The 129302-nt window shown below is 41.8% G+C and overlaps 2 protein-coding genes across 4 annotated transcripts; both read right to left on the reverse strand.

The window, feature by feature from the left end:
- Positions 1-1622: 1622 nt before the first annotated feature.
- Positions 1623-76551, reverse strand: LOC117435259 (solute carrier family 45 member 4-like). Of its 3 annotated transcripts, XM_034058292.3 has the most exons (9): positions 54551-55047; positions 53531-53588; positions 39197-39973; positions 13009-13197; positions 6912-7091; positions 4654-5744; positions 3420-3519; positions 2854-3065; positions 1623-2483 (listed from the first exon to the last, which is right to left on the reverse strand). In XM_034058292.3, exons 3-9 carry the CDS (start codon positions 39432-39434, stop codon positions 2121-2123), a joined length of 2373 nt encoding a protein of 790 aa, XP_033914183.3. In that variant the 5' UTR covers positions 39435-39973; positions 53531-53588; positions 54551-55047; the 3' UTR covers positions 1623-2120. The 3 variants fall into 3 exon arrangements, with proteins under 3 accessions (XP_033914183.3, XP_033914181.3, XP_033914184.3); XM_034058290.3 differs by lacking the exons at positions 53531-53588; positions 54551-55047 and adding an exon at positions 76325-76551; XM_034058293.3 differs by lacking the exon at positions 53531-53588.
- A 23637-nt stretch (positions 76552-100188) lies between these two features.
- On the reverse strand, positions 100189-116660 carry LOC117435755 (G-protein coupled receptor 20-like). Its single transcript, XM_034059168.3, has 2 exons — positions 116378-116660; positions 100189-103598 (listed from the first exon to the last, which is right to left on the reverse strand). Exon 2 carries the CDS (start codon positions 103575-103577, stop codon positions 102516-102518), a length of 1062 nt encoding a protein of 353 aa, XP_033915059.3. The 5' UTR covers positions 103578-103598; positions 116378-116660; the 3' UTR covers positions 100189-102515.
- Between the last annotated feature and the right edge of the window lie 12642 nt (positions 116661-129302).

Raw genomic sequence — 129302 nt, forward strand, 5'->3', positions numbered from 1 at the left:
TGAAATGCACTACCCAGCAGAGGGAACCTACAGGAACTGCTGAATTTATCCTGAAATCATGTGAATCATTACAATTTAACACAGGTGGAGGCCACTTAACTTGGTGTGTGATTTTGAAGGCGACTGGTTACACCTGAGCTCATTTAGGATTGCTATTACAATGGGGGTGGACACTTATCCAACCAAGCTATTTCAGTTTTTATTTTTAATACATTTTCTACAAATTTCTAGAATATTTTTTTCACTTGGAAGTTGTGGGATAGGATGTGTAGATAAATGAAAAAAAAACTATTTTAATGCATTTTAATTCCAGACTATAAGGCAACAAGAGGTGAACATTTTGAAAGGGGGTGTAGACTTTCTATAGGCACTGTACATATACTGTATATTGACCAGCACGTTTGTTTAAAGATTTGGATTATCAATACAAATCCTGTATTTATTCATTTTCATAAAAAATAGACCAAAAAAAGGACAATATTTGCAATACAGCCGAAATAACCTGGAAATCCCAGTAACAAGAACACCTGATCCAGACTGGAGTAACAGCATACTCAGGTCTCCATGTCAAGCACAGGAGATGAAAATCAAGCCAACTGTTCAATAGCCAATCCCACCAGGGGATTTACACAGCCTACAAAAACATGGCACTCCCGTTAGCCTGCATATTACCAGCAATCCAGTGAAGTGCCCGCATATTACCAGCAATCCAGTGAAGTGCCCGCATATTACCAGCAATCCAGTGAAGTGCCTGCATATTACCAGCAATCCAGTGAAGTGCCCGCATATTACCAGCAATCCAGTGAAGTGCCCGCATATTACCAGCAATCCAGTGAAGTGCCTGCATATTACCAGCAATCCAGTGAAGTGCCTGCATATTACCAGCAATCCAGTGAAGTGCCCGCATATTACCAGCAATCCAGTGAAGTGCCTGCATATTACCAGCAATCCAGTGAAGTGCCTCCATATTACCAGCAATCCAGTGAAGTGCCTGCATTGCTGCAACTTCAGACATTCATTCCACGCCTGGGTCAGTCCGGACCCTGAAGGCAGAGCCGATATCGTGCACAAGGTTTATTTCGAGGATCTGCTTCAAGAAACAAGCAAACCCTTGTTCTTCTTAAACTGGACAATGTAAACAGCCTCATTTGTAAGCACTGAGACACTTGAAGACGCTGTAAACCGCTTCCTCAGGTGTAAACAGGATCTTGGGAATGGAGGCAGTTTGCAAGAATGAATGAAGCTGAAGAACTCCCAGCAGTTTATGCACAATATCAGTACAACTGCTCCCCCACCCGAAATAAAATACCAAACAAGCCCTAAGCAACCTCCCAACCCCCCCTCGAATCTTTGATAGCTGATACACTTCAGAACTCAGCAACCTCCCAACCCCCCCTCGAATCTTTGATAGCTGATACACTTCAGAACTCAGCAACCTCCCAACCCCCCCTCGAATCTTTGATAGCTGATACACTTCAGAACTCAGCAACCTCCCAACCCCCCCTCGAATCTTTGATAGCTGATACACTTCAGAACTCAGCATTCTGAATTCTCATGCTTGCTTTTTTAGCAATTGTTTTATATTTCCTTTTTTATATAAAGAAATTAAACTGTAAATTAAATAATGATTAATTGTTTACTTACTTATTGAACATGTTTTAGATTAAGACAGGCTTTTTTTTAGGACACATGCAAACAAAATGTAAAAGAAGAAAAAAAAACTTGCAATTAAAACTGTTAATTCCTCAAAATGATTTAGATGTTTTTTGTTTTTTTTCATTTTTGTTTTTGCCAAATTCTTTAAATTTTACAGTAAGCAAATATCTAAATCAGGCTTCACCAGCCAAGAGATCACTAAACCTATAATACTGCTACAGTAGGTATAGACAGATCCCACACTCCACTGCAGTTAAAAGACTATGCAGCCACAGAGGAAATAAAACAGAAAGCTTTAATTCCGTAGCCAAGCATGCTTTCAAAACCATGCAACACGTGCTGCATTTTACTGATTCTGCGGTTGGAATGTTTCTATTTGTTATATATATAGATATATAGATCTATATATATATATATAATATATATCTGTATCGATTCTCAGCCATCCTTTGCACCTGGTCAGTTCACAGTGTGGACTCGCATTCCACATCGCAGGACTTGGCGGCCCCTTTGTGGGTCAGCTTCAAAACGATGGGCTTCTCCGCATCACAGGAGCCGGCCGGCAGGGCCTGCGACTCTTGCTGCTCTTCCTTGAGCTCGTCGGCGCTCGGTGTCTGCGGGTAGATGACGAGGAATGTGGAGGCCAGGAAGCCCAGGAAGGACCCCACTGACGCCACCATTGGGATGACCCGCACACTGCCCACCGCCTCCACCACCCCGCCCAGGGCTGAGGCCACCAGGATCTGGGAGATGTACACCTGGCAGGACAGGATGGCACAGTCGATACCGAAGCCTCGTTTGGAGTTGCCTGGGCTGTGGTGGATATACTGCAAAAAAATACATTTTACACTTCTTGATATATTCCAGCAATCTTTTTAATTGTCTGCATTCATTCCTGGTAGAGTAACCACCCCAACAAACTGGATTCAAAACTGGAAAAAGGGGTGTGATTTTATAAATCACTTATGTACCGTAAAATGCACCTTAAATAAAATGGCTTATAAGGTAATTGACCAGGTAAAATATAAAGCCAATATTAATATGAGTGTGTCTATCATGAAGAACTTCCCACCCCCCCCCCCCCCCCCTTCAAAAAAGCAAAGTGACCTCAATATGGCAATAAGAAGTCCATCTTGATTTTGTTGTGTACTCAAACGACTTGCCCCAGAGTGTCGTGTTTGAATGCCTGCCCCTTACCTCTTTCATCTCATGGTACTGGCCCAGCAGGGCGTACGGACAGTAGGACACACTCATGGAGATGATGCCCATGGTGCTGATCATCACCATGGTTACGTAGACATTGGGAAAGATGGCCATCACCGCCGTGCCGATGGCGAAGGCCAGCGTTCCCAGGATGTAGATGATCTTGATGCTGAGCTCGTAGTTGTCCAGGTACTTCTGTAGCATGGCTGTGAACACAAGGCACAGGACCAGTGGTAGGACAGCTGCTCAGAGGCTTATTAAAGTGGAACTGTGTGTTCTTTTCATTTTTTTTACCTCAAAAGTAGGAAGATAACTCAAGAGAGGTGAAATATTATTTATTTTTTTTGGAAAGCAACCCAGCCATGATTCCATTCCACACCGAATTTGCACATTAGGGCATAAAGAGAAGAAAAGAAAAGAAAAAAGAAACAGAGACAGGACCTACTGGGTCATTACACGCTACACATTACCTTAACACAGTAACAAGAAGAACACGTGTGTAAGCATGTATAATGTTGTGTGGTGTGAATGGAATACGATGCAGGGGTGTGTGTTCTCACCTGAGCACATAGCAGCCGTGGTTGCATAGATGACCAGCCCCCAGCAACCCATCTGCACTCCATTGTGGTAGTTGCGCAGCTCGGTGGAGTTTGTGGGAGCCTACAGGAGAAAAAACAGCAAAGCTTCAGCTAGAAAAAAAACAAGCACCTCAAAACAGCAAGCCTTCTTAATGGAAACATCAAACCATCAGCACCATTACCTGCAAATATGTGTGTTTGTCATTATATGAGAGCACCAGGACACAAGAGCACAGTGCTGTATATCTGGAGTAGATGAGAAGCTACACAAGAGCACAGTGCTGTATATCTGGAGTAGATGAGAAGCTACACAGGGACACAGTGCTGTATCTCTGGAGTAGATGAGAAGCTACACAAGGACACAGTGCTGTATCTCTGGAGTAGATTAGAAGCTACACAAGGACACAGTGCTGTATATCTGGAGTAGATGAGAAGCTACACAAGGACACAGTGCTGTATCTCTGGAGTAGATGAGAAGCTACACAAGGACACAGTGCTGTATATCTGGAGTAGATGAGAAGCTACACAGGAGCACAGTGCTGTATCTCTGGAGTAGATGAGAAGCTACACAAGGACACAGTGCTGTATCTCTGGAGTAGATGAGAAGCTACACAAGGACACAGTGCTGTATCTCTGGAGTAGATGAGAAGCTACACAAGGACACAGCGCTGTATCTCTGGAGTAGATGAGAAGCTACACAAGGACACAGTGCTGTATCTCTGGAGTAGATGAGAAGCTACACAAGGACACAGTGCTGTATCTCTGGAGTAGATGAGAAGCTACACAAGGACACAGCGCTGTATCTCTGGAGTAGATGAGAAGCTACACAAGGACACAGTGCTGTATCTCTGGAGTAGATGAGAAGCTACACAAGGACACAGTGCTGTATCTCTGGAGTAGATGAGAAGCTACACAAGGACACAGTGCTGTATCTCTGGAGTAGATGAGAAGCTACACAAGGACACAGTGCTGTATCTCTGGAGTAGATGAGAAGCTACACAAGGACACAGTGCTGTATCTCTGGAGTAGATGAGAAGCTACACAAGGACACAGTGCTGTATATCTGGAGTAGATGAGAAGCTACACAAGGACACAGTGCTGTATCTCTGGAATAGATGAGAAGCTACACAAGGACATAGTGCTGTATCTCTGGAGTAGATGAGAAGCTACACAAGGGCACAGTGCTGTATATTTGGGTGGATACATAGCTCAGTACCTGCGGGTCTCCCTCGTAGATGACCTGGCCCATGAAGTCGGTGTAGAAGACGGCCTGGGCGATGATTGAGAACCAGGTGAGGAGGTGGCAGAGGCAGAGGCACAGGAGCTGGCGGGGCATCCTGAGCATGGAGAGCCAGAGCAGCCGCACGGTGGTCTCCGTCTCGCCCTCCTCGCTCTCCGTGTCCCCACTGGAGTTGGTGTTCCCGCTCTGGTGCCTCAGCCGCTGCTGCTGCCGTTTCTGTCGCTTCTGCATGTCGTAGATGTCGTTCATGCTGCGGGAGGACTTGATGAGCACCACGGCGTTGGCGCGCCGGTAGCGGTAGCGGTGAGTGCCCACCTTGCCGTAGTAGGAGAAGGTGTAGGAGGGCTGCCGGTAGAACATGTGGCGGCGGCGACGCATGGAGGCCGAGGTGCTCGACTGCTTCATGCCGATGCAACTGTGCTCGGCGAAGCCCTTGCTGCCGCTGCTGACTGGAATGCCATTCTGGTTGGGTGCCTTGGCTTCATTCAGCTGGTTGTCCAGCAGTTTCTCCACCCCATTCCTCTCGCTCTCGCTCTCCTGCAGGAAAGCAGACAGTCGGCTGAACCGGGTCCGGAGCATATCCTGGCTGCTGCTGCCGCTGCTGCTCCTGCGCGCCGGGGTGCTGTGGTAGGAGGACAGGTGGTCCTGGAAGATGGAGGGCTCGATCTCCCGCAGGAACAGCAGCTCTGGCTCCAACTCCAGCGTGGCGTCTGTGACGTGCAGCACAGAGTCGCTCTTGCTCCTCACGATCCCCACGTCCAGGAACTCCATGTCCAGGTTGTGCTCCGAGTGCACCTCGTCGTAGAAGCGGCAGTGATCGTCTCCTCCCATCTTCTCCGGGCTGCCGTTGAGCTTGACGGATCCCGTGGCGTCGGTCTCATCCAGCCGGTCCTGCAGGGAGCTGTACTGCTCTTCCTCGATGCTGAACAGGTGGAGCCCCACCGACAAAGTGAACAGGATAGCAGCAAAGAAGAACAGGACCTGCTCTTGAGACTTGAATGCCTGCCCTAGAAAGGTCTGAGTCCAGTCTAGACCACCCAGCATGTACCCCACAGCTCCACCAAGACCTGCAAGAGAGGAAGAGAGGAAGAGAGGAACAGACGCTGAACGGTTTTATATTTCCTCCTTTGGACAGCAAGTCTGTCATGAAAAACTGTAGGGAATCAGAAAATAACCTCATTAACTAATAAACAACATCACAAAAACACGCATCCTCAATATAATCTTCCGACAGCAACGACACTTAAAGGCACAGATTTAAATTACAGTTTAGGGTGGAATTAGAGCGACACAGTGCATGCCTAATGGATGGAATCTGGATTGTTATTTGATCATTTGTAAGCTGATGACCATTGTTTCATTACCTGTATTATTATTATTATTATTTATTTCTTAGCAGACGCCCTTATCCAGGGTAACTTACAATTGTTACAAGATATCACATTATTTTTTTACATACAATTACCCATTTATACAGTTGGGTTTTTACTAGAGCAATTTAGGTAAAGTACCTTGCTCAAGGGTACAACAGCAGTGTCCCCCACTGGGGATTGAACCCATGACCCTCCGGTCTGGAGTCCAGAGCCCTAACCACTACTCCACACTGCTGCCTGTAATCTGATTGTGTTGGTTTCAGTGTATTAGTAACAGGATACACTGGGTTAAACCCTAACTGTAGCATATTGTACTGTACAGCAGAGTGCACATTTATTACAACACCAAGATTTGTCATGTATACCCTTTATACACCACCTGCATGAAAATCAATTTTCGGTCAGTAAAATCAGTCATATAGAAACAACAGGCACTCGTGTGAAAATGTTCGACCACTTTGTGCTTTAATTAGGCACCTTAAGCAACTTCTGCAATGTCTCATGCATTTTCATGGCTACGTGTTCCTTTTCTCTTGCTATTTTTAATTAATTGCAAATATGGCCTATTAAAGTCATCAATTAAAATTTGACAATAACTAATTTGGCAATTTCCGAAGTTTTTCAGTTACAGTGGTTTGATTTCATATGCACAATGGGGTGTTCTAATATATACACACACGCACACACACACAGTGCTCCCCTATTCATAATGCCATTGCACTAACACTAGTCTTCTGGTTATAAGGCGGAACACAAACAGCACGGTCTCTTAACTATGGCTCCAGACTGCAGTGTTATAAAGAGGGAGCCCTGTATATTACAGGTGCACAGGTACAGCAGCAGCACAGCGCGTGCCCTCACCAGCAGAGAAGGCGTGGATGTTCAGGGCCATGTCTTGTTCCTCTGTATCTGCCACATCCAGCAGGTAGGCCCGGATCGGCCCCTCCGAGGCGTCGGCAGAGAAATCCAACACCACCACGCCCAGCACCGTCAGGACTATACCAATGGGCTGCTTACCGGGAACATCGCCGACGGCCAAACCTGGAGAGAAAAACAATTAAGATTAAGACAAGTTAATCAAATCACAAGAAACAATTTGGGAGCGCCGGCCACGACAAAAACAAGCCTCGGATACGTAGATACAGATCTTTTGTTTGAATTACATGAAAAAAAAAATTCTGTGCAATGTTTTAGAAAGGTACGAATGTGTGTTCTATTTGTAGTCCAGAAAGCATTTCCTCATAATCTGAGCCTGCAGACCAACTGCAACCACTAGGGGGAGTCTTGAGCTTTCTGAAGGCAAAATGCTTTATTTACTGTAGAAAGAATCTGACATACAGTATTTGTATAGATTCAACAGTTTAGCTAATTATACCGAAAAGCAATCTGAAAATAAGAGCCAAGGAGTCTATGATAAAAGTCAAGGTAATTATTGTATTCATTAGTGCTTCAGGCTCCAGGTTCTTCAGTTTGTTTGAGAGAGCTGTATCTGTTTATAAATGAGGTAAACACAGAGGAGGTTGGGTAAATCAGAAGATAACTTGAGAATCAAACTGCAGAGCGGGGTTGAGCAATTCCAGGAGTGCATCCTTGATCTTAACACACCGTGCCAAGTTCAAGTGGAGAACCCATAATGGATCAATACAGTGGTGTATTCAAGGGTATATGCTGGTAAACGGCGTCTACCCACTTTTAATTTGGGCAATATAGCATTTACCCACTTCCATATAAGGGATACTGAGTTTACTCATTTCTACTCTCCTGTGATATGGAAATCCTGGGTTAAAGACAAGATATTTTAATGGTGAGTGTCTCCGAGTTGCATTGCTGCGTGCGAGACTGACAGCTGAGAGCGCTCAGTCAGAACTGCAGTGCGAGCAGGGGGGTGTGGTCACTGGACTGCATGTTCTGTTTGGAAGTGTATGTGTGTGAGTGAGTGTGAGTGTTCTGTGATTGGTTGTTTATGTTCTGTCAATGTTCTGTTTAGGGCTGTCAATTAACGCGTTCATTTTTGTTTAGATTCATTTTTTTTAATACGCGCCATCGCCCTCTGTCTTGGCCCTCTCAGTATACTGTAATTAATTCCCTGCAGCACTATTTCAATATACTCGAGTGAATGCAACGCAATAAGTGAAGTCATCGTTTGAAATAGAGTGCCAGAAATACATGTTAACGGCTTTCATTTCTGCCCCCGATGTCCTCCAAACCCAATTAAAAAACAAGGAAACAATGGTCAACGTAACTTCTAGCATGCCACTGCCTGACTTCGAGCACCAAACAGGAGTTTACCCACTTGTTATTTACCAGTACAGCACTGGATCAATACGATATGCAACTGGAGAATTAAAAGTATTCCCAGCCAACACTCTGATAAATTATAAAATCTCTCCCAACAACGTGTTTGAAGCCTAAAATGCAAGCCAGTGTGTCACCCTTTTTATTGTAAAAAAGAGTGAAATTAAAATCTCAGGAGGCCACAGTTTGCTTATAAAGTGTAAACCATTCCCAGTGTTTAAAACATGCCACAGTACTTCGTGCTAATCTGCATCATGCACACTTAACACAGAGACCCTGTGCTACGTGCAGTGTGCAGACATATTAACAGGAATTCATTGATCTCTTCATCTCTGCTCTTCTATCGATCTGGAAAAACAGGCCATCTCTATCGATTCAATTCAAAATATACGCATCTGTCTGTCAATGTCTCTATCCACCATCATCCCTCGGAGTATCTGTCAATATATCTGTGATTTATCCATCTGAACTCACAGCCACAGCAGTGTATCTGTTTATTAGCATGCACTTTGCCCTGCATCCTTTACTGTCAGGGAGATGACAGCTATTGGTTTAACAGTCCCCTAGTGCACTTTGCCCAGCATGTGAAGTCAATCCGGTGAACCAATATAGGCTGCTGCAGAAATAGAAATAATGGGAGTGCAGATGTCAAAGGTAGTCCACTTCTGTAATCCATTAGTGTAGCTGTATGAGCTTCAATCCATCAGCGCGGTGGTACCCTGCACTCTCCACAGTGTAGCTGTATGAGCTTCAATCCATCAGCGCAGAGGAACCCTGCACTCTCCACAGTGTAGCTGTATGAGCTTCAATCCATCAGCGTGGTAGTACCCTGCACTCTCCACAGTGTAGCTGTATGAGCTTCAATCCATCAGCGTGGTGGTACCCTGCACTCTCCACAGTGTAGCTGTATGAGCTTCAATCCATCAGTGCGGTGGTACCCTGCACTCTCCACAGTGTAGCTGTATGAGCTTCAATCCATCAGCACGGTGGTACCCTGCACTCTCCACAGTGTAGCTGTATGAGCTTCAATCCATCAGCGCGGTGGTACCCTGCACTCTCCACAGTGTAGCTGTATGAGCCTCAATCCATCAGCGCGGTGTCTGCACTCTCCACAGTGTAGCTGTATGAGCTTCAATCCATCAACGCGGTGGTACTCTGCACCCTCCACAGTGTAGCTGTATGAACTTCAATCCATCAGCGCAGTGCCTGCACTCTCCACAGTGTAGCTGTATGAGCTTCAATCCATCAGCGCAGTGCCTGCACTCTCCACAGTGTCGCTGTATGAGCTTCAATCCATCAGTGCGGTGCCTGCACTCTCCACAGTGTAGCTGTATGAACTTCAATCCATCAGCGCAGTGCCTGCACTCTCCACAGTGTCGCTGTATGAGCTTCAATCCATCAGCGCGGTGCCTGCACTCTCCACAGTGTAGCTGTATGAGCTTCAATCCATCAGCGCAGTGCCTGCACTCTCCACAGTGTAGCTGTATGAGCTTCAATCCATCGGCGCAGTGCCTGCACTCTCCACAGTGTCGCTGTATGAGCTTCAATCCATCAGTGCGGTGCCTGCACTCTCCACAGTGTAGCTGTATGAACTTCAATCCATCAGCGCAGTGCCTGCACTCTCCACAGTGTAGCTGTATGAGCTTCAATCCATCGGCGCAGTGCCTGCACTCTCCACAGTGTCGCTGTATGAGCTTCAATCCATCAGTGCGGTGCCTGCACTCTCCACAGTGTAGCTGTATGAACTTCAATCCATCAGCGCAGTGCCTGCACTCTCCACAGTGTAGCTGTATGAGCTTCAATCCATCAGCGCAGTGCCTGCACTCTCCACAGTGTCGCTGTATGAGCTTCAATCCATCAGTGCGGTGCCTGCACTCTCCACAGTGTAGCTGTATGAACTTCAATCCATCAGCGCAGTGCCTGCACTCTCCACAGTGTCGCTGTATGAGCTTCAATCCATCAGCGCGGTGCCTGCACTCTCCACAGTGTAGCTGTATGAGCTTCAATCCATCAGCGCAGTGCCTGCACTCTCCACAGTGTAGCTGTATGAGCTTCAATCCATCGGCGCAGTGGTACCCTGCAATCTCCACAGTGTAGCTGTATGAGCTTCAATAAATCAGTGCGGTGGTACCCTGCACTCTCCACAGTGTAGCTGTATGAGCTTCAATCCATCAGCGCGGTGGTACCCTGCACTCTCCACAGTGTAGCTGTATGAGCTTCAATCCATCAGCGCGGTGCCTGCAGTCTCCACAGTGTAGCTGTATGAGCTTCAATCCATCAGTGCGGTGGTACCCTGCACTCTCCACAGTGTAGCTGTATGAGCTTCAATCCATCAGCGCGGTGGTACCCTGCACTCTCCACAGTGTAGCTGTATGAGCTTCAATCAATCAGTGCGGTGGTACCCTGCACTCTCCACAGTGTAGCTGTATGAGCTTTAGGAACGCGGGTGTTGCTGTGGGGCTCATATTTCCAAACCTAGATTATTAGCCTGCAATGTATGCAAATGTACAAGGTCATGAGAAGTGTCACCTGATCCACCTTGTGACTAGACTTGGGAAAGGGCTGGGGTCTCTGTGACTTCACGAGGGGTAATGAGAGTTGGTGCCAGTCCCTCATTGGAAAGGCTGCGCTGACCAGCTCACTGGTCTACAGAAATCCAACCCTGGTAGACACAGCTCCGGGTTGCAAGCATGCAGATGTGGGCAATATAGTCTGACAAGCAAAAAAATGGCCCAATAATAATAAAAAGAAACACATAAACCGCTAACATTAGTTAGTTAACATCTGTTTTCACTTTAGCAATGAGCCAGGAGGCTGTACATGGTGTCACACAATATTCAGGCCATTCACTGCAATATAATGAAGCGCAGTAATATAACAAATTAAATAGAGCAGTATCTGCAGGAGTTTGTATTGCTCATTTCCTAATTGTATTGAAATACAGTATCTTGCAAAAGAGAAATTCATAACAGAACAAAAAAAACATTGCAAGCGATACTGTTGGCAAGTGAAAATCCTCCAGTGCTTGGTGTCATTGGTGTGACGGATTGTGATAAACAGGCACCATCTAATGTACTTCATTAGCGGTATCTTTACAGTTCAAGCTTGGACAAGTCCATTAAAAAACAAGTGGCTATTTTTTTTAAAACTTTATCTCAGAGAGAGAGAGAGAGAGGGCACTGTTCTTTTCCCAGGCACTTGTCTATTTAAAGAACGTTTGAAAAGCGCTGTAGTTCTTGTTCTAGTTGAGGGCAGCACAATGTGATTCACAATGTGGTACTGCTGCACACGCACTGAGTAACAGGGGGATGCTTTTTAATAATGCCGGAGACGGGAAGTATTTTCAGATAGGCAATGAAAGGTAAAAAAGGCACAACAGGAAATGCTTCCCTGTGAACTGGTTCCTACTCTTTTCCCATGTCAGGCTGACTGAATTCACACTGCTGCTGCAGGTTTTGGACTCTTTAGACACTGCGTTACTCACCGGCTTATTAAAACAGGAAGCTGACGAATTGCAACAGTACGGGGTCGACAAGGGACCATAGAACACTACAGAACTAATCACTACGCATACAGCAGCACCATGTACAGTAAAATAACAAGCAAGATCAGGCAGCTCAGGGTTAACAAAAGACACTGGCTGCTGTAGAAAACACTTTGCAAATTGAGTCTCAGGTCTCTCTGTTTGTCCGCTGGCTAAAGAATCTCATCAATGTGAAGTGAGGTGGCTGTTTAGGATACCTGTCCACAGGGATGGGATGGGACCCACCAGTATACAGTCTGCATGACTGAGCACAGTCCCCTGTACCCATGGAGCAGACCTATTTCACAGTGCTGGGACACGTACTTGAACATGCGGTCAAACACTGCCATGCCAGTACTTGCTTCGCAGTTTCTTTTTCTTGTTAATTTTTTCTGCTGTACCGAAAGACTTGACACCGTCCATGACCCTCTTTGAATATTTTGGTTTTCAATTTTCACAGTGATAGTTGACACAAAGCTTACCAGCGTGTTATTCACGCTTAGGACATCACAAAGCCACCTACACTCCAGCAGTTTCTTTTGTTTAGCTGTTACAAATGAGTGCTGGTTAACTTACTTGGGCTTGCAGCAACAAATCACTAATAAGAGTCTACACTGTCCACTGATGTGTCCTGAAAGAGAGTTCATTAACGCAGTCAGCCTTCCTGTCCTTCAATGATCAGCCACTAGTCTAAACACTTCTAATTGATGTCATTTGCAATGCATTCCCTTTCTCAGTCTAGCTAAAGCGAGCCAAACACTTTCCAGGGTTGAGCAGGCAACCACTGCCATTCTGACTCCAATATGGAAAGAGCATTGTGTTCTACAGGTGGAGCCAATATGCTCACATAGTAATGCAGTTTCATATAATGAGCGTGTTACATTGTTAACAGCACAGCAGCACGTGCTCAGTAATTATCCTCTCTATCCACATATTGTTTAAAGCTGTCCTTCTTCTAAACAACAACAACCACTGTTTCCAAACCAGAATGCAACTATCTAAAGGATGAGATACTTATCAGAGGAGCTAAGAAGCTATCTACCTTTGTTTCCACATTCCTTATAATAGATGACAGTGAGATAGATACCTTTACCCTTTATCGTGTCCGCTTGGCACAGTACAATAGGACTCAATCCTTACCTATAACTGACCCGTTGAGAAACAGCGCCACCCCCAGGAGGACGCCAATGCAGAGCGCCAGGATGAACGGCCGCCTGCGGCCCCATGGCATGGTGCAGCGGTCGCTGGCAGAGCCGATCAGGGGAGTGAAGATCAGCCCCAGGATGGGGCTCAGGAACCACGTCAGGCTGTAGTACTGTTCTGGAAGACCTGAGCGAAACACAAAAACAGAACCATTTAATTACAGTGCAAATAAAACAGCTCAATGCGCAGCAGGAGAGAGCATTCCCCAAATCCTCCCTGGAACGGAGAGACAGATTTAGCAGGTAAGCAAAAAATGTGAAGGCAAAAGAGAGTCCAAAAGTTCACCACCAAAACAGAAGCACCTGGATTTCTCTTTTACCTCTTTTACATTGTACAAGCGAGCTGCATCAGGGCCGTGCCGAACCAGCCCGGGGCTGGTTAAGAGGAGCCTGGTTGTGTTTCCACTGCAGAGCCCAGCCAGCCCAGGGCCGGTTAGGAGGAGCCTGGTTGTGTGTTCACTGAAGAGCCCAGCCAGCCCGGGGCCGGTTAGGTGGAGCCTGGTTGTGTTTCCACTGCAGAGCCGAGCCAGCCCGGGGCCAGTTAGGAGGAGCCTGGTTGTGTTTCCACTGCAGAGCCCAGCCAGCCCGGGGCCGGTTAGGACGACCCTGGTTGTGTTTCCACTACAGAGCCTGAGCCGTTCTACTGACGTCACACGCAATGAACACATGTCGCATGTTGATGATGCAGTATTAAGAGGCGCTGTATTTGAGATCCAGAGGTTAGGGTTGTGTATTTTTTTGTTTTCGTTATTTATATTAAATAGCCACTGGAAAACCACCCGTTACAAAACTGCATTTCTTGAAACGTTTCAAAAAAGACAAATGAAAAACACAGTGAGTTACAAAACAAAAGTTACGTTGGTTGAGATCCTGTGGTGACTAATGATTGGGCAGGACCTCCCTGCCTGCACCCCAGAGCTGGATCTCAGTGTTAAAAGCTTTAGTGAAATCACTGTGTTCCTGACGTCAACAGCTATAAAGAACATGGCCAGGATAATCTCCCTTCTATTTAAAGGATGGATAAACCCCCGCAAATAAAGAACACGTTCTTATTTTAGATGTTTTCTCTTAAAGAGACAGCACACAGAAAAAAAGGAAGTTTGTAATGCAATGATGGTACAGGGTGCAATATACAGTAAGCTGTTCAGTAAAGCCCTGGCGCCGCCCAGAGCGTCACACATCACAAAGCACGGTCCTCTAATCTACATGCTGTACTGTGGACATTTTAGTGCATCTGAAATTTTGTTCTCTGTGTTGTCTCTGAAAAGAGACATTTAAAAAAGATGGGTAACCTGGTGAAGATGGAGTTGTGCAGCACGGTGGAACAAAGATATTGACTAAAGGATACACCGCTCCTGTCAATTATTTCCTTGTAAGATATATTGATTTGGCAAGGTTGTCCTTCAGATGTTTTATATGCAAAGTCACCGCAACCTGGTGACACATGTCACAATATGATTCAGGTTTACTGTGAAAATATATAGCACTGAGCAAAACGCGAGAGAATGAACTTGTGAGGAAATTAAGCAAGCAGTAGCCCACGTGCTACAGTACATTAGAAGGCAGCATGGTTGCTTGCAATTCCCAACACTGGCTCACAGTAGGATCCCGGGCTTCTCTGCTTCAGAATGAGATGTAGTATTTCATTTGGGCTGACCTCAGGAAATCATTAAAGCAGAGCGCTGTGATGCGACACAGGATGGCCCCTCTCTTCAGCTCAATACATTAAATCATGGGGTGGGTTTTTTATAACCATGATGCACAAGTAAAGAATCCAGATTCCACTTTCTTTTTAGGACCTCTGATTCTATTACCACACTTGGCCATGCGGCGGCAACATTTGGTAAGTTTAATGTCAGTAATGGAATTTGCTACAGGAGAATAAATATGAGCTGTACTGTTGTGCTTGTATATCTGTAACCAAGAGTTTAAACCTGTCCTGGTTTGTTTCAGTTATGTCAGGCATTTCATAGGTGGCAAGGCAACGGTACCTGGCAAAAAAAAAACAAATACAAAAAACTCAGGCAGAAAGTAAAGTAACCAGGATACAAGGGTATGGTGTTAGCAATCACAACAGTGCTCAGCCAGTGGCAGAGACAGGGGAAACCTGCAGACTGTGCTTTTAAAATTCTCCGAAACACACAACAGGATCAGGATTAAATCTCTTCAAATCAGCCTTTAAGACTATTATTAGTCTTCAGATGTCAAGTACAGTAGCTGTGTAACCTTGTGCTTCTGCAGGCAGTCACCCATTACACTGTTTCTCCAGAGCCCAGAGGGGACACCTTTGAGGAGCGTGTGCACCAGTCAGTGTCGCTGGGATGATCTCTACAGCGGCAACTCAAAGCAGCTGAAGCGGTCCTGTTTTATCATGAGCGTGGACTGCAGATACATGTGTCTAAAGCTCACAATAAAGCCAGGAAAGCATCAAAACAGTATGACCCCCCCCCCCATCACATGGACCTGTGCTACAATTTAAAATCGTTTATATATATTAAATAAAATCAACCAATAGCAGCAGTCCAATCATAAGTGAGCGGAGGCAGGACATAAACAGTTGAAGATCTTTAGTAGGTTTAACGAGTGGGACAGTCAAAGATCTGCCCCTTGTTATACAGGTGTCCAATCATGAGTGAGCAGAGGCTGGACATACACTGTTGAAGGTATTCTCAGTTTCAGCTGAAGGTCTTGGGAGTTTAACCAATGGGAAAGTCAAAGATCTTCCCCTTGTTTTGCAGCTGTCCAATCATTAGTGAGCAGTGGCGGGACATAAATATGCTGGAGTATGGTGTAAGAATAGCTGAATTTCACGAGATATTGCTTATTATAGGGGCGATTATTGAGAATTATATTGAGAACTTTGAAGTCATATTTAGAATTGTTTTTTCAACAACAAAAAAAAAAAGTTAGACAACAGAGATGTCATGGTCAATTTGGTTACGAATCAATTTTCAAGAAGAACTTTCTCAAAAAAATTGGAGATTGTTAAAAAAGGGAGATACACCACAAATACCTGAACAGACACAGGAAGGGAAGGAATATACTTGCCTCTTCCAACATTATGAAAGGTATCCGTGGCTTACCGGTAGCTGTCAATTAAAAAAATATATACTGCTGGAACTGTCTTTTGTTCAGTACAGAAAAGGCGATCTGGAACAGCACTGACTTCAGCAATCTAGGATGTCTATCGAAGTCAATATAAGCGTTCCCAAAGTCACTTGCGAGCCACTGTAACACTCAAAACTTTTGGACAGACCGGATTGATGTTCAACTGGATGAGCAGAAGCGTAGGGATACAATGAGCAAGTAAGAAAAAATCATTGTGAGGTTCTTAAACGCTTGATTGATTCTGTTTACCTTGGAAAGCTAGAACTGGCATTCATAGGGCACGATGAAGGCACCAATTCCTGAAACAGAGGTAATTATGTGGCATTACTTTCTCAGATTTCTGACTACGACAGCATGCAATCGCTTGTCAATAGCCACAGTATTCTCAGGTACCTCTAACAAGATTCAGAACGAATACAAGCAGAAGTACAGGAAGCCAAGTACGAAGCTGTAACGGTAGATTAAACATCCAACAATGGAAACGCAGCTCAGCTTCTTGTGTTCTCAAGTATGTGACTGTTCTGTGAAAATGTGTTACATTTACTAAACTAAATTCAAAGCACTACTAACTATTGTATGCAGGATTCAATTGTACTCCCTGTGCAAAATAGTATTCATACGCTAGCCCCAACATTGTTACTTTTGAAATGTTCTTTTGACAAACCAGGAGGAGGCCATTCGACCCATCTCATCCCATACCTAACTGATCCTAGAACTGCACACAGGAAGTCACCCCCAGTACAGCTCTTGTTTATATCCCTTTTTGTAACACAGATACCAAAATATTATAGCAGCGTGTGCCCTGCAGGTAGGTGACTACAAAAGTATAGACACACACACACACAGAGTAGCGCTGCACGTAATTAGGCTTTCAGAGGAATTTCAACACGTGAAAGCTCATTCACTGTCACCGCATTGAAGGTTGTCAGGGATCAGTGACTTTCAATGGCAGGGATACTGATGGCACACAAAGCAGCAGGAAAGCTGCCTGTGAAAATGGCTCTCCAGAAAGCATCTACTACAGAAACACTGCACAGGCTGAAGCCCTCTTTCGCCCCCTCAGAGCCATTATACAGACAGCAGAACAGACCTGCATTTGAGAAGTAGCTTGTTAAAGATATTTTAAATTGCAGCTTGGCAAATAATAGCACCAGGCTCCAGAGCTCTGAGTGCCAGCTTCTGAAATATTATATACAGCACCACAGCTGTTCTCATCCTGATTTTAATGCTGTTTAAAGAAAAGCACTCTGCATTCATTTGTAAAGCACTTTGGTTATACAGCATGACATTAGCTGCAGGCAAATAGTATGCAAGCTATCTTGCAATGCTTTGAATGGGAACTGAGCTGGAAACGCATTACAGAACTTTTTACTTTGCTGTAAAGTGGGTGAAGCATCAAAATAAAGAAATACTTCAACTCGACACACTCAATTGTCATAACACACTGGTGCCATACGGAAACACTGCATTTATTTTACCTCTACAGTTTTGTTTTTTGTGCTAGAATTAAACTGTACATACAGTGGCATTTACTCCTGTCAGTTTCTTCATTTTTTTAAATCCCTCATATTGTGATCATGTCAAGTGAATTGCTTTTCTGAGGGGATAGTAGGCTGTCATACATAATGACAGTGCTAGCCCTGAGTGGTGAAAAAATAAAACTCTGTAGAAATCATGTTTGCTACAGTACTGTAGTTAAAACCTTAATAAAACTCAGGGTTTTTATTTTCAATAGACGTTAAATTGCTCAAAGTCTTCACTCGACATGTTACAAAACAAATGCAATATTGTGGTGGATGTTTTGCATAAAGACAACAGCCTCGACTCAGTAAGTCCAAGAGCTTGAGCCATAACAGAAGTTCTGAAAAACTGCACAACCATTCAGCACTAACAGAAGAGCTTCTTGTGAAATAGCTTATTGTGAAACAGGCTATTGCTACCTGACTGCATTCTTCTCAGTGTGGGAAGAACCTCTGGAAGACTTTAATCGACAGGATATCAGAATTCACACGAAATAACAATCAGCATTATTACTGGCCCGGCTTGGGAACTTGTTCGTTTATTATATTTCATACCAAACTCTCTTCCGGGCCTGGTGACAGGCCTCCTGTATTGCTTGTCAGCCTTGAACTTCCTCTTCCTTTTTCTACCTTGTGAATATATGGGAAAAAAAAACACATTTTACAATGTTTGCAAAAAACAAACAGAACAAAAACAAAAAAACAAAAAGAAAAAAAAAGATTTTTATCAGCTGTGGACTTTATCAACCCAATCCTGTAACATCCAAACAGGATATTAGGTTCTAGTAAATAAAGCTGTTTTTCAATCAGGGAAAAAAGGGGTGACAATAGTGAGAGCAGTAAGTCATGCTCTAGAGGAAATGCTTATTGTGCCACAGCAGTTAGAGGGGGTTCACTCAGGGCAGAAAAACAATCAAAACAAGGGAAACCACTCGCCCTTTAAACCTTAAAGCGAGGTGCGAGGCGCACTTTGGAAGAATAGCCGGGCCTGGGTATTTGACTTGTGTTTCAGGGGAAGGCTGGGGTGTGCAACTGAGACACATTTAACCATAAAACAAATCACTCGCATGCAGTGCTGACGCTGTCACTGGCAGAATCTTCAACATGGTTTACAGCATGTGCTGATCTGCTCGGTCATAGCTTGTCTTCCATGAGTGATTACGTTATTCACTAAAGCCAGGGCCCCTCTGTCTCCCCAAGCCGAGTACAAGTGTCTCAGGGCAGGCTGATTTTCAATGGAGATATAAACGGTTGCAAACTGACAAAGATGATGTATCTTGGATACGTCTTGAAATTGTGTACAAGTTTCAACAGTAATTACAGTTAACAAATCTGGGAAATGTTCAGTGGCTTTGCATACTTTCCACATTTCAATGCAACCCCAATATAAATGAAAATGAGCAAAATGACAGACAGCAAACATCTCAACTTTATTATGCAGCAGTGCAATGGTCAGTTTCCCCGGGACACGCTGTTAATTAGTGTAAAGCAACCAATCCCTTAATTAAGTGTGGATTTTACAGCACTGTGGAGATGGGATGTGACATTGCAGCACTGTCCTTCTAGATCAATACTCAATTGTACCGAGTCTCAGCATCACAGGTAATGGAGGGAACAGAGACTGTATCGGTTCAGCAGCCATGCCACTCCTCCCCCTCCCTATTGTCCTATGTTTACTTAAACATAACCCCAGCCTCTAGGCAGTGGACATTTGTAAAAGAGTTTTGAGTGGAAAGGGGGTCCTGAAAATCAGTGGATTCTTTAAATCTCCCAATTTGCGTTTTGTTTTAAAGCAGTATTTTTTTAAACTTGGTCTTGAATACCCCCTAACAATCTTTTTTTTTTCTGGGTTTCAACCTCTTCTTGCTTTTTTTATTTTGTATTTGTGTTACAGTCCAGTGATGAACATTAACTCTAGAGCTATTGCTGTACCAGTCTGTAGCTACATGTACACACTGTATAAAGGCTTATGTTCACTAGAAAACAATGCATGCTTAAAAATAAATACAGTACAATTCCTGTCTGAAACAAACACCCAGAGCGCAGGGTGGCTGCTATAGGACCAGTGCTAAAAACCACAGGTTTAAAAGCTATTCAGCAAAACCTGAGGCTGCCAAGGAGTTCTGCTGCTTTCCAATGCTGTGAACAGTACAAAGGGGAGGAGGTAGTGGGGGAAGTGAACTGCCTTCGCACTGGGTGAATGCTGGAGCGGAGTCTGTAATGTCAAGAGGAAACAGGTGCTGCACTTGTTAGTGTGCAAGTGTAGCGCTGGCTCAGCCAAATACAGTCAAGTGCATCAGCTCAGACTTTCAAGACTGGAATTAGATAGGAAATGCTCCCTCAGCTTTAATAAACAAGCTAATTCCCTTATTACGGCACAGTGGGCCACTTTATTACAATATTGCCAGGTATTTGTCAATGTGCAAGTCTCATCAGGATGGGGTCTCATCAGGATTGGGGAAACTTTAAAAAAAAAAATGCTAGTTATTCGACTTGTATTTTATTTATATTTTTTTCAGTAAAAAAAAAAAAACATACAAAATAACAACAAATTTTAAATATTGCCATGGTGCTTAGTTCTGACAGGATCAAACACCAAAACATCTAAAAAGATGCAACTGAAGAGACCAGGATTACCTGCTGGAGTTGGGTTGACAGGTAGCGAGAATGCACTGGAGCCAAATGTCCCAGTGATGTACAGTATGCACCATCATGACATACTGTGGTGCTGTTCTCTAAAGGCTGAATCTCCGAGTGATCGCGGAACACTGCTATTATGACATCACTGGAGGGGGAGGGGGTTACTGCAGCAGCAGCAGCAAGGAGAGACATTTCAATGTCCCAAAGTAATTTTTTTCCCAAAAGAAACTGACACACAGAAGAATTTCTATCAAAAGGAGCGTCAGCTGTGGGCATCACACAGTGACTGTACTGCCCACTCTAACCAGCTCATTCCTGCACTCTTCTTCACTTCACCTCCAGCCTTTTGTCATATCCAGCTCATCAGCTTGGGCTTAAAACATGATTTGCAACAATATAGGACTTTATTTTCACCCTGCTCAAGAATACTGTAATATTTAATTCATATTTTGCATGTTTACATGCGATGGTGGCGTCTTTATCATAAAAATAATAACTTGCACTTTGTGGCCCCATAATTTCACACTAGCATGTTCAAAATCATAATAAAAACAATGTTGCTCTCTACAGGATTGTCTCAACCCATTAAGTGTATTGTCCTCATTTGAGGACAGGCTAATTTGTAATATTTTGGAGCATTAACAAGCATCTGCCTGTTTTCTACTGCATATTGTTATGATAACCTACTGTAATTTAATTAACCGCAAAAGTTAAGTCTAAATGTAATGTATCAAATTACATAAAAACAGCTTGTCTTCTGATTTTTTTCTAAGAAAATGTAATTTGGTACTGAATGGGTTAATTCAGTTTTATGTCTGCAGTGGAATGTAAGCTGTATCTCCTGACTCCCAGTCCCCTGCCATAACCACAAAGCTCTCTCGCCAGAATATCATCGGGGCTACAGATGCACTGTGATGGTCACACACACACACACACACACACACACACACACACACACACAGCGTTACACTAGCTGATGCACAGAATTGTTTTCTGGGGGTGCATTGACTGGTAGCAGAGAAGCCGATACGAATGTCTGGATTTTGCTTCTTATTATGGGGCAGTGCTTTCCTTTTTTTTCTTTTTTTTGTTCCACGTCCTAAAGAACAGAATTAAAATTTCATGAATCTGACGCACCACCGTGCTGCTCTTCTTTCCCTCCCTCCCTCTTTCTTTCTTTCCCTCCCTCCCGCTCTCTCTCTCTTGGGCCTGTTGTATAACACTGCAGTATTTAACCATGGACTTGCTAGGATTTTGCAAGGAGGTGAAGACTGCATTTGGGATAACTGCACACGAAATTGAAAGATTTGTTTATTTAGAACGAATAAACTTATAACTCACACGACTATACAAAACAAATGTGTATTTTTCTGGTGCAAGACTATAAACATTTGTAAACAGATAAAGATTTTTAAAGCTAAACAAACAAACTACTGCTTGTTATAGATATCTAGAGAACCACATATGCACATACAGCACTACACAGTACATATGTACATTGAGATTAATACATGTAGCAAACGTTGCCATAGAAAGCAAACAACCAAAAACAACAAATTGTTAAAAAAAAGAACAGGGCTGGAGCACCCCTGGGGTAGCAGGTCTTTATACCCATTCAGAACAAGGCTGGAGCACCCCTGGGGTAGCAGGTCTTTATACCCCTTCAGAACAGGGCTGGAGCACCCCTGGGGTAGCAGGTCTTTATACCCCTTCAGAACAGGGCTGGAGCACCCCTGGAGTAGCAGGTCTTTATACCCCTTCAGAACAAGGCTGGAGCACCCCTGGGGTAGCAGGTCTTTATACCCCTTCAGAACAGGGCTGGAGCACCCCTGGGGTAGCAGGTCTTTATACCCCTTCAGAACAGGGCTGGAGCACCCCTGGGGTAGCAGGTCTTTATACCCCTTCAGAACAGGGCTGGAGCACCCCTGGGGTAGCAGGTCTTTATACCCCTTCAGAACAGGGCTGGAGCACCCCTGGGGTAGCAGGTCTTTATACCCCTTCAGAACAGGGCTGGAGCACCCCTGGGGTAGCAGGTCTTTATACCCCTTCAGAATAAGGCTGGAGCACCCCTGGGGTAGCAGGTCTTTACACCCCTTCAGAACAGGGCTGGAGCACCCCTGGGGTAGCAGGTCTTTATACCCCCTCAGAACAGGGCTGGAGCACCCCTGGGGTAGCAGGTCTTTATACCCCCTCAGAACAGGGCTGGAGCACCCCTGGGGTAGCAGGTCTTTATACCCATTCAGAACAGGGCTGGAGCACCCCTGGAGTAGCAGGTCTTTATACCCCTTCAGAACAAGGCTGGAGCACCCCTGGGGTAGCAGGTCTTTATACCCCTTCAGAACAGGGCTGGAGCACCCCTGGGGTAGCAGGTCTTTATACCCCTTCAGAACAGGGCTGGAGCACCCCTGGGGTAGCAGGTCTTTATACCCATTCAGAACAGGGCTGGAGCACCCCTGGGGTAGCAGGTCTTTATACCCCTTCAGAACAGGGCTGGAGCACCCCTGGGGTAGCAGGTCTTTATACCCCTTCAGAACAGGGCTGGAGCACCCCTGGGGTAGCAGGTCTTTACACCCCTTCAGAACAGGGCTGGAGCACCCCTGGGGTAGCAGGTCTTTATACCCATTCAGAACAGGGCTGGAGCACCCCTGGGGTAGCAGGTCTTTATACCCCTTCAGAACAGGGCTGGAGCACCCCTGGGGTAGCAGGTCTTTATACCCCTTCAGAACAGGGCTGGAGCACCCCTGGGGTAGCAGGTCTTTATACCCCTTCAGAACAGGGCTGGAGCACCCCTGGGGTAGCAGGTCTTTACACCCTTTCAGAACAGGGCTGGAGCACCCCTGGGGTAGCAGGTCTTTACACCCCTTCAGAACAGGGCTGGAGCACCCCTGGGGTAGCAGGTCTTTATACCCCTTCAGAACAGGGCTGGAGCACCCCTGGGGTAGCAGGTCTTTACACCCCTTCAGAACAGGGCTGGAGCACCCCTGGGGTAGCAGGTCTTTACACCCCTTCAGAACAGGGCTGGAGCACCCCTGGGGTACCAGGTCTTTACACCCCTTCAGAACAGGGCTGGAGCACCCCTGGGGTAGCAGGTCTTTATACCCATTCAGAACAGGGCTGGAGCACCCCTGGGGTAGCAGGTCTTTATACCCCTTCAGAACAGGGCTGGAGCACCCCTGGGGTAGCAGGTCTTTATACCCATTCAGAACAGGGCTGGAGCACCCCTGGGGTAGCAGGTCTTTACACCCCTTCAGAACAGGGCTGGAGCACCCCTGGGGTAGCAGGTCTTTATACCCCTTCAGAACAGGGCTGGAGCACCCCTGGGGTAGCAGGTCTTTATACCCATTCAGAACAGGGCTGGAGCACCCCTGGGGTAGCAGGTCTTTACACCCATTCAGAACAGGGCTGAATCACCCCTGGGGTAGCAGGTCTTTATACCCATTCAGAACAGGGCTGACACACAACAGGGTTGCATTTGACGGAACCCAGATCCTGTGGAATTGCAGTTCACAGCAACAAGCTTCCCATCCAGCTGTGAAAGGTGCCCTGGTACAGCATATATACACTCCTCACCAGCGAAACAACAGCACAGCAGCGTACACGTGTCTCACAAGCCTGTAAATCGGAAGCTTTGCACCAGGCTGGACTTCCGCTTTCATCTAGCAGGTGTACGTTAATGCTTCATTAAACACCAGTACAACTCGGCAGGCCTTGTCGCTTGGGAATGAGGACTTCCTCGTACACTTCACTTATATATTGTAAACTGCCCTGGATAAGGGCATCTGCTAAAAATAAATAATAATCAGATAGTGTAGAAGTGCGCCCCTAGTGGTGTATTGAGTGCAATACCTCCCTCAATGCTTTGATCCATGCAGGTGACAAGCGAAGGAGGCAGATGAAGGACAGTAGGATTCTTTTGAGAAATTGCTGGTTTTATTGCACACACTCAGTGTAAAAGGTAAGTTTAACAAAAGTATGGGAAAACTCTCATACAGCAGTGTGGAGTACTGGTTAGGGCTCTGGACTCTTGACCGGAGGGTCGCGGGTTCAATCCCTGGTAGGGGCCACTGCTGCTGTACCCTTGAGCAAGGTACTTTACCCAGATTGCTCCAGTAAAAACCCAACTGTATAAATGGGTAATTGTATGTAAAAAATAATGTGATATGTTGTAACAATTGTAAGTCGCCCTGGATAAGGGCGTCTGCTAAGAAATAAATAATAATAATAAAAAAATGTATTACTCACTCAGTACAAATAATAAATAGAAGTTTTTGACACGGGTGTGTCTGTAGAATGCTTCCTCCTCCTCAAGAACATGCTCTGTTCTGGGCTCTGTCAGTTTAAATTCTCAGATCTAAGTGCTATTGCTTAATAGCACAGTGGTGGAATTCGTAGATAGGTCACCTCAAAGATTCTAGAACTCTCTGCAACTATCTGGAATGCTTGATATTGTATTTACTCAAAAACATGACATCACCCTGAAACTTTTTACAGAGCAAAGAATACAAACCACCCACAAAAAGAACACACATGATCAGGCATTCTGAATTACAAAGAGATTCAGGTTCAATCACATTGCCTTCGCTTGTACGAGACTAGCATTCACCTCCCTCTTAAATCAACTGAAAAACAATAAGAAAAAAATGTGCTGTTTCAGGCATTCCCGTCATACTTGCTTTGTAACCTCCATTGTTTGGTTTTATTTTGTTTGGTTTGTTGCCTTGGAGGTAAACATTCCTGTAAATAGACTCCTTCTTGCTGCCATTGCAAATAGTTCACATTCTCGCTCCCTTTGAAAACCGTAACCTGACATTCCAGGGATTACCCTACATTCGAATGAGGGCCCAGCTGCAGTAAACCTACTGAACCCAGATATTCCACAGCGTGCTGCATTTACCCAACATGCATTCTGCATTCCTGTCACCCCACTCCACAATGCATCCTACATAAAAAAACAGCCCGTACAAAGAATGAATGATCTCAGATTCATCAATGGCAATTGATGAAGCATTATTTTTATTCTGATAACTTTTGAATGCAACCTCTAAGCCTCCTCTGTTTTTATCAGTTTCCCAGCCATAAGACTTTCACAGAAATGCCTGATGTTTACAGGATGTCTTTGCTTCTCAATGGCCCTGCTAAATGGTAGCATCAAAACCTCAGCTTACCTTTAACTAGCCTGTGAGCAGCTGTGACCTTTAACTGTTCCCGTGTTTCTTGTGTTGTCTCTGTTCCCGTGTTTCTAGTGTTGTCTCTGTTCCCGTGTTTCTAGTGTTGTCTCTGTTCCCGTGTTTCTAGTGTTGTCTCTGTTCCCGTGTTTCTAGTGTTGTCTCTGTTCCCGTGTTTCTAGTGTTGTCTCTGTTCCCGTGTTTCTTGTGTTGTCTCTGTTCCCGTGTTTCTTGTGTTGTCTATGTTCCCGTGTTTCTTGTGTTGTCTCTGTTCCCGTGTTTCTAGTGTTGTCTCTGTTCCCGTGTTTCTAGTGTTGTCTTTGTTCCCATGTTTTGTTTATCTGTTTTATTATTTGTAATTGAAGTGTGCGAAAGTGAGTTTAAACTTGTATTCTCTGCCTCTCACTCCTCTTGGAGTCTCCTTCCTGGTTACAAAAGCCTTGTCGGTGATGTCATCCTGTCCACAGGCTTCTTGATCTCCCATAACTTTGTTCTGAATACAGCACTGCACAGTCATTGTACAATGTGGGTTGATAAATCTCAATAGGTCAACACAAAGTCTTAAAAATAGACATAAAAGGAGGTGGGACCTCACCTCACATGTAAGTTAAAGCCATAGGAAAATGCAACTCAAAAAGCAAGGGGGTGATCTTTTCCTGTGGGCCAGAATCACTCCAGCATCATCCCAGCTGGGCCAAGCACTGAGAGAGGCTGGTCTTTGGGTGAGACATTAAGCTGCTGAGGACCGCTCTACAGAACTTGTTGGCCCATTTCAGCCCATATCCTGTGTTACAAAATTCTCTCTGCCTCTGAAAAATGTTCAATCTCCACAACCTTCTGACTCTGCCATGAATAAGCTTATATTTTATTTACATCAGCAATCATTTCTATCACAGAGAGGCAAGGATCAGAACTTTAATTCCATGTGGTACTGGAATCTATGTTGACAAATATCATTAGTAGTTCATTTTTTACAGCTAGATGAGAATTTTAACATGAGAGAGAGAGAGAGATAGAGATAGATGTTATTTCACGCATGCGTGATAAAGCGTGACCTAGAGTGTTTTCTGACTGTCTAAAGATAATAAGAATGTGTATTTCCCCCGTGTGCCCATACAGCACATTGATTTTCAGCTCCTTAACTTGTGTTGCCTTTGGCACGGCTTCATGTTTTTCTTTACGGGCTCCAACTTCCACAGGTTCCCCCACACTGGGCGGTACTTGGTCTCTGTTTACAGAGGTCATGGTTAAGTGGCAGGAGAAACACTCCCCCCCCCCCCCAAAAGAAAGACAAAAACATGTAGAAAGAATGCATCGCTTTTCCCTCCACCGAATACAACAGTCAGACAAAACCTGCAGACAGGACGCAAACACTGTGCAAAAACACTCTGAACAAATGTCATGACACAACCCATTATCATCAGGCTAGCAGGACCCTTCAGGCTATGGAAAACAATGTTCAGCAGCACTAAATGAAATGAGTGTCCCGGTATTACTAACCCACGAGTGTCCCGGTATTACTAACCCACGAGTGTCCCGGGATTACTAACCCACGAGTGTCCCGGGATTACTAACCCACGAGTCTCCCGGGATTACTAACCCACGAGTGTCCCGGGATTACTAACCCACGAGTCTCCCGGGATTACTAACCCACGAGTCTCCCGGGATTACTAACCCACGAGTGTCCCGGTATTACTAACCCACGAGTGTCCCGGGATTACTAACCCACGAGTGTCCCGGTATTACTAACCCACGAGTGTCCCGGGATTACTAACCCACGAGTGTCCCGGTATTACTAACCCACGAGTGTCCCGGGATTACTAACCCACGAGTGTCCCGGTATTACTAACCCACGAGTCTCCCGGGATTACTAACCCACGAGTGTCCCGGTATTACTAACCCACGAGTGTCCCGGTATTACTAACCCACGAGTGTCCCGGGATTACTAACCCACGAGTGTCCCGGTATTACTAACCCACAAGTGTCCCTCGAGCACGGAGGTATTCTGTATTGAGATGAATGAAACTAATGTTCGAATCAATGGCAGATCTCAATATATTTGTAAACTGGATTTTTCATGGAAGTATTGGATTAATATGGAGAAAACAAAGTATTTCCCTCAAACTCCTAATGGCAGAAAACTGTAAAGTACACTCGTAAATACAGCCTATAAAAGAAACAATAAAATGACCTGTGAGTCTGTTTAAAAAGTGTTTAAAATAACCCGTGAGGCTGTTTAAAAAGTGTTTAAAATGACCCGTGAGTCTGTTTTGGATGTGTTTAAAATGATCCGTGAGTCTGTTTTGGATGTGTTTAAAATGATCCGTGAGTCTGTTTTGGATGTGTTTAAAATGACCCGTGAGTCTGTTTTGGATGTGTTTAAAATGACCCGTGAGTCTGTTTTGGATGTGTTTAAAATGACCCGTGAGTCTGTTTTGGATGTGTTTAAAATGACCCGTGAGTCTGTTTTGGATGTGTTTAAAATGACCCGTGAGTCTGTTTTGGATGTGTTTAAAATGACCCGTGAGTCTGTTTTGGATGTGTTTAAAATGACCCGTGAGTCTGTTTTGGATGTGTTTAAAATGATCCGTGAGTCTGTTTTGGATGTGTTTAAAATGATCCGTGAGTCTGTTTTGGATGTGTTTAAAATGACCCGTGAGTCTGTTTTGGATGTGTTTAAAATGATCCGTGAGTCTGTTTTGGATGTGTTTAAAATGACCCGTGAGTCTGTTTTGGATGTGTTTAAAATGACCCGTGAGTCTGTTTTGGATGTGTTTAAAATGACCCGTGAGTCTGTTTTGGATGTGTTTAAAATGATCCGTGAGTCTGTTTTGGATGTGTTTAAAATGACCCGTGAGTCTGTTTTGGATGTGTTTAAAATGACCCGTGAGTCTGTTTTGGATGTGTTTAAAATGACCCGTGAGTCTGTTTTGGATGTGTTTAAAATGACCCGTGAGTCTGTTTTGGATGTGTTTAAAATGACCCGTGAGTCTGTTTTGGATGTGTTTAAAATGACCCGTGAGTCTGTTTTGGATGTGTTTAAAATGACCCGTGAGTCTGTTTTGGATGTGTTTAAAGACTTTGAAAGACATGCAAAAATTCCATGATGACACGATGGATCTGGAGACTCTCCATAGCACAGGTGCTCATCATCATTAGTGTTGCTTTGCCAGCCAGCCTGACACACACTGCTATTATGCACAATTTCCACTCACAGCAGAACTCCGGGGTGATGCCAGTTCATTACCCATGAGCGACTGTCAGAGACGATTGGTGGCTCCCTGGGACCTTCATCTACTAGCAGGACTGTGCTGTCACACAACCTTTCTCTCACTGGCACAGCAAGGGCCCTGGGGCAATGACAATCCTTGTTCTTCATTGAAGATGACAACAACAAAACAAACCTCACTTTGACTGAAATCTAATTTGGGTGAAATGCAATGGCAGCACATGCTTGTCACCAAGTATTAGATGATTATGTGTTGGAAACAATCAACATCTAACTAACTGGGTGTGGCAAAGTGGTTTGCAGTGCGCAGGTGTAGAGGTGATATGGTGCTCAAGTAATGACAAACACGTAAATTCACATTCCAAACAATGTTTAATTTGATCCTGTTTATAATCCAGGTCATTATGACCGCAAATGATAATCCCAGGCAATACACAGCAATGTGTATCGCTCTGTTAAACACAAGTTACAATCCCGAAATAATAAACACAGTATTAAACACATGATCACAAGCCCACAGTGAGTGCTAATGTGCAAGTGGTCAAATACAATTTATTTACACGACAAACAAACAAAACACTAAAACACTCACGGTACGTTTTTGGTTCTCCTTTTGGTTCGCTCGCAACCATAAAAAAGGAACAGATCGCTTAGCCACATCCCCGTTTGTACCGTCAGTCACGCCCCTTTGGCTAGTGAGTGCAACCGTTTCTCCTCCAATCCGCGGCTGCACATCGCTTCGCTTCTGGGGCGATGACTTGGTTTACCGTAGCTCTACCCCCTTTCTAGATGGCTGACTTCCACTTTTCCTGGAATGAATTGTCAGACCATCCAGTCCGGGGCACTCTGTTCCCTTTACACAGCGCCCTCACAGGTCGGGAGGGAGATTTATAACCAAGATTCATTCTTTCTCTGTCACACTGGGGTAAAATCATCTACTTCAAATCATGAAAATGAAACTCTCCAGAACATCAGCAATTCAGCATGACATGCTAACGTTCTGCAGAACATGTATATGTCGGTATACCAAAGTCTGTTTTTCTGGAATAATTAATTATTTTGGGAGAGTGAAATTTCCCTACAGCTCACATTATGCTCCTGAAACAGCGAAGCCTCTCATATTGAACATTTTAGATCCCCTTTTTTAGATCTCATTCCGAATACGAGCAGAACATGATGTTCAAGTGTGGTCTTCTGTTCCCTAAGAGAGAAATTGTTCATTCTTGGTGCTCACAACTGAAACACCACAAGTGCTGGTGTGCTATAAATTCATGGTAACCACTGTATGTTCGAATCTCTATTAGGCAATTTAATTTTACTTTAAGATTTTTACGTAGATGTCAAATATAGAATATACAGAACTCAATCACATTCTGAAATTTCTCAAAACTTCAGTTCAGTGAACAAATCTTTCCAACCAGCTGTCAACAGAGCTGTGCTGTTCGCTTTAACCTGTGGAGGTAGGTTTTCAGCTTGGATCATTTTTGTTTGTTATATTTTTCAGCTTAAAACACAGACAACCTTCCCACCCTCTCATCAAACATGGCAAGTGTATCTCACAGATGAAATAATGATTTGAATTGATCACAATGCTCTAGTATATGGGGGGCTCTTGCATTAACACGTCTACTTAAATGCAACTACAGTAAGGTTGTATTGGTGTTGCCCTTTTCCTTTTGGCATACAGTCATGCCATGGTACTGTAGGGTCCTCCTGAACAGCATGCCTGTGTTTGGTGAGTTGGGGATCAAGTTTGAGGTGAAATATACAGAATGACCCTTCGAGTCCATGATCAGATTCTCCAGCAGGCTCTCCAGTGACGTCGTTCTCTGTGGTGTTCACAGAGTTCACAGGGAGTACAGTGCGCCGACCGCTCAGGATCCTCTTGCGAATTACATGTGATCCCTTATTACTCTGCTACACTTAATAGAATTGGTAGGGACAAATAGAAGGGCCCCAGTCTCAGTCAGGTAGGCGGCACAGTGGCGGTCAGTACTTTCAACGGACACTGGCGGCCTGCACTTGTGGGATATTCATTTCCCTGCCTGGCACTTTTGATTTGTGGATTTTGAGATTTCAAAATGTTGCCATAGAAAGAGCACTCAGTACAGTGCAAACAGCAAATCGACAAGCAGGGCCATGCTTGAACTTGTTGGTTCATTACTTCTGCACCAAATACACGGCCATGGAATTCGAATATGTGTTTGTGCATGTTTTTTCAAATATTTGCACTAATTAACCTCTTCTGTACCTTATCAAATGTAGAACAGATTGTTATCCAGATATTTTTTGCTACTAATTATATTGAAAAACAGTCAATTGTATCTAACAGTGCGATATCTCAAATAACTGATAAAAAACAAACAATGAAGTCTTTTTCAACAGCTCAATTTACACACGCAGAAACACTGCTCATACTGTTCAGAGGGAGCTGCTTGAAATACCAATATATGAACCAGCAAGAAGCGAATCAGATACCACAGTATACTAAACTAAACTGCACTACAAGAAAGAGCGGACAGTGTGTTTAGTGGATTTCTGTTACAAAACATCCAAGAGCTCTTTCATCAAGGTTCTTCCAGGAAGTGTGATTACTTCCTCAGCTGGTAGTGAAGGCTTTTAGCCCTCCACACTGGGGATGTACTGAGGTCTCTGAATGATGTGCTGTTATCGGAGTGTCTGAATGAACAATCACCTTCTGGCATTGGCAGACACAAGGTTAATGTTACTCACTTTTGGTACTTTTTGGCCCATTCCAAGTTATGTGTGTTACAGCAGCATTAAGGACTCTGAAAATCACTCCTTATGAGTTTTTAAAAGTTTTAAATCAAGAAAATGTTCATATAGGAAGCTTTTGGCTATGTAACATTAAAAACATATGTTGCACCAAGTGTCCAGCCTACATTACAATGCAGGAGGGTGTGGATGCTCCAAACTGTAACACACAGAGCGTGGCATGGTCCTTTCACATGTCCTATGGAAGTTTATATAGATACAGAATATGCTATCTGTTCTTCTCTTAATCTTGGGAAAAGGTACCGCCTGTATTTAATCTCTGGGTTGGATGCATCTCCACGCCCCTTGCAGGAATGAGTCAGTGTAATACTGCACTCAATACATTTTCAACACACCAGGTTTATAAGACATGTCACAAAGACGGCCGGAGTGGGTGGCGTCAGACCAGAGCCAGGAAATAAAATGACAGAGAGCTGTGGTTTGGTGGAGCTGAGCGAATGGTTTCGCTCAGCATTTAATAAACAGAACAGAAAATAAAAAGGTTGTAACATACAAACACAAAACAGGACACGGCGCTTGAGGCCAAAATAAACAGACAAACAAAACGGACTACACAGACAAAACACGGTGAGCAGATTTAACTACTATTATCTTTACAATTACTACCTCCGTCTCCAATCCCGTTCTCCACTCACCGAACACCCAACCCCGAGTGAGTGCTACGTGTCTCTATATATATTGTTGTGCTGGGATTCAATTACTAATTAATTATTCACTTGAATTCCAGCACGTGAATTCATTACGTGCAACCCCGTGCTCACATATTATTACATACTTTAAATGCACGTGAAGTGATGTGCAATCCCGTGCCTAAATATAATTATACAATCTAAATACTCGTGCTGCACACACCCATTTATATCCCGTGTACCAACTACAGTACACCAACATTTACACACAACATACAACATATAAACGCACACAAGGGCAGGGCACATTGCCACATATACCCCCCCTTGTGCACAGCACACATGGCCTCAACGGCCACCTCCCCCCTTAAAATCCCCAAAGTCTTGCTTAAAGTCCAGAGCCAAAAACAGGGACTTCAAGGGGTCCACAGGCGGCAATGCTGCCAGTAGCAAGGCTGCTGCTACTGGCAGGGCTGTCAGCGTAACTGCTGACAGCTCCCAGGCTGACTCTTTCAGCTGGGGCAGTCCTGGCAGCGGAAAAGCTGCAGGGGCAGGTGGTCCCCCAAACTCCCCCTTCTTCGTAACCGGCAGCTCCCCATGGTGGGGCTCTGGCCACAGTACTTCCTGCAGTGAAAGTGCTGTGGTGGGAGCAGGTCTCCTGACCTCCCCCACGATCTCCAGCAGCGAAAGTGCTGCAGTGGGAGCAAGTCTCCTGACCTCCCCCATGAGCTCCAGCAGCGAAACTGCTGCTGGGGTTGGTGGTCTCCAGACCTCCTCCCCCTTCTTCGTGACCGGCAGCTCCCCTTGGTGGGGTTCCGGCCACAGTACTTCCTGCTGCGATGCAGAGCAACAGGCAGCCCCAGGCGATGCGGAGCACCAGGCAGCCCCAGGCGATGCGGAGCACCAGGCAGCCCCAGGCGATGCAAGGCAAGCATCCTTGGGCGAAGCGAGGCTGGCATCCTTGGGCGAAGCGAGGCTGGCATCCTTGGGCGGTGTGAAACTCAGCTGCAGCTCCTCTTGTGGTGGAGGTGGAAGCAGCAAGCAGTCCTCCCATGTTGGGGAAGGCGGAACCAGCAGACATTCACCCTCTGCTAGTGGAGGTGGGAGGGGCAAGCAGTCCTCCCACGACAATGAAGGTGGAACCAGCAGGCATTCACCCTCTGCTGGTGGAGGTGGCGGAGGCAGAGGCAGCTCCTGCTGCTCTGCTCCTAGTGGAGGAAGCGGTGGAGGTGGCGGAGGCAGAGGCAGCTCCTGCTGCTCTGCTCCTAGTGGAGGAAGCGGTGGAGGTGGCGGAGGCAGAGGCAGCTCCTGCTGCTCTGCTCCTGGAAGTGGCAGAGGCAGAGGCAGCTCCTGCTCCTCTGCTCCTAGTGGAGGAAGCGGTGGAGGTGGCAGAGGCAGAGGCAGCTCCTGCTGCTCTGCTCCTGCCGGTGAAGGTGGCGGAGGCGGAGGCAGCTCCGGCTGCTCTGCTCCTAGTGGAGGAAGCGGTGGAGGTGGCGGAGGCAGAGGCAGCTCCTGCTGCTCTGCTCCTACCGGTGAAGGTGGCGGAGGTAGAGGCAGCTCCTGCTGCTCTGCTCCTGCCGGTGAAGGTGGTAGCAGTTTGTAGTCTCCTGGCGACGAAGGTGGGAGCAGCGTGTAGTCTCCTGCCGACGGAAGTGGGAGCAGCGTGTAGTCTCCCCCTTTTTCAGGGGACTGGTGCTGCTCTGCCTCTCTTGCAGGGGACTGGTGCAGCTCTGTCTCTCTTGTAGGGGACTGGTGCGGCTCTGCCTTTCTTGCAGGGGACTGGTGCGGCTCTGCCTCTGAAGGGGAAACCAGCAGGCATTCTTCCTCTGCTGGTGGAGATGGGGACAGCAGGCATTTTCCCTCTGCTGGTGGAGGTGGAACCAGCAGGCATTCTCCCTCTGCTGGCAGCTTGGGTCCTAGGGCTGTGGAAGCCCCGACTTCCCTCTCTTCGGGCAGTGGACGCACTGACTCCTCCCTTTTGGGCTGTGGACGCACCGACTCCTCCCTTTTGGGCTGTGGACGCACAGACTCCCCCCTCTTGGGCTGTGGACGCACCGACTCCCCTCTCTTGGGCTGTGGACGTTCGGGCTCCCCCCACTCAGGCGTAGGACATTCGGGCTCCTCCCGCTTGGGCTGTGGATGCTCGGGCTCCTCCCGCTTGGGCTGTGGACGCTCGGGCTCCTCCCGCTTGGGCTGTGGACGCTCGGGCTCCTCCCGCTTGGGCTGTAGACGCTCGGGCTCCTCCCGCTTGGGCTGTGGACGCTCGGGCTCCTCCCGCTTGGGCTGTGGACGCTCGGGCTCCTCCCACTTGGGCTGTGGACGCTCGGGCTCCTCCCGCTTGGGCCGTGGACGCTCAGGCTCCTCCCATTCAGGCATCCTGCATGGGGCATAGGGCCAACGTGTGCCCATATGCCCCACAGCCAGGGCACCACTCCCCCCATCCCAGTCTTTGGGCCATTGCCTGAAGGGTCCTGTGGACGGAGCAGGGTATGGTGGTGTGGCTAGTTTGGCCACAGTCGAAACACCACAGCCCTGCTTCCGCCTTTCTCCCTTTGCCCTCCTGTGCTCCTCTCCAGCCTCTTCTCCCCATTTCTTTTCCTTTTGTTTTTTTTTCCAAAAAAAAAACTGCGGTTCCCGCTCTGGCCTGAGTCCTGGAGGCGCTGTAGATCCCACGCAGGACACCACGTGTCACAAAGACGGCCGGAGTGGGTGGCGTCAGACCAGAGCCAGGAAATAAAATGACAGAGAGGTGTGGTTTGGTGGAGCTGAGCGAATGGTTTCGCTCAGCATTTAATAAACAGAACAGAAAATAAAAAGGTTGTAACATACAAACACAAAACAGGACACGGCGCTTGAGGCCCAAATAAACAGACAAACAAAACGGACTACACAGACAAAACACGGTGAGCAGATTTAACTACTATTATTTTTACAATTACTACCTCCGTCTCCAATCCCGTTCTCCACTCACCGAACACCCAACCCCGAGTGAGTGCTACGTGTCTCTATATATACTGTTGTGCTGGGATTCAATTACTAATTAATTATTCACTTGAATTCCAGCACGTGAATTCATTACGTGCAACCCCGTGCTCACATATTATTACATACTTTAAATGCACGTGAAGTGCAATCCCTTGCCTAAATATAATTATACAATCTAAATACTCGTGCTGCACACACCCATTTATTTCTCGTGTACCAACTACAATACACCAACATTTACACACAACATACAACATATAAAATGCACACAAGGGCAGGGCACATTGCCACAGACACTAGAAAAGATTAATGATGCAGCCTCACCTAATTCCATTAAGTGCTTTTGCCTGTATATTAGTCATTGGTGTTCAGCAGCACTGCAGTGCCATTAGTTTTCTATGTTAATGGATATTTCCTTAGAAGTGCCCCCCCCCCACCCCACTTCAATTAAACAGAGGATTATCCTCTCCCTCAAAGGAGAGAATTGTACTGAAGTAGAAAGAAACGTTTGGAATTGAATTAACTGTTCTCTTCTTGACAGAGGTAAAAGACGGTTTCACTTAAATATATATAAAATATTCATCTTTTACATCTCTCAAGCTATACTGTAGATATGCAAAAACAGAACTAGTGCCTAGACTGACAGAGGTACTGTAGACTGACAGAGGTACTGTACACACACACACACACACACACACACACACACACACACGTGCTGGCTTCGTACTGCAGTCTTATGTAACGGATCCACTGACACTATTTGGAATACATAGCATATCAACCTTAGTATTCAGAGCTCTTCTGTAATTATGTACTGTGCTCAGTAGCATGTCTGTGGCCAAGCCTGGTAAAGATTGTGGAACTGAAATTGAATTAATGTGCTGTGGGGCTACATATACCCTTCTAAAAGTTCACTATGATATTTTTGCAGTTTTCCTCCCATTATTTTCACATGTTTATACTATGCATTTAACATGCTTTACCATGCCTCAATATTCTTTACAATGTTTACCTATGCTTTACCATGCTTTCACTGGGTTGTATTACATTTTGCTTATACTGTGGGAAACTTTCTATAAGGGTTAATTTACCATTATTTGTTTTTTAATATACTTCAACCTACCTCTCTGTGCTTTACAATGCTTCCCTATGCTTTACCATCCCTCTCTGTGCTTTACAATGCTTCCCTATGCTTTACTACACCTCTCTGTGCTTTACAATGCTTCCCTATGCTTTACCAGACCTCTCTGTGCTTTACAATGCTTCCCTATGCTTTACCAGACCTCTCTGTGCTTTACAATGCTTCCCTATGCTTTACCAGACCTCTCTGTGCTTTACAATGCTTCCCTATGTTTTACCATACCTCTCTGTGCTTTACAATGCTTCCCTATGCTTTACCAGACCTCTCTGTGCTTTACAATGCTTCCCTATGCTTTACCATCCCTCTCTGTGCTTTACAATGCTTCCCTATGCTTTACCATCCCTCTCTGTGCTTTACAATGCTTCCCTATGCTTTAGATTTCACTACACTTTATTACACTGCTGTGCTTTCACTAAGTGAAACCTTTTTAAGGGCGTGCAATCCTGCAAAACACTATAAATTCACCTCAGTCCTGACCTGAAGGAGAAGGCGAGGCTATTGTACCTACAATTATGGCCACAAGATTTGCATCACCCTATAGAATTAACACACTTTGCTTCATAAAGTTGAATGAAACCTGCTGAATACAGTACACCCTCGCTATAACAAACCTGTTGGGGTCCAAGCCTTTTGTTCGTTTTATCGAGGGGTTTGTTATAGCGAAAGGATAATCAGAGTGAACGATAAACTGTAAGTTAATATGATGAGATTGTGAATATTATTATTACTATTATTTATTTCTTAGCAGACAATAAAAGTAGAATTACTGTACACGTACCTGTTCATCTCATGTAAGCAGGATTCTGCCTTTGCTTTATCCTGTTCGTTAAAAGGCATGTTGTTGTTGTTGTTTTTTCTTTAATCAATTTTGCTTTGCTGCATGGTTGCTGAACAAGCCAAAAAGCAGAGCGCTTTTTGACAACCGACACTCATAACTACCGGCCAAACTGCAATCTCCACCGACCCATGTCGAACCCTGACAGTCGGGTGGCTACGTAGCACAAAACCTAAGAATTGTGCATTTTATGGTACAAAGTTGAAACTTGGTAGAAATATTCTTTGGAATAGTAATGGATATTAGGTGCAGAGGCAGTGAAGTAGACTAGCACCTGTTCCATTTCAAGATGGTTGCCGAATGTCGAATTATTATGAGATTAGATGGCCCAAACATTAAATTACAATCGAATGTGCTTTCCTCCCAACCAGCACTCACTATCGCTCAGTTAATAAGAGTACAACACCTACGTGCATCAACATGAAGGAGCCACTGGTCAGCATCACAGCATAAATCATGAGACTCCACTTCCAGTGTACATCGCACTACTTCTTCATCAGAAAACTCGTCAACGACAGCTAGTTAAGGAAATATTCCGACTCGGCTTGTCAGTGTCTTACGACAGAGTTCCAAGCCCCTTTAACACTTGCATGATCTACCCGGGTCAGAACCAGCTTGTTACTGAAGCTTCCTTCCAAGATTCTCTGGATTGAACCGTCGGCCCAAATGTTGATTAAAGCAAATGTTTCTTCATCCCTGCTGCAATCTGGCTCATGGTGTGTCTCAAGCAACAAAAATATGGCTAAACAGAAAAAATAGAAACGTTCCTTACGGAAGTGAAACCTTCACGCAGACGTGGCTGTTTGTTAAACCTGTTCATTTACAATTTTAAAATAGTGTAGTGTTGGATGTAAAGATGTACACAAAATAAAATTAAAAGTAGGTGAGCAGAAAATGTTCTTATTATGTACTGTTTCATATATGCCACAACAACAATAAAAGATACAAATAAACCTATTTGAAACACAGACTTAAAACTTGGGGAAAAACTAGCTCACAAATGCTGGTTCCATTTCGAATCATTTTTCTCACAATCACTACAACTAATGCAATCATTACTCACTCCCTAAGCATGGCGTATAAACAGAAACTTTTTTAAAAAAATCTTACACGTTGTGACAAAACAGGCAGTTTAAAAAATAAATAAATAAATAATAATAATAATAATAATAATAATAATAATAATAATAATAATAATAATAATAATAATAATACAACTTTGCAATTATGTGTTAATGATTAGAAAATGTATTATTAATTTTAATATAAGACAACAATCAAATTAAAATACAAATGAAACTTGTATAAATGTACACTTACTGTGCTCAATCCTGGAGGAGCTGCAGAATTCAGATAATGCCGGACTAACATTCAATGCTGCCAACGGATTTTCACCACTTAAAACTTTACCACCGTTAGTGCCAGAAACAGACAGTTCGGTGCTCTTCCTGATTTTTTCCCTCTGACATTTAGAAGAAAGATTTTTGCTCTTTGTGAAGCTTCATGCAAACTTACCTGCTTCCATTTACTCATTACTACTACTCAATAAACAGTACAATCCTATCAGCTTAAAATGCCTGTTTCGCTTCAACCCATCGCGAGTCGACACTTCTGAAGACGACATTTTGCAAACCAATGGTACACACGGTGTGCAATGTGTGTACGGCCGACGGCGCCAATGCTCCAAGGCAATGGTTTTCTATTATAAAAGCCATGCTTCTATTACAGAAAAGAGCAGTTCATTTAGATGTTCTGTTTTTACTTTTCATTTCTAGATTTAGATTACTTTGATCCTACGATTACATAACACAAGAAAAACAACAAATGCACTGCTGAGTGTAAGAATATATGGATTATTTAAAACAGTGCATTCTCCTACACTGCAACAGACCTGAAGAAAAAAAGAATCTAAGAGTTAAGATATTTTGTCACCAATATCAATAATAATAATAATATTAATAATAATAATAATAATAATAATAATAATAATTCTCCCCACCCTTACCTCCCACAGTGTTAATGGGAAGACCCCCTCCTGCCTCCCCCCCTTGACACCTTTTACCCTGACAACAGCTTACCAATTTGCAACAGAACGGGTGTGACGAGGGCCGTCTCCATGGCATAGCAGAACTCCCGTCCGAACATCACTGCCCCGTGCATGACCCAGCGGCGCATAGGGATCCTGTCTATGGAGGCCTCGCTCCCCGCATCCTCCCGGCTCTCGCTCTCCCTGCCCTCGCCCTGCTTCTTCCTGAGCTGAGCCACCGGCAGACCCTCCACTTGCATAGTATCCGAGTCAGCATTCTGGGGAGCCATGGTCGTCAGGAGTATGAAATATAGAGCTTCTTCCAATACAATATTTATAGAGACTAGTTATAAATAGATATATTTGAATATAAATAGATATATTTGAATATTATATATAAACTCTGGGATATATTAAGACTTGTTGTCTTGTTTCTTCTCCCTGGATTGCACGTCTGCTGCACGTTTGTTTTTTTCTTTTTTTTTTTTTTAAATAACCTCCACGTGCCTTTCTTTAATTTTTGGAGGACTTCTTCTCTTTCAAATCTGGATGTATTCCTTCCTCAGGGATTCAAAAAGAGGTTCAAAGGTCCACGGTAGAAGAACACCAGCTGCTCTTTGGTAAGCAAGGAGTTGTGAAAACATATGGCTTTGCCGTGCGTTTTTACTGTCTACTACAATTCAAAATCCATATCAATTGCCATTCAGTTAATACAAGTTTCATGATTGCTATGGAGCAAGTGCTGAAAAGGATGGGCTGGCAGCACAGAGACGGGAAGGCGACACAAGTGGGAGCTCCTCTGTTAATCCCCATCGAGCGGCCGATTATTCTGCAGAGCCCCGGACCGGACCAGCGGAGACAGAGGGAGGGAAGAAAAGAAGAAAAGAGAAGGTGGTTAGTGATGGGAAAAACATCACTACAATTATAACTGCAATTACAACGTCATTGTTCAATCATAATTACTATTGCACTTAAAATGGACATGAACAGCTCCACACAATAACATGTTTACTCTGTCTGTTCTAAATAACCCAGCAATAATCACAGGTACAAATACACAAACAGACTAGAGAACTTTTATTAATTTTTTTCAAACAAAAGGGGTTTATCAAAATGGTTGAAAATAGAAGAATAATGATTGAATGACATATCAATGCAAAACTGAACAGTTAAAATAGATCTATCAAAATGGTATAATTACAATTACATAGGTGTGTGAAGGTTCAGCTACATTTACAATTACACTGTAATGCAATGAATTACTAATGACACAATTACATTTGTAACTGACCCCTGATCTTCCCCTTGTGAATGTACCCATGTAAAAAATAAAGAAATACATACATACATACATACACACACACACACACAATTCAATAACAGATCATTAAAGATAATTATAGTCTACCGCCTTAACTAGATGGAATGCAATACATACTATAGTAAACTATGGTGCTTTGGTCCCTGCTGTAGAACACAATAGTATTTTCTGTTTTTTATGTGGGTTTGTGCACATGAGGTACAATGACACAGTCAGTCAGACAACATCCAAGCTTCCCCTCACACCAGAGACATGAACAAACATCTTCTGCCATGGAGTCCTGCTCTATCAGACCATGGAGACTGACAAGAGACTTGCTTTTCAATTCCAATTCCTTTTTAAAATCAATTCCTGATTCCGATTCCTTTGAGGCAATTGAAATTTATATTTGAGAGACATAATAATAATAATAATAATAATAATAATAATAATAATAATAATAATAACTGCAATTGTTTAACTGCTTTCATTTGAAGCCACTTTAGTAATTGACTAACAGTGACTTTAATTGAAGTCATCTGTTGCCACGGTGAGAAGCTCATTGCAACAGAATACTGCGTATTGCAATTTTGGTCAATGATTGTTAGAACTGATTCAAAGGGAATTGGGAATTAATTTTAAAAAGGAATTGGAATTGAAGAACAGGAATGGACCTCCACCCTTCTTGTGAATTAAGCCAGATTCCAAATCTGCCTCCACAGGTAAATGAAATGAAAGAAAGGCCTGTGAATCAGAATTCGACACCACCAAAGCCAATGAAAATGGGGCTTGTAACTAGATTCAGAGCTTTGTGAAACCAAAAAGGTGGTTAACATTACCCCAGGAACCAGCTATACCTGTATATACATCCTCTTCAGGTGTTACAGGGTTACAATGCAAGAGTCATACTAAAATACAATATGAAATAGGATGCAGCAAGTTAGGATAACAAGAAGTCATCTACAATTACTTTAAATTAATTAACTTCTCTTGTACAGTCTCTAACCTGCACAGTGAGAGAGAGAGAGAGAGAGAGCTTTGACAAATGGTTGGAGGTAAAAAGGTCTACTGTGCTGTAGCCTTGCAAGTCTGTTTGGACTATATACTGTTCACTCTTACATTGAGTGTTTCTATTTTACAGAACTGACAAAGTCTCAAAACGAATTGCTCTCCGAGTCACAGGACATAACCCCAATCTCGGTGCTGTAACCGTCGTACTCTTTGTAAAGTGTGAAGTTTGAGGAATCTGGATTACCTGTATTTCTGCTCAGTCAGGATTTTACATTTTTGTGACCTTGTGGTGATAGGCAAATTTGCTCAGGTTGTGTCACAACATTATATTTGAATAAATTCAATGTTTTTTTTTTTTGGTTTGTTTGTTTTTTATATAGTATCTAGGTATTCAACTGTTACAACCATTGTTCATGGCGGGACTAGATTTCATAATGAAAATGGGTCCGGTGGAACCGATTTTCATAGCATAATCTATGAAAGTGAGTCCGGGGGGGACTATTTTCCAAGAGGGACCATTTTTCGCATGACAGCGGCACTGAACCATCTCAACTCCTTTGTGAAATGCTATGCCTGCACTGAAGTGGCCGTGGATTGAAAGTCAACATCCCACGTGACTGTATACCGGACATGTTGGGTATTTTTGTCGTTGGTGTTACACACTTTCCATTTTTTCAAGTACAATGGCTGAACAAGAATGAGATAGTAATTGGAGACCAGAAGAAGTGAAGGAATTGTTAACTTTACAATTCTAGGAGTGGCAGCTACTAAACAGATTCAACACTTTGAACTGTGCAGTAGAATCTGGAGGTACAGACCTTGCGCAAATCCAGTTAATGTGATTGGGGGACTTCGAGAATACAGAGGAAACTCAAAGTGAGCAACAGACACAACATGCTGTTTAAAATAATAATAATAATAAAAATAATAATAATAAATATTTTTAAAAAGCCTGTTGTGTTGTGTCTGTTATATATAAACAACGCATCTGCAATTTTTGTAGCTGTTGACCGTATATGCATTGGGTAGATAAGAGATTTTTTTGAGTTTGATGGTCGATAAGCCTACAACTTTTAATACACTGCAGCTGGTATCAGACGGCTGAATGAAAATATTAATAATGCGTCCCCACTTAAATATTTTTATTTCAATGTTCCACATATATACTACAGTGCCTATAGAAAGTGCCTATAGAAAGTCTACACCCCCTTTAACTTTTTTCACATTTTGTTGTGTTAGTGCCTCAGAGTTTCATGCATTTAAATGAGGATTTTTTTCCACTTATCTACACACCATACTCCACACGTTTAAGGGGAAAAAAGTTTTTATTGAGAAAAAAATTATATATTAAAATACAAAACTGAAGTTAATACTTGGCGGAAGCACCTTTGGCAGCAATTACAGCTGTGAGTCTGTTGGGATAGGTCTCTACCAACTTTGCACACCTAGATTTGACAATATTTGACAATATTCTTTACAAAACTGTTCAAGCTCTGTCAAGTTCCTTGGGGAGTGTTGATGAACAGCAATCTTCAAGTCATGCCACAAATTTTCAATTGGATTTAGGTCGGGGCTCTGACTGGGCCACTCAAGGACATTTACCTTTTTGTTCCTTAGCCACTCCAGTGTAGCTTTGGCTGCGTGCTTTGGGTCGTTGTCATGCTGAAAGGTGAACTTCCGTCCCAGTTTCAGCTTTCTTGCAGAGGGCAGCAGGTTTTCCTCAAGGACTTCTCTGTACTTTGCTCCATTCATTTTCCCTTCTATCCTGACAAGTGGCCCAGTCCCTGCCGATGAGAAACATCCCCATAACATGATGCTGCCACCACCATGCTTCACAGTAGGGATGGTGTTCTTTGGGTGATGCGCTGTGTTGGGTTTGCGCCAAACATAACGCTTTGCATTTAGGCCAAAAAGTTCCATTTTAGTTTCGTCAGACCACAAAACTTTTTTTGCCACATGGCTACAGAATCTCCCGAGTGTTTTTTTGCATACTTCAAACGGGATTCAAGGTGGGCTTTCTTGAGTAATGGCTTCCTTCTTGCCACCCTACCATACAGGCCAGATTTGGATATTGTTGTCACATGCACACTTTGACCAGTCTTAGCCATAAAAGCCTGTAGCTCTTGCAAAGTTGCCATTGGCATCTTGGTAGCGTCTCTGATCAGTATCCTTCTTGCTCGGTCATCCACTTCTTAATAATCGTCTTGACCGTGCTCCAAGGGATATTCAAGGCCTTTGATATTTTTTTATAACCATCCCCTGATCTGTGCCTTTCAACAACTTTATCCCAGAGTTCTTTTGAAAGCGCCTTAGTGCTCTTAGTTGAGTCTTTGCTTTGAAATGCACTACCCAGCTGAGAGAAACTACAGGAACTGCTGAATTTATCCTGAAATCATGTGAATCACTACAATTTAACACAGGTGGAGGCCACTTAACTTGGTGTGTGATTTTGAAGGCGATTGGTTACACCTGAGCTAATTTGGGATTCCTATTACAAGGGGGGTGGACACTTATCCAACCAAGCTATTTCAGTTTTTATTTTTAATTAATTTTCTACAAATTTCTAGAATATTTTTTTCACTTGGAAGTTGTGGGGTAGGATGTGTAGATAAATGAAAAAAAAACTATTTTAATGCATTTTAATTCCAAGCTATAAGGCAACAAAAAGGTGAACATTTTGCAAGGGGGTGTAGACTTTCTATAGGCACTGTAATATATATATATATATATATATATATATATATATATATATATATATATATATTGTGACACACCAGGGTAAGTCTGTCACTTGCAGGACCGTCTTCACTGTCTTCTTTGGTGTAAGATAGAATCACAGGACCACAGAAATGAAATAAACAGTATGGTGCCTGTATATATATTGGTACCAAACAAAACTAAACTAAACAAAACTAATCTACCTCCGTTTGGAGATCTGACTTCACTCTTCTCCCCCCCCCCTTTATCTATCTTCTCCACTGGGTAGCTAAGCTCCAGTTTTAAACTTGTTGCACCGTATTTGTCTTTTCCTTAATTTGTCCTTTCTCCACAAAGTCGAACCACAACCACCATAATCCTCCCCCAGCTCGACCCTGAACAAAGGAGATAATTTCCTTTTATTGTGAACCAGTCCAGCTGGTTTACATTCAATTAATATATATATATATATATATATATATATATATATATATATATATATATATATATATATATATATATATATACATATATACATATATACACACACAGTACTGTGCAAAAGTTTTAGGCAGGTGTGAAAAAATGCTGTAAAGTAAGAATGCTTTCAAAAATAGACATGTTAATAGTTTATATTTATCAATTAACAAAATGCAAAGTGAGTGAACAGAAGAAAAATCTACATCAAATCCATATTTGGTGTGACCACCCTTTGCCTTCAAAACAGCATCAATTCTTCTAGGTACACTTGCACACAGTTTCTGAAGGAGCTCGGCAGGTAGGTTGGCCCAAACATCTTGGAGAACTAACCACAGTTCTTCTGTGGATTTAGGCAGCCTCAGTTGCTTCTCTCTCTTCATGTAATCCCAGACAGACTCGATGATGTTGAGATCAGGGCTCTGTGGGGGCCATACCATCACTTCCAGGGCTCCTTGTTCTTCTTTACGCTGAAGATAGTTCTTAATGACTTTCGCTGTATGTTTGGGGTCGTTGTCATGCTGCAGAATACATTTGGGGCCAATCAGATGCCTCCCTGATGGTATTGCATGATGGAGAAGTATCTGCCTGTACTTCTCAGCATTGAGGAGACCATTAATTCTGACCAAATCCCCAACTCCATTTGCAGAAATGCAGCCCCAAACTTGCAAGGAACCTCCACCATGCTTCACTGTTGCCTGCAGACACTCATTCGTGTACCGCTCTCCAGCCCTTCGGCGAACAAACTGCCTTCTGCTACAGCCAAATATTTCAAATTTTGACTCATCAGTCCAGAGCACCTGCTGCCATTTTTCTGCACCCCAGTTCCTGTGTTTTCATGCTTAGTTGAGTCGCTTGGCCTTGTTTCCACGTCGGAGGTATGGCTTTTTGGCCACAAGTCTTCCATGAAGGCCACTTCTGACCAGACTTCTCCGGACAGTAGATGGGTGTACCAGGGTCCCACTGTTTTTTGCCAATTCTGAGCTGATGGCACTGCTGGACATCTTCCGATTGCGAAGGGAAGTAAGCATGATGTGTCTTTCATCTGCTGCAGTAAGTTTCCTTGGCCGACCACTGCGTCTACGGTCCTCAGCGTTGCCCGTTTCTCTGTGCTTCTTCAAAAGAGCTTGGACAGCACATCTGGAAACCCCTGTCTGCCTTGAAATTTCTGCCTGGGAGAGACCTTGCTGATGCAGTATAACTACCTTGTGTCTTGTTGCTGTGCTCAGTCTTGCCATGGTGTATGACTTTTGACAGTAAACTGTCTTCAGCAACCTCACCTTGTTAGCTGAGTTTGGCTGTTCCTCACCCAGTTTTATTCCTCCTACACAGCTGTTTCTGTTTCAGTTAATGATTGTGTTTCAACCTACATATTGAATTGATGATCATTAGCACCTGTTTGGTATAATTGTTTAATCATACACCTGACTATATGCCTACAAAATCCCTGACTTTGTGCACGTGTACCCAGAAGAACTGATGCTGTTTTGAAGGCAAAGGGTGGTCACACCAAATATGGATTTGATTTAGATTTTTCTTCTGTTCACTCACTTTGCATTTAGTTAATTGATAAATATAAACTATTAACATGTCTATTTTTGAAAGCATTCATACTTTACAGCATTTTTTCACACCTGCCTAAAACTTTTGCACAGTACTGTATATATATATATAAAAATAGAAAGGACAAAGCGAGCACAGGGAAGTTTACAGTACACTTTAGTTCTCCAGAGCTATTCATTAAAAGATATGAAATTGATATACATAAGATTCTATTTGTTTTTGTTTTCTAAGTAGCTTAACCATGCTATTCTGCTTATTTATTTATTTGTTTTGTTTCGTTTCTGTTGCTGTTGCCGTTGCCATGAAAACCGTCTGTTGACTGACAGGTTTGAAAGTTGGACTCACAGGGTCCCTTTGGCTGTGTGAAAGGGTTATGATGGTATTATACCGGCATAGATTGCACAATTTCTTGCTGGGTAAATAGGTATTTAAATAATTTTTTAAACATCTCTGAGACGGCTCAGTAGCTGCATTTGTGTGTGAAAGTGGTGTCACCCCCACAGTAATAATGGCAAAAGCAGAGATATCAAGTTAGCGACACATTAGACTTGTAGTGTGGGGTTATGCTACAGTGTGCAGCAACACGCTGTCAGCGACATTGAATTACCATCAAAAAACTCTGCAGTCTTTACAGAATTTGACTTCTAAGCTACGAGCTGAAAGCTTTTCTTCAAGTAGGACATTTAAGTGGCGTGCAGCTGCAGGTCTAGGGATGTCGTGCCTCATATCTCAGGTGTCATACAGTAGAACATGCCTTCACAATTTAACAAATGTGCTTTACACTATGTTACTAGCGTAAATTAACCTCACCCCTGGATATTAACCTTGTTGAACACACGTGTAGTTGTACAGTAGTTCACAGTAACATTGTAGTTAAAATGGAAGGCTCTTTTTTTTTTATAATGCCTACCAAATTACTATTACAGTATTTAAATCGAAATTACTCATGACTTCAAGGTAATGTTGCATTTTACCCCCTGAAAATATATTTTACTCTCTGTGTTAATATTAGAGGGTAAGTTACTCCCAGACTCTATTCCTTATCTTGAGCGCTGGTTGGTATAGATACATACTCTCCCCATCTCATTTAACAATCATTAAAATAACTAATACTACACATTTCCCAATCGTGATCCGGAGGTCTTAAACATGCCTCCTTCTCCTTCGTGGGATAATTCTCGGCACACAACGAAGACTCATCTGTGTACATAACGTCTATCAGTGTACCCTTTAAAGCAAAGTGAAATACTGTAGTCAAGCAGAGAGTGCTGATGTTCATTTTAGATAAACAAATCCAGACCAGGGTTCCTTTTCAAGTAGGTAATATTAAACATTACAAAATGGGTGTTTCCCCTTTAAGACACCCGAACCTGAAAACTTTATACCAAAGACACTCGTCAGAGGAGGGTGACGAGGTGCTGCTCCACCCCCGCGAGCAGAAACTCACTACTCACTGACAGTATCGCCATTTTCCTTTTCAGCCTAACCTGATTATCATCAGAGCGTTGATAAGTAAATCCTCCTGATTATTTTTGCGCTCCTTTTTAGCAATTGCTTTAAAAAATTGAGGAATTATTATGGAATAGCTATAATATATATATATATTTTTTATTATTTCCAGTGTGTTTTTCTATATATATTCTGTGTATTTTCTGTATATTCTGTGTTTTCTGTGCTAGTGCTGGTTCTGTCCCACCGCGGCCTTGTGTGCCATGGGAAGCCTGCAGCTCTGCTGCCGTCCCTCCTGGGATCTTAGCGCACCAAGTCGATAACTTGTTCAGCTGAAATTTATATATTTAGAATATTATTGAAAATATATTATTTAATAATTGTCTAACTTAATTTTACAGTATTGTTTACCGTGTGTTTCTCTTTACTTTTCCTTTCGGTTGTGTATATTTGCGTTCCTACTTTAACAGCTTTAGTTGCTGTTTTAGTGCAGCTATCCAGACGTACTATTACAAAGGCTTGTTCGCAAGCAGGCTATTTCTAGTTTCGTGTTTGTACTGACTAAGAAATTGTGCAGGTGGGCATCCCTGCTACTTGCTACAAAACTGTAACTAGCGGTTACCGCGGTTACTGTACCGGTGCAGGCTACTGCTGGTCTCGTGTTTGTACTGACTAGTGGTTTAGCCAGTGGCTGACTTGCAGGTGGGCACTTTTTTTTTTTTTTTTTTTAATTGTGTACGCTAAAGAACCGTAGCATGTTACTCAAAGGAGCATTCCTCCACGCCTGCACGGCATTCACAGTCACCTATGAGTGACGCTGGACCCTCCTCCCGAGGCACTGTGCCAAGCGGCAGGGGGGGGGGGGGAGCAGCGCTAAGAACAGTAGAGCCGAGACTAGTTCCTCGCCTTCTTACTCTTCCAAATCCCCTTCACCTTCCCCTCCTCCAAAATGGAGAAGTAAGAAAAGCCACCGCTCACCTTCGGCAAACGGGACAGATGGATAAGATCTGGAAGTTTGTGTCACGCCAGCAAGCGATTTTAACTGAGCTGCTGCAAGAGTGCTCAGTCCCACCAGTAATAATGGAGCCTCCAGCATCTACTCACCCTGCACCCTTGCAAGCAGTGACTAGTGGGCTAGAGAGCGATATACTGTCTATCGCCGCCTCCGAGGAGGCCGACGATCAGGACATGGGGCTCCCATGTATTTTTGTATACATTGTACCTGTCCTTGCAGGAATTTTTGGAGCAGGTTCGGGGGAGACATATGCTTGTCCGTATGGACAACACGTCTGTGGTGTCCTACATAAACCACCAGGGTGGTTTATGATCACCCAGTCTCCACCGTGTGGCCCACAAGCTTCTGCTGTGGGCCCAAGCGAACCTCCTCTCACTTCGGGCAGTTCATCTGCCGTGAGTGACCAACTGCGCTGCGGACCTCCTCTCGAGGGGGGTTCCCAGCGGCGTGGAGTAGAGGTCTTGAGCCTCATTTGGGAGAGCGGAAGTAGACCTTTTTGCCTCTCAGGAGTCGACATATTGTCTCCTATGGTTCTCCATAAAAGGAGGAGGAGGACTTCTAGTGATAGACGCATTGGCACTTCCATGGCCAGCACGTCTACTCTATGCGTTTCCGCCGCTGGCCTGCTACCACTGTGTTTGGAGAAGGTCAGACAGGACCAGGAGTTTGGTTCTCCCCTCTGATACATCTCCCGAGCAGCCAGCCATGGGAGCTGCCAATGCACCACGACCTGCTCAGTCAGGCGCAGGGTACCCTGTGGCACTCCAACCCATCGAGCCTACAGCTCTGCGTCTGGCCCCTGAACGGCTCCATTTGAGCCGTCTGGGGTTATCAAACAGGGTGATCGACACCCTACAAAATGCCAGGGCAGCCTCTAACTCGTTCCCAGTATGTGGGGCATGTTTTAGACGTGGTGTTTGACTCGTGGGTTCGAACCCACTATATGCCCTATGGCAGTTACACTGCAATTCTTACAAGACCTATTTGATGAGAGGAAATCTCCCTCTACTCTAAAGGTTTATTTGGCAGCCATTTTGGTGTGCCATATAAAAATTGATTCAGTCTCCCCAGATGCTCATTTCCTGGCAGGGCAATTTTTGAAAGGCACCCGGCAGCTTAGGTCACCGGTGAAGGATATAGTCCCTCGCTGGAGGTTAAATGTAGTGCTTAATGCACTGACAAGACCTCCATTTGAGCTCATGCATTCAGCTGAGCTCAACTTTTTGTCTTTCAAGACAGCTTTCTTGCTTGCAATCATCTCAGCTAAGCGGGTGAGTGAGATGCAATCTCGGCTTTCCATCCCCCTCCTTTCCAATCTGACAGGGAGCGTCAGCTCCATAAGCTTTGCTCAGTGCAGGCATTAGAACCAAAAGCTGGAGGCAGTCAGAACAATTTGTTGTCTGTTATGGAGCTAAGTCACAGGGACAGGCTCTGTATAAACAGCGTCTATCCAAATGTATAACAGGCGCAATACAGGCTGCGTATGAACTGGCCAGTCTGCCCCCGCCGGAGAAGCTCACCGGCCATTCCACCAGGGGTCAGGCGACTTCATGGGCTTTGTTCCAGGGTGCATCTGTCCAGGAGATACGCAGTGCAGCGGGGTGGGCTTCCTCCCATACGTTTGCCAGGTTCTATCGGCTGAATGTCGTGGATCCGCAGAACCCTGGATTTGGCACGGGAGTACTGAGGGCGGCTTCCCAGTCCACCCTCACAACAGAACATTAGAGGGGAGTCCATCCTAATGTTTCAGTTACTGGAAGATTGTTGTAGCACAAGCGGTTTGCTTAGCTTGTTGCTCAGTGTTGTATACCATGTCCTTGCGACAGATTGGGTATATTCATAGAACATTAAGATGGGTTCTTACTCATGATTTTATTCCAGCTAGGCTGGTGTTTGATTCAGACACAAGGTGGCTTTGGCTTGTTCTCTATTATGCTCCATGTCCTTGCGACAGCTTGGGTATACTGGCCCATTTTGTAATGGTTAACATTCCCTACTTGAAAGGGAATGTTAGGTTATTATCATAACTCTGTTTCCCTGAAACAGGAATATTAACCATTAACTTTGAGGTTGCAGTTCTTGAAGGAGAATGGCGATACTGTCAGTGAGTAGTGAGTTTCTGCTCGCAGCACCTCGTCACCCTCCTCTGACGAGTGTCTTTGGTATAAAGTCTTCAGGCTCGGGTGTCTTAAAGGGGAGCACCTGTTTTGTAATGGTTAATATTCCTATTTCAAAGAAACAGTTTTCATCATCGGTAACATTGTCCAATATTATAAAATACAGTACTACAATATAGAAGTACCCCCCAACCACCACCACAACTGTCAATAACACAAAATAAATTATACAATTCCTGAAGTGAATTTTACCAAAAAACCTTCAAACACAGAGCAGCCAGGAGACCAGACAGCACCTCTCAATGAGTGGAAAAAAATGACACCCAGAGATGAACTCTAAGAGGCTAGACAAGACAAAATCTGACAAATGAAGCAACCGCGAAATATAGACTTGAAAATTGTCATGATAGAACACCTTAATACAGTTCTATGATAATTGTATGCCTCTGTCAGAAATAGCTCCGGAGAGCCATATGGCATAAGCAGTTACGTGGGGCTCAGAGCGGGCTTAAACAGACACTTAAATGAACCGAGTTCAACTGAGCCAACAATGTGTTCACGACATACATAAAAAAACTTGAGAAAGTCCTATTGTTATTAACTCACTTTAGTATTTCTATTAGAACGCACAGTTAACACTTTACTACAGTTGTAAATAGAAAACAGGATCTATTTTATGAGGCGGAATGTTATTTCCACATTTGTCTAATTTAAAATCACTTATATACACATGAAATGAGCCTTATTTGCTATTTTTTACATTGTGAGCCATTGTATAATAGGAATAATGCACCCCAGGTTGTGTGTTAAGCTGGGATGACATCACTTCTTGCCCCTGTCGTGCATTATTCTTTTATTATTTCCAACCTGTTAGAGATGTGTTTTCAGCAAAGTAGCACATTTATAGGACTGAAATAGAAAGAGGAACGTTTTTTCAGGACATGCTTTGCATTATGCAAATCTTTAACTGTGTACAGACTGCATTACTCAAGATATTTACTTCTGAAGATATTTACTTGTTAGGATACAGTACATCTAACAGACGCCCCTCCCCCAATTATACATAATTTCCTCAGAGAGTGCATTATCTGTCCATTCTGCCAAGCAAAACGTGAATGAAAAAAGACAGCTGTTTTGAACATGGGCACTGGCACATGGATTAACAAACAAATAGGGAATCCCTGTTTAAAGTCACTGGTTTAGATGTGGTCATTGACTTTAAACAGGGATTCCCTATTTGTTTGTTAATCCATGTGCCAGTGCCCATGTTCAAACTATGTTCGTTGTTGTTTACTTCTGAAGATAATGTAAGCATAAAACTGTAGGACCAACAGCACTATGGAATATAGCCTGCTGTTTTGAGAATAGTATTGAAACTTCTGTTCAGTACTGTATTCAGTTTATAGTTTGTTTCCTTTTTTCAGTGTTTTTAAAAAAATTGCGAAAGCAATGAACTGTTATGTATGTGCATACAAATAATAAATACACAGTGCTTTGAATCGGTTTTACATTTAATGTACTTGTATATAACGCTTCAGTACCGCTGTCAGGTGTACTTTGCAGAGTGATGTTATATACAGTGTAACACTCAGGTCAGAAAAATACTCATTTTTAAATAAACCTTTAGAGTGCAATATAGGTACGTTTTTGTAAACATCTGAACGCTCATTAATACAAACCATTGCTGTGTTCCCCAGCTGTTTGGATGAACGGCCTTCTACTGTATGTTATTCTTAGTTAATTTTTAACTGTTGTTGAAATGATATAGTGCATTCTGGCACTTTCTTTGGGGGGACTCGAGCACTGGCCCTGGCACAGTGTCAGCATTTCAACAACCCATTGCTTGTCAGCTGTGTGCCTTCCAACATTCACGGTTTATTTATTTATGGATATTAACACGTATCACTGAAAATAAACCACTAGAGATTTAGTGTCTTCATAGATAGGAGAGAGAGAGAGAGAGAGAGAGAGAGAGAGAGAGAGAGAGACCTCAGACATTCCAGTAAAGCTGCAACCATGTTTAAGCAGCAACTCTGGACAAAAACAAAAATGGCTACTGTGTCTGTTGTCAGCAGCAGGTATAGCAACAGCCAACAAGAGAAGGTAGCCACTAAACAAACTACATCAGCAGGCTTTGTAAAAACAACAAGTTCAGGCCCGAAAAGCAACTGTAGCTACATTAATGAATAAAATGTCTCTGGGACACAGAAGTGACCCTGGAAGTCATCGAGTTGCTAATAGCAATAGTCCCCCTTGTGTGCGTTTACTCCTGTATTAGTGATGATCTTTGTCATAAAGCTCTGGGTATTTTTTCAAATTATTTTTGCAAGTATTGTTTCCTCCGTCATTTTGGATTATACTTAACCCTGCTGGACCATGTGCATTGAAGCTGTTCTCCGATTGCTCAATCGTATTTATTTTTCGTCACTCCAGTGTCGCCCCCGCGTTGCCTGTGGTGTATAAGATACTTATCAAAAAAGTATAGGTTCTGTTCATTTAGTCACATTGCTGCAGATTTTCGCTTGTCGCATCGTATCTGGTGTGTAGGGGCCTAGTCTTTATGCACATACATGATTAAATGCAAAAGATAATTTAAAAAAGGGTCATTCTTAAAGTACTACAGCACACCAAAACAAAGCGAGCCCCAGCTTTTAAAGATAACAAGACTCTGTGCAGAAATAAACCAGGGAGACCACATGTTACTGTGGGCAAACACACAAAAACATCACATTGCAGTAAAGAATCGTGATACAGTACCTTCCCACCGAATATGTTTCTTATCGCACTGGTCTTGTAACTCTATCTCTCCAGAGGCCTGCACCAAAGATAGTTACAAATAATCAACTCTTATTTCTGTCCCACGGGGTGGTAGAGTGGCATCCAAAATAAACAGAAGGTAAAAGCAACTGAAGCTGGGGTTTACCGCTAAAGTTCAAGGTCAAAAACAAAGGAACTTGAGGTTGTTGATTCTGCCTTCCAACAAACATACTTGAGGCTTTGTGACATGTACTGCTTGTACAAGCTACACACCATACCAGGTACCTTGAAATACGTTAGATTATGCTAAAGACCACTGGCACGGTGAACACCCAGTCAGCCATTCTGTGCCTCTCCTGCAGTCAATTGCCAAAAGGTGTGTGTCGATTTCAACTTGACAGATCTAACAGGCCATCACTGAATAAAATAACATGTAACTTTAGACAGGGACGATAACATTTAATTGTAATCCTGCACGGTAAGGATGATTAATAGCACACTGCATTGTCTGGACAGCTCAGTCTAACATTCCCTGGAGGATGCTGCTTCCTCTTTTCACAATAAAGACAGACAGCGCTTCAATAACTTTGTAATTACACTGGTACTGCACAATCAAAACAGAATTGCCCTGCAACCGACTACCAAACAACCGGATCTGCGTCGCAGAATTTCAAAATAGACAGGCTGTCCTCCTGCCTGAAGGAAATGTCATACATCACAATCCATTTGATTTACACACTTGACTAAATCATTCACTTGCATTGATGACTATCAAATTCAGCGGGCCGTATTCATAAAAAATACAAGATTTACTGTCATCATGAGTTACAGAAAGCAAATTCTTATTCGGTAATGTGCAGTGCTGGGGGAGGGGGGGCAGACTTAAATAAGGGAAACATTCTTACTGCTTAGTAAAGCTTAAAATCTTACTGCACTAGTTTAAATACTGTATTTATTTAAACGTTATTAAGCCTCTGCACTGAAGAAGCCCCCCCCCCCCCCCCTTATCTGAAAACGCACCTTCAGATCTCCTGTCAGGCAGCCCTTGCTTCCCCCGGGATCCTCACCCACACACAGTCACAGGGGCTCCTGCTAAGCATCACATTGCGATCCAAACACTTGAGTGACAAAAGTTCACCTGAAAAGCAGAAATTCTGTTTCTTGTTGAAAATCAAATGGCACGGCTGAAGACTGCGTCCTGAGCATTTTTATGCGTTCATCTGTGGTAAGAGGGAAGTGTTATATATTGTATTGGAAAACTCTTAAAAAGGTCAAGCACAGTCTCAATGCACCGTGTTACTGAGTGCAGAAGATGAGGATCTTGTTCTGCAAACTCCACTGGGTTGGATTTCAGTGCCGTATCTACATGCCTGCGAGGTGCCAGTGTCAAGGAATCCTAATCTCATCAAGAAAGCAGTCTTTATAATCCAAAACAAAAGCTAAATCCACAACATAAAACCCAGAGAGCTCTTCTGCAGCACTGCAATAGTGTGTCTGCCAAGACCCTACGATGAACTGCTTGCACAACGACCAGCAGTCTAAAAAAGAAAAGGTTTGGATTACATGCTTAACTCTGAAGGGGCCGGCTGATGGGGAAAGGGGTGTGAAGCCATCGCAGGCACCCGCGTTCAGTGAGTGCAGGTTAATTCCCCTTCCCTGAAAAATATGTGAGAATGTGGTGGTGGGATCATTAGTTAATTGGCGCAAATAGATGATGTTCTCACAGGTGTATAAAAGGGAGCTAGAGGTTCCATTCGGGGCAGCTGCCCTGTTTGTCTCCAGGTATTTCGGGTGTGATGATTTCCTTTTTGTTTTGTAAAGTAAGTATTTGACAATTGTTTTGTTTTTGTTTAACTGATTTATTTCTGTTGCCCGTTTGGGTGCATTTTTGTTTAATAGATACGCGCAACAGCGCTTTCAACCCCGTAACTTTGTCAACAGTGCTCACAGATCACGTCTTACGCCTCACACAGACAGTTCAGTGCCGCTTACTGCTTCAATGCAGAGTTACTGTTACACACAAGTGTTTCATATTGTGTAACAGCCGATAATGATTAATCGATAAGTTTTCAAATGTAATAAAATTATCGATGTAAAACTATTATCGATAATATCACGATAATAGATTATTGTTCCAACCCAATAGTATAGTGTTGTAAATGTTTTGAAAAACAAACAGTGAAGGTACTTGTAGGCTTTTGATGCCATGGCAACTCACTTCTTTCTATTTAAATGTATTACTGTGCACCCTTTAACACTGTTATTCATTTGGCAGGGAAAAAAAAACATACTCTGCCTTAAGCTTGACATGCATGGCTTTTTAACCCTATTTCATGCTTATTGCTTTAACTGTGGTTACCAAGGGAAGCAGGGCAGGCAGCGTGCATCAACAAGTCCCTAAAATATTTGGCTGATGACAGGTCTAGTGACTGTAAGCCCCTAGTTAAAGCTTAACAATTGATAGGCAAGCAGGTCAGATAAAGTACTGAAGTCATTGAGCACTGTGTAGGCTAAACAACCACTAACATTCAAGAGAAAGATAACAAGTGCAAGTTATGGACATTCTGCTACCCTGCTAAAGTGACCTTCGACACCTAACTTCCTTGTGATATGAGTTCCAGCCAAGTTTCACTTTAATAACTAAGGTTTCATTGCCATACCTTACAGTTAGTTCTGTACAATGTGCTATAAAAAAAGATTACTGCAGTAGCTTTGAAAGGTAATTTTGCAGTTTAGCAGTACACTTTTAAAAGGGTCCCACAGAAACATTGTTCACAAAGCTCCAAGCAATCGAGAACACAAACGTCAGTGAAGAATATCTTTGAGCCCGGCAAGCAGAGATGGGTTAGAAAATAAAATCAAAACAGAAATCAAATCCATGTGGTTATCACTAACAGCAGACAAGCACATCCTGCAAACATGCACAGATGCGCACAGATCATCACAAGTCTGAGATGCAATTCTTAGGTAAGACTTCTAATGATCTAGCCATGCAATTCACAGCTTCCCACTACTGGAGAGGTCGGCAGTGAAAAGGGAATGGAGTCAAATGATCACTAGGTACTGTGCAAGACCCGGGGTGCTGTGCGAGACCCAGGGGCTAGTATGAGAAGTGTGAAATAAAAAATGAAGCTGGCAAAATAAACAAGCACCCCAGATAAAATTAGACTTGTGCCCGGAATAGAATCTTCTGAGATGAATTTGTGTGCATTGCTATTCACATTCATCCTCCAAAGGGGATGTTTTGCATATTATTGTTTGCAGCATCCCCTGCTGGACAGGGTAGGTGGTGCAATATCCATTAGTCCCTCCGTATCTAATGGAATCCTTTTCTGGGTCAGTATAAAAGAGAGAGACAGAAGCTACTGTTACGTCACTGACATGTTCTTCAGCAGCACTGACAAGGGACCAGCAAGCTTACAGGACTATTTTAAGGCTATCATCCCTGTCTTTATATTTAGCAGAGGCTTGTGCTCTGAATCCCGTGACGTTGGCTCTCTCTGCTCTCCTGTTACTGTGGGCACTGGAGAAGAGAGAACGCCAGACGTATCCTACTGTAACCTACTTTGCCAGTAGCGTATGCAAGTATATCTGGTTACCTGAGAAGCTAAATTAAATCTGGTATAAACAGCGGTTGTTTGTGGGCATTCCAGGGCTGTAGGGAGCGCAGAATGTACTGCAATGTTCAGCAACGCGTTTTACTTAGGCATACCTAACATGCAAACTCTCAACACTGATGTATTTGTATGGCATACAACATAATTGCAGAATCACAGGTGTCAGTATAAATAAAGTACATTGCCACACAAACAGCTACTGCCATGCTGCACACCGTTTATTAAAACCAGACAAATGGTTCCCGAGATATAGCCTTCATTATATAAGCTAATTAGGTGTTGCTGAACTGGACAGATTCACACAGAGACCGTGGATGTACACATGTAAAAAGGGCCTGGAACGTTAAATCAGGTTTTGAAATGTAATATTATGTCAAGCCTCAAAAACATTTGAGAACAGAGTCTGGGAATTCCGAAGCACCTATATGGTAGAGCTGAAAAGTGGAAGGTGATGCCTGCACAGTCAGAGGCTGGAAGGGATTCTTTACTGGCTGTAAAGATGATTTATACAAAGCAGCTAGTGGTTTGGAAGTATTTTGATTTAACAAAAAAACACCAAGCAATTCAAGTGAAAAGCAATGTTAGTTAAATACACTCTATGGAGTTCTGGGTTCCATAATGTGAGTAGGTAGGAGTGAAAACACAAAAATAACTTGTGGCAATCAAGCGAAAAACTATGCACTGTAGAAAGTAATGTGCAAAACAACTTTATTTAAAACTGTGTTGCTAATAAATACAACATGCAATTCAAATAAATAAGAATGAACTAACAAGAGAAACAAGATGGTCTACCGTATGTCTGTTCAGAGCTGTACAATATATTGTAATGTAATATTATGTATTACTATTAAATGTTATGCTAGTTTACATACATTTCAACTGGGACGACTAAGTTGCAAAAAAAAAAAAAAAAAAAACACGACACAACACTGCAATTGAACAACTCCACTTTATTAATTAAATGCCATTTTGATAGGTCTTTAACACATTGTCAGGTTTTAAAATGTCTATTCCAGCAGTTTTAGTTTATTTAGTTGCACTTTGTACCTGCAAGGCCAGCACAGGTACATCTCAATAGTACAGCAGCAACACAAAGAGAGACTTAGGTTGGGTTGGATGGCTATCCCCCTTTGCTCTCTGATACACACCACTACAGTAGCTCTCAATGCTCTTTTTGGCGACTACGTTCAAAATTGACTGCTGTACCATGCCGACAAGATAAAAAGCTAACAACAGATAAAAACAGATTAGACAGCTATGTTGATAGTCAGCATAATCAAAAATCTTACAGAACATTGACACTTACTGTACAAGTCAAACCAAACCACTTTAAATACAATCTAAAAATAACACTTGGGTTTTGGTTGGTTACCTGGTTGAAACCAGAATCCCACTGCAGCGGCAGTGTGCCAGTTAGGCACCCCAGTTGGCAAGGCATTTACAGCTGAGCATATCTCGAGATTCAAGTTGTCAGCGTCAATATTAGCGGTTTTGTTTAACTTAAACCTACCAATATTTATTTATTTATTTATTTATTTATTTATTTATTTATATATATTTTTTTATTTAGTCACCACCAATTATTTATTATTTTCTCCCAGTTTAGAGTATCCAATTATTATTTAGGCTCAGCTCACCGCTACCACCCCTGCACTGACTCGGGAGCGGCGAATGACGAACACACGCTGTCCTCCGAAGTGTGTGCCATCAGTCGACCGCTTCTTTTCACGCTGCAGACTCACCATGCATATAAAAAAGGCCTACAAGATGCTCGGATATATTGTGAAAAGTGTTGAATTGAAATCAAGGGAAGTAATGTTAAAACTTTACAATGCATTAGTAAGACCTCACCTAGAATATTGTGTTCAGTTCTGGTCACCTTGTTACAAAAAGGATATTGCTGCTCTAGAAAGAGTGCAAAGAAGAGCAACCAGAATTATCCTGGGTTTAAAAGGCATGTTGTATGCAGACAGGCTTAAAGAATTGAATCTATTCAGTCTTGAACAAAGAAGACTACGCGGTGATCTAATTCAAGCATTCAAATTTTTATTATTATTTTTCAGACTTTAGTGTGATTTACTTCCACTTTTAGAGATTAAATTACTGTAATACTTGCATTACATTTACCCAGTGACGCTGTAGATATCACGTAACTTAGCGTTGCAGGGCCCGTGTGCCGAGGGGCCCTGGGAAATTGCCCTGCTTGCCACCCTCTAACACCGGCCCTGGTAGAGTGAGTGGAAAGAGGAAAAAACAGGCAGAAGCTATTTTTATATTTGAATAACTCCAAGTATTGCTTATTATAGTTGTACTCTTAGTATGTTACTTAAATTTACTAGCAAATGTGTTCCAAACTGCACTGAAAGGAACATTTCCTTAAAGTATGTTAAACATTTGTTGAAATTTAAATGGTAGAAATGACAAATGACTGCTTCCTAACGCAATTTGTCAAGGCACCGACTAGAGGGGAGGCATGCCTTGATTTAATCTTTTCAAATAACGAAGACAGAATAACTAAAACAGAGGTCAGAGAACCATTGGCAACATGGTCTCATTTGAAGTGCTTTTAAAAACCTCAAAAGTAATGACTAAAGCTAAGGTTTACAATTTTAGAAAGGCAAACTATGAAGGTATGAAACGGAGACTAACAGAAGTAGATTGGAGTAAAATAGAGAAAACAGCCACGGAAAAAGGATGGCGGTTTTTAAAAAATGTAGTACTAGAGGCGCAAAACAATTACATCCCAAAAGTAGACAAATCTAAATCTAAAACAAAATGGCCAAAATGGTTTAATAGATCAATTAAAAAAAAATATTCAGCGTTAAAAGGCACTTTACAGAGCGTTTAAAAGGGACCAAAAACAAAGTACACAGAAAGAGTACTTGGAACTGCAAACACAAGTCAAAAAGGAAGTTAGAAAGACCAAGAGAGAGATAGAAATCAATATTGCTAAGGGGGCTAAAACTAATTCCAAAATGTTTTTCCAATATTATAACAGCAAGAGAACATTCAAAGAGGAGGTTAAATGTCTAAGAGACACAAATGGCAAAATCATAGACGAAGAAAAAAAAAAAAGCAAATATATTAAATGATTACTTTTCACAGGTTTTTACAAAGGAGGACACGGACAACATGCCCCACATGTCGACCTGTTCCTATCCAGTTTTAAATAACTTTAGCATAACAGAGGCAGAAGTTAAAGGGACTAGGAGCTCTTAAAATAAATAAATCCCCTGGTTCGGATGAGATCCTCTCAATAGTACTCAAAGAAATGAAAGAAGTGATTTACAAACCGCTAACCAAGATCATGCAACAGATTCTTGACACAGGGGTTGTACCGTTAGACTGGAAAATAGCAAACGTAATACCGATCCACAAAAAGGGAGACAAAACCGAATCGGGTAACTACAGACTAATAAGCCTGACTTCTATTACATGTAAATTTATGGAAACTATAATAAGATCCAAAATAAAAAATTAGCTATATGGTAAGAGTATCCTGGGAGACAGTCAGCATGGTTTTAGGAAAGGGAGATCGTGTCTAACTAACCTACTTGATTTTTTTGAGGATGCAGCATCAACAATGGATAACTGCAAAGCATATGACATGGTTTATTAAGACTTCCAGAAAGCTTCTGATAAAGACCCGCGTAAAAGATTAATTCTCAAACTGAACGCAGTAGGGATTCAAGGAAATGCATACACATGGATTAGGGAGTGGTTAACATGTAGAAAACAGAAAGTACTGATTAGAGGAGAAACCTCAAAATGGAGCGAGGTAACCAGTGGTATACCACAGGGATCAGTATTAGGTCTATGTTTATGCTTACTCAGAAATGTCTTCAATGTGGGGAAGCTATAAAAAAGCCCAATAAGATGCTTGGATATATAGTGAAAAGTGTTCAATTTAAATCAAGGGAAGTAATGTTAAAACTTTACAATGCATTAGTAAGACCTCATCTAGAATATTGTGTTCAGTTCTGGTCACCTCGCTACAAAAAGGATATTGCTGCTCTAGAAAGAGTGCAAAGAAGAGCGACCAGAATTATCCCCGGTTTAAAAGGCATCTTGTATGTAGACAGGCTTAAAGAATTTAATCTATTCAGTCTTGAACAAAGAAGACTATGCGCGATCTGATTCAAGCATTCAAAATCCTAAAAGGTATAGACAATGTCGACCCAAGGGACTTTTTTGACCTGAAAAAAGAAACAAGGACCAGGGGTCACAAATGGAGATTAGATAAAGGGGCATTCAGAACAGAAAATAGGAGGCACTTTTTATACACAGAGAATTGTGAGGGTCTGGAACCACCTCCCCAGTAATGTTGTTGAAGCTGACACCCTGGGATCCTTCAAGAAGCTGCTTGATGAGATTCTGGGATCAATAAGCTACTAACAACCAAACGAGCAAGAAGGGCCGAATGGCCTCCTCTCATTTGTAAACTTTCTTATGTCCTTACCTTAAATCCCTGTGTAAATTAATCATGTTTGTTTAATGAGAAATCACTATTAAACTTTTATTTTTAACAAGGTACTGTAGAGCTTAACAGGTAGGTTTGTCAGGGTGTAGCAGTCAAGAGTCTTTCTTAATTACATTCAGATTTTTGATTACTACTGTACAGTATAAACATGGCAGGAACAGGCAGAATATAAACAGAAATTAATCTGCTAGGAGAGAGAGTGAGTGCGAGTGAGTCTCCACAAAAGTGGGGTCATACAGCAAACCATGAGGTTTAGCAGGGTTACAGTACCCCGGTCTCCTAAAAACTCAACCACACTGTCTGTGAGCTGGAGAGGACTGGATTACGGTTTAAACTCACGTGAGTTACTGTTTAAAGTACAGTATGGTGGGAACAGGGAAAATACTTTAACTGCAGGCTCACATCTTAAACAGGCCCACTGGCTTCATGTATTTAAGGAACAACATCAGCTTTATAATAATCACAAGACCGTGTGTGTTTTGTTTCCTCCAATGGTTTTCAGCAATACACTGTACATGTTTAGCTGAGCTAGCATGAGAGCCTGTAAAACTTAGCTGATCTGTGCTTTTTTTTTTAAGCCACTGCAGAATACAAACCATAAATAAGCACTTCTGTATTTATAATTATTAGGGTGGTTACCGGCAATCAGGGTTGTTTATCAGCTTTAACCTGACAAACCCTGAGTAAACAGCATCCACATAGCAATCTCAAGGAAACAAATGAAAGACAGAAAAGAAATTATAACTCAATCACAGTATGTACTCAAGCGTGAGACACCAGATCTCCTTTCACATCTATTGTATACTGTGCTTCTCTGATGAATTCATTGAAGCAAAAGTTTCTTTGGTCTCATGGTATTCAAAGGATATGTTGTGCTTAAGCAGTACTTGTTAATTGACTTAGTTATACCACAGTATCACTTATTATAGACAGCTCAGGATCTTTCAGCCAATCAGAGTGCACATTTCGCCTTCTGTATTCCGCGACACATCATGGAGAAACCCTATTGATGACATCAACATGCTGTATTTTCCATATAAACAGTCAACGTCACTAGCTTTAAAAAAAAAAATCATACCCGAGGAACCTTTTCGAATTTCATTCAATTCGAAAGTCCATTGAAAACAGTGACATCACTCTTGACCGAGCACTGCACACACTTCATCAACATTTTGGTTCACCCCTCTTATCAATTAAATTGACAATGGACTAAATAAAGGTTGGTAATGACTAGAAAACAAATATAAATTGATATTTACCATGTATATTAATAACAAAGCTGTATGTAATAGTTATAGGACTGTATGGGTTAATCTGCACTCACAGCTCATATTCAGACCTCTGCTTTCAGCCTTGGTCTGTTCACTTCTACTCATGCCAATATTACCCACATACACAGATGTTCGCCGTCCTTTTAACCCTATATTATCACTTAAATGGATTTACATTAGAGACACACATTAACTCTGTAATGCCCATTTTTTTAATTTTTTAAATGTAATTAGATTCCTTTTCTTGCACAAAACACTCCCTCCCTCCCTCCCTTCCCACCCCTCGACTTGTGAGGCTGGATTTAATAATAATAATAATAATAATAATAATAATAATAATAATAATAAGGACCAGGGTCAGAAATGGAGATTAGATAAAGGGGCATTCAGAACAGAAAATAGGAGGCACTTTTTTACACTGAGAATTGTGAGGGTCTGGAACCAACTCCCCAGTAATGTTGTTGAAACCGACACCCTGGGATCCTTCAAGAAGCTGCTTGATGAGATTCTGGAATCAATAAGCTACTAACAACCAAACGAGCAAGATGGGCCGAATGGCCTCCTCTCGTTTGTAAACTTTCTTATTTTCTTATCAGTATTCTCAATTTTCTCTTTCAAGGCCTAGATTAATTTCTCCTACAGAAATAATCTGTGGGTACAGTACATCTACAAAAAACAAAACTAAAGGGAAAATGACCTTGGAGCAGAACAAAATAGAAACTCACAAAAAAAAGCTGGACAAGAACAGCAGATAAGGACTCTCAACAACAACTGAGGATCCTTCACGGGCACAGATGTATGTGGTCATGTGACGTGGCATGTGATCCACTCCACTGATAAAAGCTGTGTGAGAGTTCTCTGGAACTGTTCCAGCAGAAGGACCCCAGGCTACCGACTCATCCCTAAATGCACTGACTGCATCCCACGCATCCCTCAACACAGTGACTGCATTGCCGGTGTGTCTGGGATGGAAATGTTTACGGGAATGCACAACTCCTGCAGACGGAGGAGTTGTGCAACATGCTGTGACGTGCGTGCCACAGTGGTTCAAAAATCACTTAAGTGAAGTCTGTGAGTTAAATCCTGGAGATTTTAATAATTCCCCTCAATCTGAAGGTCACAACTCCTCCACCCCCCCCCCCCCCCCCAAATCACACTAAACACTAAAGCCCCGGTCTGACTCACCAGCAGTCCTTGGGAGACTCATTATGCAGCAATACTGTAGCTCCTAGTCGGCATTGCACATTCTCAGCTTTAAATGCTGCAATGCAGTTTGTGGTAAACAAAGTGGGTCTGGCACCTTCAGAGCTCACCAAAAGTTTGCACTTAACACGTTTAAGGGGCACTGTTAGAGCAGATCTAGAACTGGGACACATGCAGGCAACAGACATTCAGGGTACCCTCAATCAATCTTTATTTTACATAGCATGCTTCATAGTGGACCACCATCACAAAGTGCTTTACAAGATACAGTAACAAATAATGCATAACACATTAAATACAGTGAAAAACAAAGCATAATACATTACATACCAGGCTAGGATGTGAACATTGTAAAGTATTGTGGATGTGTCTGTCATATACAATCATAAGAAGAGACAGTGAAAGAAGTAGCAGACACACAACAGCTAATAAGAGATATCAGGCTTAAAAAGAACATGGAAAGCAAAAGAGAACAAGTGGGTCTTGAGAGTTGATTTAAAGCGAGCGACGATGGGAGCATCACGCACCAAAGCTGGGAGAGAGTTCCAGAGAGTCGGAGCCATGAAGCCAAATGAGTGTTCTCCAAGTGTGGTGCACTTCTGCTTGGGGATAACAAGCAGGACAGAGTTGGAGGACCTCAGCTTGCGGGCAGGGACATAGCGGGTCAGCAGGTTGAAGAGGTACTCTGGACCTGTGTGATGAAAGGCATTGTAGGTGAGCAGGAGAACTTTGAAAGTAATCCTGAACTTTACAGGTAGCCAGTCCAGCTGGGCAAGACGGGATTTGACCACAGAGAAGGTGGGCATCAAAGGAGAGGTTGCTGTCCAGAAGTACATCAAGGCTTCGTACTGCGGGGGAAGGCAGCAGCAGACAGTTTCCGAGGTTCAGGGCAGCTATATTGAGATTCCGAAGTTGAGTTTTAGATCCTACTAGAAGGAGTTCAGATTTGCTAGCGTTGAGCTGAAGAAAATTGGCAGACATCCAGGCCTCGATATCTTGAATGCAAGCCGAGAGTCGAACCATGGCAGAGGGGCTTCCAGGGTCGAGTTTTAAGTAGAGCTGGGTGTCGTCAGCATAGAAGTGAAACATGAGGTTATGTTGGCAGATAAGGTGACCCAAGGGAAGCATGTAGATGTTGGAGAAGAGGCCCAAGAGCAGGAAGATTAATATTAGCAATGATTAAGAAATGGTCAGAGAGAGAGATATAGCTGAGACGGAGAGATCAAGACCCCTGGTGATAAGTGGATCCAGGGTGTGTCCTCGGGTGTGAGTGGGGACGTTGACAGATTGAGAGAGTCCAAGACAGTCCAGAAGCGTGTTGAAGTCAGTCACTAGGGGGTAAGAAGGCAAGTCAACATGAATGTTGAAGTCACCTAGGAGTAGGATTTTGTCAGTTGAAGTGCAGACGAGGGAGAGGAATTCTGAAAACTCGGCAATAAAAGCAGTGTTGCTATTAGGTGGACGATAGATAACAGCAAGGGTAAGGGACATGGGAGAGGGGAGCTTGATGGTGAGATGCTCAAATGAAGAAAAGGCAGGCAAAGAAAGAACTGAAGAAGCGAGCACAGAATTTGCAATAACAGCAGTGCCCCCACCTCGGCCAGTGAGGCAAGGTTTGTCAAAGAGGGAATAGCCGTTTGGGGTGGCTAGATGCAGCGAGTGCATGTCGTTCAGAGAGTGCCAGGTTTTCAGCTAGAGAAGATCAAGATTGGTATCGGTTATAAGTTTGCTGAGAAGCAGAGATTTGTTAGTCAGAGAACAAACAGTTGAAAAAGGAGATTTTCAAATTTGTAGCAGGCAGTGTAGGGGGAGAAGTAGCAGTACCTGGAGCAGGTACTTACCAGTGTTCATTCTAGGAGAGGAGAAAGGGTGAGCATGCTGTCAGGTGTCAGAGTAGGAATGAGGCCTCTAATATCCATTGGGAGGGATTTGGAAAAGGTCCTCGCTCTACCTGTTCTCGCTCTGACTGCCACAGCTCAGACTGCCCTTGGACGTGTGGCCCTTTGACTGCCACAGCTCAGACTGCCCTTGGACGTGTGGCCCTTTGACTGCCACAGCTCAGACTGCCCTTGGACGTGTGGCCCTTTGACTGCCACAGCTCAGACTGCCCTTGGACGTGTGGCCCTTTGACTGCCACAGCTCAGACTGCCCTTGGACGTGTGGCCCTTTGACTGCTACAGCTCAGTCTGCCCTTGGACGTGTGGCCCTTTGACTGCTACAGCTCAGTCTGCCCTTGGACGTGTGGCCCTTTGACTGCTACAGCTCAGTCTGCCCTTGGACGTGTGGCCCTTAAGACTGCCACAGGTCAGATTGGCTGGTGTTCCAAGACAACATTTGCCAATTTATACTGTCCTGCAGGTCTAGAGCTGGTCCAGTTTACACACTATCAAAATTCACTTAAATCTACCACAGCTCAAAACACTTACATCAGCAAACTAGCATATAAATGTACTTACAAATCACTATTTGGTTTCGGACCATCTAACTGCAAACAGCATCAGAATCCACCCTGCCAGTCTCCTGGTTACAGTCACAACTGTGAGTCAGAGACAGCAGTACAGTGTGGGCTCTCCGCAGTCTGCAACTTGTGCATGGTTTGAAAGGGACTAAAAGCAGATGGGTGCCAATAGGTACATAGGCCAGCCGCACTGCTTTAATAAAGGGACAGCCAATAGGCCAACAGCAATGATATTGTCCTAAAGTACCACACCGTTCTCAAAAATATCTGTGCATGTACTGCAATCCCCCTTATCCTCCAGTCCATCCTAACCTGAACTGCACTGTAATTTTCTCTATAGGTACAGTAGATGCCCTCTAAAGTAAACAGGACATCAACATCCAGCACCTGAAAATACAGTTCTCTTATCAACCTTGAGTGCTCATTAACTGCTAGATATAAGTGTGTAGTTGTGGATGGGTAAATCATGTTTGACCAGTGCCATTGAATAAGCTGCAGTTAGCGCTTTACTTTATTTTTTGTATTGTTATTAGGAGTCAAAGCAACGGAGTTGCTGTGGAACCCTATTGTTATTATTAAAATTATTATTATTATTCCGCCAAATTTTGAAATGTCTGTAAAAGCAACACTGTTGCACAAAAACTCACAAAACTTGACACGACAGTAGAGGCCAGTGAGAAGTTGTGCCAGCACGAAAAACAAGGTGATAGGTCACGTGGTTTGGTGGCCATATTGGATTTTTCAAGAATTTTTGACAATTTAAAAAAATCTTCTCCGAAACTGCTTATGGTAGAGATGTGAAACTTGGGGCACAGACTACCCTTATGCCCTGGATTTAGATTTGTTCAAGAGAAGATGATTAGTCACATGGTTCGGCAGTGTAACACAGCAGGGAGGGGGTTAATATCCTCCCTGCATGAGAAACATGTGCAAATACACATTGGTTTATTTTAATTGTTTTGTTTTATGGTTTAATTATTTTTGTTAATTGTTTTATTAGTAATTATCACCCGCACCTGGGTACGATTGTAAGTTAGAACCAGGGTTTAAAAAGGAAGCAGTCAGTCTGCTCCAGGCTGCTGCGGTGTGAAGAGCCTGGTTGTGAGTGTGTGCAACCGAAAAAAAAGGTATTGTGTAAAACAATCTGTTGTGGTTTGTGGATGGGGAAACAGCTTAGATTTTTTCTGAGGATGCAACATCAACAATGGATAATTGCAAAGCATACGACATGATTTATTTAGATTTCCAGAAAGCTTTTGACAAAATCCTGCATAAAAGATTAATTCTCAAACTGAACGCAGTAGCGATTCAAGGAAATGCATGCACATGGATTAGGGAGTGGTTAACATGTAGAAAACAGAAAGTACTGATTAGAGGAGAAACCTCAAAGTGGAGTGAGGTAACCAGTGGTGTACCACAGGGATCAGTATTAGGACCTCTGCTCTTCCTAATCTACATTAATGATTTAGATTCTGGTATAGTAAGCAAACTTGTTAAATTTGCAGACGACACAAAAATAGGAGGAGTGACAAACACTGTTGCAGCAGCAAAGGTAATTCAAAATGATCTAGACAGCATTCAGAACTGGGCAGACACATGGCAAATGACATTTAATAGAGAAAAGTGTAAAGTATTGCATGCAGGCAATCAAAATGTGCATTATAAATATCATATGGGAGATTACTGAAATTGAAGAAGTGATCTATGAAAAAGACCTAGGAGTTTATGTTGACTCAGAAATGTCTTCATCTAGACAATGTTGCGGAAGCTATAAAAAAGGCCAACAAGATGCTCGGATATATTGTGAGAAGTGTTGAATTTAAATTATTATTATTATTATTTATTTCTTAGCAGACACCCTTATCCAGGGCGACTTACAATTGTTACAAGTTATCACATTATTTTTTACATACAAGTACCCATTTATACAGTTGGATTTTTACTGGAGCAATCTAGGTAAAGTACCTTGCTCAAGTGTACAGCAGCAGTGTCCCCCACCTGGGATTGAACCAACGACCCTCCAGTCAAGAGTCCAGAGTCCTAACCACTACTCCACACTGCTGCCCTGTCCAGAGCCCTAACCACTCCACACTGCTCCACCATCTACCCCTCTGCTGTTCATGCTGGAGAGAACATGAGAACTGTCAGAAATGTCTTCATCTAGACAATGTGGGGAAGCTACAAAAAAGGCCAACAAGATGCTTGGATATATAGTGAAAAGTGTTGAATTTAAATCAAGGGAAGTAATATTAAAACTTTACAATGCATTAGTAAGACCTCATCTAGAATATTGTGTTCAGTTCTGGTCACCTCATTACAAAAAGGATATTACTGCTCTAGAAAGAGTGCAAAGAAGAGCAACAAGAATTATCCCAGGTTTAAAAGACATGTCGTATGCAGACAGGATAAAAGAATTTAATCTATTCAGTCTTGAACAAAGAAGACTACGCGGTGATCTGATTCAAGCATTCAAAATCCTAAAAAGGTATAGACAATGTCGACCCAGGGGACTTTTTTGACCTGAAAAAAGAAACAAGGACCAGGGGTCACAAATGGAGATTAGATAAAGGGGCATTCAGAACAGAAAATAGGAGGCACTTTTTTTTTTTTTTTTACACAGAGAATTGTGAGGGTCTGGAACCAACTCCCCAGTAAAGTTGTTGAAGCTGACACCCTGGGATCCTTCAAGAAGCTGCTTGATGAGATTCTGGGATCAATAAGCTACTAACAACTAAACGAGCAAGATGGGCTGAATGGCCTCCTCTCGTTTGTAAACTTTCTTATGTTCTTATGCTCTTATGTGTTTAGTCAGGGAACTTGCCTGTGTTTAGTTAGTGCTCCGAATGGGAGCCTAGTGTTTGTTTAATTTTGTTTTGTTTTTGTGTAAATATTAAAATTAGCGTGTCAGCGCTTATAAAATTCAATTTCTGTGTCCTGGGTCTGTGCTTTTAAAGTGGCAACGAACCGTGAGGGGTGAAGGCTCGTTTACAGCAGCCATATTGGATTTATATTCCAACGCCGTCTTCTCTGAAACAGTTATACTGATTGAAGGGACACTTTGCATACAGAGCCTTGGCAAGGTTGTCTATCAAGTTTGTTCAAGGCAGTCACTACATAAAAATCAATCAATTTAACTATTCAAAAATTATCTTGAACTTTGACCTCTCATTAAGGTCAAATTTAAAACTAGATTTTAACTCCAGAGACTGCAAATGGTTACTATGGAACACAGACAGGAACCCAGATATATGTTCTATTCAAAAAACACATATATGTTCTATCGAAAAATTACCTTGCACCTCTCCTTAAGGTAAAATGCTAAACTAGCTTATAATGCCTTACAGTGTAGATAAGGTAATGGTTACTTTGGAACACAGATAGTAACCCATTTATGCTCTATTAAAAAAAGTACCTTGACCATGACCCTGCTTAATAGTTTCTGGAGAATGCACACATTCCATAAACCCACCGAGCAGTGAAAGCAGTGCGAGAGACCGAACGACCATTTACTACGTTAACTTTAACGCAGCAATCTTTTCACACACCGTACTGTAGCAGGGTTTTATAGAGCCATTATAGTGAGGCAATGTCAGGTCTTCAGCACACAGTTAACACATGTTGGCCACCCAGGTGTACAGTGTGCCTAATACAGTACATGGAGGGGGAGGGGAGACAATTTTAGTGTGTGTTAGGAACCCCAGGCCATACCAACAACATATTCTTACACTGTTTGGCACACAACGATGAAAAGTATTGCAAGTTGATTTTCAAAAATGGAAGCAGAACCGGCTGAAACATACATAACTATATACAGCACTTCACATGTTACCAGGTCCTTGGTGATGTTAGGTTTTGGATACACACCGGACAGGGGTCTGTGGTGGAAAAAACACCCTGTTCTTTTAATAGTGTACTGCAACATGCTTTATACCTGTATGCAGACCCAACAAAGCCATCCATTTGGAAAGCTTACTTTGCATGTCACTTACTTACTAAAATGTACAACGTGCAAAATAAACCGAGGCTGTGTTCACACAGGGTATGTTTAGAGCTGGGGTGGGCAATCCTGGTTCTGGAGGGCTGGTTTTTGATCCAGCCGTACCCTAAAATACTTAATTGTACCAATGAAGTGCTTATTAGAAGCTAAAGTGGTCCAATTAATTAATTTAGGGTACGCTGGAACAACAACTGGGAGGGACACCAGCCCTCCGGGACCAGGATTGGAGACCCCTGGTTTAGAGGGTTAGGTCCACACGCAGTACGGTTCGGTACGTCTGGTGTGAAGTATGAACAACAAAGTCCGCTTGGGAAACGAACTGAACCGTGGTCTCGGTCTGTTTGAGAAACAACCGAGTCTGCTTCACTTGCTAAACATCAATATCAGCAACTGCTGGACTCGGTCCTTTTGCACACAGGAAACAAACTATACAAGGTAGCCTGACTAGGAAGTAAACATTTTGTGGTTTTGTTCATATTCTGAGGAAACAAGTAGAGCAAAAAGCAAAAATGTCTTTGGGAACAACATCAGGGTTACCAGACATCCAGCAAAAACTTGGATTGTCTCAGTTTCAGCTTCAATTTGTTGTCACGGTTGGAAACGGTAAAATTGTTAATCGTCCCGGTTTTGCTATTGTTTTTATTTAGTACAAAACTGCATCCGTGTGCTCTACAACTTAATAGCAGAGTAATGTATTAGGTTGTGTGTTAGCGCCATTCAAAAATAAAATAAACAATGATATGGATTATTTGTTTAATCATTCTGATTATGTGTATACCTATATTAAATGATAATAGCTGATTTATTTTTAAATCTGGCTTTTTGTACATTCAACATATTTGACTAGACGACAATATAAAGAAAATATGATCTGCAATAAATTCACCCGAGGTTTCATTTTTAAACTATTATTGTGTTATTAAATACTGTTATTTTAGTCTTCAGAGTTGCTACGGCGTCAGTAAACTGAAGAAAAAAAAAATTAAATTTGACAGAAATTTGATCAGACACCAAAATCCAAGCCGAACTGAGCAAAGCTACGGTACAAAAATATAAAAATATTGAAACGATCGATACAATACATTCAGTCTTTTCTTAAATTACTTTGTTTAACGCAGACAGTACGAGAAACGTGCATAATTGCGTAAACTGCATTATTCTCCTACTGTAGGCATTCAAGAAACGTATCCATGAAATCAGCAAAGTGCTCCCCCAGTGCTTTCTTCCACAGCAATATGTAAGAATCTAAAACACGCTGTATTAAAAACCGGAGCAATACATCAATCGACTTTATTCATACAGCAGCCATGTTGGATTTGAAAACGAGGCTTGGTGTGCAAGCTACAGTCATAGCAGTCGTAGCCACTGGTACGTGGAGTCAATGATTTGTGTACCTCCAATAAAGCAGGAAGAAATTGACAACTGGGCGAATAATGATGTTGAATTAGCAAGCATCTTATCTGCCGATTGGAAAGTGAATGCTGTACTGTACTGTGCTGTCTTATATTCTCAAAAAAGTGTTTGTGTCAGTTTTATTTTGCGAACGTTTAATTTAAAGTACAGTGCTGATATGAAGTACCTGGTTGTGTATTGTTTCTACGTGTATTGGTATGAATCATGTGTTAGTACATAGTTTCTAAATACAGAGAAGACGCAGGAGAATGTAATGCATTGTGTGACAAACTGTCTTGTACTTACTCAAAACACATTTTGTATTATTTTAACATGCGTTGATAAAAACTTGTATAACCCAGGGACAGAAGTTCACACCCAGGTATATTGTGTTACCACTTTGCTGTGTAACCTGTTTAATCATTTCTTAAATGTACAAATATGTGCTGTGCTGCATACGTAATATGACAGATGTTAAATAACATTCAAGTATACATTTTTAATTGATAAGCCCTTCATTGTTACATCAGTATATGCACCATATATAGGGTGTCCCACGAATGTGGAGCACATTTATTTTTCCAATAACTTAAAGTTTGAAGTGCTATTTTTCAAAACTAATGAATGTTAATCAGCGTTTATGGCGTGTTGAACGTAACATTTGACTATTCTGTATAGAGTTAGCTCTGTGTTTTGAATCTTGTGCAGTTGTGCTGAATTCATATTAAATGTGTTTATGATTCATGGGACACCCTATATAACCACCATATATCACGTTTACGTACAGCTAATATTTTATTATTCAGAATACTCAGCATTCCAAATAAGCACTAATAAGTATATCATATTTGTAATAAGATCAGCAGTATTCCAAATAGGAGTACAGTAATCCGTCGCGTATCTGACTGCCGTGGGACCAGATTAAGGGCAGATATGTAAAAAGGCGGATGAATGAATCCTGTTTAAAATACTATTATACACAGCTGTAACAATTACTATACTCACACAATTATTGTTTTGAGATTCAGCTTTTATTAGGGAGCTTCCCTGAATCCCTTGTTTAGAAAGATACCGGGTATTAATGCCTGTGACAGAGTAGCCGTCTGCCATGTGGGTACGTGCATTAGCTGCTGAGTGACAGGCAGGAGATCGAGAGGTTGAAGTTGATACGCCCCGCAGGCAAACAGGATTTATTTACATATCAACACACTGAACAGCTCACGTGACACTACCAGCAATGACAGCGCACGGAGCACATACAACACAGTGTACAAACACTCTGGAAGGATCTACAATCTCTGAACTAATCTTTTCTGTTCAATAATAAACTAACGTTGCTGAAGAGCTTGATCATGGCAGATAAACGGATAGGGCAGTTATGTGACTGGCATATACACTATGGAATGTATTCCGAAAAAGACTATTCAGAAATTTTAAAGAATATTAAGCATTATTACGCTACAGGGTTACACACACTATATACTTTACAAACTGTCATTTTATAATTTACTGTATATATTATGTATTTGGATTTATTTATAAAATATTACCTCTTTATAAATACTTTGCTAAACTACACAGCGTCCTGCACCAAGATCAAGGTGAAGTTTCTCATTTTGTTCTGTGAAGATACATTGCTGCTAAACTGGATGATTCTTGTTATTTACATGAAAACTAGGACCGATGTTTCAAACACTAAACAAACCAGACCAAATCTGTTTGAAACCGACCCAGTGTGAATGCAGCCTGAGAACCCATGGAATGTTATCAGGAATCGTGTATGCTGCAAAATAAGCACATCAGTAAAATCAATACATAAATCAAAAGTAAATTAATAAATAAAATCAATGTGTTTAGGACAACTCCCTATGGGAGGAGTCGTGTATCATGCAAGACGACAGCTGTGACAATCAGAAACATTCTTTCTATAGTCCCAGAATGAACAAATATGGTATGAGCATCACCAAAAGGAGGCCTGTCCACAGTGTACAGCTGGTGAACTTTCACAAGCATTCTTTGCAGACAATTATGAACTCCAGTGTTCAGAGGCTGTTTAAAAAGCAGAGAAAAAAATACCCAAACAAAAATCCTTCCATACAGAGTTTCTACCGTACCGTATATTCTCAATATTGGGATGGCTGACATCATCTGCCTGTAAAATAATACCTGGAGCACGTCTTGGAATTCCCTCAAATTCTTAAACTGTGACATTACAATCCTTCCACGTACCACAGCCACTTAACAGTGTCTATGCACTTAATAAAGGTTTGTCAAGTGACTCTGCAGCTGATGCATAGTTCACACACCCTAGTCTCTGGAAGTCGCCTTGGATAAAGGCATCTGCTAAATAAACAAACAATAATACATTTATTTTTTTTATGCATTTTGCATACTGTTTACAGCTGCAGTACATACAATATATAATACAAAATAAAAAAACAATGGTGTTAAACCTACTGTACAACAGATATAACACATAGCTGGTACTGTACACTGTAGTGTGTTTTGAAATGACAGTAGTCCAGGATTGGAATTGCCCACCCTTGCTCTACACCTTTGACTTGACTAATGTTATGTTGTAGCCCACAAGTCGAGACAGCTGACCTGAGATAGCCTTTAAACCTGACAGCAAGTGAAAGCACAGTATATAATAGCATTGGATATTGTGCTGGCTTCTACTGCCCATGTATTACTCTGTTCTGTATTTAGGAACTGGAAATGCTTTGTTTCAGGTCACCCAGTGCATTGTGGTATTTGTAGTATTGTTGTGTTCCAGAAGCTGGACATTGCCCTGTACACAGCATGTGACTACTTCTAGAAGAATGCACTTGGTTTATTAAGTAAAAAAATAAATACAAAGCATGTTATTATTATTATTACATTACTATCTTATTAATACAAATTAAGGTCATATTACGGTAAAGTATATGTTTTTTCTTTTTAAAAAGTAAATGGTAAAACACATTTTGTTTGACATATAATTTGGTAGAAAAAAAAAAGTTTAGTCTTCAAGCCAATCAATCTATGACATATTTTAAAACCAGACCTGTAAAAATGAAGAAATATAATGAAGAAAAGAAATTCTGACCGTGATTTTATCTGAATAAAAAATAGACACCGTAGCTTTAAAAAAAAAAAATTAAAATGGGCAGGTTGAACTGATAGAAAATGGAAGGATTTTAAACGTGTCTTTACAGGCTTTGTGAAAATGAAAAGGGATCGGTTCATGTGTGCAGTTTTGAGCAACAGCATCAGTATGCATGGCGGATTTCAAAGTAAGAAAAACATTAAAAATGCAAACGCAATGTTTTCTTAAACGGACATTGACAATTCTTTTGTTGTACATTTTTATACCCATGTGAGTTTGTTACTTCGTTTTTTTTAAGCGCAGGATCTGCCATATTTACAGTACATGTACATGGAAATGTACAGGTTTATATATATATATATATATATATATATATATATATATATATATATATATATATTTTAAAAACCAGCTTACTTAGCTGTTAGGCATCTGGGTACTGTAATCTATTTACTTACAGGAATTGCATTCATTTACAGACAGATGATGCGTATTATTTTCAGTGCAAACAACCTACATTTATTTCGAGGGTCCCATCAGGTTTTGCTTACAACTATTTACAATTTTAGGAAATACAACACCTTATTACAATATTATCAGTGGCAGGCATTCTGTAAAGGTTAATAACATTAAACTGCACGCTTAAAATTGCACACGAATAGCTCAGCAAGTGAGAAGATTGCGTGTGTTTGCACCTGTAACTGTGGAGCGGCTTTCTCCAGATCTCCACCTTCACTACTTTTCAATCCCACGTGTCCATTGATTGAAAATACATGTTTCTTATTGGAATAACTATGCAGCAGTGCCAGTATTTCACGATGTTCGTCTCATTCCTGTAACCACAAGGGTGCCGACTTACTGCGGGCATCAGTCATTAAATATTATTCATTAACAATGCAGCAAAACTTCCAAATACGGGAAACCGCGTTTCTGTAATGTTCTGCATCAAACAAAAACAACCGTTTAAAAATAAATAAATAAATAAATAAATAAATAAATGCAGGTGCCGCTGAGTGGTTTGATTTCACTTGTCATGCTGAGTGTCGATCGCCTTCTTCTTTGCTCATTCACTCTACCCCGCGTACACTCAAGTCAGGATCTACACTGGTAAAACAAGATTCTATTGCCCTTAAATAACTGTAGTATGTACACAAACTAATCGATCATGTCATTTATGAGATATGCAAACTATAACAACTGAGAACACCGGTGCATCTGAAAATAGAGCGAACCAGTCAGCGTGAGGGAACACACATGAGGAATAAAAAAGAACATGCGAAATCCTTACCTGGTTTCTTATTTTCAATGGAATGGTTAGTTTTTCAAAAAACAAAACAAAAAACCGTTTTCGTTTGGTATAGCGTTTATTCCTTCCTTTTCTACCCCCAAGGGTCGTATTTTTTGTTTTGGTACATTAAAGAGACAGGTCATCTATTCTTTTCTTGCACGTCTGACTCCAGACTGTTTTCAGTTCTCCTTTAAAAAGACATTTCTGTCGGAAATAAATGCTCGACGCTTCCGATGACGGTCTTATGAATAATTTAAATTAAGAGGTGGAGTTTATGCTTTAAAAGGGAGGAGAGGAAGAATAATAAATAAATAATAAAATACCAGCCGGCTGATGTGAATGGATCAGCCACAAGAAAAAACTGCCCCCCAGCCACACTCTTAAAGGGAACGCGCAACGCGGTAGACGACTCTCCCATGGTTTAGGGTTAAGGTTAGGTTTTAGGGCTGGGGTTGGGTTAGGGTCTGGGTGGGTTGATTTCGTAGAGTTGCCGAGATCTGGAAGTGAAAGGTGAGAGTCCTCAGGACACTTTCTAGCTGGTATTCCTTTTACGCTGCTCCCAAGCCATGCGCATTTTAAAGGGATACTGGCCTTGAATATCAAGTGTCTTCCGACAGTCCGAAACTCGCTGTTGCGTCTGTTTTAACCCGACTCATATCCCGAACGTTGTTTTCATCATAAAATTAAACAATCTTCTGCTGTTTTCCAACAGGTGGAATGGGTGCAATTTACGTAAAGGTGACAGAATAACTATAACGTATTTAAATAAGAAACCTGTATGTTAATGGCGCAAATTATAGTTTTTATGACATTTCAGGATTTGATCAATGGACAGGTGGGATTGAAAGGTAAGGCAGAGAAGAACAAAACAGGCGTGTGTTTGAGAAACAAGAGAAGATACGTACAATAGAATATCATATACATTTGAATGTAGCCTAATTTGAATGCATGTTCTGTATTAATTCAAATAGTTTCATGAACAGGTGTTGTGAAATATCCTGCATCCCCCGCGCTTCGGGTCTCTTCGGAACGCAGCTACGGATGAGCCCTCGGACCATGCGAGCAAATTCGACCTTAACTCGGTTGTTGACAGCACTGCTGTCTGAGCCTCAAATTCTCTACCGACGGGTTTTAATATACTCTAGTATACATTACCTTTTCCAGATATATTATAAAATCATATCTGTTTGAAAAAACTGTAAAGTTTGGACTAACCATGTTTTACATGATAAGTAATGAATCCGTGTTTCGGCAATATACAGTTTTTAATTAAGGTTTGTATCAATAAAAAGCGTCTTGCCCTGCATAATTGATCATTTCTATACACAGAGACAAACGTCTCTTCGAAAAAATACACTACATACATGGAGCAATGCAAATTATTTATATCTGATAAGTATTATAATGACGTCAACAAAGGTGTCTATACTAGTGTCATTAAAGCTGTAATTCCTATTATTATTATTATTATTATTATTATTTAGTTAGCAGGCGCTTTTATCTAAGCGATTTACAGAAATTAAACAACATATAACAATATATAAATTCCAGTCTTAAACTGATAAATAAAACAAAACATATGAAGAATGTATTGCCCCAAGGTAATTTTTTTTATGTGTTTACTATAAAGAATAAAGAATGTTTGGGGCAATGCGTTCCCTTTCAATTCGAAGACAACCACCAACAAACATTATGTATGGGATTTGCCTGCCCATTGGGTAGGTATCTCTGAGCTCTCTATACCAGAGCTGCTAATAGGCCCCTTCCTGGGATGACGCACTTGGTCTCGCCCACCAAGGGATTAAAACCGTCATCCTGAGGAAGCCATTTCTCTTTTTCCTTCTCAAGGTGTTGAGCTGAGCATGTTGATAGAAAAGAGCTTATTGAGTCGATTGTATTTCCCTTGCATACGGTGCTTGACTCCCACTGCTAAACACTACTGTACCAACATACGGTGCTGCACAGTACGCGGGCACGTAGTGCTACTCCAGCATGAGTGGCCTTTTTGCGTTTGTGTTCTCCTTTTTGTTTTTGTGTTCCTCGTTTTGTGTTTGCATATTTTCGTGTTTTTCTTTTTCTGTTGGCGTTTTGCACTTGACGGCCACCGTATCAAAGAGCAGGATACATGAAGCACGCAGATCTAGAAGTCCCAAAATTGACTCTCACGCTTGTCTGAAAAACAAACCGCTATATCATAAAAACCACTTTAAAAAATCGATTTTGTTTAACCGAATGTAATTTAGGTTAACAGTACAATCAAAAGAACGATATTTTGTGAGATTTATATTTTAGCGATCTCTGTAAATGCAGGCAGGTGCATCACACAGGGTGAGGCAATCCACACACAGGCATAGGGAGGGCGCGATCCCGGGACCTCTCGCACTAAAACATAAGGCTGATACAGCTGTACAAAAGAGCCAGCTCCTTTGCAAGGAGCGTATATCGGGCTCATGTCTTCATGTGATTACGACACCTAACAGCCCTGCTGCTGCCTTCCCCAGTGCACGCTACGATATTATATTTTGAGAAATTATTATAATATTCATATAATGGGTTTCATTGTATTTTACAGTTCGTAGCGACTTTTGACCTCTGTTAAACATAAAACTACACAAACATACTTAAATATACTAGGACAGATGTGTAGCAGGAAAACAATTATATGTACATGTTTTATATGATTACTGGGATACTTTTACATCGATTTCAAAACTGCTGCAGCACATGCAGTCCTCCCCATAGGGGATGAACACGATCACACTCTGTTCACCCACCCTGAGGGGAGGGTGAAAGAGCAGCTACATGAAGCACACAGATCTAGAAAGGAGGCGAGAGTCACACCGAGACAAAACTGCACGGACGGGGCACTAAAACAGTGCAAAACGTCTTGAAAAATCTAGTCTGTACTTTAATTGTGTGGTATAGTTTGTAAGACGTTTAGAACATAAGAACATAAGAAAGTTTACAAACGAGAGGAGGCCATTCAGCCCATCTTGCTTGTTTGGTTGTTAGTAGCTTATTGATCCCAGAATCTCGTCAAGCAGCTTCTTGAAGGATCCCTGGGTGTCAGCTTCAACAACATTACTGGGGAGTTGGTTCCAGACCCTCATAATTCTCTGTGTAAAAAAGTGCCACCTATTTTCTGTTCTGAATGCCCCTTTATCTCCATTTGTGACCCCTGGTCCTTGTTTCTTTTTTCAGGTCAAAGAAGTCCCCTGGGTCGACATTGTCTATACCTTTTAGGATTTTGAATGTTTGAATCAGATCACCGCATAGTCTTCGTTGTTCAAGCCTGAATAGATTCAATTCTTTTAGCCTGTCTGCATACGACATGCCTTTTAAACCCGGGATAATTCTGGTTGCTCTTCTTTGCACTCTTTCTAGAGCAGTAATATCCTTTTTGTAATGAGGTGACCAGAACTGAACACAATATTCTAGGTGAGGTCTTACTAATGCATTGTAAAGTTTTAACATTACTTACCTTGATTTAAATTCAACACTTCTCACAATATATCAGAGCATCTTGTTGGCCTTTTTTATAACTTCCCCACATTGTCTAGATGAAGACATTTCTGAGTCAACATAAACTAGGTCTTTTTCATAGATTCCTTCTTTAATTTCAGTATCTCTTATGATATTTATAATGCACATTTTTATTACCTGCATGCAGTACTTTACACTTTTCTCTATTAAATGTCATTTGCCGTCTGACTGCCCAGTTCTGAATGCTGTCTAGATCATTTTGAATGACCTTTGCTGCTGCAACAGTGTTTCTCACTGATTCAGTGTCCTCATGGGGCAGGATTGCCTTTGTCCATCAGCATTTTGATTGATTAAAAGATATGAAAATTATTGTTCTTTTTAATATATATAGCGATGGAGTAATTGATTGGTATATTTTTAAAGACGTTTCACATGGTTTTAGTGACCAGTCCAGAAAATTAAACTAGCAGTGTTGAATCAAGGCTTTCAGTTAGATTACTTGTTTGTTTACTTTTTTTATAAAGAGAAAATAAAACAATGAAAAATGTATGCATGCATTGTTCTCATGTCAATTACAACGTGTCAATATCTAGGCTAACTGGGTTATGGATTGCAATAATATTTTGAGAATGTCCTGTTTACGCACATACACTAATGATCCACAAACGCGATTCCCTTTCAATTTGAAGATGACCAACAACATACTTATGGGATATGCCTGCCTATTGGTAGGTATTTACTGAGCTCTTTATATCAGAGCTGCCGATAGGCCTCTTCCTGGGGTGACGTCCCCGGTCCCGCCTACCGAGGGATCAAAACAGTCAGCCCACGGAAGCCATTCCTCTTTTTGCCTCTCAAGATGCGCACAGTACTTGGTGCACACGTTGCTCACGGCGCTCATTGCACGCGGTGCACACGGTGCTCGGTGCACACTGTACACAGTGCAAACAGTGTCTAGTGCGCATGGTGCACATGGTACTTTGGTGCATCAGTGCGCATAGCACCTCAGTGCACATGGTGCACATGGTGCGGTACACCCAGAGCACGCGGTGCCTGGTGCAAGCGGTGCTCGGTGTATGTAGTGCTTGGTGCAAGCGCGGTGCGCACGGTACTCGATAGGCAGGTGTCTGGTACCTCGGTGCGCATTGTGTCTTCGGGTGCTGGGTGCACACGGTGCCTCGATGTCCTCTGCCTGTAGACGGTGCTCCACTCCATTGTAGGCTATGCGCTGCCCCGGTTGTGTGACTGCACATAGTCCAGGCTAGACACCCTTGTCCAGTTGCTGTGATTGAGCCTGTGTGAAACAGCTCTCTCTCGAGTTTTCTGGAGTTCCTCTGCAATATCATTGCTGGAAGAAGACTTGCCACTTCCCTGGAATCAGAAACTGTGCTTCTGTGAACTCAGCAAAAAATGCTGCACACCTGCGCTGTGTTTACTCTTTTTCTTTTCAACAGCCTACATTGCTTTGAGATTGTAGTCTGCTTTTCTAGCCTTACAGCGCTCGCTGTTTTGTGTTTTCATCTGCTATTGCAGTTGAAAAAAAAAAAAAAAAGAGGAGACGCGTGATCCTCCATCAGGCCCCCGCTCTGCCGCGCCCCGCTGTGGAGTTGACTCCGCAGGATTGTCTCAGCCCGCCCGCTTGGTGCGCTTAAAAATTCAGTTCACCTGCGTTGCCATGATGACTGCTATTTTACCCTTAGAGCTTTACTGTTGTGTGTGCATGTGTTTTTTTCTTTTACTGCCTTGCAGTTAAAAAAAAAGGGTGCGTGATTTCTGCACAGGGACCCAGCTCTACTGCGTCCCGCTGTTGAGTTGAATCAGCTGGCTTGTTTCAGCCTGGCTTGTTTCAGCCTGCCTTCTCGGCGCGCTTGGTAATATAAATAATAATACCAATCTACAGCTCAGTGGTGACTGTGTTTCTCCCATAGCCGAATTGCTGTGTGTGTAAGCCTATATTTTTTCCTATTACTGCTTTTGCAGTTTAAAAAACGAGACGCCCGGCAATGCTCAAGGTAGCCCGGAAGCATATTATTATTATTAGGGGTCCAAGCAACGAAGTTGCTAGAACCCTATTGTAATTGTTAGGATTATTATTATTTTTTAAAATGTTATTATTTTGTATTATTCTGCCAACATTTCAAATGTCTGTAAAATCAACACTGTTGCACGAAAAGTCACAAAACTTGGTAGGGTGGTAGAGGCCTATGGGAAGTTGTGTCAGAGTGAAAAGGTCATAGATCTCATGGTTTGGCAGCCATATTGGATTTTTCAAGAATTTTGGACAATTAAAAAAAATCTTCTCCGAAACCACTTATGGTAGAGATGTGAAACTTGGGGCACAAACTACCCTTATGCTCTAGATTTAGATTTGTTCAAGAGACGCTGATTGGTCACATGGTTCTGCCGCCATATTCGATTTGTCAAAAATATTCTAACGCCTTCTCTGAAACCATTATGCCAATTGAAGCTAAACTTTGCCTACATAGCCTTAGCAAGGTTGTCTATCAAGTTTGTGCAAAACAACTCGCTACATAAAAGAACATGGCCATAGTGAGGAAATCAAATTTCAGCTATGGTCAATTAGCACATATTGCAGTATTTATAAGGTAAGGTAGAATGTTGTAGACTCATGAGTCTTCACACAGTAGTGGAAGCCTATGAGAATTAATGTGTGCTCCTTTAAAAAATGACCTTGATCATGACCTTTGACCTGCGTAAGGTCAAATGCAAAACTGGCTTATAACTGCTTAGAGAGTGCAGATAGGGTCATAGTTACTATGGAACACATAGTTACTATGGAACACATCTAGGAAACCATATGGGCTCTATCCAAAAATGACCTTAACATTGACCTTTGACCTATGAGTTTGTTAAAAAAAAAACATGGAGGCCATGAGCAAATCAAATTTCAGCATATATTGCACTGTTAATCTATGGTAGAATATAGTACAGTCTTCAAAGTTCAAAGACTAGTAGAGGCCAATGGGGTGCTATGCCACAGGGGAACTACGGTTATACGTCACATGGTCTGGTATTTGACCCCCGGTCATTGCTGCTTGTAATTTTAGTTGAACCTTGGCACACTTGTGTAATTGTCTTTGTAATTGTAATTACAGTTCAGTTACACACCTTTCCAATCAATCGCAGTTCACGTTGTGTTTTACATTGAGCTATCATCATTCTCGTATTTTAAACCACTAGGGACCCTATTTGTTTGAAAATATATATATATAGTTAAATAGCATGTTTCTGTATTTGTACCTGTAATTACTGCTTGGTTATTTACAATAAATAGAGTAAACATGTTAATGTGTATAGTTGTTTTTGTTACTTTAGCAGTGGTTAAAGTCCAGGGCTTGTAACCAGAAGGTCACCAGTTCAAATCCAATGTCTGACTCACTGTGTGACCCTGAGCAAGTCACTTAACCTCCTTGTGCTCAATCCTGCAGATGAGATGTTAAATCAATGTCCTATTGTAGTGACTCTGCATATACTGCACAGTTCACCACCTACCTCTGTAAAGCTCTTTGTGATGGTGGTCCACTATGAAAGGCGCTATATAAAGATATTATTATTATTGTATAATTCTCATATTTTTAAGGGCTGCAAGACAGTTTGAGGGTTCATATAAGAGTGTTGTTGCTGTGTGCAGGCACATAGCCACAACATCAATGAATTCCACAGCTTTGCAGCAAGGCACATTTTTGTCAAAGTTGGAAGCTGTGTCACTATAAAAAATACAACATAAATGTGCAATAAAAGACAGGGCCAAGCCATTGCTGCTTCAAAACACTTCTCAGGAGTCCTGGGTGGAAAACTGCTGCATGGCAGGCATATAAAGCCATGAACTGCAGATTCAAACACAATGGGGTCAGTTCAGTAAAAGAGAAGAATGTGGAAGCCAAAGGTTCTTGTCTTGAGAGGTCAGTGTGTCTCACCAATAGTTTAAAAAGTATAGGTGAGAATGTAATGATATGAAGTAGGATAAGTCATGCTTGTACACATGTAAGATTTGCAGTATGTTGTTTTTTTTTTTTTTTTTTTTTTTAAGAGGCTAGGAGAATAGGATTAATATGTACTGTATATACAGCACAAAATATAGGTTTAGTTTAGAAGCACAGATCCATTCTACTACATAAGTAAAATAAAATGAGTATATAGCTATGGCCAAATGTTTTGCATCACCCTATAGAACTCATAATAATCTTTATTTTAATATAGCACCTTTTGTAGTGGACCACCATCACAAAGCACTGCAGAGTCACTTACAACAATGTCTCACCCAAAAGATGGAGCACAAGGAGATTAAGTGACTTGCTCAGGGTCACACAATGAGTCAGTGGTTGAGCCACGATTTGAACCAGGGACCTCCTGGTTACAAGCCCTTTTCTTTAACTGCTGGACCACACAGCCTCATTTTCCTTCATAAAGTTGAATGAAACCTGCTGAACAATGTTACGTTAACATACTGAATTACCGCTTTGTAGTTTTCCATATACTTAATGAAAAACTGACCAAACAAAGGTTCTTTGATGTTAAATAAATAAAATATCTAAAATTCTAGATGATGCAAAACTTTTGGCCACAGCTGTTCCGTAGAGCCAGATAATTTTTTTTTTGTAATTGGATCACTTTTTGAGCTTAGTGTTACCATGGACACCATATATGCCTGTGATGGGGTCCCCGTCCCCTTTATGTATTATTATTATTATTATTATTATAGATGTTTATATGCGGGCGGACGAAAACCGTCCATCATTTTTATTTATTATTTGAGACCCGGTGAAAAGCCGGCCTTACAATGTTTAGTTGGCGTGGATGGGGTTAAATTCCCATCCCTATAACCTTGTGGGAATGTGGCTGGAGCCTTAATAAGGCAATTGTTTGATTAATGGCTAATTAAGGCTCCAGCCACAGAATATAAAAGGACCCACTCCGGGCTCATTAAACAGAGATCTTAGCAGAACGAAGGTAATATACTGAGAGCGAATGTTACCAAGGCTGGTAGGTGTAAAGGTAGTCATTTTTGTAACATTCAGTTATTGTTTGTTTTTGTTTTGGCCAATGTGCCCTTTTCTTTTGTGTTTTTTGTAAAAGTGTATTTAATAAATCTACTGCTGCTGTAGTTTCAGCCCGTAGCTCTGTCTGCTGTGTACTGCCTCCTGGTTCTGACGTCACCGCACCCTCCACTTGAGGCGCTGTGTACCGCCTCCTGGTTCTGACGTCACCGCACCCTCCACTTGAGGCGCTGTGTACCGCCTCCTGGTGCTGACGTCACCGCACCCTCCACTCGAGGCGCGGTGTACCGCCTCCTGGTGCTGACGTCACCGCACCCTCCACTCAAGGCTACCCTGTGACAAACACAGTTTTTCTAATTAATAGAACTTTAATCTTACCAGATTATCAGTATTTTCTTTCTCCTAGTCTCCTATTTTTTTCAACCTAAGCACATGGTCTCCTTAGCAGTACTGAGAGAAATGTTTGATTCAATGCCAAAAATATACAGAAAGAGGTTTTTGTTCATCATGAAAGCTTCTGACCTAAATATTTCTTTACTTTGCTTAACACAAATTCAATGAATTGGAACTACCCTACAGGTGCTGGCCAAAAAAAAAAATCATATTCAGTAACACCGACAAGTTGTATCGTACATGTATAGTATGTGAAAATGGACTTTCATGGTTATTAAACCCTGCCACAGGGTTTGAGGCCTCAGATCATTCATTCAACATAGTATCCCTCTGTTAGTAACTGAACCACTGCGTTTTGTGTTCTGTATTTGTGTGTTCTGCTCTGTTACCAGAATCCAGCCCTGCAATCTGTCTAGGTCTATAACCTCTGTGCCTCCCTGCTGTCTTGGCTAACGGCACTATAAAAATGTAAATAAATAAAATGACAATGTCAGTCAAAAGGCAAAAAATAAAAAATGTACCCGCTTATCATCCCAGACTGAATTAGAGGTGGCAACCATTAAGGAATGATGCCAGTACTTGTGTTGTAACAATGGCTGCCCATATTGGTGTTCACCTGTTTCTGTTTTGGGCACAATTTACTTAATGTAAAAGAAATAGAATTTAAAAAAAGCTGAGCTGCTGCAATCTTATCAACAAGCTTGAGAAGACTCGCTGTAGATCGAGGACACAGTATGCAAGCAAAATTCAGAATAAAACAACGTCAAATTATGCTGCAGTGATGGCAAGAGGTTGCAAGCTTATGTTTGACCCTTTCTTTCTGGGAATCTAGTTACACAACAAATAGAATAACCCTTACAGTAGTTACATACAAGAAAACAAAATACTACCTTGAATGTGAGTTGTTTGATGTTGCAGAGGCAACAGAGAAAACAAGCACTGGTGGAACCGTCATTTTTAAGGTTGTTCTGTATTTTGTCTGGCTGAAAGAATGACATTGGGAAACTTTCCATGTATTTTTGTCAGTTGTCCAAGGTTTGACGCAGGTAGCAGCCAAATATTTAGCATAACATGCCCAGGAACGGCTAGACCTCAGATCTTTCCTACTACATAGTTATGCTGGAACTGCCCAGTTTTCTTTTTAAAGAATGTCATCCTCCAGTTCAGTGCTACTAGAGAGTCAACCCCTATGTCTCAGCATGGTCCCAGTACCTGTAGGAGGTTTCAGGTGAGAATGCTGTGGCGGCCCACCAGGGGGCACTCTCCCAGGACATATACAGTAATCCGTCGGGTATCCGACTGCGGTGTGACCAAAGTAAGGGCAGATATGTAAAAATGAATCCTGTTTTAAATACCATTATACATAGCTGTAACAATTACTACATTCACACAATTATTGTTTTGAGATTCAGCTTTTATTAGGGAGCTCCCCTAAATCCCTTGTTTAGAAAGATAGAGGTTGCTGCTGAGTGACATGTCAACACACTGAACAGCTCATGTGACACTACCAGCAATGGCAGCGCACGGAGCGCACACAACACAGTGTACGAAAACTTTGGTGGGATCTACAATCTCTGAACTAATCTTCTCTGTTCAATAATAAACTAACGTTGCTGAAGAGGTTGATCGTGGCGGATAAACGGTTAAGGTGGATATGTGATGGATGGATACGTGACAGATTACTGTAACTGCAGAGCAGGATTCTATTAATTAGACAGGAATGTGATGCTGCCCCCAGGGGTTGTGCTGTAACAGCGGTGTCGCACAGACAGATACAAACACATTGAAAAGAGAACTTAAACCTGCTCTCCCGGTCATAATGGCGTCACTGTGCTCCACCGCAGTCATTCTCACAGGAGGGCCTTCTGCATTGTGCTTTTGTTCAGGTTGCACATGCAAATCACCTTATTACAGACACTTTCAACCCAATGTCCCTTTGATTCTTCATTCAGTACATGGGGGGGCTTCCTTGGAAACATGGTACTACATCTCAACAAATCTACTGTATCCAATTCCCACAGCCTGGCACATACCCATTGCTTGATTAATCTTTTTTTTTTTTTTTGTTTAACCGAGCACAAGAACATGAAAGATAGTCAATAGCACTGAATCACTAACAGATCAGCCCCTTCACATTATCTGATGCTGGAGATCCACACTCACATTGAAAAGGTATTACCTTATATAGCTTTGTACAGGGTAGGCAAATAGTCCATTGGCTTGGGTTGTAGCTGCAAATGCAGCTGCTTAACTAGCCGATGTTGAGTGCTGCATTTTGTTACTGGCACAGAAGAAGCCATAGGGAACACATGATCCCATAACATACTGACCATAGGGGCAGCGTGGAAGTCCATGCAGTATGTGCATATCACAGTGTGAATGAACAATGGGCAGCTTTATCGTATCACTTGTGATGTTAACGCATCGGCATTTAATAAACCTTGTGATTTGGGCTTCAGCAGTGCCAGCTGGTCATTTAGTTTTGTTAGACATGTTCCCCATGACTGGCTCTGTGCCTGTACCAATGCAGCACTACATCGGTGGCAGGAGAGAAGCCACGGCAGGTCTGGATGTACTCCAAGGCACTTCATGCTAGCGCCTGGAAGCAGTCGATTTATTAGTTCCGGACAAAATTGTGAAGGGCTTCAAATTACAGGCGTTTTTTTATTATAAGGCAGCTGTAAAATCGATTCATACTAGTGATTAGTTTCAGAATGTAACCATGTTTTGATTTTCATTCCTCAATAAAAAAAAAGTAACCGCATTCATTTAAGACCACATTCCTAATAGGTTCCAGTATAAATATACATGTTTGAATAAGTAACTTAAATAATGTGATAATTTATTCTTCTGTACAGTACTTCTCAGTAACTAGGCCTACACATGTTCACTTGCACAAGACCCTGCAACACCAGAGCAACATTCCTGTGCATGGCTTGTTTTCACAGTACAGTGTAGTAGGCCCAGTAATCAATTTCTGATCCTCAGGCCTAATACCTGATTGTTCAAAGTGAGCTTTAGCACAGCATATGGGACAAGGAAACCGAACATGTCAAAGAGACATCACCCTGGTTAAACCTTCATAGTGCTGTAGATACTTTCATTAGGAACAATGTTATCTTACCAGAAAAAGGTTTAGTGCTGTGTTTATAATTCTCATGTTTTTCCAATTTGAATAGAACCGCCCCCTGCAGGGTGGCCTCAGCAATCCTTTTGTATATTGATGGAAAAAAGGACCGTATATACAAATTCAACTTGTTTAGTGGGGTCACAGTTCACAGTGCCTGCTAGTGGTAGAAGTAAGCTGCCATTCAAAATACCACTACATTGACAGTGGATGAGAACGACACAGGCCTGCCATTTACTATAAGCCCAATAAATTACTACAAAAAATGTTACCTTACCTGAAAAAGCTATACACTACTGTGACAGGAAAGCGGTAAGACAGACTCACAAGCCAGGAAGCTGCAGTCTGAACGCCAAAGCACACATTTAACAAACAAAATAACACCAAATACAAACAAAAATGGCACAAGGGCCAAAATAAAGGTTAAAACAAAAACTACTTTACAAAAACAAAAACATTTGCACAAACACAGTGCACACTCACCAAACTCCTCCTCCCAAATGGAGCTCTGGGCTCTCCTTTTATGTGATGTGGCTGTTCCCATTTATCACTTAATCATTCAATTAACCCCATCCCTGCCATCTACCACCAAAACACCATAAAACACTCCACTATTGAAGTGGATCACTTGGCTTGGCATAGTATTAATAAGACAGTTGTTTGGTGTGGTTTACTCGTTCTGTAATGATAGATTTGTGATTTGTGGCATTTGTGCAGATAAGGAATGTAAGGTGATTATTTTTATGTACGTCAAATTTGTGTTGCTATTTTTTGATTGTCAAATCCACTTAACAATTTCATTTTAGTGACACACTGACACATAATGAAATACAGCTTTACCTGTGATCCCAGTATTTATATTGTAACATATTCAAGGAACCTGTTAAAGGGATTTAAGGTGGTAAAAGTGGCAGCACCAATGGGTCAGTGATGTCAGTAAGACATCATAAAGGTTTCTGATGAGAACTAACCTACTGTATAATCAGCCAGTGCTCAGACAGAGACAGGGCTGATTAGTGATGTCAGTAAGGCATGTAACAGAGACAGAATGATTCTTGGTGATATATCTCTCTCCCGACCTGTGAGGGCGCTGTGTAAAGAGAACAGAGTGCCCTGGACTGGATGGTCAGACAATTCATTCCCAGGGTTAGAAGGAAGTCGGTCATCTAGAAAGGGGGCGGAGCTACGATACACTAAATCATCGACCCAGAAGGGAAACGATGTGGCAGCCACGGATTGGAGGAGCGGTTGCACTAGTCAACCAAGGGGTCATGTTTGATGGTAAAAAAGGGGGCGTAGCGAAGTAATCTGTTCCTGTGTATGGTTATGCTGAACCAGAAGGAAACCTGTGTTATTATCGTGAATGTTTTGTTTAGTTTTTGTCATGTCTAGAAATACTGTTTGTTATTATTAGGCGGCTGAACACGATCCGGAGCTGTCGTCAAGGTCCAGCACATATCACTACATTTGTTTTCATGATAAACTGTATTTGCACCACGAGCACTAAAACACACTCTGTGGACCGGTGATTGTGTTTGTGTTACGTGCCGGTGTAAAAGGAACGGGACTTATTATTTTGGGACCAACCCGTGGATTACAACGAAGCAATAGATGCCGCTGTATTGCTTGTTATCATTATTATTTACTGTGTTTTATGTCATCAGACCATTGGATTGTACAAATTAAATACCATTGCACCTGGATTATCGTTGTCTCTGTTCATTGATCACTGCTGCATTACCTGCACCTGCACACTGTTAACCACTTTGCCACAGGCATTATGAAGGCTTCTGATGTTAACTAACCTACTGTATAATCAGCCAGAGCTGAGACACAGACAGGGCCTGGTCTGTCTATGAGGGAAAAACAACCAAAAAACATCTCTGCTCTTCCTTGGACGAGAAAAAATCCCTGCCCTTGAGTTAATCTGACAGTCTCCTGACTGTGAATGTTTTGGCTAACCCCCAAACATAGGTAATACAAAGACACTTGTCATCTACCCTACTTACATTGTTCAGAGGGGAGGCGGCGAGAGGCTTTAGCTTTTACATTCAAAGACATTCTTTCACGTTGGGCATGATATCTGAAAGGGTGTCTTTGATTGTAAAAAAAACAATCCACTGAAGGAGTTGAAGCAGCTATTGCAAGAAAGGCATTTGTATAACACTGTGTGTGCATTGTGTAAGATATACAGTCTCCTGTAAGGTCTATCTTACCAGATCACTGTTGATTTCATGTTTGGGTTTTGTCTTGTAAGATATACATAAGAACATAAGAACATAAGAAAGTTTACAAACGAGAGGAGGCCATTCAGCCCATCTTGCTCGTTTGGTTGTTAGTAGCTTATTGATCCCAGAATCTCATCAAGCAGCTTCTTGAAGGATCCCAGGGTGTCAGCTTCAACAACATTACTGGGGAGTTGGTTCCAGACCCTCACAATTCTCTGTGTAAAAAAGTGCCTCCTATTTTCTGTTCTGAATGCCCCTTTATCTAATCTCCATTTATGACCCCTGGTCCTTTTTTCTTTTTTCAAGTCAAAGAAGTCCCCCGGGTTGACATTGTCTATACCTTTTAGGATTTTGAATGTTTGAATCAGATCGCCGCGTAGTCTTCTTTGTTCAAGACTGAATAGATTCAATTCTTTTAGCCTGTCTGCATACGACATGCCTTTTAAACCTGGGATAATTCTGGTTGCTCTTCTTTGCACTCTTTCTAGAGCAGCAATATCCTTTTTGTAACGAGGTGACCAGAACTGAACACAATATTCTAGGTGAGGTCTTACTAATGCATTGTAGAGTTTTAACATTACTTCCCTTGATTTAAATTCAACACTTCTCACAATATATCCAAGCATCTTGTTAGCCTTTTTTATAGCTTCCCCACATTGTCTAGATGAAGACATTTCTGAGTCAACATAAACTCCTAGGTCTTTTTCATAGTTCCCTTCTTCAATTTCACTATCTCCCATATGATATTTATAATGCACATTTTTATTGCCCGCATGCAATACTTTACACTTTTCTCTATTAAATTTCATTTGCCATGTGTCTGCCCAATTTTGAATGCTGTCTAGATCATTTTGAATGACCTTTGCTGCTTCAACAGTGTCTGCCACTCCTCCTATTTTTGTGTCGTCTGCAAATTTAACGAGTTTGCTTACTATATCAGAGTCTAAATCATTAATGTAGATTAGGAATAGCAGAGGACCTAATACTGATCCCTGTGGTACACCACTGGTTACCTCACTCCATTTCGAGGTTTCTCCTCTAATCAGTACTTTCTGTTTTCTACCTGTTAACCACTCCCTAATCCATGTGCATGCATTTCCTTGAATCCCTACTGCGTTCAGTTTGAGAATTAATCTTTTATGCGGGACTTTGTCAAATGCTTTCTGGAAATCTAAATAAACCATGTCGTATGCTTTGCAGTTATCCATTTTCAATGTTGCATCCTCAAAAAAGTCAAGTAGGTTAGTTAGACATGATCTCCCTTTCCTAAAACCATGCTGGCTGTCTCCCAGGATATTGTTACCATATAAGTAATTTTCCATTTTGGATCTTATTATAGTTTCCATAAGTTTACATATAATAGAAGTCAGGCTTATTGGTCTGTAGTTACCTGGTTCGGTTTTGTCTCCCTTTTTGTGGATTGGTATTACATTTGCTATTTTCCAGTCTGTTGGTACAACCCCTGTGTCAAGAGACTGTTGCATGATCTTGGTTAGCGGTTTGTAAATAACTTCTTTCATTTCTTTGAGTACTATTGGGAGGATCTCATCCGGCCCAGGGGATTTGTTTATTTTAAGAGCTCCTAGTCCCTTTAACACTTCTGCCTCTGTTATGCTAAAGTTATTTAAAACTGGATAGGAACAGGTCGACATGTGGGGCATGTTGTCCGTGTCCTCCTTTGTAAAAACCTGTGAAAAGTAATCATTTAATATATTTGCTATTTTTTTTTCTTCATCTATGATTTTGCCATTTGTGTCTCTTAGACATTTAACCTCCTCTTTGAATGTTCTCTTGCTGTTATAATATTGGAAAAACATTTTGGAATTGGTTTTAGCCCCCTTAGCAATATTGATTTCTATCTCTCTCTTGGCCTTTCTAACTTCCTTTTTGACTTGTGTTTGCAGTTCCAAGTACTCTTTCTGTGTGCTTTGTTTTTGGTCCCTTTTAAACGCTCTGTAAAGTGCCTTTTTTCGCTGAATATTTTTTTTAATTGATCTATTAAACCATTTTGGCCATTTTGTTTTAGATTTAGATTTGTCTACTTTTGGGATGTAATTGTTTTGTGCCTCTAGTACTACATTTTTAAAAAACAGCCACCCTTTTTCTGTGGATGTTTTCTCTATTTTACTCCAATCTACTTCTGTTAGTCTCTGTTTCATACCTTCGTAGTTTGCTTTTCTAAAATTGTAAACTTTAGCTTTAGTCATTACTTTTGGGGTTTTAAAAAATATTTCAAATGAGACCATGTTGTGGTCTGAGTTTGCCAATGGCTCTCTGACCTCTGTTTTAGTTATTCTGTCTTCATTATTTGAAAAGACTAAGTCAAGGCATGCCTCCCCTCTAGTCGGTGCCTTGACAAATTCCGTTAGGAAGCAGTCATTTGTCATTTCCACCATTTCAATTTCGTCCGTCGTGCCCCCCATTGGGTTTTCCCATTTTATACAGGGGAAGTTGAAATCCCCCATTAGTATGGCTTCTCCTTTTCTACACGCATTTCGAATGTCATTGTATAACAGATTATTTTGCTCAGCGTCTGAATTTGGCGGTCTATAGCATGCTCCTATTATTATGCCCTTTGAATTTGTGTCCATTATTCTGACCCATATTACAGTCTCCTGTAAGGCCTATCTTACCAGATCACTGTTGATTTCATGTTTGGGTTTTGTCTTGTAAGATATACAGTCTCCTGTAAGGTCTATCTTACCAGATCACTGTTGATTTCATGTTTGGGTTTTGTCTTGTAAGATATACAGTCTCCTGTAAGGTCTATCTTACCAGATCACTGTTGATTTCATGTTTGGGTTTTGTCTTGTAAGATATACAGTCTCCTGTAAGGTCTATCTTACTAGATCACTGTAGATGTCAGGTGGCGGCTCCATGCAGTCAGACTCTCACCTCGCGCCCTTTGCAGGAGCCCTTGAAAGGGCTGGCGCTTGAAGAAGTGGGATCTAGAACAAAACCTCAGCGTCAAACAGGAGCAGTGAGGAGAAATGGACCAGTGGATCCACTGAAACCTTGACCCACCTGACCCGGTGGGATGGCAACCTGGAAGATCCTGTCGGTGGCCGTGAGGATTAAGGCTGGAGGTACCTCCTGCCCCGAAGCAAAAGAGGAGGAGGGGCGGTCGTTCTCGCCGACAAGCGAGAGAACAGGTGCTGCTTCCAGCGTCGGAGAGGGAGGTGCTGCCCGCCTGGGCGCCAGAGAGCGCAGCCCGTGTGCTGGAGAGTGAGATGGAGCTGTGGAGTTGCTGGAACCCCTACCCTTCCCGGATCCGGTGGGATGGCGGATGGGAGAACCTCTTTGAGGACCTAGAGGACCAGGGTTGGTGCTTCATCTGCGGGGAGTTTGGGCACGAAGTGGTGCGCTGTCTCTGCCAAGAGGGAGAAGAGCTGCCTGCCCGAAAACAGAAGCGGAAGAGGGAGGCACTGCCCCCTGCCTGACTGCAAGGAGCCTCCGTCTGACTGCCCCCCTTACAGAAGCCCAAGGGTTACCAGAGGGGTTAAGTGGGCGTCCCTGACCGAAGACCTAGCCTGGCAGAAGAAGGAGAGGAGACCGCGTGCATCACAGTGCTGCCCGCTAACCTCCTTACAAGTATCCAGGGGGGAAAAACTGGACATGAGGGCAGAGGGGCTGTGTTTTAAGGGAGGAGGTGACCGATTGCGGCTACGAGTTCCTTTGCGTCCTGCAGACTTTTTGGGGACAAAAAGAGACTAAGGTGGGGACAGTGTAATGATCTGTGCATTTGTGTTGTACTGTACTTCTGTGTATGTGTGTTTACGTGCTGTGTGTGTCTTATGTCGTTCCCGTTGTTTTTAACTGTGTTCCCTTCCCCCTCTGTATTTCCCGCCATTGTTTAACTCTGTCTCTGTTGCTGTGTGACCCTAGCCTGCGCACGGGGGCATGTTCTGTGTCTCCCATGTGATTGGCCCTTCCCTCTGTATCAGTCATGTAGTGCATGGTCTGTGTCTCCCCTGTGATTGGTCCCGTCTGTGAGTCACTGTGTGTTCACGTGTTCAGTGTGTTCCCATTGGCCTGAAGTGTGCAGCTGAGGACCAATGGGATGTGTTGAATAAAGTAGAGGGTGGCTGGGGTTATAAAAGGCGCTGTGACTCCCTGTTGTTGTTGTTGTGTCTGGTTGCTATGGTTCTGGAGTAGCTGACAGGGAGCTGTGACCTGTGTGTGTGCTGAAGCAAGAAGCTATTGGAACGAGAAACAAGCATGTTCATCTCTCCCGTTTTTCTTGGTGCCTGTGAAACGCTACATTATATATAATGTAGCATTTTATATATATCAATTAACAAAAAACAATTAAACTAAACCCAGAATGTGCCTACGCACATGTTTTCTGCAGGGAGGAATTAACCCCCTCCCTGCTGTCTTACAATATATATATATATATATATAACGTGGAAAATGTGTTATCGGCCGCATTGTCACCGTATCATTTAAAAGATGGACATGACCACTGTTATCTTGTGGCCGATAACACATTTTTCATGTAATATTATTGCCGTGCATTGGTCAGCACCTCATTGATGATAGAACATTGGAGTGCACAAATGGCTTTTTCATTTTTTGTATTTATATTGGAACAAACTCTGTTAACGCAGGCAGGTGCATCACACAGAGTGAGGCAATCCACACACAGGCGGAGAGCGGGCGCGAACCCGGGAGCTTTCGCACTAAAGCACAGCGCTGCTACATTGGTGTAAGAAGTGGACGCAGGTACCCCGACACGCATTCATCGGACTGTAGACTGGCAGGGGAGAGTGTAGCGTGCACAGGGGAAAGCAGCAGCAGTGCTGATTGGTGACGTAATCACACACGAAGATATAAGCCCCATATACGCTCCTTGCAATGGAGCTGGCTCTTTTGTACAGTGGTATCGGCACTATGTTTTAGTGCGAGAGATCCCGGGTTTGCGCCCACCCTCCGCCTGTGTGTGGATTGCGCCTGCCTGCGTTAACCGATATCGTTACCATATATATATATATATATATATATATATATATATATATATTGTAGCATGCACAGGGGAAGGCAGCAGTAGGGCTGGTAGGTGACGTAATCACACACAGGGACATAAGCCCGATATACGCTCCTTGCAAAGGAGCCGGCTCTTTTGTACAGCGGTATCGGCGCTATGCTTTAGTGCGAGAGGTCGCCCGCCCTCCGCCTGTGTGTGGATTTCCTCGCTCTGTGTGATGCGCCTGCCTGCGGGAACCGAATATGCTACAATATATATATATATATATATATATATATATATATATATATATATATATATATATATATATATATTTTAAGTGGTCAGTAACAAGAATATCATTCTTTGCAAGCCGAGCTCTGAAAATTAAAATGTTATGCCTCCTAGCTGTAGGTGAGGACTAAAGTTTTGCTGTCTGCAATACTGGAGAGATCAGAGAATTCTCTGGGATTGTATTTTCTTTCAAATTAAACTTTTGCCAAGTTCAGCAAAGCATGACTTAAGTAGTCACCACAAGAGCTTCCCCTGACAGCTCTGCAAGTCCACCTCAATCGAACCCATCGAAATGCAGTTTGCATTGTCTATTTTTTTCTGTTGTATTGCAGTATATAGTAGAATGGTGCTGGAAAAACAAAACAGAACAAAGTGATATGAACAACAGCACCATCTTGTGCTTAGATGTGTAATTGCAGTACAGTAGGCGTATTTCTTTCTAACTCGTTGCTTTTAAATGTATTTATTTGTTATTTTTGTTTTTTGTACTGATGCTGTACTATTGCAATTGTGTTTTGAAATAATTCAGTACTGGGAAAACGTATTTAAATACAGTGTCTTTGTTAATTTTGTGCCACCATAAGTTGCAGAATACTGATGTACAGCTATGGCCAAAAGTGTTGCGTTACTTAGAATTTTAGGATTGAGACAATAATAATAATAATAAAAACTATATGAACAGAATTTAGATTTTTTATTTAACATATGTGTATGAAAGAAATTACAAAATAACATCGTAAAAGTCTACCGGAAGCCATAATAGTAGTACAGTATTTCATGTTAGATTTTGAAATGTCACTTCTTAAAAATGTTATCAGTTTATTGTTAAGTATATGGAAAACTACAAAGCGTTATGTAATTCAATATGTGAACGTAACAGTATTGAGCAGGTTTCATTCATTTTTGTGAAGCACAGTTAGTTAATAGCGTGGCAAACCTTTAGGCCATAGCTGTACGAGATAATTAATAAACCTTGGCATTAAGCGTTTCAAAGTTGCAGTTTTTATTGAAGAGTCCGCATCGCGTCCATACGCAGTGCGATATATTGGACATTGCTGTGCTGTTCCCTCTTTCTGGGTCACTTGAAATAAGTTTCAGTAATATTTTTGGCATTATTAACTGGTTCGGGCAACTCCAGAAGACTGGTCAGATGTTGACGTTTTATTTGCTGCATTCCTAAAATTAGCATCTTCATTCTTTAGTCAGCCAGTAGCAGGTAAATGCCAAACATATCTCAACATGTGTGTAATATTAACTCGTAATATAAACAGCACTGTAAAAAATGTATTCAGTGCTCCAAGCAAACAAGTAGCTAAATGGATGAGTTTAGTATGAGAAATACAATAAACAACTGGTGAAATGCTGACTTTTGAACGTTGTATTTTCCTTTATATTTTTGTTTATTTCCCAATATGCAGCTATATGTAGACAGTATTTTAATAGCCCTCTTGTGACCACATTGCTTTCTACAACCTGGATAAAAATAGTATTTGCAAGCAGTACAGTAGTGCAGTACCTGTACTACCAGGGAGGCTGTGTGGTCCAGTGGTTAAAGAAATGGGCTCGTAACCAGGAGGTCTCCAGTTCAGATCCCTTCAGCCACCCTGAGCAAGTCACTTAACCTCCTTGTGCTCCGTCTTTCGGGTGAGACGTAATTGTAAGTGACTCTGCACTGATGCATAGTTCACACACCCTGTCTTTGTAAGTCGCCTTGGATAAAGGCATCTGCTAAATAAACAAATAATAATAATATAAAACAAAGCTATGCTGTTGCCGTTCATTTCAGCTTTGGTCTTATGGTTGAAATGTGATTGACAGTATCCATGATTGATTGCTTTAAAAGATCTGCAGACCTTCAATTTCCCTTGGCATCTTGGACTGTAGTCTGACAAGGTGGGTGTGGACTGCAACGGAATTAAATGTTTATCTCTGGAACTAGTCAAGGCGTGCACATGTTATTTAGAAAATAAATATCAGAAGAAGAAATTATTATATAAATATTGACAGTTGTTTTCCATACTAAACTGAAAGCTTCAGCCAGTATCTGTTTTATTAAACCTCTTAAAAAATTATTTCCTTTATTACGCTATTACCCAAAAACTCAGCAACACGTCTGTTTAAAACGCTGCCTTGCACGGTTTGCAACTGGATGGTTCTGTTTGTCTTATTTTTCTCACTTTATCATGTACAAGTTATTTTACTAGTTGTATTTGAAAGTGGAAAGTACACCTCTTTTTAAAAAATGAATACATGGCAGTATGACATTCTACAGCTTGCAACAAGCCAGGAAGATGCCACTGAGTTTGCTCATCTCGTCAGGGTGAACTTGTCTCTGTTCTCTGTAAAAATCATTTCGAAACTGGGAATTTATCTTGTGTATATTAAAAGAAGGGGTTATGCACTGAAGAGTGACATTGAGTGTGATGTTAGAAGGAAATTGTGTTTAGACTATTCACCACTAGATTTATTTGACCGATTATGTGGGCAACAACACAAACTTTTCTCTGTAACATGGAAACACCTGACAACTTTATCAACATCTGCCAGCTGTCTTGCCCATTGTGACTGAAAGGCTTGTCGGGGATTCCAGGGATGTCATTGTATATTTCACATTAGATTTTAAAGAAAAGTGAACTGCGCTATGAGTTGTCGTGTATGCCGTTTATCCCACTCTTGATCTCTGGAGTCTTTACTGCACTGTGTTGACTTTCCTTTCTACGCAGCTGAAGAAGGGCTTTTGTCTGAAGCGGCCTGAAATAAATTATATATTTTTTAAATCATTTTCACCTTTTGTGTACAGCCAAAACATTTTCTTTTAATTGTTTTCATTTTTGTACACTGCAGTTATACCTTCTTCCACTCATATATATATATATATATATATATATATATATATATATATATATATATATATATATATATATATATATATATATACACACACATTCATTATATATTTATATATTCAAGTTGAGTGATATAAAGGTAATGCCAGCACTAATGGAGTATAATTTAAACACACAGCAGTAATGTTTACCTAATGCATTGTTTATTTGATTTCATTTTCTACAGTAAGTCTAGGAGAGTAATGATATTACACATAACAAAACATCATTCTTTTTTTAAATTAGCGTTATTTATTCATCATATGTGAAACAATGAATCAAACCCAGGTGCTCTGTGAAGTGAATTAATATCCTGCCAAGATCGCAGTGCCTTTTGCAAAGTACATTCATAACTACACAGTGCAAAGTTCTCTCTGCCTCGCTTCGCCCACGCTACTCCACTACTCCGCTCGCTCCACTGGCTCCCGATCACCGCTCGCATCCAGTTCAAGACTCTTGTACTAGCCTACAGATGCCTTGACCAGACTGCACCCAGCTACCTCCAGACCCTCATCTCTCCCTACACCCCCACTCGACCTCTCCGCTCCGCCTGCACTAGAAGACTAGCTCTACCTCCGCTACGCTCCCCTGCCTCCAGAGCCCGCTCCTTCTCCACCCTTGCTCCGCAGTGGTGGAATGACCTTCCTACAGATGTCAGGACTGCCCAGTCCCTGACCACATTCCAGCGCCTCCTTAAGACTCACCTCTTCAAACAGCACCTGTAGAACTCCTCTGTTTGTATCCTGGGACACTATCACCCTTCATGTAAATGTGCTTTATTTTGCTCTTATCTGCCCCCTATTTTACTGCATTTAATCCTGTACTTCAGAATACTGTAATCTGCCAAGTGTTTAACCTGTAGTACTTTGTATTTAATCATATCCTGATGTAACTATCACTATTTAATCATATCCTGATGTAACTATCACTATTATCTGCTGTATTATTGAATTGTGGTTTGTCACACTTGTACTTTGCTTGAACAAAGTTATTGTATTTCTTGCTCTTATTGTATTACTTGTATTGTAACACTTGAAATGTATTTGCTTACGATTGTAAGTCGCCCTGGATAAGGGTGTCTGCTAAGAAATAAATAATAATAATAATAATAATAATAATAATAATAAAGTACATTCATAACTACACAGTGCAAAGTACATTCAGAACTACACAGTCCAAAGTACATTCAGAACTAATAATTTCTGTTTTTTTTCTTGAAAATGTTTGAATCGTGTTTATAAAAGGTCCGTTTTAAGATTACCATTTGCTCAACACCCTGATGTTGGGACATGCAGGTTTCAAGTGTATTTCATTTGCAATGTATACTTTTTAAAAGTTCACTTACAACAGTATTCTCAATAAAATGCACAGCACTTTTAATTTGTAATACTGTAGCAGGTTACGGTGGTGGATTACAGAATGAGGAATCAGCGTGTAAAACGAACAGGCACTTTTATTCAGGAACCGACGACACACTACACCCCAACCAGGCCCCCACTCTCCTGTGTGCAGCTCAGGAGGACCTGGGTGGGGACAACCAGACATGGAAATAATAAACAAAGTGCTGTAATCCAACAATGAAAGACAGACAACAAAGTACGGGTGAAATGGTTTCTGTTTTATTTTGTAAATCCAAACGGTCTGATTACCAAACAGTAAACAAAAGGAGGGCTGGCTGGCAGTACACAGGGATCCGTATTCCGCAGTGGATAATTATGGGTTGCAGTCCCGTAAATAATAACAATAATCCAGAACATACACACAAAACACAAACACAGTCACATATCCAAAGTGAGTGCTGTAGTGCTTGTGGTGAAGTACAAGTTATCTGTGATACAGTGTGCAATGTTGTCCGGGTTTAGTGCTGGCCTTAAACGACAGCTCCAGATCGTGTTAGCCGTCTAATCTAATAACAAACAAACAGTTATATTAAAGACGAGACAGACAAAACAAACAAAACACTCAGGGTACTTTTCTCTATACAGGTCCTTTCGGTTTAGAGTAACCATCACAAGGAACAGATCATCTCACTACGTCCCCTTTATATACCGTCAACCATGACCCCTTGGTTAACGAGCGCACCCGCTCCTCCAATCCGTGGATGCTACACCGTTAACCTTCTAGGTCAATGATTTAGTGTACCGCAGCTTAGTCTCCTTTCTAGATGGCAGACTTCCGCCTAACCCTGAACTGTTGGGCCATCCAGTCCAGGGCACTCAGTTCCCTTTACGCAGCGCCCATGCAGGTCGGGAAGGAGATCTAACACCAAGAATCATTCGATCTCTGTCACATACATCTATGTAAATGATCACAGAAAACAAACCGAACGGATATAACACAACCAATGAGAATGAATCCACTCAGTCCACAGTCCAGTGACCACCCCACCCTGCTCCTGCTGCAGCTGCTGTCTCTGACTGCACAGCCCTGAACAGTGCTGCCACCACTCTGCTACAATACTTTTTACTATACTATAATTAAAAATTAATTTCAGTGTCATTATAACTTTAATATAAACTGACAGCATGCAATAAAAAATACTAATAAGACATTCTTTTGCTGGTCCCTTGATATTCACATGAGAGTTGACTAATAAATGTTATATGTAAACAAAAAAGCTAACAAAACAATACCAGTAAATGCTACTCAGTATATATAACCATCAACCATCAGCTTTCTCACGTTTTGCAATATGGGCATATATTTAGTTTTATTTTCAAAGCTACAGTATAGATGAACACAACTTAATATCTGGTGCATCCTTGCACTCTATTTCAGAAGGTCACATGAAGGATATATAATAAGTCTGGTTATTATGGCATAAGAGTTATTTATATTTCATTGTATTGACCTTGCCAGTAAGAAAAAATGTGTACAGTCATCCAGATCACACTTACTCCAGTTGAACAGACAAAGTAAAGTCTCTGCCTCTTTCTATAAGGCTGCAGACAATACACTGTACAAGAAGTGCAATGCCAATTGGAATTATTAGATGGAAAAACACCATTACTTGTTCGTATATTTATTATGTACAACAAATTGTGAACAGGGTCAGGTTACATTTGAAATCACTGTGTCCTTGATTTCAAGTTCCTTATTGTAGATCCCAGTGAGCGGTATTGCTATCCTTATAACCCTCCCTGATCCCCAAGGTTTGATAATTGTTCTGGCCTTTCCTGTTAATTTGCACCCTGTATTGACAAATATTGAGTGGAGTTTGAAAAGTCCATTGTAACATTCTTTTTAAAAATCTGGCACTTTGATCACATGATTACAATACTACTGAACAGAAATGAGGGCTGGTCTTATAAACCGTGTATCAATGCCACACTTTGTAACTTTAAACAATTATTTTCACCCACAGCCCATCATTAACAACACACCTTAAAAGAATTTCCCAAGCAGCGCAGAAGAAAATAATATTTATAACCCATTACACATGCATGGAAAAAAATACTGCCTTTATAAATATAAACAGTAAATATATACACACAAAACACATTGATGTACAGTATAGGTAGATAGCTACAGTACAGGGACCCTACACTTAACAAAAGATAATTCAAGAAAACATGTTAAATGGAAGCATTTGGTGAACATTAGCCACTAATTACTATGACAAAAACCAAAACACACAATTTCTGGTAGTTTAACAAACACGCCTTATAAAAAAAAACAAAAGCACTTAACATGTCTTGAATGATCCTATAGTTAAGTGTAGGGGGCCAATACGTTTGTGTTCAACTGTATTTCATCCAGTGAAAGGTACAGCAAAGTCCCTGAAAGACGCTGCTTCACTAGTGCAGAGGGGGTCTGCAGGCGTTCATCATCATGGTGTTGGTCACTGCAATGGCAGTCCCCGAGCCCTTGGAGCTCTTCTGCATGCTGGCGATGTCCCTGCTGGTCTGCTCCGCCTCTGGCTTGCGGAAGATGCCCTTCATGGTGGACTTGAAGTTGTTGGTCACAAAGCAGTAGACGATGGGGTCCATGCAGCTGTTGAGGCTGCTGAGGGTGACGGTGACGTGGTAGACGATCAGGCTGACGTGGTGGGGCATGTCTGGGTATGCATAGACCAGCACCTGCCGGACATGGAAGGGGGTGAAGCAGATCATGAAGATGACCAGCACGGTAACCAGCAGCTGGACAGCTCGCATTCTCCGCTCGCGGCTCTGCTGCATCCGGCCGCGCCTGGACAGGGCACACATGATGCGGATGGTGAAGACCACGATGATGATCAGGGGCACGAGGAACTCGAAGACGGTCAGGGCGAAGAGCTTGGAGAGGCAGCAAGCGGCGTACTTGATTGCCGTGGTCAGGATGGAGTAGGTCACCACGATGGCGAAGAGCCATATGAAGATGCAGATGCCCTTGGCGTAGTTTTGGTTCCTCCACTTGTGGGAGGCCTCCACTTGGACAATGGCAAGGTAGCGGTCCACACAGATGCAAGTGAGGAAGAGGATGCTGCAGTACATGTTGACGAAGTAGCTGAAGATGTGCACGAAGGAGCAGGTGAGGCAGACCCCTCCACTGTAGTACATGATGATCCGGGTGGGCAGAGAGAAGCCCACCAGGAGGTCGGTGATCACCAGGTTGATAGTGTAGATCACTGATGTTGTCTTGGGTTTAGTGCGGAAGCAGAAGACGTACAGAGCCAGGCTGTTCAGGAGGATGCCCACAAGGAAGATAAGGACGTTGATCACGATCAGGGCTATCCACAAGCTGTAGAAGTCATTGTAAAGGGCCTCGTCCAGGTGGGCCAATTTATGCAAGTATGAGTCCTGGTGGATCTGGGAGCTGAGGTTGTGCGTAGGCACAGGGGTCACGCTCAGGAAGTAATTGCCTTCAGTGGAAGACTCCATGATTTTGAGATTGGTCCCAACCTAGAAAATAAATGGAAACAAGTATCTGGTTATTTTCAGGGAAAACCTAACAAAGGATGCAGGTGCCTACACATTTGAGATCAGTATATGCAGCTATTGTATCTAGCCAGTAGGGGGCGCTGTGTTATAGTATATATTATGGCAGGGCAAATCCCTGCCTGAAGAAAATGTGTTTGGTAGTTGGCAGGGGTAGGGTTAATTTCTGTCCCTGCCAGATAAATGTTTGCACAGCCACAGGTGTAAGTAGTTCATTTAATTTAATTGACTACCAGTTAATTAGTTTTTTTAGTTTAATTAGTATCACCTGCCTGTAATTAGCAGGCAGGTATAAAACCAGAGACAAAATGTTTGTTTGGGGCAGTCTCCAGTCTGTGTGAAGAAAGAGGCTGTTGTTTGGACAGGGTAGCTCACACAGCGTAGCTCACACAGCTCACACAGCGTAGCTCACACAGGGTAGCTCACACAGGGTAGCTCATACAGGGAGCTCACACAGGGTAGCTCACACAGCGTAGCTCACACAGCTCACACAGCGTAGCTCACACAGGGTAGCTCATACAGGGAGCTCACACAAGGGAGCTCACACAGCGTAGCTCACACAGGGAGCTCACACAGCGTAGCTCACACAGGGTAGCTCACACAGGGAGCTCACACAGGGTAGCTCACACAGGGGAGCTCACACAGGGTAGCTCTCACAGGTTAGCTCACACAGGGTAGCTCACACAGCGTAGCTCACACAGGGAGCTCACACAGGGTAGCTCACACAGGGTAGTGCTTCATTGACCCTCAACACCCCTACCACATGACCATAATACCCAATGAACCTTAGGTTTAGGGTTAGGTTATTGTTGTGTGTATTTAAAGTTACGGCCAATACCCCACGAACCTTAGGTTTAGGTTATTGTTATGAAATAAGCTTTGTTTTAGTACCTAAATGTATCACCCTTATCATGTGATCGGGCTGTAGCATATAATGACGACATCCATTAAGAGTTGCAATACCCCTCTCGAAATAAGAAAGAAATGGATAGATCTAGCGAACTTCAAATATAATTTTTCTGGTTCTACAAGTCTACTAGAGTGGCCATTTTGAAATCGCTTTGAAGCAGACTTTAAAGTTATAAGTGTAAAAAGTTGTCAGGATGTTAACAATGAGAAAAAAAATTACAGGTACATATTTAAACAGTAAAAAAGGTGAAAAAAAACGATGGTCTGAAATCTAGGTCCTGCGTGCAGCTCAGTGTTTGGGAAAAGATTTTGTGATCTCTTTGTCAAGCTGTCAGTCTAACATGTGAAGGGGCATAGGACTTTTTGGAAAAGGAGAATATTAAGTTCTTGTTACGCATCAGTGATTGCAACACAGTTTCTATTTTTACACGTTCTGAATCCTCTTTTCTGTTTTTCTGGAAATCATATGTAATAATTCCTTAAATCCCTGACTGCTATCTCTTTTGTTGGTATTCCTTGTAGCAACAACCAAAACCACACCGGAGCAGCTTGAGAAAGACATTGGCAGGTTTCTTTTTGCTATCTATAGTAGCTATGATTGTATTCGGTTGTTATTTGTATGTGGGTAATTCGGATGCTATTTTCAATGTCTAGTTTAGAGTTTCAAAGAGCTGTCAAATTTGTTTTTTATGACTGAAAGAGGCCAGATGAGATTGGGTTGGATAACTAGCTAATTTCACACTGTAAAAACTATCCTGACCGTGTATAAACTTAGCTTAGGCAAATCATTTTTAGTAACATGGATAAGAAATGTTGGTCATCTACACAACAAGGGTGCTCAGCATGTGGAAAGGCTGGGCACCACATTCATTCATCTGCAGAACAAGGGTGCTCAGCATGTGGAGAGGCTGGGCACCGCATTCATTCATCTGCAGAACAAGGGTGGACAGCATGTGGAGAGGCCGGGCACCGCATTCATTCATCTGCAGAACAAGGGTGCTCAGCATGTGGAGAGGCCGGGCACCGCATTCATTCATCTGCAGAACAAGGGTGGACAGCATGTGGAGAGGCCGGGCACCGCATTCATTCATCTGCAAAACAAGGGTGGACAGCATGTGGAGAGGCCGGGCACCGCATTCATTCATCTGCAGAACAAGGGTGGACAGCATGTGGAGAGGCTGGGCACCGCATTCATTCATCTGCAGAACAAGGGTGGACAGCATGTGGAGAGGCTGGGCACCGCATTCATTCATCTGCAGAACAAGGGTGCTCAGCATGTGGAGAGGCCGGGCACCGCATTCATTCATCTGCAGAACAAGGGTGGACAGCATGTGGAGAGGCTGGGCACCGCATTCATTCATCTGCAGAACAAGGGTGCTCAGCATGTGGAGAGGCCGGGCACCGCATTCATTAATATACACAACAAGGGTGGACAGCATGTGGAAAGGCTGGGCACCGCATTCATTCATCTGCAGAACAAGGGTGCTCAGCATGTGGAGAGGCCGGGCACCGCATTCATTCATCTGCAGAACAAGGGTGGACAGCATGTGGAGAGGCCGGGCACCGCATTCATTCATATACACAACAAGGGTGGACAGCATGTGGAAAGGCTGGGCACCGCATTCATTCATCTGCAGAACAAGGGTGGTCAGCATGTGGAGAGGCTAGGCACCGCATTCATTTAATCTCCTGCACTTAACCCTTCAACCCCTTGGGTATTGCATATTCCCATCTTGATAACAAACACTGTGTCAAATTGTTGTGTCGGATTGTTACTGATTGTGAAAGCAATGACAGTCAGCTCACTCGGTAGTCAATCAAGGTCAGAAACTCACAGTAAGCTCCTTGTGCTCCAAGTATCCTAATTCAGAGTAACGATGCTTGAAGCTGCTATCAAGTGAGGGCTCTGGGAGGTCAGCATTTTGACTGATGACTTCATAACATCAGCACATTTGACATCTTTGTATGAATTTGTTCATACTTGAGTACAGCGACACTAAATGGGGTTGAAGACCAAACAAACAAAAACATCTTTAACCTAATTAACTGATGATACCTACGACTGTTTTACTCATGTTAAAAAACAAAGTCTTTACTTGAACTATGAATACATGTATTCACCTTGGCCAGAGCTCATTTAACATCTACTGAGTGAAACGCAGGTGCCTGTTAGTGGTAGCCAATATGTTTTACAGGTTTTATTTACCCAGTGAATGTTTTCCAAACCCTTAGCATAGGTATTAATAAAACATTTTGTAAACACACTCTTATAGTTTATAGTTCCCTGTTTTTTTTTTGCAGTAATTGCTTTTAACAGTCAGAACTTACAATAACACAGTGGTGCAGGGTCACTCTTTATTTACATCAGGCTACTTTACCTTTCATACACATGGATATTTTCCAGCTTGACTCATCTACTGTAAATGTTAGCTGCTTGCTATTCAGCTGTGCAGTGCTATGGCACTACAGCAATCCATGCTCAGTACTTGATAAGTGTTCTAACTCAGCTGCACCGCTTGTGTCACAATTCTCCGATACGCCAAATGGGCTTGATATCTAAGAATGATTTTTCATTCAATCTGTCATTGAAATAAGATCATCTGTCCTGGGGCCGACTGGCCAATAGGAGCAACACAGCTCTTGGTTCATATGTGTGTTAATAGAGTACATGTTTCACTGTCATTTTAAAACTTTTCATTATAGCATTATTACTGTTACTGAAATGGCATTATAGTGTAGATGCAATAATGCAGAGACAGCTCTTAAAAAGGATTTGTAAATCCATTCCCTAAAATCAGTTTTGCATTAATGATAAATCAGAATCATCAACCACACTGGGACACCAGTAATGGTAGACAGAGTCATCAAACACACTGGGACACCAGTAATGGTAGACAGAGTCATCAAACACACTGGGACACCAGTAATGGTAGACAGAGTCATCAAACACACTGGGACACCAGTAATGGTAGACAGCAGCAGCCAAGCAGCCAGCACTGTGAGCTGGACAGAAAGAAGCTTCCTGTACTGTAGGTAACTGAGCTGGACAGAAAGAAGCTTCCTGTATTGTAGGTTACTGATGTGGACAGAAAGAAGCTTCCTGTATTGTAGGTTACTGATGTGGACAGAAAGAAGCTTCCTGTATTGTAGGTAACTGAGCTGGACAGAAAGAAGCTTCCTATATTGTAGGTAACTGAGCTGGACAGAAAGAAGCTTCCTGTATTGTAGGTAACTGAGCTGGACAGAAAGAAGCTTCCTGTATTGTAGGTAACTGAGCTGGACAGAAAGAAGCTTCCTGTATTGCAGGTAACTGTGAGCTGGACAGAAAGAAGCTTCCTGTATTGTAGGTAACTGTGAGCTGGACAGAAAGAAGCTTCCTGTATTGTAGGTAACTGATGTGGACAGAAAGAAGCTTCATGTACTGTAGGTAACTGAGCTGGACAGAAAGAAGCTTCCTGTACTGTAGGTAACTGAGCTGGACAGAAAGAAGCTTCCTGTATTGTAGGCAACTGTGAGCTGAACAGAAAGAAGCTTCCTGTATTGTAGGTTACTGATGTGGACAGAAAGAAGCTTCCTGTATTGTAGGTAACTGAGCTGGACAGAAAGAAGCTTCCTGTATTGTAGGTAACTGTGAGCTGAACAGAAAGAAGCTTCCTGTATTGTAGGTTACTGATGTGGACAGAAAGAAGCTTCCTGTATTGTAGGTTACTGATGTGGACAGAAAGAAGCTTCCTGTATTGTAGGTTACTGATGTGGACAGAAAGAAGCTTCATGTACTGTAGGTAACTGAGCTGGACAGAAAGAAGCTTCCTGTACTGTAGGTAACTGAGCTGGACAGAAAGAAGCTTCCTGTATTGTAGGTAACTGTGAGCTGGACAGAAAGAAGCTTCCTGTATTGTAGGTAACTGAGCTGGACAGAAAGAAGCTTCCTGTATTGTAGGTAACTGTGAGCTGAACAGAAAGAAGCTTCCTGTATTGTAGGTAACTGAGCTGGACAGAAAGAAGCTTCCTGTATTGTAGGTAACTGTGAGCTGAACAGAAAGAAGCTTCCTGTATTGTAGGTAACTGTGAGCTGAACAGAAAGAAGCTTCCTGTATTGTAGGTAACTGAGCTAGACAGAAAGAAGCTTCCTGTATTGTAGGTAACTGTGAGCTGAACAGAAAGAAGCTTCCTGTATTGTAGGTTACTGATGTGGACAGAAAGAAGCTTCCTGTATTGTAGGTAACTGAGCTGGACAGAAAGAAGCTTCCTGTATTGCAGGTAACTGTGAGCTGGACAGAAAGAAGCTTCCTGTATTGTAGGTAACTGAGCTGGACAGAAAGAAGCTTCCTGTATTGCAGGTAACTGTGAGCTGGACAGAAAGAAGCTTCCTGTATTGTAGGTAACTGTGAGCTGGACAGAAAGAAGCTTCCTGTATTGTAGGTAACTGAGCTGGACAGAAAGAAGCTTCCTGTATTGTAGGTTACTGATGTGGACAGAAAGAAGCTTCATGTACTGTAGGTAACTGAGCTGGACAGAAAGAAGCTTCCTGTACTGTAGGTAACTGAGCTGGACAGAAAGAAGCTTCCTGTATTGCAGGTAACTGTGAGCTGGACAGAAAGAAGCTTCTTGTATTGTAGGTAACTGTGAGCTGGACAGAAAGAAGCTTCCTGTATTGTAGGTTACTGATGTGGACAGAAAGAAGCTTCCTGTATTGTAGGTAACTGAGCTGGACAGAAAGAAGCTTCCTGTATTGTAGGTAACTGTGAGCTGAACAGAAAGAAGCTTCCTGTATTGTAGGTTACTGATGTGGACAGAAAGAAGCTTCCTGTATTGTAGGTTACTGATGTGGACAGAAAGAAGCTTCATGTACTGTAGGTAACTGAGCTGGACAGAAAGAAGCTTCCTGTATTGTAGGTAACTGTGAGCTGAACAGAAAGAAGCTTCCTGTATTGTAGGTTACTGATGTGGACAGAAAGAAGCTTCCTGTATTGTAGGTAACTGAGCTGGACAGAAAGAAGCTTCCTGTATTGCAGGTAACTGTGAGCTGGACAGAAAGAAGCTTCCTGTATTGTAGGTAACTGAGCTGGACAGAAAGAAGCTTCCTGTATTGTAGGTAACTGTGAGCTGGACAGAAAGAAGCTTCCTGTATTGTAGGTAACTGTGAGCTGAACAGAAAGAAGCTTCCTGTATTGTAGGTTACTGATGTGGACAGAAAGAAGCTTCCTGTATTGTAGGTTACTGATGTGGACAGAAAGAAGCTTCATGTACTGTAGGTAACTGAGCTGGACAGAAAGAAGCTTCCTGTATTGTAGGTAACTGTGAGCTGGACAGAAAGAAGCTTCCTGTATTATAGGTAACTGAGCTGGACAGAAAGAAGCTTCCTGTATTGTAGGTAACTGTGAGCTGAACAGAAAGAAGCTTCCTGTATTGTAGGTAACTGAGCTGGACAGAAAGAAGCTTCCTGTATTGTAGGTAACTGTGAGCTGAACAGAAAGAAGCTTCCTGTATTGTAGGTAACTGTGAGCTGAACAGAAAGAAGCTTCCTGTATTGTAGGTAACTGAGCTGGACAGAAAGAAGCTTCCTGTATTGTAGGTAACTGTGAGCTGAACAGAAAGAAGCTTCCTGTATTGTAGGTTACTGATGTGGACAGAAAGAAGCTTCCTGTATTGTAGGTAACTGAGCTGGACAGAAAGAAGCTTCCTGTATTGCAGGTAACTGTGAGCTGGACAGAAAGAAGCTTCCTGTATTGTAGGTAACTGTGAGCTGAACAGAAAGAAGCTTCCTGTATTGTAGGTAACTGAGCTGGACAGAAAGAAGCTTCCTGTATTGTAGGTTACTGATGTGGACAGAAAGAAGCTTCTTGTATTGTAGGTAACTGTGAGCTGGACAGAAAGAAGCTTCCTGTATTGTAGGTAACTGTGAGCTGGACAGAAAGAAGCTTCCTGTATTGTAGGTAACTGAGCTGGACAGAAAGAAGCTTCCTGTATTGTAGGTAACTGTGAGCTGGACAGAAAGAAGCTTCCTGTATTGTAGGTAACTGATGTGGACAGAAAGAAGCTTCCTGTATTGTAGGTAACTGTGAGCTGAACAGAAAGAAGCTTCCTGTATTGTAGGTAACTGAGCTGGACAGAAAGAAGCTTCCTGTATTGTAGGTAACTGTGAGCTGGACAGAAAGAAGCTTCCTGTATTGTAGGTAACTGAGCTGGACAGAAAGAAGCTTCCTGTATTGTAGGTAACTGTGAGCTGGACAGAAAGAAGCTTCCTGTATTGTAGGTAACTGATGTGGACAGGAAGAAGCTTCCTGTATTGCAGGTAACTGTGAGCTGGACAGAAAGAAGCTTCCTGTATTGTAGGTAACTGAGCTGGACAGAAAGAAGCTTCCTGTATTGTAGGTAACTGTGAGCTGGACAGAAAGAAGCTTCCTGTATTGTAGGTAACTGAGCTGGACAGAAAGAAGCTTTCTGTATTGTAGGTAACTGAGCTCGACAGAAAGAAGCTTCCTGTATTGTAGGTAACTGAGCTGGACAGAAAGAAGCTTCCTGTATTGTAGGTAACTGTGAGCTGGACAGAAAGAAGCTTCCTGTATTGTAGGTAACTGAGCTGGACAGAAAGAAGCTTTCTGTATTGTAGGTAACTGAGCTCGACAGAAAGAAGCTTCCTGTATTGTAGGTAACTGAGCTTGACAGAAAGAAGCTTCCTGTATTGTAGGTAACTGTGAGCTAGACAGAGAAATGTGCCCCTGAGGGCTCAGTACTGTACAGTTATGCCTTTTCATTTAAAACATCATTGCACAGTATGATGCATGCTGGGGCGCTCTGGGGTTCAGAAGATGTCCCATCCTAGGTAGTCTATTTATAGATATTGTTTATTTATGTAAGGAGGAACAGGACAGCGCTTGTGCAGGATGTTGGAGAGATCATGCACACTCCACAGTGCTGCACAGTGTTGCGTTTGATTCTCTGGGACCTGTTGTTTAATTCTGTGGAGTGATTAATTCCCTTGTTTATAATAATGGGATGAAGCACACGCCTGCCGATGTACACTGTGACATATATGTGTGCAAATCTTTGTCAGAGGCCTGCAATTTACCAAATTAGGAAAGAATGGGAAGAATAAGTCCAGGAGCCAAGGGATTAATCCCACCCACCCAGGAGTGTTCCACTGCTGCCACATGCTCATAAACGTCTAGTACACTCTACCATAAATGTCAAACTGGGAAAGCCATGTATAAATTCAACAGGAACGGCAGTCTTCAGATTCTCTAAATTACAAACAAGTTACCACATTAGCAATTGGGCAGCAGTGTGGAGTAGTGGTTAGGGCTCTGGACTCTTGACTGGAGGGTCGTGGGTTCAATCCCCAGTGGGGGACACTGCTGTTGTACCCTTGAGCAAGGTACTTTACCTAGATTGCTCCAGTAAAAACCCAACTGTATAAATGGGTAATTGTATGTAAAAATAATGTGATATCTGTATAATGTGAAATAATGTATAATGTGATATCTTGTAACAATTGTAAGTCGCCCTGGATAAGGGCGTCTGCTAAGAAATAAATAATAATAATAATAATAATTCAAGACCTTTAAATAATTACTGCTGTTTTATTTTTTATTTTGTTACTTGAAGGGGTGTTGTATTTTATAAATTCACGTGTTTTTTTTTTTATTTTTAAACACCCAAATCTGTTGCAGATATGTTTTCATTGCAATTATATTTATGTACATACTGTATATATATATATATATATATATATATATATATATATATATATATATATATATATACAACTTATTAGAAACCGTTAACCCGAACAAGATAAAGGCGCGACTGCAGTATACTGCTTTACTTAAAAACAAGAATCTGCATCTTGTTTTTTGCACCCTGCTGTAGTTTGCACTGTTTTTATTTTTTGTTTACGGGCGTTTTTGACTAAGGATGCACCAAATCCAAGTTTTTGGGATTCGGCCGAATACCAAATCCATCTCAAAAGATTCGGCCAAATATCGAACCAAATACCAAATCCTACAAAAACTGTCAAGAAAACTGAAGGAAACTGTTGAATGAAAAACAGACTGGCAGCTACTAACAATAGGCGCGCACAATCTATAGTTTTGAGCCTTTTAGTTAACAGTACTGTTTTATTACCGAATGACAGTGCTTAATTTGAGCCGGGGCGGAGCCTCGGAACCTCTGGGCGTGCAGACTTCCTTCCAGACTCCTCTGAATGCATTTAATGTGTTTGTGTTTTAAACCATTTAAATGCAAAACTATAACAAAACATGTATAGTAGGATTTTTTTTTAAATGTATTATTTGTCCTGCGGTTGTCTTTAATATTTTTTTCTGCACGTACTACTACTTTGTATATGATGTAGAATACATGAATGTAAACATCTAACACTAGTACGTACAATACTCTTTCAAATAAACGTGTTATGATTTTGAATGTGCGGTTCTTAGGACGGTATTATTGTCATTGCTTGCTGTCAGCAGCTGCGTTACTGTACAGTGCGTGCGCCACCAGCAATTTAGGGAATTTTTATTAAATACAAACGTTACGTTCGATACCGGATTCGTGTCTTTTATTTAAAGAACCGGACACATTGGAGGGATGTATTAAAGTGGATGTGCGGATATAGGATTCGGATTCGGTTCACCGAATCCTAAGTATTCAGCCGAATCCGAACCCTGCTCAAAAAGTAGGTATTCGGGCCGAAACCGAATCCTGGATTCGGTGCATCCCTATTTTTGACTACACAGAAGAGCTGTTTTTGAGACCCCAAACAGAACCCCACTTCCAAGGGGCAGCCTGTCAGTGACTTTGCAGGGACTTTGTTGGGGTGCAACATTCCTGTTTTTGCCATGCAACACCGCCAAAATGATTATTATTTGTATTGTTATTACTCATGAACTAATCTATAGCCCTGCAGCACTCTCAATGAGGACTGAGTTCAGTTTGTAATGTGGTTAGTTCCATCACTTCCAAACTAGAACGTTGATGCTGTGGTATGTGAGATGGTTGTACCAAGCCGATTTCGTGTGGGGCGGAGCAAAGGACTCTGACGCATATCTGGTGTACCCTGTACTGAGAGTAGGGGGTGTAAACACCCAGCTTGGCATAACAGATATGTTGGCTGTAGTTATTAAATACGAAGTCAAGTGCAATTTTGGTAGAATTGCTTTCTCTTGGCTTGTAATAGCAGTTTGTGCTGGATAAGCTAACAGTGCAGCACGCCCTACATATAAATTAGCCTAACATCCTAGTACAACATCCTACAAACCTTATCATTATGCAAAATATCACTGTATATTTCCATATGGCAATTTTCTTAAAGCTAAATTGCTTGCATAAGATATTACATGTGAAAATACTGAATGACAGAGCTGCGGTAATAGCAATCCCATTTAATATATTTCTTTAACCCTAATGACGGCAGTTCATATTCACAATATATTCATCTATATTTTAATCAGCCAATCATACATCATCTTGGCTCTTGGCTCTGCCGTCTGCAAATTTAACAAGTTTGCTTTATACCAGAATCTAAGTCATTAATGTAGATTAGGAATAGCAGAGGACCTAATACTGATCCCTGTGGTACTCCACTGGTTACCTCACTCCATTTTGAGGTTTCTCCTCTAATCAGTACTTTCTATTTTCTACATGTTAACCACTCCCTAATCCATGTGCATGCATTTCCTTGAATCCTTACTGCGTTCAGTTTGAGAATTAATCTCTTAAAGATCACTGTTAGATCCTTTGAATCTGGAGACTTAAGATACAATAATGGAAAGTCCCATAATTACTATACTTGGGTATATTACTGTCTCGTTCTCTACAGTAGTATTAAAAAGCTGTGTCTGTGTTGGATTGGATCCACTTGGAATACTGTTATCTCCTTATCCACTTGAAACACCCTGTAGTTATGCCTTATTGAATTATTGAAAATCTTTTAAAATCCCTCAGACTTCATAACACCTGACAATATATATCTATATACTAATGAATATACAAAAAAGTAGGTTTTCTGACCAAGAAAAAAAAAAATACAGAACAAATCACTAACTGGTTCCACAAAATGCCAATCAATTATGGGCCAGACTTAAATCATCAAGATGCCTCGATTTAGTAAACATTGACAAAGGGTTATCTAGTAAAATATCTTAACAACAAATCTGCCATGGTAAAAGCAAAATAAAGTATAGTTAAGCACAGGACAGTACAGTAATATGCCACCTTGAACTAGATCTGACCTCTAATACAATCCCTGCACTTGTAAAAGCGATAGTACAATCCACAGCAATTACTGAATGACTGTTCTGCTTTTGTTTGGTCCAATTGCAGAAATGCAGTACAAGGGACAGTGACGAAGGCAACCAAAGCAACGATCAAGAAGAAGAAACAGTAACTCTGAAACAACGACCACACAGAACAGAACTGCAACTTTCAAAATCACTTTGTCCCTCTGGCCAGATTAAAGAAAGCTGGCGTCCTTTGCAAAGATATTTCCAATGCACTATGTAGGTTCTTTAGGGTTGTAGTGTATCTTGGTTGATAGTGACAGACAACACTGTACTGTGCAGTTTAATATCATACACACATGGCAGCCTCACAACGGTGATAAAGCGGTCTAAAACAGTTCAGTTTGACCTTTAGAAACATAGCTATCTCTAAAACGTCTGTTAGCGATGTGGGGATGTCATTATATAACTGCATTGTAGTACTTGGTAAACCCTGGAAAACAGAAGAGCAGCAGCCCACAGTATTCTTTGGGTTGGATGAGTTAGCCCCATGCTTTGGGGAGACCTTCAGCTGCCAGAATGTTTTAGGTGTTGCTCTGTTTATGGTAATCATTTAATACTGTTCTTTGAAATTATAAGACATATAGAACACCCCATTGTTTCTGGAGTTTGGATTTGTTGTGCCTATGAAATCAAGCCATTGGAACTGAAAAGCTTGAACAAAATTTTACAAAAAGGCAAATCAGTGACTGTCTAATTTAATTGTTGACTTTAGTAGGCCACACATGCAATCATGTAAAAATAGTAAGAGAAAGGGAACACAGAGCCATAAATGGTAACAAGCATGAGACTTTTTAGAAGTTGTTTAAGATGTCTAATTAAAGCACAAAGTAGTCATTCTCACACATGAGTGCCTATTGTTTCTATATCACTGATTACTGATCACACCCTGAGGTTTTCATGCAGGTAGGTATATAAATGATATAAATGACAAATCTTGAGGCGTTTTAATAAATTTGCACACTGCTGTATCTCAGATAGTCTCAGAAAACACCAATTCTTTGACAGACAGTCAGCAGTGAAAATAATAATACAAGCCATGGACCTGATTATACAACATAATAATAATAATAATAATAATAATAATAATAATAATAATAATAATAATAATAATAACTTTACACTGACAGATACTTGGGTTTTTTAATACAGAATTCGAATATTGATCTAGAAGGTTTACATTTTGCATACAGTTAAATCTATACATAAAAAAATAGATACAGGTACTTTTTCAATCATTTCATCCTGTTTATATATATATATATATATATATATATATATATATATATATATATATATATATATATATATATAAAACAGGATGAAATGATCAGTAGATACCCTGTGCTTTTTTATGAAATAATAAGAATACAAACACCATAAAACAGTACTGAAATATTTACACTCCTGAGACGTTGCTAGCCAATCAGATTGCTGAAAAAGTTTTATAATTAAGAAGTAAAATCAACTGTAGTAATACTAAACTATGTCTTACTCAGTACTTCAGTATGGTACTTAATCTGAAAAAAACCAAACAAACCCCTGACCTACCTTGAGACAAGGCAGCTTGCAGCAGTATACACTGCCTTGCAGTTGAATTAGTTCAGATGGATGTCCGCTGGGGCTAAATGTGAAATCCAAAGGAAACAGTTGAAGGGACGGTCTGCTGGTGACCAGTGGACCTATTTACTTTGCTACTGGTTTTCCACAGCAGTCTGGTTGCTACTTTAACAAAACAGCCCTGAGCTAAAGGGAATGTTGGCTGTGTTCTGTTTTCCCTACAGTGTTGTAAATTGTGTCTGCAGCCCTGTGAGAAAGACCACTTGTATCTGTATTTGCCTCTCTCTCTCTCTCTCTCTCTCTCTCTCTCTCTCTCTCTCTCTCTCGCTCTCTCTCTCTCTCGCTCTCGCTCTCCCAGATGTCTGTAATCTCTGATGAATCTGTTTGGACTTTTTTCCCCAAGCTGTTGACACTAGCAGAGGAGCCAAACCTTCCCAAGTAAAAGTTTTTGCAAGGTCAGTAGGCAGTTTTCTAATCGCAGACAGATATTATTATTATTATTATTATTTTTTGGTATAAGCGTGATGCGTGGAAATATTACCAATAAAAACAAAACAAAACAAACAAACAAAAAAAAAACACAGCACAGCCGAAATTAAAAAAAAGGTTTGTTTTTGACTCATGGTTTCCCATACCATGGTTTTCCCTGCCTAGTTAAGTTTATTACACTACCCTGCTTTTGGTCCATTTTCTCTGAAGCACTGTTTACAAACACACAACAATACAACATTCTCAATCTTGTATTAAGCCAAGGGGTACAATGCTTTACTCAGGCTTGGGGATTCTTTGCAACACTCGGGGGGTTCTCTTCTTTTTTTTTGAAATCCACAAAGAGGGTAACTTTGTTGGAAGAAACTGGCTGTGCTCATCTGCCAAAAAATGCTCCAACTCGCTGGAACTTCACTTCAAGGGATGTCAGTACAGTCGCAAATAACCACGCCAACTGCTTGAGACGTTCACACGAATCGTCAATTCACAAGACATGGATGATGATGCCATCAGGACAGCTAGTGGGTCCATTCGAATTCTCGAAGATTTCAATTTTATGTTCCTGCTTTTCACACTCCACCAGACTTTCTCTAACACAGATGTAGTTTTTGATATCATGCATCAAAAGGCAATGGATTCTGCAAAAACAAGATCGAGAATCTGCTTGTTCTACAGAAGAGATAAAATCTGAAGCAGCTTTCAACAACATCTATGAGAAAGCAGAAACTCTGATTCTCCAGATTAAGCAGCGATATGCAAACTTGGATAGCCTGTGATTCCTTGAGCTGTTGAATGCCGAGAAGTTTGCAGCAATGAACAACAATTTTCCAGAAGCAGCAATGGGTTGTTTAACGCAGGGATATGGACGATTTTGTGAAACAGAACGTCTGACAACAGAGCTTCAGGTTTTTTATTCGGACAGGGAGTTACATGGCTAGAGTGGCAAAATGTCTGATTTACTGCGTTACTTCAAAGGCAATGGCCTAGACAAAGCTATCCACCATCTGTACAAGCTGATGTGCTTAATAGCAACCATCGGAGCAACCTCAGCCGGTGTGGAAAGAAGTTTCTCCTGAAGAGTTACACAAGGAACACAATGGGACAAGAAGGCCTCAAAAACCTGGCAGTTCTGTCAATTGAAAAGGGATTTGTGAAAACCCTGGAAAAGAACCCTTGTTGGTGCCATCGGATCATTGACCATTTTTCAACGCAGAAAGAGAGGAGGGAAGACTTTATCTTCAAGGTAATCAACAACTATCATAAATTTAAAATGGTCATTTTTACTATGAAGTTCTTAATGAAGCTAAAGTCAGTTAGTTTTCAATGTTGTCATAACATTTGTGCTTAATTGTTATGTTTATTATTGTTATTATTTATTATGAAATTATTACAATTCTACTGAGATGATAAATTATACAGTTGTATGCTTATTCTGGACATTTGTATGTGATCTGCATTAGTTAAAATTCATTTATAGCTGGGGGGATTCTCTTTTTTTCTTCTAATTACATTGGTGGTTAAATGCAGCAGTGGAGTAGTGGTTAGGACTCTGGACTCTTGACCAGAGGATCATGGGTTCAATCCCAGGTGGGGGGACTCTGCTGCTGTACCCTTGAGCAAGGTACTTTACCTAGATTGCTCCAGTAAAAACCCAACTGTATAAATGGGTAATTGTATGTAAAAATAATTGTAAGTCGCCCTGGATAAGGGTGTCTGCTAAGAAATAAATAATAATAAAATGCAGACCAAGGAAGCACTGGCTATGGTGTAGCTCATGTAATATTAATATATAATTTAATTATATTTAACTATAATTCTCCAAAAAAAACATTTAAAACAACAAGCAAACATGCTACCTGTAGTGTTGCATGCAGTCGTTTATGAATATATATATATATACATTTTTTTATTAGTACAGTAGATTATATTAGTAGATTACCAGCAGTGAACAGTAAAGACAGAGACTAGAGAGAGAGAGAGAGAGAGAGAGAGAGAAAAGGAGGGATTGAAAAAGACAGAGTAGACCTCAAACAGCCATCCACCCAGTCTGCCCTGCTGTGTGACGCCCTGTGATCAGAGAAAGGGAGGGAGATTAATACGTCTTCAGCTAACCACACTAACACCATCAACTTGTGAGCTGCTCTGTGACACCCTTATATACACAGGTAGGCTCCTCTGACACACACCAACACACATAAGAGTGCCGTACAGTTGGGTTCAGCCACAACTCAAGCTCACTAATTCTCCACTCGCGCTCCCGCCTCCCCTGCCACAGACCTCACGAGCCGCCACTGGTGACTGAAGGGGATATAATGCTTAATTTCTCATTATTTGCTATTTATACACAGTGGCGGTGTACTGTACATAGACACGACTATAATGTATGTGTCAAATTGCAGGGTGTGTATGTGACGGTGTGATGGAGAGAGGAGGAATCCGAGCTGTAAGTCTGCCTCCCGACCAGGAAGGACGTTTGGTAAGGTTAGTGTTGTACTGGCTCCGAGATGGCAGAACTGTGTTGCGGCGAAACTGGAAGTCGGACATCTTGGGGAGGGTACGTTGCTGCAGTGCTGCTAAACAAATCCATTGTGATCAGCTGGGGTCATCAGTGATTGGACACAGGGGCTGCAGCTATATAGCCAGCAGGAGGACCCAAGACACTATCCCCAGCACAGCACTACACAGCCCAGCACAGCACCACACCACAACCTGGTATTGAGAGCACAGTTTTCGTGCACGGAGGGATCAAAGCGGCACCGCTGTGCCAGATTAATTATTGTGTTTTTGTTTGTTGTCTTTTTCTTTCCTCCCGATACCATTGTTGGTAGCAGGGATGACTTTATTATTTTGACCGACGGCTTTTTAAAATAATAAAGCACGTTTTTTTTACTTCCTTCCTCCCTACTCATGGAGGTCGAGGCCGGCCCCCGACTGGGGCAGAACAGAGGTCCCCTCCCCACAGCCCAGCAGGCAGCGGGACACGCAGGCTCCGCGAGCGTCCTTCCCCCCAACCTTTTACCGGTGCCACAAGGTCGGTCACATTAACACAACTGTGGTAATCAAGGTATGTGACGCGGCCTCCCTCTATTGGCCGCCGGAGCAAGGTAAGTCCAGGGGTTAGATTTGGGAGGGACCTTGTATTGTTGATGTGTGGATTGGTAATAGGAGAACACACGCATTAGTGGACTCAGGATGTGGTCTCATATTGAAGCTGCTCTGTTGGAAGGTTTGCCTTGGAAGTCCCAGGGAACTGTGGCCATCTCCTGTATCCATGGGGATACCACAGCATACCCGACAACAAAAATGTATTTGACCGTGAGACATCATACCTGCTGCGTAACCGTAGTGGTAGCAAAAAGGTTACCACATCCAGTTGTACTGGGTCAAGACTGGCCACACTTTAATAGCATTGTCGCCAAAGAGGTGGGGCCAGCCTCGGGTAAGACCATTGGGGCAGCGGGGGAAGCAATTGGTCACATTTTCCTGCTGCAGGCTGATCTATTCCCAGCGAAGGGCAGATAAATGGGAGGGAATCTCAGTGAGACAAGGTTGGGGTCTGGTGGGAGAGTCCTTTCAGTCTGTTAAATGCAAGGGAAGGCAAGTCTCAGGTAAGGTCACTACTGGGGTTGGCCGGCTATTACTGACATTCTATCCCCGAGTATTCCACCACAGTTAACCCCCTAGTTGACCTCACCAAGAAGAACGCACCAAATTTAGTTACGTGGACAGGGGTATGTCAGGAGGCCTTTGACATGATTAAGAGGAAGCTTTGTCAGACCCCAGCCCTAATTACACCTGACTTCAGCAAGGAGTTCATTCTTCAGACCTATGCCTCCGGGAGCTGTCCTGTCCCAGGAGATTGATGGAGTAGAACATCCCATTGCAGGGAAAGATCACCAAAATGCAGATTATTTTTCCCGGGAGGAATTTGGTGTTTGCCGAGTGCTCCTTCTACTCCACTCTGAGGGGTGGGATATGTGATGGAGAGAGGAGGAATCCGAGCTGTAAGTCTGCCTCCCGACCAGGAAGGACGTTTGGTAAGGTTAGTGTTGCACCGTCTCCGAGATGGCAGAACTCTGTGTTGCGGTGAAACTGGAAGTCGGACATCTTGGGGAGGGTACGTTGCTGCAGTGCTGCTAAACAAATCCATGACACTATCCCCTGCACAGCATAGCACAGCACTACACAGCCAGCACAGCACAGCACCACACCACACCACAACCTGGTATTGAGAGCACAGTTTCTTGCACCGAGGGATCAAGGTGGCACCGCTGTGCCGGATTTCTGCACATCCTGACAGACGGCTTCATTTGACAGTATGTGACAAGCCTTCCAGTTTGATTAGTGGAATATTTCTTCAGTGGATTAACCCTGTCACTACTGCATTGCTTGCTACTTTGAACACATCCAATAACTTGTAACAGTAACTTATTCTGTTCTGTAAACTTTATACAGTTTTAGACCAGCCACTTATTCTGTCTGTAAACGTTATACAGTTTTGTTCCCCCTCTGTCACTCTGAAATTATCATTATGTTTCTTTTGACCGGATTAGTTCTTTCACACAGCCAAAAAATAAATAAAAAAAGACTTGGGGAAAATGCCTCATGGAATTAAAGAGGACATACTTTTATTATATTTAAAGATACATTATGTTTTCACTGGTATACCCTGGAAATGTAAGCCTGAGATAATATTGAATGGAGGGATCCTGATTAATACTATACATCTAGTTAGGTCCCACTGGATGTTGGGCATTCAAGAAATATTAAGAACATAAGAACATAAGAACGTTTACAAATGAGAGCCCATCTTGCTCGTTTGGTTGTTAATAGCTTATTGATCCCAGAATCTCATCAAGCAGCTTCTTGAAGGATCCCAGGGTGTCAGCTTCAACAACATTACTGGGGAGTTGGTTCCAGACCCTCACAATTCTCTGTGTAAAAAAGTGCCTCCTATTTTCTGTTCTGATTGCCCCTTTATCTAATCTCCATTTGTGACCCCTGGGCCTTGTTTCTTTTTTCAGGTTGAAAAAGTCCCCTGGGTTGACATTGTCAATACCTTTTAGAATGTTGAATGCTTGAATCAGATCACTGCGTAGTCTTCTTTGTTCAAGACTGAATAGATTCAATTATTTTAGCCTGTCTGCATATGACATGCCTTTTAAACCCGGGATTATTCTGGTCGCTCTTCTTTGCACTCTTTCTAGAGCAGCAATATCCATTTTGTAACAAGGTGACCAGAACTGCTTTTACACGTTATTTTTTTAATGGAATTTAAACTACCACATAAAGTCAATAGATGTATGTCTTGATGATGGCACAGGAGAACCTCAATCTTACAAACACACAAGGAATGGAAGTTGGAAATATAAATAGAAAAAGACAACATAAACATTGTTAAGTGGATAAACCATGAATCTGTAAGATTGCCATTTTTCTTCTTCTGTTTTATTAGCTGGCAAAAAAAAGATTAAATAATCCATGAACCGAAGGTGCAGTAACCCACACGATTTTCTTTCTTTGGGTCTTTCGACAGTGCCAGAAAAAGAAAAAGTAGTCTTTGTTCCTGGTCCAGGCCGAAAGCCCAGCGGGAATTCCAGTGGCTCCTTGTGTCCTTATGGAAGTAGGACACTTCTGTCTACTTCCATAAGGACACAAGGAGCCACTGGAATTCCCGCTGGGCTTTGGCCTGGACCAGGAATAAAGACTACAGACTCGTTGGGTCAGATTTTGATTTACTGATGTCAACCCCGTGTTTTCATTGAAAACAAGTTCATGCATTTTCAAGATACAATACCACACTGCTTGAGCAATATGGAGTTTAAAAGAACATGTGGGATAGGCTTGAGACCAGGCTGGTCTGATCTAAATGTTGGCAGCATTGCCACAGGAACACATTCTAAGCTGGGTTTACCTGCATGACTCAAATCATGCTAGGATCCAGATTAGCAGCAGGCTGCCAACTTCAGAATCAAACCGTAAGTAACAGGGCCAATTAAATAATCCCAAAGCTATGCCGTCCATGATTGTCTTGAAAACTGACATATTTAAAAACGCAACTGCATTCTACTTGCAAGCACTGCACTGTATTCCCAGGCATGGTTAAACAGCTTGTCACAATGATGAAGTACAGGGGTCTTTTGTATACCAAGGGCTAGAAAAACCCAGATCTCTAGCGGTTACCCTTTTTGTTGATCCCATTTGTAACGGGTGAGGTTTACATGTAGTTTCTCATCGTATTATAACCCTGTCATGAACATTCCACATTCCACATTCCACATGGCATTTTCATAATATTTGTTTTCATGCTAGGAAGTGGTGGGTAAATTTCCCTTTTGCATTATAAAATACTGTGCTTACTTTCAATTGCTATCCACAGAAAAAACAAAATATCTTGAAGTTCCATAATGTAATAAAAACCGATTAGTCCCTTCACCAAGTTAATTATCTAGTAATTTTTTTTTTTTTAACATAATCCCCACTATTGATTAAAATAATATTATAATAGACCAGTTATAAATAATGGTTGCCTTTATACATGTGTGTTATTATTATTAATGGTATATGAAGTGGTCTCAAAAATTACATAATAAGTATCTGGGCAACATAGGCTACAGTGTGTTGTTATTGAAGAGAAAGGCACTGCACAGTGAATGTAAATGTAAACCCTTCTTAAAACAGTAGTTTTGTTTTTATTGATTTGAATGGCATGGTGTTAAGATCCGTCACTGGATTAAACATATTAAATATACCCTCGTAGTGTGTTTTTGTATATTAAATGTCTTTGCTGTGTCTCCCCAGAAGCTGCTCTCCAGCTAAAGGCTGAACCTGTGTCAGAATTGAGGCCCCTTCATTATTAGGAGCCCAGAGACTTTGTCTTCCTTTATCCAGATGGAACTTGTCAAAGGCATTTTCCTTTAAATAAACTATTTAGAGCAGGGAGACAGATGAAGAGAGATGGGAGGTGAACAGGATGAAATGTAAATCTCCTCTCAGACACAGACTGGGACACGCTGACTGCATCAGGAGCTCTTAATGTAATGCTGTCAGGTAGGAACTAAGAAGGACTTGGAAAACCGGGCCAGTGCTTTTAAATCAAAAAGCCTCCATATAAGGGGATAAGGCTGTGCACAATGGGGAAACCTGAACACGATGCGCACAGAGCAATGGGGAAACCTGAACACGATGCGCACAGAGCACTGTATTCCTGGCCAATATTCCTTCCACACAGAAACATTCTCAAGTTGCCAACAGTACTTGTTCCACTGATTGATGTCATTTTGGATGTCATTTTAATTTTCTATTTTTTTTTTAATTCAAAAACCGTAAAGCCTAATGTTCAGAGAACCTAGAGAATTACAGGGGTCAGAAATGAACAAAACCTAGTCCAGGTATAAGCACTGTGGCTTGAAGTGCCGAATGAGTCATGCAACAACAGCTCAAATCCAGCTTACACCAAGCTGCTGATGTTGGCTGGGGACCCACAGAAAGAGTTGTGTCCAGTATAGTGTAGTTCATCTCAGCCTTCAGTAGCTTGGTAATATCTTTGTAACATCTGTTGGCTTGTTAGTGGTAATGGAAGTTCAGGTCCTTCTGACCAGAAAGTGTGTTGCAGTGGTGAGGTAACATTCAAACTGGATAGAAATAACAGGAGTGGGGGTCCCTGAGTGGCTCGCCTGGTAAAAGCATGGGCGCGTGGTGTGCAGGTCATACAGATAGGGGAGCGCAGGTTTGTGTCCTGGCTGTGTGAAGTTGCCAGTCTTCGTTGGGGATTCCTTTGGGAGCATCACATTGACTCTGGTGCTCTCATCTGCTCGCAGTAGCTCGCTTACATTTGCTCTCGAGTTCCTGGGTGTAGAAGAGGAAGCTGGCTCGGGCGTGGGATCGGAGGACTCCCGCTGAACCTTCAGATCTCCTGAGTTGTGTGGGAGAATTGCTGCAGTGAGGCGTAAAAAAAAATTGGACATTCTATATTGGGGAGAAAATCAAGGGTAAGATAATTGAGCACTCTAAATTAAAAAAAAGAAACAATGGGGGTAAAACTTGTATTCCTTTTTTAACAAATCCCCAATCTGTACAGGTACATGAACTTTAATTGCACCGAATTCCACTGTAAACAGGTGTGCTTTGAAAGTGCAGAATGATACTGTATTCTATATAAAAAATAAATAAAAGAAACATTTACATTTTCATATTGTTTATATAATGTGTGTTTGCCTTCATTCTCTGTATGGTTTCAGTATTTTTTTCCATTTACTAACTCACTGTCTCTACAGTGCACAGCCCTAGTTATCATGTCTAAACTCACCTGATTTCTGAAACCCAGCTTTGGTTGAAAAATAATATTTTTGCTTGGATAGCAGAAGCAACAACATATAACGATAGAGGACACATATAACGATAGAGGACACATATAATGATAGAGGACACATATAACGATAGAGGACACATATAATGATAGAGGACACATATAACGATAGAGGACACATATAATGATAGAGGACACATATAACGATAGAGGACACATATAACGATAGAGGACACATATAACGATAGAGGACACATATAACGATAGAGGACACATATAACGATAGAGGACACATATAACGATAGAGGACACATATAATGATAGAGGACACATATAACGATAGAGGACACATATAATGATAGAGGACACATATAACGATAGAGGACACATATAATGATAGAGGACATAATCAAATGATACTAAACAGGTTCTTTCACCAGTATCCCTTTAATACAACACCCTGTCTGGGTATATTGTTTTTTTATTAATTTTATCAATGGCATTCATTTTGTGGAATGAAAGCCTCTTAAACCCTTGAGAGTGCAGAATGGGGATGTCCCAGGAGATCTCCTATATAACAAGCCCCAGGTAGAAGTGAGATCTGCTATAACAAGCCCCAGGTAGGTGCCCAGGAGATCTCCTGTATAACAAGCCCCAGGTAGGAATGCTCAGGAGATCTCCTGTATAATTAGCCCCAGGTAGGAGTGCTCAGGAGAACTCCTGTATAACAAGCCCCAGGTAGGAGTGAGATCTGCTATAACAAGCCCCAGGTAGGACTGCTCAGGAGATCTCCTGTATAACAAGCCCCAGGTAGGAGTGCCCAAGAGATCTCCTGTATAATAAGCCCCAGGTAGGAGTTTTTAAAATATAAACCTTGCTCTAAGAGGCCCATGAAGACTTCCTGGGCCCTCTATTCACCTCCACTTATTAATACTCTAATCCTAAAGCAAAGGCCACTTGCTGACGTCAAGCCGAGCTTTAGTAACGATGCTGGACTGGAAAGCGACTCTGTCTACTTCAGTAATCAATCCAGCAAGGCTTTCTGTTTTGGTAACCAGGGTTTCTGGTTTATATCACCAGCTTATTGTTAAAACCTAAAAGACGACACCTAATTTCTTTAAAAAAATGTCACACAAGCATTTCTCCCAGCCAACCTGGATGATAAATGTTCTGACATGGATGAAGTCCAACTGCCTTGTTCGCACGTACAGTTTTTACATTAAAAAAAAATCTATATTTTTAATACAATGTTTTGTGATCCCTGTGAGGAAGACCAAATCAGAAGGGATACATGTCTGATTCTGAACAGTCCTCAGGATGTTTACATTAAACCCGTCTTTCTTTACCCTTTCTTCCATGCAGTTCAAAGTGACCCCAATGCAATAATGCACAGAATCCATTGTAAAATTTAGGACAATAGTGTGCAAATGTATTACAACATCCCATTGCTTCTGTTATTGTGTCGTGCATATGAAATCCAACCACTATAAATGAAAATCTTGTTAAATAGTGATGGTCAAATTTAATTGATGACTTCAATCGGCCACACATGCAAGTCATTTAAAATATTAAGAGAAAAAGGACACAGAGCCACACATGGTAAAATGCATGAGACTTTAGAAGTTGTTTAAGATGCCTAATTAAAATGGTCTAACATTTTCAGGGTCTATTATTTCTATATCATTCATTACTGAGCGAAAATTGAAAAGCTCACATACAAGCAGGTATTTAAAGAGTATAAATGACAAATCTTGAAGTGTTATATACTGTATATATTTATAAATGGCTTGGATAAATTAAGTGCCGTGATTGGCTTAACAAGATCACATGACCGTGCAGTAAGAATTGTCTTACCGCATGGCTATGACATCATAGACCAACTTACTTACCTGATCTGTTAATAGTGACACTTATATAAACAATGTTTCTGTAGGTAAAAATGTCAACATACAACTGAAACAGCATTTAAATCATCCAACAAACAATGTTTTTTTTTCATCTCTGTGACTAAGAGTTACAGAAAAAATGGCAAATATACTGTGGTATTTAGAGAACAGAACAAAGAAAACTCTGAGGTAAGCAGCAACAGTAACACTTTATTCAAAAGCCATCTGAGAAATCACCACGCAAGTCTCACGCAGCATGTCATGTATATGCAGCAGCGGCACCTACTAAATAAAACTGACTAGTGAGTATGCGATGTTTAATTTAGACACAACAGATACATCTCACCACTACCCTCCGATTTCAGAAACATATTTAAAACAAAATTAAAATCTCTCCTGCTCTCTTCTGACACAAGCGTTGGGCTTCTAAACAAGGTTGGGGTTGCCTTAGACTTCTGTTGTGCTCGCCGCGGACGGGAAGGACTGCGGCACTGCGCAAACTGACAGGGAAGTCGTTAAAAAAAGTGTTTTTTTTTTCCAGATTTAACTTAAATCTTGTATTTTTCCCCCAGATGTATAAATGTTGTGAAAATAATATATTTTTTTTTAAATGTGTACATTCAGATATAATTTATAAATTTTAAAATATTTAGCAGCTTTTCAACATTTAAATGCTAAATCGTTATTTTAAAAATATCTATTTAATGCGATTTGATTGGCTCTTGTAATGCTTAAATCTGCATATTTCCCAATTAGCATTACAAAGCCAATCAAATCGTGTGAAAGCACAAAGTGGGCGGAGCTCATTTGCATACAAACTCCAGATTTAGCTGGCCAGTTAAATATTTAGCCAAATGTTAAATCTAGTTAAGAGATTTAAGATTTAATTAAATATTTAGCTAAATGTTCAATCTTGTTAAGAGATTTAAGATTTAGTTAAATATTTAGCTAAATGTTAAATATTTTTTAGAGATTTAAAATTTAGTTAAATATTTAAATTCACAAAATCCAGATTTATTTGCAAACAGCTAAATCTGATTCTCAAAATAAATATTTAATAACAAAATATATATTTATTTTTAAAATAAAGATTTAGCATTCAAAGGTTGCTAAATATTTTAAGATTTATAAATTGTATCTGAATGTACACATTTAAAAAAATATGTATTTATTTTCAAAACATTTATAAATCTAGGGGAAAAAATACAAGATTTAAGTTAAATCTGGAATCTTTTTTTTTTTTTACACATGGCACCCCATTATATATATATATACACAGTGCCGTGAAAAAGTATTTGCCCCGTCTGATTTTCTGCATTTTTGCATATTTTTGACACTGAATGTTATCAGATCTTCAACCAAAACCTAATATTAGACCCTGAGTGAACAAATAACACAAAAATTTGATACATATTTCATTTATTTATTAAAGAAAGTTATGCAACACACAATGCCCCTGTGTGAAAAGGTAATCGCCCCCTTAGACTCAATAACAGGTTACGTCACCTTTAGCAGCAATAACTGCAACCAAACGCTTCCTGTAGTTAGTCTCTCACAGCGCCATGGAGGAATTTTGGCCCACTCCTCCATGCAGAACTGCTTCAACTCAGTGACATTTCTGGGTTTTCGAGCATGAGCTGCTCGTTTCAGGTCCTGCCACAACATCTCAATGGGGTTTGGGTCTGGACTTTGACTAGGCCATTCCAAAACTTTAAATTTCTTGTTCTTCAACCATTCTGATGTAGACTTGCTTGTGTGTTTCGGATCATTGTCTTGCTGCATGACCCAGCTGCGCTTCAGCTAGCTCACGGACGGATGGGCTGACATTCTCCTGTAGAATTCTCTGATACAGAACAGAATTCATGGTTCCTTCAATGATGGCAAGGCGTCCAGGTCCTGATGCAGCAAAGCATCCCCAAACCATGACACTACCACCACCATGCTTGACCATTGGTATGAGGTTCTTATTGTGGAATGCAGTGTTTGGTTTTCGCCAGACATAACGGGGCCCATGTCGGCCAAAAAGTTCCACTTTTGACTCATCTGCCCATAGAACATTGTTCCAGAACTCTTGAGGATCATCCAGGTGTTTTTTGGCAAACTTGAGATGAGCTTGAGATGGTGTTATTTTTTCTCTCAGACTCCCTCTATATACTACTACAACCCACAAAAAAATCTGACCAAATACAATGTGAAAAATGCAGAAAATCAGACAGGGGTAAATACTTTTTCA

This window comes from Acipenser ruthenus, chromosome 3 (genome assembly GCF_902713425.1).
Source record: "Acipenser ruthenus chromosome 3, fAciRut3.2 maternal haplotype, whole genome shotgun sequence".
In the NCBI taxonomy this organism is placed as follows: domain Eukaryota; kingdom Metazoa; phylum Chordata; class Actinopteri; order Acipenseriformes; family Acipenseridae; genus Acipenser; species Acipenser ruthenus.

What these genes read in the sequence shown, in the direction of transcription:
- LOC117435259 (XM_034058290.3), bottom strand. Translation starts at nt 39,434, where the DNA reads ATGGCTCCCCAGAATGCTGACTCGGATACTATGCAAGTGGAGGGTCTG. An exon ending in CATCCACGCCTTCTCTGCTG is followed by an intron (nt 5,745 to 6,911) that starts GTGAGGGCACGC and finishes CCTCTCTTGCAG; the next exon opens with GTCTTGGTGGAGCTGTGGGG. An exon ending in CACGGCTGCTATGTGCTCAG is followed by an intron (nt 3,066 to 3,419) that starts GTGAGAACACAC and finishes TTGTGTTCACAG; the next exon opens with CCATGCTACAGAAGTACCTG.
- LOC117435755 (XM_034059168.3), bottom strand. Translation starts at nt 103,577, where the DNA reads ATGGAGTCTTCCACTGAAGGCAATTACTTCCTGAGCGTGACCCCTGTG.